Source organism: Bos mutus, chromosome 2 (assembly GCF_027580195.1).
Source record: "Bos mutus isolate GX-2022 chromosome 2, NWIPB_WYAK_1.1, whole genome shotgun sequence".
Classification (NCBI taxonomy): Eukaryota; Metazoa; Chordata; class Mammalia; order Artiodactyla; family Bovidae; genus Bos; species Bos mutus.
Genome location: NC_091618.1, coordinates 39,917,577 through 40,061,755, shown reverse-complemented (window position 1 = coordinate 40,061,755; position 144,179 = coordinate 39,917,577). Strand labels below are relative to the sequence as shown.

Here is a 144,179-nt window from a genome sequence, read left to right as displayed (position 1 = left end):
GGAAATGGCAACCTACTCCAGTATTCTTGCCTGGAAAATCCCATGGATGGAAGAGCCTGGTAAGCTACAGTCCATGGGGTCAAAAAGAGTTGGACACAACTGAGCAACTATATATACACATATATATACATATGCACACACACAGACATATATATACACTGCATTGTGTATTTGAAAACTGTTAAGAGAGTAGGCCTTAAAAATTCTCATCACACACAAAAAATTGTAACTGTGTGGTGATAGTTAACTAGACTTACTGTGGTAATCATTTCTCAGTATGCATGTATATCAAATCATTATGCTGCACATCTTAAGCTTATAGAAAGCTATGTATCAATTATATCTCAGTAACACTCTCGCCTGGAAAATCCCAGGGATGGAGGAGCCTGGTGGGCTGCAGTCCATGGGGTCACTAAGAGTCGGACACCACTGAGCGACTTCACTTTCACTTTTCACTTTCATGCATTGGAAAAGGAAATGGTAACCCACTCCAGTATTCTTGCCTGGAGAATCCCAGGGACGGGGGAGCCTGGTGGGCTGCCGTCTATGGGGTCGCACAGAGTTGGACACGACTGAAGCGACTTAGCAGCAGCAACACTGGAGAAACAGATGAGGTCCAGGTAGGATCCTTGTCCAGGACTGGACAGGATCAGTAAGTAAACAACCAGATTGTCCGTAAAAGAGAAAGTAAAAGAGGTCCTAGCAGAAAATCAGTGAGAAATAGCTCTAAAGCTGACCAAAGATCAAGAATTATTCCAACTCAGAGATATGGGCTGACAAGTTTGTCCCCCTCCATCTCTTGGCCCCAGATTCCCAGACCACCCACCCACAGAACCACAAACCCCAGACTGTCCTGCCCCTGCCAAGCTTGACTGACTCAGAAATATAAAAATCCCCTCTCCCAAAACCTGGCTGGGAAGGGAGGTAGAGGGTAGATCAAGTGAGAATGCCCAGGAGAGGATCTGTTCCTGGCTCTCAAAGTCAGAACAAACTTGACCAGGAAACTCTCTCAACCCTGCTGATCCCTTTCTATGGTCCGGCAGTCAGTGAAGTTAATAGGTTTCTGTGGGTTGGGCAAATCAACCTAGTCTAGGCAACTGCCTTGCCTGTATCTATGGGAAAATCCATGGCAAACACCAAAGAATCAATTACAAAAGAATCTTTGAAACCCCGCTGCTCCTGTGTGACCCCAACCTTACACAGTCAACTTGACTGAAGGAGTTGCAGGGGAGGTCATTGCCCACAGGCTTTTTGCAGAGAGATTTCATTTTTTATTGTCATGGCTTTGTTTCCTTGCCATATTCTCTTTCCCAGCTAAATCAACACTTAAAACTTTTTAAATTCAGATTTTTTTAATAGATAAATAAAACATTACAGATATCTTTAAAGCCTGCCCAAACTCCTCCCTGATTTCGTTGCATGTCATTCTTCAGGGGCAACCACTGTCTTGAATTTGGTGTTTCTCATTGCATGCATAATGGTATATTTTCACTGGGTATGTACGTGTCCATCAGCAACATGTACTTTTGTTTGGCATGCTTTCAATCTTTACATATATGTTACTCTGGACCGGCATTTCTTTCACTTGGTTTTTGCTCAATATTGCTTTTGAGATTTACTCATATTAACGTGGCTCTAAGGAATTCATTTCTAATTTCAGCTTTCAGCATTCTATTATGTGAATATATCATATTACTATTATCATTCTATTACCATTAGTGTTCATTATAGTATTTCATTTTAGTATTCTGTTATGTAAAGACACCATCATTTGTTTCTTAATTCTCTTGAAGAGTAGAATAGCTGGATAGTAGAGTATGAGCATTTTTAACATTAAAGAGAAGTTTGGTAATGCCTAATAAAGCAGTCAAGCCAATACTTACCCATGCTACCCAGGTTGAGAGCTTCTTCTATTTCACATCCTCAGAAACACTTGACATTGGCAGACTCTTTAATTTTTGTCCACATGATGGAGGTGATATATGACCTCATTTCTGGCATTATCTTTATTCACAGATTGAAAAATATTTTTTTCAGAATGATCTTATAGGTCAGTGGTTTTCAGAGTTTGGTCTGGGGACCCCTGGAAGAAGCTATTTTATAACAGCATCAAATGCTGTTTGCCTTTTTGAGGCTCATTCTTTCACAGGAGTATAGTGGAGTTATCCAGAGGTATCTGGATGTGGTGCTGCCCCAAACCGTATGATCATCCAGCTGTCTTCTATTAAGCCCAACCAACATTAAAGAGATTTACACAAATGTAAAGCAATGCCGCTCTTCTAGTTGTTTTTGTCTTGGAAAAACTTACCATCTTCCATTTTTTACAATATGTTAACAGATAATGGGTTTATTCTAGCTCTCATATAATTAATAAATGCTTTTAAATATTTCAGTTTTAATTTTGAATGTGGTTAAGTATTACTAGATAAAAGGTAAACAATAGCTCTTCGAAGTCTTCAATAATATTTATAAGCTTAGGGGGCCCTCCAGATACCAAAAAGTTTGAAAGTCGTTGTTTTAGGCCATAAGTGATGACAGTTGACTTTTAGAGGGTACTTCCTGTGATGGACCATCATGCTGAGTGCCTGGGGGTCACTTTCCCCTTAACCTTCAAGATAGTCTTGTAAAGCAGATTGGCCCCACTTGAGGGGGAGGAAGCTGAGACTTGGGTCAGGTGGGGGGTAACCCTGAGGTCAGGAATGGGACTGAAATCCAGGCTTGCTGCTTCCCCAGGCCTCCTTGCCCTTAACCTTCACAACTCTGTCTTCCCTTCTTACTCCCTCCCATTTTCTTCTTAGTCATTCTCTGAGTCAGCCATCTTGAAACTATCGACTCATCTTTGAATCATCCTCTCCGTTTCCTTTGAAATGATCCAAATCCCCTTTCCAAGGCAGCAGAGGGGTGAGAGACTCTGAGGCCAGCTTCCTGAAGATGGAGAAGCAGTAAAACATGGCCAAGCCCGAGGCTTCCAGGCAGTAGAGCCAGGAGTCAAGGCAGATACGAAGGATGGAGACCTGGAAACAGAACTTCCAAAAGGGCTGCACTAAGCAGGAAAATATTTGCTATATAGATACTAGAAGGAGAGATTGCAGAGGCCCTAAAATAGAAGGGTAGATCTTTTTTCCTCTGTTTCTTTGCCTCAGGCCCACAGGTGGAGAGAAATTATTAAAGTCAGACATCTGCCTATTAACTGTATCCATCTCTTATGCTCTGTTCCCACTCACTGGTTTTCTTCATTCAACAAACATACAATAGTGTGATAAGTGGATTTATTGGGTTGATAATAACAGCTGACATTTATTGGTGTGAAATTATCCAGGTGCCTAGAAATGGAACTGTGGAGAGAAAGAAGAGCCAGATTGTGAAGAGTTGGATTTAACATGAAAGGTTTAATAAAGGAAGCGACATGCTTAGATTTGCTTTTACAAAGATCCTCTGGCTGCAGAGTGGAGAAGGGATTGCTGGGGAGCAAGGCAGGAGGCAGAAAACGGTAGGGCCTGGAACTTAGCATCAGACTAGTAGGGATGGATGAAATCAGTGATGAAGAGGCAGGAGGCAAAGATGGGAACTATTTCTCACATGCCTAGAATCACTACTGTAGCCACCTAACAGGATTTCTCATCACCAGGCTTTTTTCCCCCCTTCCAATCAACCCTGAGATTAACCTTCCTTAGATAACACTTCGGAGAAGGCAATGGCACCCCACTCCAGTACTCTTGCCTGGAAAATCCCATGGACAGAGGAGCCTGGTAGGCTGCAGTCCATGGGGTTGCTAGGAGTCGGACACGACTGAGCGACTTCACTTTCACTTTTCACTTTCATGCATCGGAGAAGGAAATGGCAACCCACTCCAGTGTTCTTGCCAGGAGAATCCCAGGGACGGGGAAGCCTGGTTGGCTGCCGTCTATGGGGTCACACAGAGTCGGACATGACTGAAGCGACTTAGCAGCAGCAGCAGCAGCAGATAACACTTGGGCTTCCCCAGTGGCTCAGTGGTAAATAATCCTCCTGCAATGCAGGAGATGCAGGAGACAAGTTTGATCGGGGAAGATTCCCTGGAGGAGGGAATAGCTACCCACTCCAGTATTCTTGCCTGGAGAATACCATGGACAGAGGAGCTTGGTGGGCTGCAGTCTATAGGGTCGCAAAGAGCTGGACATGACTGAAGTGACTTAGCACGTGTGCAGATACCACTTATCCCATTGAGGAGTACTAGAGTCTACTGCTTTGGAGAAGGCAAAGGCACCCCACTCCAGTACTCTTGCCTAGAAAATCCCATGGATGGAGGAGCCTGGTGGGCTGCAGTCCATGGGGTCAATAAGAGTCGGACATGACTGAGAGACTTCACTTTCACTTTTCACTTTCATGCATTGGAGAAGGCAATGGCAACCCACTCCAGTGTTCTTGCCTGGAGAATCCCAGGGATGGGGGAGCCTGGTGGGCTGAAGTCCATGGGATCGCTAAGAGTCGGACATGACTGAGAGACTTCACTTTCACTTTCACTTTTCACTTTCATGCATTGGAAAAGGAAATGGCAACCCATTCCAGTGTTCTTACCTGGAGAATCCCAGGGACAGGGGAGCTTGGTGGGCTGCCGTCTATGGGGTCCCACAGAGTCCGACATGACTGAAGTGACTTAGCAGCAGCAGCAGCAGTAGGAGAGTCTACTGCTTAAGTGCATTAGCAGCCAAACAGCCAAACAGCTTGGGTTCAAATTCTACCTCAACCACTTCACTATGCCCAGTTTCCTCATCTGAAAAATGAGATCCTAGAAATGGTGCTTATTTCCCAGGGTTGAGGTGAGTCAATGTATATGAAAGAACTTGTATCATTACTTGTATATGGTCTGATCTGTTGTCAATAAGTCATGTTGGACTCTTGTGTTCTCAAGGACTATAACCTGCCAGGCTCCTCTGTCCATGGGATTTCCCAGGCAAGAACACTGGAGTGGGTTGCCATTTCCTTCTCCAGGGGATCTTCCTGGCCCAGGAATCGAAACTGGGTCTCCTACATTGCAGACAGAGTCTTTACCAACTGATCCACAAGGGAAGCCCACCTGTATATGGTAATCCTTCAATAAAAAATTAATTACTATTATGACATTTCTCTATTCAGAAACCTTTCTTAGTAGAGGAGACAAGATAGGGATATGGGATTAGGAGATATAAAGTACTACGTATAAAGTAGACAAGCAACAAAAATATATTGAACAGCACAGGGAATGATGGCCTTTATTTTGTAATAACTTTTAATGAAGTATAATCTATAAAAATATTGAATCACTATTCAATGCACCTGAAACTAAAATAACATTGTAAATCAACTATATTTTAACTTAAAAAAAGAAACCTTCCATAGAAAGTATTCTATTTTCATTTGCTGGAATACCGAAGCCTGCCTTTCCAGATCCTTCATAATCCAGGCCCACCACACCACTAAGCCTCGTCTAATGCTATTCCCCCAATATATTCACTGAATACACCAGATACAGCACCTCTGTGCCTTGGTCATGCTGTTTCCCTCATTTCAAATGCCTTTCTTTTTCCCATCTATCCTCCCAATCCTCTGTCCCTTAAATGCTCATCACCACTTCCAGAAAAATTACTCCAAATGCAATGACCAGCAACCATATCCTGTATAATCATTTTCCCCCAAGCAGGACAGCATGTCACTCCAACCAGAAGGCTATCATTCCAAATAACTCACACAGCCACTCAAGCTCCTGCCTGTCACTGCTATCTAAATGCTAAGCACTCACAGAAGGCCCAGAGCATAAACTTGTCCTTCTCATGCTTCGTGGAGCACTATGGATGCCCCCAGAAGCCCATAAATAAAAAATAACTTTGGTGCAAGTTAAGTTTTCATCAGGACTATCAGCTATGAAATATTTAAAGGCTCTCATGGGCTGTTAAACCAAACCAATGTTGTATGTTAAAAAGAGATAAGACCAAAAATATATGAACAAATTGACCAAAATATATTTTAGGGGAAGCAAAGTCTTATCCTAAGCAGGAGTTCATAAAGCACGCATGTCCTTCCATGCTTCGTGTCTTCTGTCTGACATGTGATTCGAAAGAAAAGACTGCACAACATTGATAAATCTCATGTCTTTTTAATCACGAAGCTTTATAGGAGTCAGCTTTTGTGTTAGGTTACTTAAAATTTTCTTTTATTTTCAAACATGACAGTGTAATGATAAAATCAAGTTTTGCCTACAGGGCTTTCCACACTTGTAAGTTACTAGAAATTTTCCTTATTTGGGAAAAATGTGTTCTACAAACTAGAAGAATTTCTTTTTCAATGAAAATGATAACTTTGCATTTTTTAAACCAGGATACTGTGGGCACTTGCTTTGAGCTAGAAAAAAAAAGATTTTTTCTAAATTAAGTCTCTCATTATCTACAATCTTGCTACAGATTGCATTCAGTTCAGTAGAAACAGTGAGTGAAGAGACAAAGAAGAACTTCTCTCCATGTTCTCAGAGAGATTCAGAGAGGTTAAGAGCGAAAGACTGCATCAAAGTGGTACCACGCACCAGACCCCAGAAAACATTTATTTTTATTGATTCCCGTATTCAACCAACATTTACTAAGCCCCTAATTTTTACTGGACTACATAGCTTTGCCCCATCAGCAGTTTCCAAACTATTTTGAAATGTAAGACACAAATGTTCAGCCCCTGCACTGACCCAACAGGCAGCTGCACTTATGGAAGGAAACCAGCTGCTGGGGAGTGAGAAGGAGGTGGTAGTGGTTGGGGGACCCCACGTACTACATCTTTGCTTTTCCCACTCCAGCATGATGGCTCATGGTTAGATGGTTAGATGGTTTCTAACTCAATTTCCTATCCCTTCTGGAGCTAAAATATTTCCATGAATTCTAGCCTGCTTAGATGAGCCACAGTCGTCAATACCAAGAAGTGGCTCTTACTTCCTGAGCCAGAGCTGCTGGCCAATGCCCAGTTGTGAATGGATTTGTCATCTTGCCTGACCATGAAGAGTCACCTTGAACATTTGTCAAAACTATAGATTCCTAGTCCCTGACCCCAATCTGTTTGAATCAGAAACTCTGGGGGAAGGGAGGTTTTCTAGATGAGGAAACTGAGGCTCAGAGAGGTGAAATTATAGGCTCAAATCTACACATGCAAGGGTGGAGCCACAAGTAAACCCAGATCTATTCAGTCTCACCTCTTTTTGTGTTACAGTTAGACATGTGAGAGAGTATTGCTTCAGCCCCATCCCCTTTCTTCAATCACAGCCTCCTTACTCCATTTCCTGGAGTCATACCCTTTCTCAGTTTCTTCAAAAAATGTAATCTCATGTCACAGAAGTCAATACTCACAATAGACAGAAGGGTACAGTGAATGACTGAAGCAGCCATGACTGCAGCATGCATGGAAGGAGGGTACCCTAGAGAAAACTTGAGTTCTTTCATGTCCAAGCTATTAACACTGGTACTACTCAGCTCCTACCAGTCAGAATGTGGGCCCTGATTCACTGAAAGATCTAGATTTTTTAAAGGTGAAATCTCAAACTGTCAACCACATAATCATACTATACTATGTAACACTCCATGGTGGGAAGATCCCCTCAAAAAGGGAATGGCAACCCACTCTAGTATTCTTGCTTGGAAAATTCCAAAGAGAGAGGAGCCTGATGGGCTACAGCCCGTGGGCTCACAAAGAGTTGGACATGACTGAGCAACTAACACTTTCACTTGGAGATTTCAGAGAGCAAATCTATGGCTGCCCTTGAAGAAGCAAGGTGCTATGATATGAAGTGCCTATGAAGAGCGCCACATGTCAGAGAGCTGACGACAGCCTCAGGGTGCAGAGGGCTTCAGTCCTACAACCACAAGGAACTGAATTCTGCCAAAAAACATGGGAGCTTAGAAGAAGATACCAAGTTCTGGAAAGGAATGCAGCCCCACCAGCATTTTTATTGCAGAGTTGTAACCTTGACTAGAGGACCCAGCTAAGCCAAGCCCAGGTTCCTGACCTACAGAAACCATGAGATAATAAATGTGTGCTGTTTTAAGCTACTACAATTGTGGTCATTTCTTATACAGCAACAGAAAACCAACATACCCTTCTAAGCCTGCCCTTCTCAGAGAGCCCTTCAAACTCCCTCTGCCATCAACATCTAACAGCTCTGATCTCAGCTGACTATCAAGAGAGAAAGTAACCTGGCAAACTGATTTACCATTTATTACTTCCTTACCCCTTAGCATTTTTTAAGAGAGGGCTTAGAAAGGTACTGGCTAAATCCAGTATATGATTGATTCAAAATGAAAGAATTACAGAAAATGATGCAGAAAAGTAGGAGCCATTTGGTGCCTGGAGATTGTCCCAGTGGGCCTCAAGGCATAGCATAGTGCTTACCTCAGAATGCAATCAGCCCAGCCAAAAACACTCTGAACAATGGGACCAGGAGCCAAAAGCTGCATTGTCACTTATTAGAAAGATTTATTGGAGAAAGCTTTAGTTTTCTTTTCTGTCAAATAGTGGTGAGACCTACCCTGCCTCCCTCAAGAGACTATTGTTGGCATATGTGTGTGAGATCATAGGAAATATGTATGTCTCTACCCCCCAGTTACCGGGACAGAGCTCCTGAAACCCTCGTAATTTCCTGGGTGATAGGAGTATCTTTTGTTCTAATGAGCTGACTCTGGCTGGTCTTCCGGATGAGCGCTGGCCACTGGAATGAGCAAGCCATGATTAGAAGCTTGGAATTTTCAGCCCCACCCCTCATTCTCTTGAGAAGAATGAAGGGGAGGAAATGCAGTTAATAATTTATCATGCCTGTGTAATGAAGCCTCCACCAAAACCAAAACTGTATGGTATTCAGAGAGCTTCCAAGTTGGTGACATACCCCAACTCCATGGGCCAGAAGTCCCTGTGCTTGGGACCCACTAGAATCTCATTCTACATGTCTCTTCATCTGGCTGTCCCTCTGTAGCCTTTATCATATCTTTTAATAACCTACTAATTATACGTGATTCCCTGAGTTCTGTGGGCAGCTCTAGCAAATCAGAGGAACCCAAAGAAGGGGTTGTGGGAAACTCTGGTTACAGCCAAATGTCCCGGACAGAAGCTGTGGGTGACCTAGGGACCTACTACTTGTGATTGGCATCTAAGGGTGGGGCAATCTCATGGGACTGAGCTCTTAACCTGTGGGATCTGACACTATCTCCAGGTAGTCACTATCAGAACGAGTTAAATTGTAGAACACAGAGGTAGTATCTGAGCACTGCTTGGTGCAGGGGAAAAATCCGCACATTTGGTGACCAGAAGTGTCAGAAGTGTTGTGAATGTGATAGTCTCATGATGCTGCTGCTAAGTCGCTTCAGTCGTGTCTGACTCTGTGTGACCCCATAGATGGCAGCCCACCAGGCTCCCCCGTCCCTGGGATTCTCCAGGCAAGAACACCGGAGTGGGTTGCCATTTCCTTCTCCAATGCATGAAAGTGAAAAGCGAAAGTGAAGTCGCTAAGTCGTGTCCAACTCTTCGAGACCCCATGGACTGCAGCCTACCAGACTCCTCCGTCCGTGGGATTTTCCAGGCAAGAGTACTGGAGTGGGGTGCCCTTGCCTTCTCCGGATAGTCTCGTGAGAGTAAAGGAAAAACATAAGGAGAAAAAGACTTGGCTTTTCTACTTAAAGTGAAAGCACTCTGGAAGTAAAAAATATATTCACAAAAATAGATTGAAGTGATGAAGTAATCACAGATAATTTAAGCCAAAAAGATTCTGGCGCACGCATTCTGATTTCAGGCCTGCAGCTTCAGCAGTGATCTTGCCCAAGTCTGCTGTCAGGCTTCCCTTTCCTTACCACCTTTCAGTTTCAGCCAGAGGCTGACATTCTCTTGTCCCAGCTCCTATGCGGCCGACGAGGGCCAGGGAGGGACTGAGATGACAGTCCTCTGACATCCCAACATGTGATTAACGAGGAAGAAGCCTCCAGGAAGGTCACACAGATGTCTGGGGAGTCTCCCCACACCAGAGCTAAAACAGCCCCATCGAATTCCCGAGGCTCCAAAAATGAAACCACTCTTAGTGAGACTGAGATTGCTCAGTCCTTCAAACCCAACCAGTCAAGCCTCTGAGAGTTTTAGCACTCTGTCTCATCCAGCAGGGCTCCATTGCATCTGGATCCATATTTCAAATGGCAGGAGCAAGCAACCACCTTCTTTTGATGTCTACATGGCTTAGAGTGAAACCTACACCAGGCAGAGTTTTATTAGATTTAAATGGACTAGAAAAAAAGTGAGGAGAAAAGGAAGAAGATGATTTATCCTCCTTCTAGTCTAACAAACATTAAAAAAAAAAAAAATTCTCATAACAACTCATTTTAAAGCCAAAGGTTGAAGTCAAGGACCACATGACTGATTGGAGGAGTGAAAAAGTTTCCTTCTAGAACTAAACTAAACCATTAAATTATAGAAATTAATTATAATAATAAAACAGCCATAACAATACAAACGTTTACTGCCTATACCCTGTACCTGGCACTGTGCTAAGTGTTTTTCAAGTTCACCAAACATGCCTGAAGGAGGGATTTACAATGACCCTTCCCTCTTAGAGAAGAGATAATAAGCCCACAGAAGAGCTATTAATCTTAAGATAAGCATCAACATCATTGGTATTTTTTCTTCTCTAGAAATAAAATATTAATTGTATTAATATTTTAAATTTATAAGCAATAAAGAATATTTTATGTAATGTTTTACTGTAAGCTAATTATGTTTACAGTTCAGTTCAGTTCAGTCGCTCAGTCGTGTCCGACTCTTTTCGACCCCATGAATCGCAGCACACCAGGCCTCCCTGTCCATCACCAACTCCCGGAGTTCACTCAGACTCACGTCCATCAGTAGCCTTGAATAAAAAAGCATGGGTTAAAAACGATCAAATGTTTGCAACCTGAAATTAATATTCAGTGCACTGGGAGAATGTAAAGTTTAAGCAGAAATGAGAGTGAAAGCAATAATTTGAGCAATTCTAGCCTCTGTGTGGCAGAAGAGGTGATCGTTTAGAAGGACACACAGGAGCCAAGAAAGGTCAGTGCTGGCTTCTGTGTCCTATTCTCAAAGCCGCTCTTCCATTAAACAGATCTAATCCTTCATGCTATAGAGAGCTGCATGGAAGGCAGTTTGGAGGTATACTTAATTATAAAGAAGGAAGGGAAGAAGGCAAATCAGAAGAGTAGAATAAGAGGAGGTGAAGAAAGGAGAAAAAAGATTAAAACATAAATGCGGACTCTGAGTTAAATCCAATGTAGGCAAATAAAATCAGCATAACCACAGAAAGATTTTCAAGTTTGCAGATGTAAAGCCTCATGAAATCTGCATATTAAAAAATGCAAAGCAGGGAATTCCCTGGTGGCCTGGTGGTGGTTAGGATTCCAGGATGCCATGGCCCAGGTTCAATCCCTGGTTGGGGAACTGAAATGCCACAAGCCACGTGGCAAAAAAAAAAAATGTTATTTTTATATTGAAATTCTTGGTATCAGAACTTGGCCTGTAGTTCAGAAAATAGCAGTGTTTAGGGCCACAGGAGGGAGTAGAATAACATGGTAACAATATTATTTTTGATATTTGTACTATATATGTAAACCATGTAGAAGTTTTCCAATTTTGGGTTTTCATAATAAGAGCTATTATTTACTGAGTGCCTTGTGTACCCAACTCTGTGCTAAACACTATTTGTAATACTCTGTTTGATTTGATATCCCAACAGGTCTACCAGATAACTATAATTACCCTCATTTGTACATGAGAAAACTGAAAATGAAAGAAGATAAGTTGCTCAAAAAGGAGCAGAAAAAGGCACTGCATTTGAGACAAAAGAGTCTGAAATGCAGTACTTGGGTGTAGTCTCAAAAAATGACAGAATGATCTTGGTTTGTTTCCAAAGTAAACCATTCAATATCACAGTAATCCAAGTCTATGCCCCAACCACTAATACCAAAGAAGCTGAAGTTGAATGGTTCTGTGAAGACCTACAAGACCTTCTAGAGCTAATGCCAAAAAAAGATGTCCTTTTGTCTTTTTCATCATAGGGGACTAGAATGCAAAAGTAGGAAGTCAAGAGATACCTGGAGTAACAGGCAAATTTGGCCTTGGAGCACAAAATGAAGCAAGGCAAAAAACGCACTGGTCATAGCAAACACCTTCTTCCAACAACACAAAACTCTACACATGGACATCACCAGATGGTCAATACTGAAATCAGATTGATTATGTTCTTTGCAGCTGAAGATGGAGAAACTCTATATAGTCAGCAAAAACAAGACTGAGAGCTGACTGTGTCTCAGATCATGAACTCCTTATTGCCAGATTCATACTTAAATTGAAGAAAGTAGGGGGAAACCTCTAGGTCATTCAGGTATGACCTAAATCAAATCACAGTTATTCAGTGGAAGTGACAAATAGATTCAAGGCATTAGATCTGATAGACAGTGTGCCTGAGGAACTATGGACAGAGGTTCATAATATTGTATAGGAGGCAGTGATCAAAATTATCCCCAAGAAAAAGAAATACGAAAAGGCAAAATGGTTGTCTGAAGAGGCCTTACAAATAGCTGAGAAAAGAAGAGAAGTGAAAGGAAAAGGAGAAAAGGAAAGATATATTCATCTGAATGCAGAGTTCCAAAGAATAGCAAGGAGAGATAAGAAAGCCTGTTTAAGTGAACAATGCAAATAAATAGAGGAAAAGAAAAGAATGGGAAAGACTAGAGATCTCTTCAAGAAAATTAGAGATACCAAGGGAACATTTCATGCAAAGATGGGCACAACAAAGGACAGAAATGGTATGGACCTAACAGAAGCAGAAGAAATTAAGAAGAAGTGGCAAGAATACACAGAAGAACCACATAAAAAACATCTTCACGACTCAGATAACCACGATGGTGTGATCACTCACCTAGAGCCAGACGTCTTGGAGTGCGAAGTGAAGTGGGCTTTTTGAAAGCATCCCTATGAACAAAGCTAGTGGAGGTGATGGAATGCCAGCTAAGTGATTTCAAATCCTAAAAGATGATGGTGTGAAAGTGCTGCACTCAATATGCCAGCAAATTTGGAAAACTCAGCAGTGGCCACAGGACTAGAAAAGGTCGGTTTTCATTCCAAACCCAAAGAAAGGCAATGCCAAAGAATGTTCAGACTACCACACAATTGCACTCATCTCACAAACTAGTGAAGTAATACTCAAAATTCTCCAAGCCAGGCTTCAACAGTATGTGAACCAAGAACTTCCAGATGTTCAAGCTGGATTTAGAAAACACAGAGGAACCAGAGATCAAATTGTCAACATCCATTGGATCATAGAAAAAGCAAGAGAATTTCAGAAAAACATCTATTTCTGCTTTATTGATTATGCCAAAGCCTTTGACTCTGTAGATCACAATAAACTGTGGAAAATTCTTCAAGTGATGGGAATACCAGACCACCTTACCTGCCTCCTAAGAAATCTGTATGCAGGTCAAGAAGCAACAGCTAGAACTGGACATGGAACAACAGACTGGTTCAAAATTGAAAAAGGAGTACGTCAAGGCTGTGTATTGTCACCCTGCTTATTTAACTTATATGCAGAGTGGTGATGGTTTAGTCGCTAAGTTGTGTCTGACTCTTGCAACCCCATGAACTGTAGCCCACCAGGCTCCTCTGTCCATGGGATTTCCCAGGCAGGAATACTGGAATGGTTTGCCATTTCTTTCTCCAGGGGTATATGCAGAGTAAATCATGCAAAATGCTGGGCTGGATGAAGCACAAGCTGGAATCAAGATTGCCAGGAGAAATATCAATAGTCTCAGATATGCAGATAACACCAGCTTCCCTGGTGGCTCAGAGGTTAAAGCGTCTGCCTGGAATGTGGGAGACTCGGGTTTGATCCCTGGGTTGGGAAGATCTTCTGGAGAAAGAAATGGCAACCCACTCCAGTACTCTTGCCTGGAGAATCCCATGGAGGGAGGAGCCTGGTAGGCTACAGTCCATGGGGTCGCAAAGAGTCAGACATGACTGAGCGACTTCACTTCACTATGGCAGAAAGCAAAGAGGAAATAAAGAGCTTCTTGAAGAGTGCAAAAGAGGAGTGAAAAAGCTGACTTAAAACTCAAGATTCAAAAAACTAAGATCATGGTATCCAGTCTTATCACTTCATGGCAAATAGATGGGGAAACAATGGAAACAGTGACAGACTTTATTTTCTTGGGCTCCAAAATCACTGCAGATGATGACAGCAGCCATGAAATTAAAAGACACTTGCTCCTTGGAAGAAAAGCTATGACAAACCTAGACAGTGTATTAAAAAGCAGAGACATTTCTTTGCTGACAAAGGTCCATCTAGTCAAAACTATGGGTTTTTTCCAGTAGTCATGTATGGATGTGAGAGCTGGAGCATAAAGAAGGCTGAGCACCAAATAATTGATGCTTTTGAACTGTGGTGTTGGAGAAGACTCTTGAGACCCCTTGGGCCACAAAGAGATCAAACCAGTCAGTCCCAAAGGAAATCAATCCTGAATATTCATTGAAAGGACTGATGCTGAAGCTGACACTCCAATACTTTGGCCACCTGATGTGAAGAGCTGATTCATTGGAAAAGACCCTGATGCTGGGAAAGATTGAAGGTAGGAGAAAAGGACGACAGAGGATGAAATGGTTGGACAGCATCACTGCCTCAGTGGATATGAGTTTGAGAAAGTTCGGGAGATGGTGAAGGACAGGGAAGCCTAGGGTGCTGCAGTCCATGGTGTCACAAAGAGTTAGACACAACTAAGTAGCTAAAGAACAAGCTGCTCAAAGATACACAGGAAGAGGCAGAGCTGCTCATCAGTGCCAGTTCCATGTAACTAGCACTACTCTCAAAACTGCTCCATCATAAGCAGTAGCATCACTGCCAACAGCCACACTTTGGAGCAATTTACATAGAGTATCAGTTTTGATCCCCACTTCCATTACTGTTACTCCCAATTTACAGGAGGAGAAACTGGGGCTCAAAGAGGTTAAATAATACCCAAGGCTACCTAGCTAGTGGGCTTCCCTTGTAGCTTAGCTGGTAAAGAATCTACCTGCAATGCAGGAGACCCTGGTTCAATTTCTGGGTCAGGAAGATCCCCTGGAGAAGGGACAGTCTACCCACTCCAGTATTCTTAGGCTTCCCTGATGGCTCAGATGGTAAAGAATCAACCTACAATGCAGTAGACCTAGGTTCAATCCCTGGATTGGGAAAGTCCCCTGGAGGAGAGCATGGCAATCCACTCCAGTATTCTTGCCTAGAGAATCTGCATGGGCATAGGAGCCTGACAGGCTACAGTCCATGGGGTCACAAAGAGTCAGTCATGACTGAGCGACTAAGCACAGCACACACCTAGCTAGTAAGGTGGTGAAATTGAAATAGAAATGCAAACAAGTTAACTGCATATATTAAACTAGAGCATGCTTCAGTGTTCTATGCATTTCAGAAATATGACTAACAAATGAAAACACTTCTCTACAAATAATACAGAACTACTTTTACAATAAATGTTAGTAAATGGCTTGCTCTGCACTCTGAATGTGAGAATTAGCATGAAAATCAGGTCAAATTCAGTTATAGGTCATTTAATGCAGAGACCTGTTGATTGTGTATTATTTTTGTTTTCTCATTTTGATGGAAATATGCTGTAATGAGTTAACTGTAATAAATCACATTAATAGTTTATTGGAGTTAGAAACAAAAGAATTGATGCTTAGTCTTACTATCTTTCTAAAGCAACAGTGAATTAAATTAAGAAAAATATTCTAAACAGTAAAGGATGTGACTGGAAACTGTTTTCTTCTACAGGATTTCAGGTATATGCATATTTGTAGATGCATACCAGGGCTATTGGGCTTCCCTGGTGGCTCAGAGGAAGCGTCTGCCTGCAATGCAGGAGACCTAAGTTCGATCCCTGGGTCGGGAAGATCCCTGGAGAAGAAAATGGCAACCCACTCCAGTATTCTTGCCTGGAGAATCCCATGGACGGAGGAGCCTGGTGGGCTACAGTCCACAGGGTCACAATGAGTTGGACACGACTGAGCGACTTCGCTTCACTTCACTTCACTAGGGCTATGTCTGGCAACAAGCAGACAAAGATGAACTTTGAAGAGTTCAGCTAATCTCTCCTCTTCCACTCTCTTCCTACACTTTAACTTTTATAGTAAACTGATTAAGTTATAGGTATTTATCTAACAACCGAGAAGTACACTAGAAAAACACATTTTATAAAACATGCATTAGTCAGGACAACATAGACTATGCTAGATTAAAGTATGAGCCAGTGACTCTGGAAAGTTTAATCTCTTGCTCACACAGGGTGCTATGCCAATTAGGCAACTCCCCAGGGCATCTATCCTTTATCTGGGGACTCAGTAATCTAAGCTGCTTCCACTGAATGGCTTTGCTATCTCAGGACATGGCCTTCAAGATCACAGCAGGAGAGAGGGAGAGGGAAGCTGAAGGATCATATACAGGTCTTAAATGCTTTGTTTGAGAACTACTACGTGTCATTCTACTTACAATTCAGTGGCCATTCTGCTTACATTCTACTTACAATTCAGTGGCCATTCTGCTTACAGGCTCATGACTAAGAGGGCTTGGAAAAGTAGCAAGTAAGTGCAAACGTGATAGATAATATATCAGTGTCTCTGATATAGGGCACTGTATTCATGTTTTCTTAATACTACTACTGCCACTATTATTAATACTAACACTACAACTAATAATAAAACCATATATTTATCACAACTAAAGTTTATTTTTGTTATTTATCATTATCAAGGAACAAACTTTTCATTTTTATTAGTCAGTTCCACTGAGGTTATTTTGCTTCATTTAACCTGACATAAATCTTTCTACTCTTTGGGATTTCTTTTTGTTCTTTTTGTATTTTCTTGAGCTGGGTATTTTATACTCAATCTGATTTATTTTCTAATAAACACTTGTTATAAATTTCCCTCCAAATGACACTTGTCTACTTTTTATAATTCTGATAGTACTACTTTCATTGTGGTTTCATTCTGAATATTATACAATTTTATTCTGACTATCTCTTCATCCAGAAAACTAACTATTTAGGAAAATGTCTTGCTAATTTCCAAATGTATAGATTTTCTCTCCTTATTGCTTATAGGATCTTAGTTCCCTGACTAGGGACTGAACCTGGGCCACTGCAGTGAAAGTGTCATGTCCTAACCACTAGACTGCCAAGGAATTCCCAGGTAGCTCTCTTTTATTGTTGTTATTGTTAACTTATAATTGTATTACATTGTAATCAACCAGCATGGTTCCACCTATTTGGTAGCAAATGCTTAACTTGTTGAAATTTTTTTGGCTTGTTTTGTTTTTGTGTTACTATGTTTATCTCATTCTCTAAAATAAGGTAAAGAATTACCTAGAGGGTTTTTACAAGATAACATATAGCCAAATGTTTCTCCAGACTGTTGTTGTTCAGTTGCTAACTCATGTCCAGCTCTTTGCAATCAAATGTACTGCAGCATGCCAGGCTTCCTTGGGGAGAAGGCAATGGCACCCCACTCCAGTACTCTTGCCTGGAGAATCCCATGGACGGAGGAGCTGGTGGGCTGCAGTCCATGGGGTCGCTAAGAGTTGGACACAACTGAGCGAGTTCACTTTCACTTTTCACTTTCATGTGTTGGAGAAGGAAATGGCAAACCACTCCAGTATTCTTGCCTGGAGAATCCCAGGGACGGGGGAGCCTGGTGGGATGCCATCTATGGGGTCTCACAGAGTCGGACACGACTGAAGCGACTTAGCAGCAGTAGCAGCAGCTGGCTTCCTTGTCATTCACTATCTCCCAGAGTCAAGTTTACACAAACACATGTCCATTGAGTCGGTGATGCTATCAAACCATATCATCCTCTGCCACCTTCTTTCTCCTTTTGCCTTCAATCTTTCCCAGCATCAGGGTCTTTTCCAATGAATCAGCTCTTCACATCAGGTGGTCAAAGTATTGAAGCTTCAGTTTCAGCATCAGTCCTTCCAATGAATATTCAGGACTGATTTCATTAAGGATTGACTGGGTTGATCTCTCTGCAGTCCAAGGGACTCTCAAGAGTCTTCTCCAGCACCACAATTCTAAGGCATCAATTCTTAGGCGCTCAGCCTTCTCTATGGTCCAAATCTCACATCCATACATGACTTCTGGAAAAAACATAGCTTTGACTACTTGGACCTTTGTTGGCAAAGTGATGTCTTTGCTCTTAATACGCTATCTAGGTTTACCATAGCTTTCCTTCCAAGGAGCAGGCAACTTTTAATTTAATGTAATGGCTACAGTCACCATCTGCAGTGATTTTGGAGCCCAAGAAAATAAAATCTGTCACTGCTTCCATTTTTTCTTCTTCTATTTGCCATGAAATGATGGGACCAGATGCCATGATCTTAGTTTTTTGAATGCTAGGTTTTAAGCCAGTTTGTTCACTCTCCTCCTTCACCCTCTTCAAGAGGCTCTTTAATTCCTCTTCACTTTCTCCAGACTATACGTCATGATTTCCAGGGGCAGTTATAGGCATTGTATTTTTACTGCCCATTCATACCCACCACAGCAATGATTCTCACATATACCACTGGTGAAAACCTCTATTCCAACTATTCTGTAGTTTTGGAATTTGATGAATTGAGATTGGGGTTGAGAAGATCCCCTGGAGAAGGCCGTGGCAACCCACTCCAGTATTTTCGCCTGGAGAATCTCATGAACGGAGGAGCCTCGCAGGCTATGGTCCACAGGATCGCACAGAGTCGGACATGACTGAAGTGACCTAGCACGAACACATGCTACTATGAGCATCACATGATAGCTAAAGATCTGTATAACAGAAATAAAACCCTAGTTCATCTTCTAAAATGTCGATGGCTTGTGAGAAGGTGTGACATTCGCATTACTTTTGCATCTTGTCTCTATGCACAATCTTGAGCATTCAGTAAAAGCTTCATAAAATGTCTTAAATGTAATTTATGAGCATGTGCCTTAGTTTCATGTTGCTACTGGAGCAAATCACCACAGACTCAGTGACCTAAAACAACACAAATTTCATATCTTAGAGTCCTAGTAGTCAGAAGTTCAAAATGGATCTCACTGTGCTAACCAAGGTGTTGGCAAGGCTGCATCCATTTCCGGAGGCTTTAGGAGAGACCGTATTCTCTTGCCTTTTCCCGCTTCTAGAGGCTGCCACATTCCTTAGCTTGTGGCTCCCTTCCATTTGCAAAGCCATCAAGGGCAGGTCTTTCTCACAAAGCCAGTTCTCTTTTTTCTAACGTTTTTGCCTCTGCCTTGCCCACTTAAGGATTCCTGTGATTACATTTGGCCCACCAGCTAATCCAGGATAATCTCCTTATTTTAAAGTCAGCTGGTTAGCAACTTTAATTCTATCTACAAACTTAATTCCCCTTTCCATGTAACATGATATATTCATAGGTTCTGTGGATTAAGACATGAGCATCTTTCAGAGGGCATTATTCTGTCTACCACAGTACATAAGACCAAAAAGGAAAAAGAAAAAGAAAAAAAAAAAGAATAGAGGAGGAAATGACACTGAATTTTTTAAATGGAGTAGTAACATTTACAACAGTAATAAAATTACAAATATATAAGAATTAGTGCATTAGACTATAAGCATCTGGAACAAAAAAAAAAAAAAAAAAAAAGCTTCATTCAATACTATTAGTTTATTCCAAAAGCACACACACACACACATACACAGAGTAATAGCTTGGTTAGCTGATGCTACAGCTGGGATATTACTGTTTATTAATTAGACAAATGAAATAAAAAATGAACAACATGTCTGCTAGTTATTACACTTTTGTAGAAAAAGTTCCTAAATGCCTTTCTTCCTGGAAAAGGATTTTTTTCTTACTGCTTCCATTCCAGCTCACCTCTAACATTTCCGGAAAAGTTCTAGGAGGATGGATAAAAGCCTTAACATTTGCCTCCCAGCTTAATTCATCACAGTGCCAGGATGGATGGTGACTGTGCAAGCGTACTCTGGAGACAGAGCACCGCTGGCCTGAATCAGAAGCAAAGGCTGGTCAACATCGCCCCCTTGTGCAGAGAGGCAGAGACATCACTCCCTCTGGCTACCCAATCGGTATACTGCAGGAAATTTCTTGGCTGAAACTCCACGGAAAATGGCTGTTTGGAGAATGAAATTCCCCAGAGCTTTTAGAATCAACTCTTTTCATCGTTTTAAGCCTATTTATTGGGAAATCTCTCTAAAATATATTACACATAAGAAATAATCATACTGAGTCAATACTGCGTGAAAGAATGTAACGGCATAAAATAAATTATTCATTGCCTTGCCTTGTAAAGAGCACTCTGAATGCAATTTTAACTATCCTTTTTGGCTGTGAACCTCAGTCCATTTACTGTTCCATAGAGTAGATAAAACACCAATATTCTTTTGCATGTTTATGACTTTTTTTAAGGTTTTTTTCATCATTGCTGTTTGGGTTTTTTGCCTCCTCTGTTGCTTATCAGTGGTCACTTTATTTTGAGTTTGTCAGTGTGGCTTCCTTAGCAGCTTTCTTTCCTTTTTTATTTGCTGTGGAAATAGTAATTAGGATACCAAGCTGGTTAGAATTATAAGTAAAAGGAGGTTAAATAGGCTCTCAATAAAACCCTCTCTTACAAGTAAAATGTGTGAAATTTAAGACAAAACTAGAGAGACAGTGCACACAGCCCTGCCTGTTGCATTGCATTTCAGGGCTGTTTGACATCTATTTGACTTCTTAGCAGCTATTTTTCCCTCTTCCCTATTTTTTTTTTTTCTGAATAGGTTAGTGTGCTTTGGCAAGATGGAATATTGTTATATTTTTCAATGTGTCAAAACTATTAAATGGAATTTCCTGGGAATGAAAAAAAGAAAAGCCATATCCCTTTGAATGCTTATGGCAAATTGATACAAAACCAGGGATGCAACTTAAACATGAATTAATAGGAGAAAACGCAAAAGGTGGCTCATCTGTATAGCAAAATACTATGAGATACGAGTTGTGTATACCACATGTACGCACATCGACTGGAAAATATGTTCACTGTCCTGTGGTTTAGTTGCTACACTGATAGAAAAATGTGCCTCTCTTTGGTTCCCCAGGGGACAGTGCTGAGATCTATTTCAGAAGGCCCCTTGGGAGGTGGCAGCGGGCTCTAGCACTAGTCACCCGCAGGCTTGTCCCACTCAGTGATGCATCCTGATATTAGTTGCCCCTCATTCCCGGGTTCACTCCTCCAGTCCTTACTCTGCTTCCTTCGATCATCACCGCAAGTCATTGCACACAGCCTTTGTCTTGGGCTTTGGTTTTGAGAGAAGCCAGGTTAAAAAAAAAAAAAGACATTGTCAAAGGAGAATATGATGAGCCGCTGCACCCACTTACAACCGTGAGGGAAAGACTAAGAGAATGCAAGAAACTGACCCAGAACCATGGCACCAATCTGCTACAGAACCATCTACCTCTAGACATCTTGTTGCATGAAAAGAAGAATCCCCTATTAAGTTGTTGACAATTGGGTTTTGTGTTGTTTGCAGCCAAAGTACTTCTTGGGAGTATCTCACTTAGAGCTGAAGGCAGAAGGATCAGCTCTCATGTGCGAAGCCTGGAGGAGTTCCGGTTTGTGGAGAATGCTGGCAGAGACAAAGACAGAGGGAATGAGTCCTGTGGTTTACATTCTTCTACCAGTAAATTCTTCTTTTTGCCTAAGATAGTTGATGTAGTTTCTATCACTTGCAAACAAAAGTCCTGCGTCATTTAAGTCTGAGTTTATTCTTGTTCTACAAAAAAAAAAGTGGGTATGTGTGTGTGAGCGTATGTTCACTGAAGCATGGGAAAACACAAATGGATGTACTGAATGGCTACCAGCAGTTGTTTCTGAGAACTGGAATAGAGGGGAGTAAGAAGACATGGGCTTCCCAGGTGGCGCTAGTGGTAAAGAACCCGCCTGCCAATGCAGGAGACAAAGGAGATGAATTTCGATCCCTGGGTTGGAAAAATCCCCTGAAGGAGGGCATGGCAATCCACTCTAGTACTCTTTCCTGGAGAATCCAATGGACAATGGAGCCTGGAGGGCTACAGTCCACAGGGTTACAAAGAGTCAGACAAGACTAAAGCAACTCAGTGTGCAAGAAAGTCATATGTATAATTTTCACTTTATGAACTTTTAATGTTTAAACTTGTTATAACCAACTTTATCATTTTTGTACTTTTAAAAGACTAATAACTGCAGAAATTCTGGGATAATGTATGTGTTGTTTGAGGCTGTTTAGTTTGAGATGTGTGGCAACTGAAAACTAATACACGAGTCATCATAAACCTGAGAATCACAGCTTACAAACCACCCAACAAACCTCAGGCAGACAACCACAAATCCCAAGGCCCAAATAAAAGCAGAAATAAGTGCTGAGTAAGGAACTGATGCCGGGAACTTGTATCCAATTGGCCTGTGACTATGGCCCCCTACTCTACCAAACATATAATTTCCATTACTTCTCCTAAAACCCGACCCAATAAGCCCACGATCTAAGTTAAAAACAAACATAAAAGTGTGCCTGCCATGCAAATGCAGCTTCAAAGCAAGCTCACCCATTTACCCCTTCGCTGCCTAGACACGACAACCTAGAGCAGCCACGGCTTCCAGAGTCAATGTCAACAGCCTGAATGAAGCACTAAAGAAAATGGGAGGTGTGCTGGGCTAACCTGAGCACAGGGGCTGACAGGATGCAGCCAGGACCAGAGGGGATGGGGTCGTGGGAAAGGAATACACTGGCTCAGCCACACAAGCCAGCTGGTAGATGGACCAACGCAGAAACTAACAGGGACACGACACTCTCAGGGTCGAGATGGTGCCGGCAACTGGAGCACTGACAGGGGAAAGAAAATCAGGACCAGCAGGACTGAAGCCAGCAGGACCCGGAGCAGTGGCAGGAGGACACCAGGAACAGAACTCAGGGGAGGACCAGAGAGATCCAGTGTGAGGCTGCAGGGCTGGGAGGCAGCAGCTGATGAGGGCTGAGACCCCGAACTCCAGGTGGGGATACTGAGGCAGAAATCCAGGGATATGAGGAGTAAGAGCTATATATGCATACTTACCACATACTAAGTGCTTTAAACTCACAGTGCACTTAATTCTTCCAAATATCTTGTGAAGGGGAACTTTTACCATCTCCATTTTTGAAAAGAAGAAATTAAGGTTGATAGAAGATACTGATTTGCTCAGCCACATGCTAGTATATTGGTCAGCTTGGGCTATTATAATAGAATACCACAGATCGGGTGATGTAAAGAACAGAAATTTGTTTTCTCCGCCTTCTGGAGTTTCAAAGTCCAAGATCAAGGTGCTGGCAAGGTTGGTTTCTAGTGAAGTCTCTTTTCCTGGTTTGCAGATGGTTGCCTTCCTGCTGTGTCCTCACATGGCCTTTAATTCAGTACACATGTAGAGAGAGAGATCTCTGATTTATCCTCCTCTTATGAAGACACCAGTCCTGATGGGTTAGGGCCCCACCCTATGACTTCATTAAACCTTAATTACCTTCTTAGAGGCTCTTATCTCTAAATATAGTCACATTGGGCGTTCGGGCTACAACATAAGAATCTGGAGGAGACGGGATGGGTAGGGGAGTGGGGATGGAGTGGGAAAAAGACACAAATCAGGGGAAAAAACACAAATCAGTGCAAAAGAGCTAGTTAGTAGTAAATACAGACAGTATGACTTCAGAATAGTTCAATAAATTAAGATTATAGTTCAATGAGTTTTGAATAAACGCATATACATTCAAATAACCCACAGTCCTAGCAAGAACTAAACAGTACATCTTAACCTTGAGACTCCCTCTACCAGACTATCTGATGACAGGAGGTGATGCTACTGGTAGATTTCACAGCAGCCCGGAGTCATCTCTGGCACTGAAGACACAAGGTCCATGAGCAGCAAGACTGGATTATGAACTCCCTTCTACACACACCCACATCTGTACGGGGCTCCCTGCCTGGCCAGTCCTCACCCTCTGCTGCTCTGGATTCTAGCAGACTGATCCTCCCGAGCTATTACTACCCCTCCCTCTCTGTGTAAGGCAGTGCCTCTGGCATCTTCTCTGTGGCTCCAGCTCCTACAAAATAGTCCCGCAGTGGTTTCCACCAGATGACCCTCGTGCCTCCTCTACTTTGGTAAGAAGCACTTCCTCCCTGTTGAGTTCCAGTTCAGAAGAATCAGGGGCTTCCTGCTGTTGCTAGTCTCTGAGTTATCCTGCCATCCATTGCTTGGCTTCTCTGCTCTTCCATCTCCTATACCAACAGTTACCTGCATTATATTCCACAGATTCAGACACTCAGCATGGTTTCTCTTCTCCTGGTTATGCTTTTATAACCAGGGCTGCTACAGCCCCTCAGAAACTGGGGCAGTTCTAGGCATTGGATGGCGCCCATGCACAGACGCCGGAAGATGGAGGACTCATCAGCAGAGATTTCTCCAAGAGAATACCAGAGATTGTTTTTGTTCTTGACATGTTGACACCTTGCTGGTCTATCTTGTTAGCAAATTAGCACTTCCCTCCAATCCATTTGTTGCCCGTGGCTCACCGGTTTTTCAGGTGGACCTGTGCAAGCTGTCAAAACTAGCGATGCTTTTATCACATGGTTCTTTAGCTACTGTCATGACATTATGCTACTAATTGGATTTGTCGAACTGCCACATATTTTCCCAAAAAAAAGTGCATGTCTCTACGAAGTGGTTGGGGAGAAAATAGTGACTTTGGAGTGCAAAATCGGATACTCCAACACTGAGAAGCCTTCAACGGCCTGTGGGTATCCCCTTGGATGCTGCCAACCAGCTGGGGTGGGGTCGGGAGAAGCCTTTGCAGAGGCTTAAAAGAGGCACAATGCCTGGTCAGCTCTAGTTCCAGTTTATGTCAAGCTCTAGCTAACTGTAAAATCCATATTGAGTAGATTCCCAGGACTACCGCAGAAGGAACCCCATCTCTAGTTTGGCTGCAAAACTAAGCCTTGGCTTCCAAGAGAGGGAACACCAGGAGGCAGACTGCACCCACTGGCTCACTGCCCTGTATCTGGGGACTTCTCCAGAGCTGCAATACTTCTGAGTCAAGTCTCCTTTCCTCAGCGCCCACCTCCTAAGTGACAGGCTGTTGGCCGGTCCTGATTGCCGGAGTAGAAGTCCTGCTGTCTGGGACGGGGAAGGAAACCAGACAGCTCCCACTTCTCCTTCACTCGCTACGTGATAGATCACTTCAGCTGGAAGAAGTATCGCAAAAGGACCTGGAAGCTAGTGGGAGAAATGTGACCCCAAAAAAGAAAGAAAGAATCCTTTAGTCACAGAGCTTTTTATTCTAACCACAGAACACGCTCTTGCTTTCTGTGGGAATAATAAAATCCTAGGCCCGCACTATACTAGCTCCTCAAACAAAAAGCAGCTCCCTAGACTGTAACTCCTCAGGGCTTCTGGGTTGGATTTAGTTTTCACTGGGTAAAGGAATACATTAAAAGGAAAGACTGAGTACCCTTAAGAAAATCAAAGGAGTAAATAAGCTTGGTGTTCAAACAAGGAAAACACAGGCTGCAGGCAGCTCTGCCCTGTGGTGGATTCTGCACCTGGTGAACAGACAGCACTGTGTCTGCCCCAGCGCGACTTTCCCCACAGTGGACCGGCGGCTTCAGAGGTCCAGCAGACTGCCAGGGACGGCTCTCCCACCTGGGAAAATAGAGTGAAAAGGAAGGGCTGAAAGAGAGAACTTCATTCCAAAGGAAAAGCACAACAGCTAAAAGTTATTATAAGAGAAGGATCTCAAAGCAGGTGGCAGGAGCTATTTTAAGGGTAAAGAAATATTCTTGGTGGAGAAGTGTTTGGGAAAAAAACACAAATAGTGCATGAATATCATATTAGAGGAAGAAAATGTTCTCTCCAAACTAAAGAGCGGGTATGGAGTCAGTTGTTTTCACATCACATAAGCCCAGTGCATGCCACCTCAGCCTTTCCTCATCTCACCTGGCTCCTGTCTTTGGCAACCCTTTCCTCCAAAGGCAGCCAGATTCAGAATTCTCTGAGAAGAGTGTTCCTCTAAATTATTCATAGGACAGTTCTACCAACTTCCTATCCTCCCCTTCCCAGAAGTATCTGCTCTGTAATAATCCAGTGAAAATGACCAATGCTTGGAACAAATAATGAATCACTCCTTGTAAAATTTCAGGAACTTGTAGATATTTCATACAGGGAGGAATGTCTCTTCAATTCAGTTCAGTTCAGTCGCTCAGTCATGTTCGACTCTTTGTGACCACATGAATCGCAGCACGCCAGGACTCCCTGTCCATCACCAACTCCCGGAGTTCACTCAGACTCACATCCATCGAGTCGGTGATGCCATCCAGCCATCTCTTCCTCTGTTGTCCCCTTCTCCTCCTGCCCTCAATCCCTCCCAGCATCAGAATCTTTTCCAATGAGTCAACTCTTCGCATGAGGTGGCCAAAGTATTGGAGTTTCAGCCTCAGCATCAGTCCTTCCAATGAACACCCAGGACTTTAGGATGGACTGGTTGGATCTCCTTGCAGTCCAAGGGACTCAAAAGAGTCTTCTCCAGCACCTACCCACATCCTAAATGGTACCACATATAAATATGCTATAAACTTGACCTTTTTTAGGGTATGAGGTCTTGTTTTATGGGAGTGAGAACGTTATTTTTTAAATACTGATTTTCAAAAGTTGAGATCACTACTTTCAATTAAAATCTAAAGCAGACCAGAAAAATATTTATGATGTTATTTCCAACTTGTCTTCTCTTCCTCGTACGTGAACTTTGTTTTTAGTAAAGATACGGGAAAGTGTCTTAAATAAGCAAAAAAAAAAAAAAAATTTTCTAAAATCCTATTTAATCTTGTATTTTTTTTTTTTTTCAAAACTGGCTTTAAATACTCATCAGAGTGCTATGAGAAGCAACTGGGGTGAGAGCATGTTACACATATGAGCGGGGGCTGGAGTGCCCTGAGAAAAGAGGGACCCATCCATCAGAGCAGCTGGGGTGCCCCACACCCACCCTGGGATAAGGGAACAGATAGACGCCCTCTCTGGAGGGTCCCATGGGCCAACTGGGAGCCAGCCCTCCCTTCGAGGTAGATCATCTGGGAGGGGACCGAGAAGGAGCTCTCACAGTGGCAGTGATAGGCGGTCACTTCCTCAGTGGTACTGCTGATAGCTGGGGTAGCTTGGGCCCGGGGTACCCTCCTTAGGGGGCAGCTGGCCAGGGTCCTCCAAGAATGGGGGTGCATTGTGGCACTGCTGGGCAGTATAGCAAGTGAGAAGGATGCCAACACCCTCGATGAGGGCCAGCAGGATGGTCCCCCATCATTGCCAAGCCCACCATGGCCAATGGGCCACTGTGGGCAGCCAGCACAGCCCTGGTCTGTGCTCCACTGGTGATGGAGTTCCAGGGATCTTCCTTGCCCCGAAGCCGCATCAGACCACACTTGATGGTGGAAAACCGCGCTCCTCCCCCGCCCGCCATAGTGAAGGCTCCACCGCAATCATCCACAATTCGCCATGGGCAAGGTTCCTGAGCATACTCCTCCATGGCGCCGCACAGTATGGCTAAACCCCAGCCGGTCCACACCCCTCGTTGTATTTCTTTTCTACCAGTGCACTTTTGGAAGTGTTTTATCCATATGACACTCTAGTCCTGGTAGGGATAAAACACGACTGACAAGTCTACATCCATATTTACAACTGGTAGGGATTCCTACCATAATATTGACATTCTCAGTTCTCACTACAGTAGACTATTGCCAGGGACAGACACAATAATCCCCTCAATTGCATGCTTTTTCAATGTGACTCTGCTACTCCTTCCATCAGTGAAAGTGAAAGTGTTAGTCACTCAGTCATGTCCGCCTCTTTGGGACCCCCATGGACTGTAGCCCACCAGGCTCCTCTGTCCATGGAATTCTCCAGGCAAGAATACTTCCATCAGTGAGTGGAGTCCATTTCCTCTCCCCTTGAACCTGGGTTGGCTTTGTGACTTTCTTGACTCACAGAATTTGGCAGGTGTGAGTTCCAGGCACCCTTGTGGAGCCCCAAGCCTCCATGTAAAGAAGCCCAGGCTGTCCTGTTAGATAAGTGTCTCAGAGGAAGGAGCCCCAAGGTGCCCAGCTGATAGCCATACCCAGACATGTGAATGGGACCTTGCTGCATCCTCCAGCCGGAGCCATGACCAGCCCACACACGTAGAGCAAATGCGTATCTTTTCCACTGAGTCCACTCAGATGGCAGGTCTACAGAATCATAAGCAAATTACTGCTTTATGCCACTGTGTTTTGGGGTACTTTGTTACCTAGCAGTAGAGAACCAAACTACTGACTTTACACAAAATGACTAAATTGTGTACAGCTACCCAGATTTGGTACATCCAAAATGAAATACTTAACCTCAGAAAGCATCATCTGTCTAAATACAAAAATGTAAATGATTGAAGTTCAAATTATGCTCCAAATCAGAGACCACTTCCCCCAGACCCCTGCTCGCCTTCTTCTATGGCAGTGGCCCTCAAAGTGTGATGCCGGAACAGCAATATCAACAACACATGAGAACTTGTTAGAAATGCAGATTTTGGGCCTTCTACTGAGAGAGAAACTCTGAGGATGGGGCCCAGAAATCTGTATTTCAACAAGCCTTGTAGGTGAGTCTGATGCATGCTGAAGTGTGACAACCACTGTTCTATAGCAATAACACTTCTGATGCTTAACTGGTATACCTGGCCACCTGGATAAAAACTAGGTTAGGTGGCTAGGTAAAGCCACGGCTAAGTTCCGACAAACAAAAAGTAAGCAGAAATGGGAAAAAGGGTGTTCTCTTCTCTGTCTCTTTCACCTTCATGCTGGCTGGAATTCAGATATGATGGGTGGAGCCCTGGAAGCTGTCTTTGATCATGAGATGATCCTGGGAAAGGAATCCATGCACAGCAAAGCAACAAGACAGAAGGAGCCCAGGCCCCTGATATTATGGAGATGCCACGTTCCCTGACTTCCTGAACATGAGGAATTCCTATCTTCAGTTCTGTTTCTAAAGTTTTCTACCCCTCACAATTAAATCCTAACTAAGATATCATTCTAAGTAGTACCCCTTCCCCTTACCAGCTGAAATATTCTTTAATATAAGAATATTTTATTTTCTTCACTTGTCACAAGATATTCTTTAGGTTGTTTCTATTTTCATTTGCCTATTAACCATCTCCCTATTTGACTGGAAGCTCATGGAAGCAGTTTTATTCATCATTGAATCCCCAGCATCCAACACATTTTACCCTCCAAACGAGGACTTGGAGAATATTTACTGAATCAGATGGACAGATGAAAGGATGGATGTAGTAAAGCCACAGTTTTTCCTGTAATCTTTAAGCACTGATAAAATGATCAAGCCTTAAATAAATCTTTTTACATCCAGTAAAACTATCTCCCTACAACATCTTATCTGTTCCACAATGTAATCTAAACATGAAGCAATAATAGTAACTAACACTTTTATACATCTTGTGTGACAGTCACTCAGTCGTATCTGGCTCTTTCCAACCCCATGGACTGTAGCCTCCGAGGCTCCTCTGTCCATGGAATTCTCCAGGTCAGAATACTGGAGTGGGTAGCCGTTCTCTTCTCCAGGGGATCTTCCCAACCCAGGGATTAAACCCAGGTCTACCACATTGCAGGCAGATTCTTTCCCATCTGAGCCACCAGGGAAGCCCAAGAATACTGGAGTGGGTAGCCTATGCCTTCTCCAGCAGATCTTCTCCAGCAGATCTTCCTGACTCAGGAATCAAACCAGGGTCTCCTGCATTACACCAAAACAAGCTCCAAAAGAGGCACATACTATAATATACCTTACCAGTATTCCTCAAACCTGTCAAAAATCATCAAAAACAGAAAGTTTGAGAAAGTGTCACAGGGAACTTAAGAAGACATGACTAGAAAATGTAACCTAGTATTCTGGATGGAATTATGGGAACAGAAAAGGGCATTAGGTAGAGATGAAGGAAATCTGAATAAATTAAACACTTTAGCTGATAATAATATGTCACTATTGGTTTAGTAATTGTAACAAATGTACCACACTAATACAAGATGTTAATAGCAGGTAAACTGGGCCTGGGGTGGGGTAAGGGGGGGTTGTGGGTATATACTCTCTGTACTGTCTGCTCACTTCCTTAAATCTAAAACTGTTCTAAAAAAATGAAGTCTATTTTTTAAAAAAGACATATATTAATTCTCATGAAAACTGAGATGGGAACCATGATGAGCCCTATTTTACAGATAAGAGTACCTTAAGTTCGGTTTCCCCAAGTCTTTGAGACTTAGAATATACGTCTCTTCTGCACCAAAATGTATTTGATTCATTTAAATAATGTGTATTGATTACTGTCTGCCAGTCAGAGACTGAGCTTAGGTGATTCTATGAAGAGAGGCACAATTAGGAAGGCAGAAAGAACTTTGTATCTACCTACTGAAATTAAAGGGCACAAGCAAACATTTTATTAATAAAGTGTGCACAGTCCTAAAGTGTATTTTACATGGTGACAGCACATATACTCCTTCAATAGCTAGAAACAACTGAGCTTGACATCTAATTATCAAGATAATTATTTAAATATGAAGCCACCAGCTGGCATAAATTTTTAAGAACACATAAGCCATATATCAGAAGTTACAAGGCTGTTTAAGAATGAATTTGTATCTTATCCCAGATACTAAAATAACTAAGGCTCTATCTTTGAGGACAATCCCTGGTCTATTGAAAGAACACCTCAAAGGAGAAAACTTTCTATGTCATTTGCATTCCTTTCTGAAGATATTCAGTGTAAACTTCCTTAACTGTTATTTTGGCTGGTAGAACCTTAACATTTTCATTACTGATTACTCCACTGATCAAAACAAAGATTTGGTACATTGGCTGATCAAGCTGAAATTCCTGGCCCATGCCAGTCTGACCATGAAATGTCATACATGCTCACATAATGTGGTACACGAAGACAAAAATAAGCTTTTTTTTTTGCAAAGTGTATTATCTCTGGGGCTTCTTGATTTTCATACCTGGAACTGTAAGCAACAGGTAGACTCCAATCTAAATATCCACCTGAAACAATACCCAAGGGAGCACTTGTACCCGTAACTTCACTGCTTCTTGTGATTCCTTTAGCTGCCTCACTGTATTTAGCCTTAAAAGTCCAGCTGAGGCATTAGGTCCTTCACAAAGTTTTAGCCCGCTCAGTGTGGGCCATGGCACCTTGTACAGACCTCAGTCATAGTACTTACCACAATTCAGTACATTTTAACAAGTAATAAATGCAGATGAGGTACCATTCTGGGCATCTGGGAAACATCAGTGAACAAATCAAAGATGCCTACCCTTGTGAGGAAAAATACACAATAAATAAACTATAATAAGTAAATTTTATAGTATGCTATAATGATAAGTGCTATGGAAAAGTAAAGGGCTTCCCTGGTGGCTCAGTGGTAAAAGAATCGGCCTGCCCATGCGGGAGATGTGGGTTCAATCCCAGGTCTAGGAAGATCCCCTGGAGAAGAAAATGGCATCCCATGGACAGAGGAGCCTGGCGGGCTGTAGTCCATGGGGTTGCAAAAGAGTTGGACACAACTTAGCAACTGACCAACAAAAACATATGGAAAAAGAAAACACGGAGCGGGTTAAGAGGGCTGGGATGGACTAGGGCACAGAAGAAGGTTCAAGTTATAGCACTTGAACCATATATAAGAGTACTCATGTTCTCTTCTGTGAGAACAGGATTTAAGCAAAGACTTGATGGAGGTGAGGGAATTAACTCACTTCCTTCAAGTCTTTGCAGATCCCAGAAAAAGAGGCTTCCAGATAGTGGAAAGAACAAGAGCAAAGACCCTCACACAGGAAAATGCTTGGTGAGTTTGAGAAGAAGCTTGGAGGCCAGTGAATCTGGAGCAAAATGCCTCAGAAGGGAATAGGAGGGGAAGAGAGAGGCAAAGCAGGGAGCATCAATGATGGCAGCTTGTGGGCCATTACAAACACTGTGGCTTTTACTCTGTGTGAAGTGGGGAACTGTTGATGGGCTTTAAGTAGTGGAGAGACATGATCTTATTTTTGCAAGATTCACTCAGGTCATTATGTGGGGAATAAAATTGTAGCGGGTCCAAGACAGGAGCAGAAAAACCTGTTAGGAGGTAATTATAAGAGAGGAGGATGCCTCAGGCAAGAGAAGTAGCATAAAGTGGGGCAGATGAGAGCCAGATTTTGGATTTAGCATCATGGGGGAAGGAGTCGGGTGTAATCCTTGTGTTAGTCGCTCAGTCATGTCTGACTCTTTGCTACTCCACAAACTGTAGCCTTCCAGGCTCCTCTGTCCACGGAATTCTCCAGTCAAGAATACTGGATTGGGTTGCCATTTCCTTCTCCAGGGGATCTTCCCGACCCAGGGATTGAACCTGGTCTCCTGCACTGCAGGCAGATTCTTTACCATTTGACCGCCAGGGAAGCCCCGATAACAAACAAAGGAGAGCCAAAGACGTCTTCAGGGATTTTGTCCTGAGCAACTACTACAATGGAGGTATCAGGAACCAATGTGGGAAGACCATAGAAGAGGCAGATTAGTATGTGAAGAGCAGGAATTCATGAAAGAACATGAATTTGGTTGTTGTCTGAAAATGTTCTGTTGACAGTTTCTGGTAAGATGGAATAAATACAAGGAGAGTGGGTGTCAGCACTCTGAAAGAAAATCTGGGATTCAGCAGAGCAGCACATTTTAGAAGTGCTCCATTTCAAATTCCCAACACTTGATATCAGAGACAACATTGTGAGGAAAAACACAGAAATCAATGTCTTTGAATCTAAAAGTGATGGTGAAGAATTAGACTCTGAACATGAAAAAAATCTAAAAACACCTCAAATGATTTATCTACATTTACCTCTTTATACATGACCTGAGAATAAAATATGATTTTAAAAATCCACTAGATAGGACTAAATTTTCAAAAAATAGAAAGTAACTTCAGTGGTAAGAAATCACCATGTAATAGTTTAATGGGCAATGCTTTTCTTAGTGACACAAAAAAATATCTTTAAATTGGATACAAGGAAATAATGATGATTAAAAATAACTAATACTTACTAGCCACAATGAGCCAGGGACAGTGCTAAGTGCTATACATGGAATTTTTTTTTTTTTTACTCTCACAACAATCCTATGAAGTAGTAACCAATTTCCCTCCTTTTAAGAGAATGCCCAAAATAGTGCAGAAAACTTATGTGTCTTTTGTGTGTCCCATACAATCTTTGTGCTTTGCTACTTTTTCCCCTTTGGAAAAAATCATCAGCTTCCTATTTAATAATTCCTCACCTTTAAGAATTTTAAGAAGGAAATCTTTAGCATGGGTCTTAGATGCCTGCTGCATTTATTATCCCAAGTCCAGCTGCTCTCTCTGCTACACATAGACTTCTAATTCCAGTCTTTTGTGTGGGTTTGGGGTTTTGTTTGGTTCCCTTTTTCAAGTCAAAAAATAGGCATGGGAGACTTCGCAGTGTCTGGGACTCTGTGATCCCAATGCAGGGAGTTCCAGTTTGATCCTGGGTTGGGAAAGTGAAAGTGAAAGTCACTCAGTCATGTCCAACCCTTGTTGACCCCATGGACATACAGTCCATGGAATTCTGTAGGCCAGAATACTTGAGTGGGTAGCCTTTCCCTCCTCCAGGGGATCTTCGCAACCCAGGATCAAATCCAGGTCTCCCACATTGTGGGTAGATTCTTTACCAGGTGAGCCACAGGGAAGCCCAAGAAAACTGGAATGGGTAGCCTATCCCTTCTTCAGAGGATCTTCCCAACCCAGGAATTGAAACGGGGTCTCCTGCATTACAGGCGGATTCTTTAGGAACTGAGCTCTCAGGGAATTGGATCTCAAGTGCTACAACTAAAGATCCCATGTGCCACAACTGGGACCTAACACAGCCAAATAAATAAATAAATTTTTTTTCAACAAAAAACAAAAAAACAAGCACAGAAGGAGGTGCAGGGCTAAAGGGATGAGTAACTGTCCCTGCCTTGAGGCACTTACAGTCTAATTGGTGAAACAACACACAAATGGGTAATCTACTCCCTCTCACATGCCAGGTTTTCTGTGTGTGCAGCAAGCTCTGACAATGCAGTGACAACTCAGGGCAGGCCCTGATGGAAAGAAAAAGTGGGTGTTTTCTCAACTCCTTCAGCTTCATGCTGGATTATGGGTCATTCTGGTAAACATTCTTGGGCTGCAGTGAGCCACTCAGAGGGTGTTTTGATAACTCTTTGATACCTTGTATCACATAGGCCACAAGAGCATACACTGTTTGTTTAATCTTGGACTAAAGATGACAGACTAGGTTCTATGTAAGTCCTGAAGATGATTCAGTTCCGGCTTCCCAGGAAAAAAAAAAAACAAAAACAAATTCTGACACACAGTTACCAAAGCATGGTACTGGCTGGGCTCAAAAACCACAGTTACAAAAACTATTTAGCAACATACTGTAGAATAAATGTTCATTGACATTTACAGAGTATTAGTCAATAATATATTAAACAATAACATTTACAGATTTATTACATGAATCTACACAGGGTACTTGTACTGGGGTTAGGGAGTGGGGGAAAAAAAGGACGTAGTTCATTTTGGAAAAGGATCAGTCTAGTTAGGGAGCCTCTGTGAACCTAGAATAAAAACCAGAGTTATAAACACACCAAATTCTAGTAAATTCAATCCCATTTTACTGACGTTTATAACCCTCATAGGCTGCAGTCCATGGGGTCGCAACGAGTCGGATACGACTGAGTGACTTCATTTTCACTTTTCACTTTCATGGGTTGGAGAAGGAAATGGCAACCCACTCCAGTGTTCTTGCCTGGAGAATCCCAGGGACGGGGGAGGCTGATGGGCTGCCGTCTATGGGGTCACACAGAGTCGGACTCGACTGAAGTGACTTAGCAGCAGCAGCATAACCCTCATTCATAGTTTGAGACTATGTGCACTAAGGGACCTCTTATATTAACAGCATCTCAGAACTGTGACAATATCTGCTCAAACCAATGGATTAGGATGATATGAAGTTTTTTTTTCCTGATCTGCAACTACAAGACCCTAATGGTATAAAATCTGCTTGTGCAGGGGAGGGATGAGCAAGAATGTGCTCTAAGTTCAGCTGGCAATAAGATATTTCCTAGAAGAAGCAACACTGTTGTTAATGCAATTTACAGAAACCTATACCAAATCACTGTCATTTTTGACAGGTCCCTTAGGAAAAAAAAAAAAAAAGTGTGTCAAATACTAAAACATTAGATTTTAGCTGACTGGATTAGACTCCTTGCTAAAAGCTGTCTACACAGAAGCAACATTGACAATCATGACACTGAAATTTTTAAGGGTTCTTATTCTCATCTGCAGCCTTAGGATGTGTACAGATGAAAAGATTTATTCTCTCCTCCATCATCCTTACAAACTCAAACAAGTAACTTCATCTAAATTCCTTGTAGAGGGAAGGGGTAAAAGCCTAGGTGGGAGGAACTTTTGAAAATAGTGTCTCTTCCCCACTCCATCTTTTGATGTTACTGATGGAAATGGTCTATGTGTGAAAAAGAAAACCTGAGAACCACTCATCTGAAATATCTGAACACACAACCAGATGATACAGATAGTTTCAGGAGATACGGGAACTGCTACCATTAAGCTCACCTCCAGTACAATTCCACTATATAGAGAGGGGATGCCTCCTAGGGTGTGGCTTGAACCGCTGTATCCTGTACCTGAGTTTAAGTGAAAGTGAAAAGTGAGAGTGAAGTCGCTCAATCATGTCCGACTGTTTGGGACCCCATAGACTGTAGCCTTCCAGGCTCCTCTGTCCATGGGATTTTCCAGGCAAGAGTACTGGAGTGGATTGCCATTTCCTTCTCCAGGGGATCTTCCCAACCCAGGGCTTGAATCCAGGTCTCTCACATTGTAGACAGACGCTTTACCATCTGAGCCCCCAGGGAAGTACCTGAGTTTAGGTAATAACAACTCCTGTGAGGGCGTGAGTCAGCTGCGTTGCTTTCCAGTGTCACCAAGACTACATACATGACTAAACCACAATTATCACAGAGATCAGAAAAGTTTTATCAAGATGCACGTGAACATCAGCATGAAGACTGATGCAGTTAACGACCACTTCACCCTTTTTATTCATATATTGAAAGAAATGTTAACTCTTCTAGAGAAGAAATGTGCTCTGATACTTCTGAAGTACATCCTATGATAAATTATATTTCACTTCAGCACAGTAAAGCATCAGTTTTTAAGCCCCAAAAGACATCTTGTGTGGATGCTTTGCTTTCTTTGAATAAGCATTAGGGAGCAAAGGCATAAAACCTAAAGGGGAAGGAGTTAAGAATCCAGTAAGACAGTTATAAAGTTAAGAGAAACCTATCTTTTTGGACTGATGTTAAAGCTGAAACTCCAATACTTTGGCCACCTGATGTGAAGACCTGACTCATTTGAAGAGACCCTGATGCTGGGAAAGATTGAAGGCGGGAGGAGAAGGGGATGACAGAGGATGAGATGGTTGGATGGCATCACCGACTCAACGGACATAAGTTTGAGTGTACTCCTGGAGTTGGTGATGGACAGGGAGGCCTGGAGTGCTTCGGTCCATGGGGTTGCAAAGAGTCAGACACGACTGAGTGACGGAACTGAACTGAAGTGAATGCTGTAGATATGTGACTGCTATAACTAGTAAGAGAGTAGTGTAGCCAAAAATGCAGTATTTGGACAGGACTGCAAAAAAGAAAGCTGTTATCCTTAGAAAGTCAAATGTTTCCACCTTCTCAGGGTTACTAATGCTGTTTTCCCACAGCTTCTTGGAAAAATATCGCTGTTTTCTCTGGGCTCTTTCCAGGTGCTTTATTGAGAGAGCAAAATGGAGGAAGAGGAAAATACCATAAACAACTTCACTGTGGAAGGATGGGAAATGCTGACCTCAATCTGCTTCTGTTCTTTCTGTATAAAATTCTCATATGCGTAATTGCAGAGGAAGAAGGATAATCAGAAAATATGGCATTGGTCATTTGCTGATTGTTCTAGCACAATAATTCTCAAATATATTCATCCTTTATAGTCTAAATCAGAGCTTCTAAAACACTCTATGGTAAAGGACCAAATTTTAAAATTTCCAGTCTACTGCAAGCTTTTATAAATTACAGTAGAAATGAGTTACTAGAAAAGTAAATTTTTAAAAATATACAAAATATAAGCCCCCAAATTTTGTATTAGTGATTTCAACAGGCATAAAATACTCTGTCAAATTGCTATTAAAGTTTATAAAAGCTTATTCTCAGCTTCTGTACTTACCTTGTGGCAGATGGATAACAAACTATTCTGAACTACAGTCTGAAAAGAATTGTCTTAACCACACACCTATTCACAAACATGGGACACATATACATCACAGAAGCACACACAAGCACATCAAAGTAAAGATAAATTTCTATCCATTTAAAAAATAATTTAAATATATATATAAAATAATTGTTCTATATATTTCTTTAAAATTCACTTTATACCAAAAAAGTTGATGAGAAAGCAGCCATCTCCTACCCCACCTCTCCCCTTCAGTACCTACCCAAAGTGGCAGCTGTCTAACAATCACACCTATCAGGGGAGCTGTCATTGCCAACCTCCCGTCCCCCCAGCCTGACTTTCCTCCTGGGGCTCTCTTCTTCTCACAGCTGCTGACCTGGGTATTCCCTCTGCCTCTCTTCTATGCAGGGATACCCTTTGAGAAACACTATAATGCTGTTCAAAATATTTGCTGCTCCTGCCTTGGGGTTGATTATACTCACCCCATTGATGTCAGGCTTGGTTATGAGTTGTGACGTCCCATCCGATGGGAGGATTTTCCATCTCTGCCTTGTTAAACTCAGAAGTGACCGTGTGACTTGCTTTGGCCAATGACATGTGACATTCCAAGGTGGAAACTTAAGAGAGAGTTCTATCATCTCTTTTCGTTCTGCCACAAGTCTGGCAATTTCACAGATAAAGAATGCTCCGCCAGCCTGAGTCCAATTATGATGATGAAAAGGAGCAGAACTACACAACGGGCACAATGGGTGAAAAGAAATAAACCTACGCTGTAAACCATTGAGAGTTTGGCACTGTTTGTGACTGCATCAGAGCCTGAGTTGATGAATATATCTGTATTTCCTAGATCTCCTTTGTTTTATGCTCTAATTTTGACAATTTATCTTCCAGTAGCTTCCTGAGAAAGTGTCTATAACAGGCAAAGATCTAATATGTCTGAAAATAATAGAATACTGCATTTGAAATAATTTTCTCTCTGAATCAGAAAGCACGGAGACATTGCCTTCTAGTTCCCAATGATGCTGTTGGGAAGACCACTGTTATTTTTATTTATAGTCCTTTGTGTGTATCTTCACCCACTCCCAGAGGCTTTTAATGGCTGCTCTAAAATTTCGTGGTTATGTGCTTTGTTACGGGCCTTTTTCAAGAGACCTGAGTATCTTTCAATCTTAATGCTCATGTTTTTGAAATCTAGGACGGAATCTTCAATATTTATCTTAAAATCATCTTTTTCTTTTTTAAATAAAAATTTTAGTTTCATCAAAGTTAAATATGCTCTAAGTCTGCAGAGTCAACAACCTTCTCACTGAATATTTACTGTTCCCCAGGGACAGCTACTCTGATTTTTTTTTTTAGCTAGTTCTTTGGTATTGACCTCCATATCTCTACACATATATTTAATTGTGGTAACATGATATTTCTGTTTTAGGCATTATTTATTTTCATTATGGAAATGAGGATTTATTCTCCTCCTTCTCTGCACATCCACAACATACATGCTCCTTTCACTATATATCATAACTTTAATTAGATTAATCATGAGTATTTACATTATTGGGACCTTGTATACCAGTTAGATTTGAGTCATGTAATAACTATGATTACTTTTCCTCTCCTACCAAACCTTTTGTTTTCCCTGGAGTTAATAATTGTATTGTTCTTTTCATTTAGTTTCCTAAGCATATATTGGCAATTCAAAACTCTCTATGACTCATTTAAATTTCATCTCAGTACATTTTTACATGTCAGACTTTCTAGTTTGTTGGTTAGTTGGTTGGATAGTTTGTTGGTTTCTCTCTTTCATGCTGGACAATTCCCTCAAGTTCACTGGAGCACTCCCAAATGGAGGTCCTTTCTCCTCATTTCTCAAGAAAGAAGGATTGAATATACTTTAGTTAGCAGTTTGTTAGCTGGGTTTATAACTTTTAAATATTTGGACAAATGTTCCATAGGCCTCTTTTTATGCTCTTTTCCCAGGCTCTACAAATGGCATAAAGCAGACACGGCCACTAACCCCTGAACTCTGGCTTCCTGTCGGGCAAATTTGCTTCCTTTTCATCAATACCCCTTCTGCAGGCTTAGGTATCAGCTTCCCAACTCTGCTAAGTCAGTTGCCCTTCCTCCATTCATCCTATCTTCTAAGCATGCATTGAATTCTCTCAACTGCTGTTATCAGCTTTTCTGTTCCTTTGTCCTTGAGGGGTCGTAGAAGTATCCTATTGCTGCTGTGACCAATTATCACAAACGAAATGTCTTCAAACAACACAAGTTTATTATCTTAAAATGCTGGAGGTCTGAAGTCCGTAATCAGTCTCAGTCCGCTAAAATCAAGGTGTTGGCAGGTGGCATCCCGTTAGGAAACTAAGGGAGAATCTGTTTGTTTGCCTTTTCAAGTTCCTACAGGATGTCTGCATTTGTTGGCTAGTGACCTCATCCTCTATCCTCAAAGCCAGCTGCTAAGCATCTTCCATTCTTTCTCTCTCTCTCTAACTCTCCTGCCTCCTTCTTTCCCTTATAAAAAGCTTTGTGAAATCACATCCAACTCTTTGCAACCCCATGAACTATAGCCTGCCAGGCTCCTCTGTCCATGGAATTCTTCAGGCAAAAATACTAGAGCGGGCAGCCATTTCCTTCTCTAGGGGATCTTCCTGACCCAGGGGTTGAACTCAGGTCTCCTGCATTGCAGGAGGATTCTTTACCATCTGATCCACCCTGGAAGCCCTCGGGGATTACACTGGGCCCACTCAAACAATCTAAGATAATCACCATATCTCAAAATTCTTAACTTAATCACATCTGCAAAGTCCTTTTTTTTTCAAATAAGACAATCCCAGGTCCCAGAAATTAAGATAGGAGTACTTATGAAGGGACTGTTATTCTGTCTATCGTAAGGGTTTACACTTTTCTTACTCCTTTAGTGTGGAGTGTCAGAAATGAGCAAAGCAAAAAATATGTGTTCAATCACCTTGTTTGATCAGGAGCCCAAATAGTATGTGTACTGTTTCCAGTCCCTGGGATTCTTCTCAAATCTTTTTTCAAGTAGATAAAAATAACAGATAGGAATAATAATAGAAATAACCAAATATCACTGAAGCCTTTAATCTATACATGAGATTAGAACAACCTTCAGAAATTTTTCATGAATCATGAGTGTCACTGTTTGGAAGAGAATCTGGCAGAGTAGAAATGGGAAGAAAATGAATAAAAGTGGAAAACAGAACAAATGAGTGGGAAAAAAAATTTTTGAAGGAGGTGCTTATAAGATTATGAAATATACCTGACACTCAGTAATATGGGTGCTAACCACAGACTGACAGACAAGAATCAAAGATGAGAACAGAAAGGTCACATCACATATGAAAAAAAAGCTAAATTTAGAATTGGAATTTCTAAATTCAAACCCCAATTCTCAAACTTACAGTCTGATCTTGTGCAAGTCAATCAGGTGTCTTGGTTGTACAGCTGAAGCCGAAACCATCAAAAAAAGTTATCTCAATTTAAATTAGCAAACATATATGAAAGACTTCAGGGAGCCATCAATCACATTGCAGTTGGATGTTAGTTGAATCTAAAGCAGAAATCGGCACTAATTGAAAACTAGCATTATGGCAAAGTAATGATAACATAAGAACCCAATAGCTGGAAGGCAGACTAAAAGAAAATTTTCTTTCCTATTTCTAAAACAATGGACTTAAAAAATAAACAAACAAAGAAAAAGATGGACTAACCATAAGAAAATTCACCTTAATGCATGGTCACGATTGCAGATATTCTATAGAAATACCACTTTTACTCATTATTATTATTATTTTTTACTGAACTCCTTCAGTGTGCCAAACACCCCATGCTAGGTATTAAGGTTATAGCAGTGAATAAGGCAGATGCAATCGCTGCCCTCACAGAGGTTAGTCTAGTAGGGAACCAGACAATTAAGCAAAAAATGGCAAGTAAGTGTGATAGGTGATTTCAGTTCAGTTCAGTTCAGTCGCTCAGTCGTGTCCGACTCTTTGCAACCCCATGAATCGCAGCACGCCAGGACTGCCTGTCCATCACCAACTCCTGGAGTTCACTCAGACTCACGTCCATCGAGTCAGTGATGCCATCCAGCCATCTCATCCTCTATCTTTCCCTTCTCCTCTTGCCCCCAATCCCTCCCAGCATCATGGGAACCAAAACATGGACTTCAGGCAGTGAAATCAGACTAGGGTGCAAGTCTGAGGTAGGGGGTTAAGTACCGTGCTCAGAGTTCATGACATACCCTTCAGAGCTCAGCCACACAGCAGGAACTAGCAAAGCAAAAATGAAAGGGGATGGTTAGACAGAGGGTGCCAAGGAGCCTACTCCTTCACCTAGGAAGACTGACAAGGTATTTTGGAAACTTTTTAGCCTAATTCTTGTGTCATGTATGAAATGGTGACAGGACCAACATGAGAGTAAAGTGCTTGTATTACTATGATGCTATCAGACTCACACTAATGAAATAATAATTACTTTGCTTTCTTCTCAGAGTAAATTCCCTCCCCTACTTCTCACTCTACAACCAGGCAGTGGAGCACAGTGGTTAAGAGTGCCACTGTGGGATCCGTTTGCCAGATCTGGAAATCAGGCTCCGGAATCAGGTTGCCAGCTTTGGGTTCACATTCTCACTCTTGCCGCTTGCTAGCTCTAAGACCTTGGAGAGGTTATTTTCTTCATCCCTTTAGGCTTCAGCTTACTTATGTACAAAATGTTCCTAATGTTACTATTTTCCTCATTAAGTTATTATGAGGATTAAGTTAGTTAACAAGTCAAAAGTGTTTAAAACAGTGCCCAGGCCAAAGTAAGAACTCAATAAATCTTCACTTATTGCTGCTACCAGTTTTATTTGCCAACCACTGGCCTTTTGTAATTTCCAGGAGGATAAGAGGTCAGTTGATTTTGTTTACATGGCATTGCTTTCAGTCACAAGGAAGACAAGAATGCAGCAAGACTACTAGCTTACCAACTGGTCCTCAAAATAGAAATAAGACGCAACCAGAATCTTGCTGATCAGTTCTTCGGTTCTGACTCTGAACGTGGGAAGATCAGAAAGCTTCAAAGAGGTCTTCGTCTCTTTCAGGTTATATAGAACTAAGACAGAGATGGCAGAGAGTGTGACCATGCTGAAATCAGGTCCCATAAGAAGGCAGTACTTTGGTGGACTCTTATGATTCAGGCTGTAAAACAGAAACAATATTTATAGATGCATTTAGAGGCTATCAAGCTAAGGGAGACCTGTTTATGCAAACCAATGCCAGGAGATTAAGTCCAAAATTTCAACTGCATTCACTCATGAAACATTTGAATGGCAGCTATGTATAAAATACTGTTCTAAATGTTAAGAATATAGCAGTCAAAAAAGAGACGAAAGTCCCTGCAAACATATTAAATGAGCTAAGTATATATCATACCAGAAAGTCACAGGTGCCATGGAGAATAATAAAGTACCAGAAGGAGACAGAGAGAGCAAAAGAGCAAAGGTGGGGTATGGGGTGAACAATTTTCATCAGGGTAATAAGGGAAGGCCTCATGGAAATGGGGACGTTTAAGCAAAGACCTGAGGAGGTGAGAAGGACACGGAAACGTCTCAAAGGAGCATCCTGACCAGAAAGAACAGCAAATTTGAGTCCCTGAGGAGAATGTGTCCAAAGTGTTGAGGAACAGCAAGGTGGTCAATGGGCCTGAGCAGTGAAAGGTCGGGTGAGAAGAGCAGGAAGTGGATCAGAAAGGAAATGGGGTCTTGTAAGCCTAACTGTAAGAATCACAGCCTTTTCTGAGTGAGGTGGGAGCTACTAGATAGCTTTGAACAGAATCATAGTTTAAAAGGATCACCCTGGCTGCGGGGCTGAGAAGAGAATGAAGGCTAATGGAGGCTGATATGAAATCCTGATTGAAGGTAACGGCAGCTTGGACCAAGGCGGTATCAGTGAGGATGGGAGAATTAGTCACATATTTTGAAGAAACAGCAGCAGGATTTGATGACAGATTGGATGTGGGGTGTAAAAGAGTTGCTGAGTAAGCCTCAGCAGTGGAAATGATGGAGTTACCATTAACCGGGACAGAGAAGGTTTTAAGTATAGAAGGTTTTTGAGCAGAGGAGAGATCAGATCAGGAGTTTAGTTTTAGTATAATAAAATGGAAAGGTCTATTAAACATCCAAGGCTTCCTTGGTAGTTCAACTGGTAAAGAATCCACCTGCAATGCAGGAGACCCCGGTTCGATTCCTGGGTCAGGAAGATCCACTGGAGAAGGGATAGGCTACACATTCCAGTATTCTGACATGGAGAATTCCATGGACTGTATAGACAGTCCATGGGGTTGCAGAGTCAGACACGACTGAGCGACTCTCACTTTTCAGAGGTCTATTAAATATCCTTGGATACACAAGTCCTACTCTGAGACTGGGGAGTTGTGAGCATATTTATATCTGATGCCATAACACTTAATGAGGTACTGAGGGAGAGAGCATGAACCAGAAGAGGTGCAAGGTCAGAGACCTGAGACACTCCAATAGTAAGAGGTCAGTGAGCAAAAGAGATTGAGAACAATGACTAGTAATGCATCGTGAATATCAGAGGAGAGTAAAGTGCCCTGTAATACTGAAGAAACAAGTGTAACAAGTGAAGTTACATGGGCGGTTGTGATTAACTGTGTCAAATGCTGTTGATAAGTCAACTGAAAAGACTGAGAACAGGCCATTGGATTAAGTAACATGGAGAGCAGTTTTGGTGGAATTCTGAAGGCAAGAGCTAGTTGGAATGAATTTAACAGAAAATGTGAGAAAGGAACTGGGATGGTAAATACAGAACTCTTTCAGGGATACTCACTGTAAAGAGAAAAAAAAAAAAAAAGGGACAGTAGCTAGAGGAGAAAGTAGAAATAGAGAGTTTTGTTGTTGTTATTGTTGAAGATTAATTTTAAGACGCAAAATATTAATTTACATTGTTTTTCAGTTGCTAAGCCATGTCTGACTTTTTGTGACCCCATGAACTGCAGCATGCCAGGCTTCTCTGTCCATCATTATTTCCCTGAGTTTCTTCAAACTCATGCCCATTGAGTCAGTGATGCCATCCAACCACTTCATCCTCTGTCACCCCCTTCTCCACTTGCCCTCAATTTTTCCCAGCATCAGGGTCTTTATCAATGAATGAGTCAGCTCTTCGAATTAGGTGGCCAAAGTATTGGAGCTTCAGCTTCAGCATCAGTCCTTCCAATCTACCTTATCTAACTTATGTAGGGAACTATAACTGGTAAACAGAACACAAACAGATGTAACTGATTAGTGATTTCTCCTCTCTGTTGGAAAACTATTGGGAAAGTCCAATTAAAGTCACAAGACTAATTCATGGGCATGGACAATAGTTCTACCTTACTACTGTTTCCAATTATTAAGACTCTCCAGCATCCATCTACACTGCAGGGAAAGTACTGCTAAGTACATCAGATGCTTTAATCAGCTGGGCAGGGTACCTCTCCTGTGACCAGTGCTGGAGAAACTCTAACCATTTTAATCATTCCTTCATTCAAGAAACATTACTGAGCGCCTGTTATACTCCAATTACTAGGGATACAAGTCCAACAAAACGTAACATTGCCTTTAGGAAGTTCATGGTTCAATAAAGGATGCAGACAAGCAAGGAAATCAAACCAGTCAATCCTGAAGGAAATCAACTCTGAATATTCATTGGAAGGATTGATGCTGAAGCTCCAATACTTTGGCACCTGATTCGAAGAGTCAACTCACTGGAAAACACCTTGATGCCTGGAAAGACTGAAGGCCAAAGGAGAAGGGAATGGGAGAGGATGAGATGGTTAGATATGTAATGTTAGATGTTTAGATATGTTAGAACCATTTAGTGACTGAACCACAACTAAATAAATAGTTCTCATTTAATGGTAAAAGAGGTATGTGTACATGTAAGAGACAAACTTTGAATTAAATAGTTAACTGCTTAGTATGGGGACATCTAGGTCATTTCTTTATAGATAAGCTTCCCTGCTAAGTCACTTCAGTCGTGTTCACTCTGTGCAACCCCATAGACAGAAGCCCACCAGGCTCCCGTGTCCCTGGGATTCTCCAGGCAAGAACACTGGAGTGGGTTGCTATTTCCTTCTCCAGTGCATGAAAGTGAAAAGTGAAAGTGAAGTCGCTCAGTCATGTCCGACTCTTAGCGACCCCATGGACTACAGCCTACCAGGCTCCTCCATTCATGGGATTTTCCAGGCAAGAGTACTGGAGTGGGGTGCCATTTGCCTTCCCTGGGGGCTCACAAATCCACCTACCAATGCAGGAGACATGGGTTCAATCTCTGGGTCAGGAAGATCTTCTGGAGAAGGCAATGGCAACTCACTCCAGTATTCTTGCCTGGGAAATTCCATGGACAGAGGAGCCTGTCCTCTGTTCATGTGATGACAAAAGAGTCAGACTAAACAACAACAATGGTTCAAGTGTTTGACATCCATCAGTGAACAAAACAAAGACACTCCTATTTAGAATGTGTATATCAGCAGGGGAACCAATACACAATGAACATAAAAAGTAGTAAAACAGACAGTGTATCTGAAGATAATGACTGCTATAGGGAAAAATAGGGGTGGCTGAGGTAGGTGTCAAATTGTAATTTTAAACAGTATGAGCAAGGCCTCAGTGAGAAAGTGGCCATTGGGGCAAAGACCTGAAGGAGGTGAGGGAGTCAGCTATCTTCAAATTTAGAAAAAACATTTTAAGCACTGAAACAGACCCAAGGTGCTAAGGTAGAAGCATAGCTGGTGTGTGGCAGGGGGAGAAGTAGGGAAACTTCTTAAGAAGTAATTGCAGTAATCCAGGCAAGAGATGAAGGTACTGCAGATCCAGGTCACCTGTACCTGCAGTGGAGGTAGTAGTCAGTTTTTGGATATATTTTGAAGGTACAGCCAATAGAATTATCTACAAGAATAGATGTGGAATAAGAGAGAAAAGAAGGTATTAAGAATCATTCCAAGATTTCTAACCTCAGCAACTAAGATGGAAAATGCTGCAGGTGCAGATGTGAGGGGGAAATCAGCTCAGTGTTGGACATATTGAGCTTTAGATGTCTATTAGACACCTCTGTAGCACCTAAGATCCTCTTGGCCTTCTTGCCTGTGGGACGATTTGCAACTTATTTTGTCCCTATTGCCATGGCCACCCAATCTCAGGCAGTAACCACCCAATAGTGCTTTGCCTCATGCTCAGGCCCCACGTCTCACACAAAGGTCTGCTTGGTGCCCACACAAAACATAACTGTGTATATGTTCCAGAGGAGGATAGTGTTAGCATTTTTTGATTGAATCTTAACCTTCTCTCCTGACTCACTTCTTTTCCCTACCCTCATTTCCCCAGGACGGTACTCCCTAATAAGATAGGAGCACAGAAGCCTCTGCCTCAGATTCTGTTTTCTGGGAGAACCAAGGCTAAGACAACATCCTAAGACAACAGCGAAGGCATGAGTGGATAGCTGTTGGGAGTATGGAGTCTGGAGTTTGGGAGAGTGATTTGGGGAAAAGATATAATTTTGAGAGTTAATCAGCATAGGTGTTGTATTTGCAATCACAAGACAGGATGAGGGCATAAACGAGTGAACAAAAAAGATAAATAGCAGATACTGGAGAAGTTGACGATTTTATTCTAGTATCTTTGAAAGCAGTACTTTTGAGAGCAGAAACAACCTTTTATTCATTGCTATAGCTCCAGTTTTATAGTACAGGGCACAAAGTAGGTGCTCAACAGTTATTTTTAGAATAAACAAAATAGGTCATCATGGCCCTCGAGTTAGATAGAAAAACAAACTAAGTCACGAGAGGTGATGAACTAAAACAAGCAGGATTCATGGAACTTGAGTTCACAGTGAGGGTAAAAATTAGGTTCAACAGCGGAAGCAAGAGAGAAAAATAACAGGAAAAGGAAGTGGTGGTTAGAAAAAAAGTGCTCAGATACCACTTTCTCCTTGAAGCCTTTTACAATCATCTCATCTGCCTTATTCTAAGTCCACTTGCACCCATGTGCTCTTCTCTTTCATTAACCCTGTTTTCCAATTGAAAAATTAAGTCATGAATGGGAGTAGCTTTCAAGTCCCAGAGATAAAAATGGATGCTAAAGTTGGATGATTCTAGTTCATTTCTATGGTTTATGGATATGCAAATACATGAAATTAGAAGACTACATTTCAAATCTGAAGTATATCCAAAGTGTTTAGTAAAATAACATGCACTTGAATGACTGGATGACTGAATGAATAAGTGAATTAACGAGGTCAGGTAAGAACAGAGGTCAGGGGAGCTGACATCAAGGACAAAATACAACTGAATGACTGTTGGAGGCTCACCGATCTGACCATAGGGCAGAGGTGAATCAGGGAAGTGGGGCTGCAGTTAAAAAGCACCTAGGAAGTTAGCAAAGCAACTAAGACATGAAGAGGTAGGGCCTAAGTGAGTTCACAGTGCGAACAGAAAAGGAGAATGCAGGGAAATTTTAAAATTAAAAATTACCATATTTGTTGAGTCATAAGTATAGGCTATGAGTAACTTTATGACCCCATGGACTGTAGCCTGCCAGGCTCCTCTGTCCATGGGATTCTCCAGGCAAGAATACTGGAGTGGGTTGCCATTCCTTTCTCCAAGGGATCTTCTGGACCCAGGGATCCAAACCCAGGTTCTCCCACATTGCAGGCAGATACTTTACCATCTGAGCCACCTGGGAAGCCCCAAATAATCCCAATATTTTGGTATCATGTATAGTGCCAGGGTAAGAAGAACAAGAAGGTAAGCTACATTTTGAAAGTGTATTTGACACAAAGATGAGATATATAAATAAATCTAATAATGGGCAACATTTTAATTGACACTTGTTACATGTCATTGTGCCAAGTACACTTTCCATGAATGATCTCATTTAATTACCATAAGTCAGTCATGTCTGACTCTTAGGGACCCCATGGACTGCAGCCTACCAGGCTCCTCTGTCCATGGGATTTTCCAGGCAATAGTACCGGAGTGGATTGCCATTTCCTTCTCTTCGGGATCTTCCCGACCCAGGGATCGAACCCGGGTCTCCTGCATTGTAAACACACAGTTAACCGCCTGAGCCACCATTTCACTGATGGGAAAACTGAGGTGCAGGAGGGAAGACCATGCCCAAAGTCACACAGCTGAACCAGGATTTGAATCCTAAAATATTAAGAAATTTTGCCATGACCACAGAGATATTATTTGTTCAATAAATACTTGATGAACACCACTGCATTGTGCTGAGGATGGGAGGAGAGAAACTCTGGTGGCAAACGAGGCACACTTGGTCACTACCTGCACAGAATTACATGGACAGTAAACAAATAATTCCAAGAATGATGAATCAGGAAAGTGCTAAGTTACAATTAGGTAGGAGGAGTGGGTGACAGAAAAGAATTTTCAAGGAAAGGGAATAGCATGTATAAATACCTTGAGGTGAGAGCCTACAGTAGAGAACAAGAGAAAAAGAGTTTGGAAAAATAAAAGACATGGCTGGAGTGCAGATAGCTAGAGAAATCATTGGCGAGGCTGAGAACACAAGCCTGGATAACGGAGGGCCTGGCCTTCACGATAAGGACTCAGATTGTGTTCAGTAAACAAAGGGAAGGACTGAAGGAATTCAATCAGGGTAGTGACTTGATCAGATTTGTATTTGTTAAAAATTACTCTGGCTGCAGTATGGCAAATGGATTGGAATGAGCCAAGACCAGTTTTGTAGGACCTAGATGCTAGTTGCTCAGAACTTCCAGCAAGAGGTGAAGTTAGCTTAGAGTGGGATGGAAATGTGGTCATAAGAACAGAGAGAAGCCACAAATCCTATTCTTTCAAGGTAGGTCTAGGTGATTCTGATGTGTGTTAGAGGTTTCTGAACTAAGTAGATGGATAGGATTTCCTTTACTGAACCAAGGGCTATTAGGAAGAGGGGTTTGGCACACCCAAGTCATCCAGATGAAAGTGTAGCAAAAGCACTTGGAAATATGAATCTAGAGTTCAAGAGCAAGATCTAGGCTTGAGCTCTGAGCTGGAGTCTTTTGCATATGGTATCTGAAGGGAACAGAAGAGGAGGAGACCACCTAGGAAAGCATATACGGTGGGACTCCAGAAGCAGGTGAAGCTCAACAGGATTCCAGTATTTAACAGTTGGCTAGAGGAGAAGCGGGTTGTTAAAGAACCAGAGAGTTAAGAGGAAAACAAGAGTTTAAGACAAGAGCATATGTGGATGAGGGTGTGGGCAATAGTAAGATGCCAGAACAAGGTCTTGTAAGCAGAGGCCTGAAGCTTGTCTGTGACAATTCAGAGCTGCTCCAGGTGTGTGGTAAGAACAGAAACTAGACTAGAGAGGGCTGAGGAGTGAGTCATGAGAGAATGTCCATGTGGTAAGACATGGAGAGGGACTTAAAGACAGAAATCTAGGCGTGAGAGATTTGGTGGTGGTTTAGTTGCTAAGTCGCGTCGGACTCTTGTGACCCCATGGACTGTAGCCTGCCAGGTTTCTCTGTCTGTGGGATTATCAAGGCAAGAATACTGAAGCGGGCTGCCATTTCCTTCTCCAGGGGAGAGAGACTTAAGGCTGTTCAAATACTAGACAGAAACGCCAGTAGAGGAAGAAAGGTTGAAAATAACGGAAGGAAAGGAGGTTATTCTTCAGCCCAAGGAGAAAGTAGGAGGAGATCTACAGTACTAGGCTACAGTACCGGGCTAGGGAACTCTTTCAACAGCAAGTCAGTATGGGGCGGAGCTCTGACTTGGACCCTCTCCGCTTCCTAAGACACATTTGCTTTAAGCGTGCCTGCTAAGTTGCTTCACTCGTGTCTGACTCTTTGCAACCCCATGGGCTCTTGCCCTCCAGGCTCCTCTGTCATGGGATTCTCCAGGCAAGAATATTGGAGTGGGTTGCCATTTCCTTCTCCAGAGCTTTAAGCGACTGAAAGTGAATTACAACAGACCTGAAAGACCGGGAGAGAGCATTGCCGAGTTAAATAAAAAGGATAATGATAAAGTCAGCATCGAGTCTCGGGTGACCTCTCAAGGGGCAAGATCAGCAGCTTCCAAGCAACGGAAGTAGTACTGAGGGTTCGGATGGGGGAGTGGGTGGTGAAGAAAAGGGGGCAGCGGCTGCAGTAGGAAACTGTGAAAAAGAAAGTAATACAGGATGGTTCCCCCTCCACCGCACCCCCCAAAAAAAAGGCGGGCAAGTAAGGGGGGTTAGGGGAAGACACTTCGAAAGTGCAAAAGAGCAACCTCGGTCAGGGCAGGTCATGGCTCGGAGGCCGAAGGTGTGCCCCACGGGCCTGGCCTTCCTCGCTGCCCGGCTAAACTCCGCCAGCTGCCCGGAGTCCCAGGGCCTCCGTGCCCCCAAATTGAACGGTCCCGCCGGCGCCCGCCAGGTTTCTCTGCGGATTCTCAGAGCGGAGCCTCCCGGCCTGCCCAGAAAGGCGGAAAACCCTTCCCACAGGGGCCCACGACGCCCCCGGGCCGCGCCGAGGCCTAGCATCCCAGCGTCCGGCCCAGGCCTCGGGGAACCGCAGAGCTGCAGCAGGCCTTCCTCCCCGGCTCCGCACGGCTTCCGCGCTCAGCCGCGGCCCCGACCCGGTGGCGCGTCTTTCTGGTCCCTGCAGCTTTTGAAAGTTCCCGGGGCCGGCGGCGCTCTGGGGCCCAGGCCCGTGACGCTGCAGCCGCCCTAGAGCCCGCCGCTTACAGCCGCAAGGGCAGCCCGCGCGGGGGTTTCCATCGAACCGTCCACACCCTTCGGGAATTCCCCACCACGCCACACACAAACCCCAATTCTTCCTGCAAATTTCCGCCGCCGGTTTGAAACCGTCGATACGCGGCGAGGGCAGCAGGGGTGCGTAGACAGACCCCCTCTTCCCCACCCCTGGGCCCCAGCCCACCGCCTCTTTCCCTCTCCCGGAGGAACCCCTCCGCCGCGCCCGAAGGAACTCGAAGGTCTTCGGCAACTTCCGCCTCCAGCGCGGAGGGCGGGGCCGCTCGAGCTCCTCCGGGCCGAGCTCGGCTTTTTCCGTGCGCGGCCGCTGCGCACTCGGCACTGGGCGGCGCTGGCTGGCTCCCTGGCTGCGAGTCCTCAGTCGGCGGCGGCTGCTGCTGCCTGTGGCCCGGGCGGCTGGGAGAAGCGGAGTGTTGGTGAGTGACGCGGCGGAGGTGTAGTTTGACGCGGTGTGTTACGTGGGGGAGAGAATAAAACTCCAGCGAGATCCGGGCCGCGAACGAAAGCAGTGACGGAGGAGCTTGTACCACCGGTAAGAGGAGCAGGAGGAGGAGGCAGGAGCCGGAGAGAGCCGGGGGGACGGAGGGGGGACGGGGAGGCGCCGGACACCCGCGCTCGGGGCCTTCCCCTCGCAGGAGGGGCCGCGGTAAAGATGGAGCCTCCGCCCGAGCCCCACACCATCGCCGCCGCTCGCAGCGAACAAAGAATAATGGCGGCGGACTGGAGCCAGCGGCGGCCGGGGCGGCAGCGACTCTGCCTGCAGCCAGCGGCGGCGCTCATGGCGGGGGGCGGCCGGCGGCGGGCGGGGTGGGAGCCGGCGGCCGGGGGTGTGTGCGGGCGGGCGGCCGGCCGCGGCGAGCTGGCGCCCGCGTTCCCGCCGCCGCCGGGCCGGGCGCGGAGCCGGGAGCCCGGAGCCGCCCCGGGGGAGGCCGCCCGCCGGCCCGGCCGGCGCTGCCCCCTGTGCCGCCTGCCCGGCCCCCGCCGACAGTCTCGCCCCCCGACCCGGCCCGCAGTCCGCCGGGGCAGCGCCGCCGGGGTGCCCGCGGGGGGTGGAGGAGGAAGAAGGCGACAGTTAAGGGCAGAGGAGGTGAAGGTGCCTGCCTTCCCGGTAGCCTCCGTGTCTGCCATGCCCGCCTAGCGAGGGGAAGCGGTGCTCAGTCTGACCTACTCTCCTCTTCTCTCTTTGTGCAATAAAGTTCGAAACCCAAGGTTTTCCTCTCGTCCTGTATTTTATTCACGCCCTTTCCCCCCGCTCCCGCCCCATTGGGAAAATGCTGTTTTCTGTGCTTTTCTGCTTACATGAGGTAATGAGAACTCGCGCTTTTTAAAATAATTTTTGACTCTTTCCCTCACCCTCTTTTTTTTTTTTTTTAAATCAGTAGTCATGGAAATGCATTCTTTGGAGGAGGAAGGGGGTGCTAAGAAAAATATATTTGTAATTAAAAACCTATTGGGATCTTGTAAAAGGGAAGCTGATGTTTGAAAACAGTTTCGGTTTTAACCCTTTTCAATAAGGTAATCACTTGAGAGCTATCATTCTGAAACACTTCGTTGAAACGAGTATTAGCGATGTACTTTTGTTTCACATCACCTTGGCGGGGGGCAGCCGTGGTGTTGGGTCCTTTGGATCTCCCGTCGCACCCCGACCATATTTCTCACATCTTTCTTAAATACGAGATTGGTTAACCCTAATTCTAAAAATAGCCATTTAAAAGTATCCATTATTTGCCTCGCCCGTAGTAGGTAACCCTAGCCCCAGACCCACAATAATTTAAGCCACAAAGTTTATTTTTTTCTTGCCCTATTGGGGAAAACGGACAGCAGAAAAATCATTGACACATCAAAAATTAAAAGACAGTTTTTAAAGGACCATGGGATGTGACCTATTTAAGTTTCTCTTACCTTCTTCAGAAGTTAAAATTTCATGCTAGCGTTAGCTTTCATCAGTTCTGCCTTCTAAAGGTTTAATATAAAATACTTTTGGTTGCCAGTTGTTGAAATCTTTTACATTCATTTCCTGATTTAAATATAAAGCCAAAACGGTTATTTTAGGTGATGCAAAAGGTTCTTTTTAAAATACTTCCCTGTCTCATGGTATGATAGAATGGTGATTGATACAAGGTTTCTTGTTAGGAATAAATACTGTTAGTAGGAGCATTGTCTTCTGATATTCTTTATCCAAGTCACTTTTCCAAAACCTCCTTGCTGTATTACTAGTATTAAAAAAAAAACCACATTGGCCATTTTTCATTGCCAAGAAATTTAATTAAGATGAAATAAACAGTATTTTTCCGTTAAGGGTTGGGAAGATGATTTTATTTCCAAACACTGAGGAAATTATGGTCTTGATGATGCCATAGATTACTGGTTTTCCTTAAGGATTTTCTGCAAACCAGCATAAGTTGAACAGAAGTTCTTTGCCCTTACAGATACTATCTGACAATGACGCTTCCTTTGTTGAATTTTTTTTTAAAGTTATGATAGTTTTTTTCTTTTGTTTCATCCAAAAGATCTTTTAAATTTTTTAATTATAAATTCATAATCTAATTCTTACCAGTCTCAGGTGAAACTTCGTAAACTTTTGTAATCATTAATATTTGGATATTTTTTTGTAACATGTTACTAAGTTATACTCTACCCCCTCCCAGGGATCAGCAGAAATTACAGTTAAATCTGCTTGAACCTTTTTTTAATGGACGTGTATTCAGAAAGCCAGTGAGTCTTTGATAGAAATTAACTGAAAACTATTAAAAGGGCATTTCTTATGGAATATAAAACTCCAGTGTAACTCCTTTTGAATCATTTTTTTTTCTCCCCCAAAGAAGAGCCTAAGGAAACTTATTCATAAAATGGCACCTTTTTCTGCTTTCTGAAATTCATTTTCATGATTAGATCTGATTAATAGACATTTTTGTTTCTTCATAGAGACGTACTTTTATTTTTCATTCTAAGACACTGAGTTTTATTTGGGGGGATATAATATGGCTACAGTAAAAGCAGGTATATAGCCCTCACTTCACCTCATTTTAAAAATTCTTTTCCTTTATTTACACAGAAAAAAATTCTTGTACTCTTATTCATACAGTGTATCAGTGAAATTTGTAATTTCATTTATTCTGTAAATGTCTTATCAGACATGGTTATGTGGACTTGTTTATAGCCAGCCTGTGATACAATCTTACAAGCGTATCTTTCTTGATACATAGTGTCACTTCAAGTGATGGCTTCTTTATTGACTAGTTAGAGCTCAAATCTGAGTTTAAGGATAGTAGTCAGAGAATGAGAAAAAGAAAATGAAAGGATTTTTTTTCTTCTTACTCAAGTATGAACACATTTCTACATTATCACTTGAAACACAGTTTATGGCGCTGAGTCAGACGAGACTGAAGTGACTTAGCAGCAGTGGCAGCAAACAGTAGTATTTACTGTGACAGAGAAGGTAGTTAGTGGAAAAAGCACTGGGTTTGGGAATCACAGGCCAGTTTGAATCCTGCTGTTGCCACTATTATCCTGTGCCTACCCTCAAGGAATTTTGTGACCAACATGAAGTTTCTTGATCTTTCTCAGTCTTTGTTTCTTTATCTGTTAGAATAATGCCAGCTACTTTTAGTGTTGTCAGGTAATTATAAAGTACTTCCTTGGGGATTAAATTTATTTTTAAGTTTTATTTTAACTTCCTAGCTGTGGAACCTTGGGCAGATTTCTTCTCTGTACTTCTCATTTTCCTTGATCTTAAGTAAACAGTTATCTAACTCAGACACATGTGGGAATTAAATGAGTTAATACATATTAAACTCTAGGCATGTCACAAGTGGTCAACAAATGTTTCCTTTATGTTTTAAATTATCCTTCATCATTATTGTTACTGTGTTTTAATTCACTAGGCCAGAAGCTGCAGCAAATCCAAAGATGGATTACACTGTCATATCTCTCTACCCTCAAGGAACTGTTGGGGACATGATGACTAATAAGGCAGAATATATGCCATAAGAAAGCAGTCAAAAGGAAAGAGAGATCACACTTGATGAAGATGGAAGAAAAGAGGATTATACTTTTGTATTTCCAGTTTTTATTTTTTAATAAGTAATTCTTTTAGATAGTCCATAATTCAGAACACATAAAATGTCATACAGCAGAAGGTCATGTTTTTTGCCCCCACCCTCCAATCACCCAGGTGTTAGCAGTTTCTCTTTTGTCCTTTCAGAGGTACTCTATCCATGTACAAACCAGTATGTATGTACTCTCCTGCCACATCCCCTTTTTTATTTGAATGGTAGTATGCTGTGTACACTCCTGTATCTCGGCAGTTTTCACTTAACACGGCTTAGCATTGGGGTTGTGTCAGTACATAAAGACCTTCATTCTTTTCATTATCAGGCACTTTATCATCTGGATATACCTTTGTTTATTGACCAGTTAGTGTGTTGATTTTATTTTTAACTCTCATGGCTTTTTAAAGGAAATCTGTTATTACGCCTTTATTTCTTTAAATGAAAGATTTCATTTGAATGAGAGATAGCAAGTTATTTAAACTCCCTCGATTATCTTCAGTTTCAGGGGTTTTTTTTAAGTTTTATTAAAATATTTGAGATGTACATGAATAGGGAAGCAAGCTGTATAAGAATTAACTCTCAAAGTAAATTTAATCTGTATTTAACGTCTTTGTTGTGGTCCTTAGAGCCCTAAACAGACTCTTCCTTTTATTATTTCCGCCAATAAAAGTCTATAGTTTTCTCTTTAAATGAGAAAGAACATCTTACGTAGTCTAGATCTTTTTTTAAGTAGACCATTCTCATGGGATGCGATTACCCAGTAATCTTGATTACTGTACTAGCTTTCTCCGAGTTAATTTTTTACACACTCATTAACATTTTTTTTGATGATTTTCTAATATTTCTTGGTGTAGTTATCAGTGAGTTTTATATTTGATACCTAAATAAACAGTTTCACCTATACGATTTTCTACTGAGATTTTTCTTCTTAGATGAATTTTTTTTTCTTTTACTGTGGAAATCCTTGGCCAAGTTATTACTTGGCCCAAGTAATAACTCCTTTCAACAAAAGCACAAAAGAAAAGTTTCAATGCTCTCTTTTTCTTTTTTTCGACCTTCTAAGCAGCATTTAACTATTTGTACATTTTAAATATACATCTGTTAGTATATTTATCTTTAAAATACACATGCTATAAGGTCTTTAAGTTGATTAAACTTAGAAAATGATAACTAATAATCTAGCAGCAGGGACGCAGAAAGCTCTCTTATCTTTTGAAAAAACAAATCATTAAATGAAGCTGTTTTGGTGATCTCATTCTTTGTATGCTTAACTTGACATATTAAAGCTTTTAATGTAAGAATATTGTCTTATTTTGAGGATTCACTAGTATTATACAAAATACTAATACATGCCAATTTTACCCACTCAATGACTAAAATGTTTACAAAGCACTTATAGATTGGTAGGGGTCGGGAGTGGATAATTGAAATTTGTAAAGACAGGAAAGTTTTCCTCTGGAACATATCTGGGGGCTACCAGGGAATTAAATGATTTCTCACAGTCTCGTTGTATCGGTGAATTGCCTTTTGGATTGGAGGTAAAGATCGTGAACTAAAACAACAAACTGATGCTGTGAAAATGGCTACTTGTTTTCCTCTGCCAATTTAATAAATATGCTAACTCAGTCATTATAAGTGCTTAGTCTTGGTCAACTTTTTGAAGTTACAAGAAGTATGGTTCTAAATTTATACTATCAAATCTGTAAATGTAGATTTTTGAGACATTTGAAACACATTTGTTTCTCTTCTGACTCAGTATGCTCCCTTAGTATATACAAACTCTTTGTCTTGTGTTTTGCTTTGCATTTTTCTCTTTGCTTAGCTCTGCCAGTCCTGATCCTGTACAGATGTGTTTCATTATTTTACCTAGTTTTGCTTACCTGTCTCCTCTGTTACCAGTAAGAAGATGGGGCAAAGATTTCTGGTGTTAATTACAGCAGATAAGTAGATGACAGTATTTTACATAACCAGTGATGAAAAATTACCTTTATGTATTTAATCAATTACATGAATCACAGTTTAAGAATAGTACCCCTCGTTAAACTTTTAAATACCTGAGTTGCTTTTCCTCAGGGTTGAGGTAAGATTAGTAAAGTTTAGTTTACCATAAGTGAAATGGGCTGTCTGAACAAATTCTTCCTGGTTGGATTTATCTAGAATCTCTGAATATTCTATCACTCATCAAGGTTTAGAGAGTAAGAAGTCTGAGGCATTGATGCTAACTTTTTTACTCCTTTTGAGAAAAGTAAATACATTTGTTTGGAGAAGAGAGAATTAAGTGAGAAGTTAAAATAACTAAGTAATGACCTTGGTGTCTGAGTGGAGGATGGGCCTGAGAGTTTATACCAGTGGTATTAGAAAATGTCTACCAAAGATGACTAAATCTTGGAAACTAAGATTTCTTTCTTTAATTTTAAGTCTTTCTCTAATGAAGTGGTTATCTGTGTTTGAATTTCTGGTTGTTATTATATGACAGTATCTGTGTTAAGTTGCTTCAGTCGTGTCCAACTCTTTGTGACCCTATAGACTGTAGCCCCCAGGCTCCTCTGTCCATGGGATTCTTCAGGCAAGAATATGACAGTATAGATGTAACTAAAAATGTTTGTAATCTAAACGAAGCTGAGTAACAATTTTGAGGGGGGTTATCCCTTTTTGTGTAAGCAATTCGCAATAGGAGATTCATAAATACCTTGTCATCGTTGAATTGAAATTTATTGCTTTTTCTGAACTCTTTACTCTTAAAAGGGCATCATATTCTTAAAATATTTATTGTCTGCTGTTACTGCCATTTATCCATCTAGTCATTCTGTGAACATTTATTGAACATCATCTTTTTCATAGTTGGTGAAATAGTCATAAGAAAATTTAATCAAGTATTTTTAGAGATATTAAATAAACCATTGTTCTAGTTGCTATAGAAGCCTGAGTATGTGGCTTTACTGCCCTTAAGGTACTTACAGTATAATGGAGATGACAGAAACAAGTATAATAAAAAACGGTTTATATGTGGCAGAATGTCAGTTCTCACTGTCTTGAAGGACTACTGAGTTTAGAAGAAAAGGTGTTCAGTGAGGAAACTTATGAGAAGATAGTACTCAAATTGCATACGGAAGAACTTGGAAGGTGAGAACGGCGAGTGTTTTGTGGGCAGTGGCATGGACAACAAAAGTGAAGACATGGAAGCAGAATGAACTTGATACATTCACCTTTCTTGAGGTGAAGAAAGTGTCGTATTAAATGTAAATCCACAGTATCTAGGAGCCCTAAGTGTGAAGCAGGAAGCTTTAAATTTCATTTAAGAGGAGGAACAACATAAATAGAGGAATGGTGTGATATGACAAGCTAAAGTGTAGGTAACCGGGCTGCATACCCCCAGTCCTAGGCAACTACTAAAGTTCCCTAGGCACTTTTTGTCTCCAGTGCTGAATTCTTTTAGTGCTTAGTCGTGTCTGACTCCTTGTGGCCCCATGGACTAGCCTGCCAGGGTGCTCTGTCCATGGGATTTGGATTTCCCAGGCAAACATACCAGAGTGGGTTGCCATTTCCTTTTCCAGGGGAATCTTCCCAACCCAGGGATCGAACTCAACCTTTCCTGTGTCTCTTGCATTGCAGGTGGATTCTTTACCTGCTAAGCCACTGGGGAAGCCTATTCTGAACATTGCATATAAATGGATTGCATTGTGATGAGCTTCTTTTACTTAACACAGTAAAACTGTTAGGGTTTATCCATGTTTATCAGGACTTCATTCCTTTCTGTTGCTAAATAATATTGTTTTATAGACATGCAATATTTTATTCATGAATTCATGGACATTTGAACCTTTGGGCCATTGTGAATAATGCTGCCACGAACATTCATTTATTACACATGTTGTCATTTCTCTTGGGTTTATACCTAGGAATGGAATTGCTGGCTTATATGGTAACTATGTTAACCATTTTGAGGAACTGCCAGGCTTAGAGTGGTACCCTTTTACATTCCCACTGGTAGTGTATAAGAGTTATTTCTCTGTATCCTCAACACTTGTTTTTATTTTTCATTGTAGCCGTTGTAGTGGGTGAGACGTAGTCTCATTGTGGTTTAGATTTGCATTTCCCTAATGACTAATGCTGTCAAGCATCTTTTTGTGTACTTATTGGCCATTTGTATATCTTGGAAGAAGTGTCTGTTCAGATCCTTTGCCCATTTTTAAATTGGGTTATTTGTCTTATTATTGAGTTGTAATAGTTGTTATTCTAGATACAAGTTTATTACCAGATATGTATGATTTATGAAACTTTCTTCTGTGGATTGTCTTCACTTCCTTGGCACACAAGTTTTTAATTTTGACAATTTCCAACTCATCTTTTTTTTTTCTCTCCCTTTCATTGCTTGTACTTTTTGTTGTCATATCTTGGACATTATAAATTCTTAATTATTATAGACATTTTCTAAATATCTCTGAAAGCCACGACTATTTAATGAAAAATATAGTACATATTTGGAATTACACCCCACTTGCTCTGATCTTCTCTTTTATCCTATGTCCAGATTCCTTAGTTTTGAGTACTGACCAAAAGAAGCAAAGGTAAATATCAAGAAATAGCAACTTTGAAACGAAGTTTAATTCAAATTTTTGTGAATTATTTGTTACTAGAGAATTTATTATGTTTGTGTGAATGTAGTGTATTACTCATGAATGTAAAAATTCTCCTGTATTAGGGGAATTCACACTTAGCAGACTTTTACCATGGAGGCATCCCTGGTATCTTGGGCATAAGCAGTCTGCCTACAGTGTAGGAGACATGGGTTCCATTCCTAGGTCTGGAAGATCTCCTGGAGAAGAGAATGACTACCCACTCCAGTACTGTTGCCTGGATTATCCCATGGACAGAGGAGCCTGGCAGTCTACAATCCATGGGGTCGCAGAGAATTGGACACGACTGAGTGACTAACACACACACACCATGGAGGCGGTACTAACTCCTTCATTTTTTGTAGTTGACTAAACTGACCTCTGGAGAATTTAAATTTACAAACTAGTAGAACATTTTCCCTGGGCAAGAAATAACAGTAAAGCATAGTCTTCGTCACTCTGAATATTAATAGCATAATCTCTTTGTGAAGAAAGTTTTGAAGGTTTAGCTTTATTGACGATTATTAAAATTTGTTGTTCCTCATCAATAGTTTTGGTTTATAAAAGTTCATTTACTTGAAGGAAGTATTGTAGCCAAAGTCTTGTAAAAATATTGATTTCGTTATCTTATTAATCAAGTCTGCATCAACAGAAAGGTTACCATAAATAGCCAGCTCTTGCTTTCCTTTTTTCCATAATTCATTGTTTTTCTGTCATTTCAAAAAAGTTTATGGTTTGAAATAATTATTAACTAAATACTTGTTTGGAGGGAATTTATATGTAAACTGATGGTAGGGATTAGTTTATACTTGCCTAGCTCTTTGGTAAGTTTGTGAGCCCTTTGAGAGAAAGGGTTCTTGGCTGCTTTACTCTATAGTCCCCATAGTTTTTGGCAGAACACTTATTATGTAATATGCATGAAAACTTACAATGAATGAATTCCTCTTGGAGGGTCACAGATTTGAAAAGCAGGATTAAAACCAATCCCCCTTAAGGTTTTGCACGAAAGGGATTAAAACCAATCCCCCTGAGGTTAGAGGAAGCTGACATATATGCATATGCTTAGACAATTAGGGGCTTCCCTGGGGCTCAGACGGTAAAGAATCTGCCTGCAATGCCAGAGAACCTGGGTTCCATCCCTGGGTAGAGAAGATTCCCTGGAGAAGGAAGGGAATGGCAACCCACTCCAGTATTCTTGCCTGGAGAATTCCACGGACGAGAAGCTTGGCGGGCCACGGTCCATGGGATCGCAAATAGTCGGACACTTGTAATTGCTTAGACAGATTACAGATTTATTTTTTAAAAGCCAAGGAAATTAGATTTGTTTTTTCATAGCTTAAAAATAAACTTTTTTCACTGGAGTCTAAATTAATTCCGATGGTTTACTAACGCTTTTCACCTCTGAAACAGGAAAAATAGCATGAGACTATTAATCAAAGTGATTACCAGAAGTCACTATCAGGTTGATAATAAAGTACATTTACATGAAATGCTGGACTTGATTTTTCAGGATTAGAGATAAAAGATATCTAAATATGAAGTGAGTCCTTATCAAAACTTTACATAAAGTCGACTGTGGTCTACATGTCATTTTTCATCTTTGTAGATTAACCATGGCTATTTTTTAAGATATAGTTCAATATATCCTTGGTGCTTTGTGTGCTTGAGATTTTTCTAGTAAGCCAAATATAATTAAAATGATTAGCATGTTGCTTAATAGTTTATGCAGTTCTGCTGCCATATATTTCTTCACTTTTTATAATATCAGAAACTAGATGTGCATAGCCCTAAACAGTCTTATAAAGTTCTTAGAAATCTCTTAACATCTTTAGTTCTCCATCTGTGAAGTCAGAGCTAAAGCCAGAATTCCTGTCTTATGACTCCTGCCATGTAACGTGTACTGTGTTACTTCGGGAAAACTGATTTTCACTCTTTGTTGTCTAGTATGTAAATAATTCACCAAGACTAGCATTTAAAATTTAGTTCAAAACAAACTGTTATAATAATAAACGTTAACTTTATACACTTTTTTTTTAAAACACTTGGACATTCATTTTTCATTTCAATATAGTGATTTTCACATAGTCACTCAGGTTGAGTAAATGGAATAATGGGCTATAAATATTTAACCTCCAGGCATAACTTCTGTAAGTCCTTAACAGTTTTAGCCTTGAGCTAGTTTATGAAGCAGAACTTGAAATTTGAAGACAGCTTCACTCTTTACTCAACATGGAAATTGCTCTTCTAAAAGTAATTACATGTAGGAGGTGCATAATGCTTTTTTCCCTTTAAAAAAAAAAGCAGCTTCAAAAATCTAGTAGAATTTCATATATAGAACCTTATATAAGGTCACTTCTTTGTAAGGCTAAAGGTGGAAAAAGTTGTGAAAATGGTATCAGATGGGTGTTTGGATAGAAAGAATGGGAAGAGTTCAGTAAAATGTTATTATGTAAAATAATGCATAGTCATAGCTGCTGCTTTGCTAAGCAACATTGTTTGTCTCTTGGTGACCAGATATGTGAAGGCTTGTTTTAGAGCCACAAGTAGTCTTACCTGAAGGAAAACAAGACAGATACATTTTGCCAGTACTTAAAAAAATAACAGTAACTGATGTGAGAAAGTACTAAAGCTTTCTTATTAAAAGATAGTATAGAATTAGTCACACTAGAATATGAGGATGGTTTATGTAGATCAAATAATAACTTTCCTAATTCATTTCAGTTAAGTACTGCCTTTGAGGACAGTTTCTTACAGAGCATACTACATATTTTAAAATAACTTATTAAAAATAGCATTCAAATACTGTAGTAATCCAAAAACTGCAATAAATCATAACATGTAAATCTTGAACTTAAGGTGGTTTTCTCTAAGTTCAGCCCAATAAACAAATAAATTAGAGAATTAGTTTTAATAAATAACATTGAAAAGATTCCCTTTTGTTGTATGTGTTTTTGTTTTTGTTTTAGGTAATGGTAGTTGAGTACTGGCAATTACTATTAATAATTTATTAAAACATATAAACACATTTTCAAGCTTTTACTTTTGTCTCATGAGTGATTAAATTTCATCAGATTCAGATCATATAGGATTAATTTCAGATACAGCTTTTCTTCCCTTCCTCTAATACTAGACTATAGGCTAAATAAAGTATGGATTTGTATTCCAGTTAAGGGAGAAGGATCTTGGTAGGATCATAGAGAAAACTTTCTGAAAATTATGTCAGAATTTACGTAGCTTGGTAAAGTTACCAAGTTATTTTAGTTTTTCACATTGCCTATTCTGGTTCTTTCCCTAAAAACATATATATATATATAACCTTAATTTGATGGCATCACCGACTCGATGGACGTGAGTTTGAGTGAACTCCGGGAGTTGGTGATGGACAGGGAGGCCTGGCGTGCTGCGATTCATGGGGTCGCAAAGAGTCGGACACGACTGAGCGACTGAACTGAACTAAATCAGTCTCTAATCTAATAAGGTTCTTACAGCTGGAGTTGGTACGTGTGTTGAGCGTGGAGTATACTTGTGTACATGTGTACATACCTACACACATGTATACATATACGTTACAACATTCAAATATGCTATTTTCCTATCTGGTTTCAGTGAAAGTATGCTGTATTTAATACCAAATGACTGTTATTAGCATCAGAAACCTGAAGCATTAAATTTCCAGTATTGATTGCATACATCTCAGTTCTGCTTAATAGGGCATAGAGTGAAGATAAATGAAGTATCTCAAGGTTAACAACCAAAAAGCATACAGGAGGTAAAAAGAAGAAGCAGTGCACCATAATCGTTGACTCCTGGAAAGCTAGAGTCCTTTATATAGCAGCTGAACATTTAGTTTTAATTTGCTTTATTAATCATGTGGTGGTGGTTTAGTTGCTAAGTCGTGTCCAGCTCTTGGGACCGCATGGACTGTAGCCCACCAGGCTCCTTTGTCCATGGGATTCTCAAGGCAAGAATACTGGAGTGGGTTTCCATTTCCTTCTCCGGGGGATCTTCCCAACCCAGGAATCGAGCCTGGGTCTCCTGAATTGTAGGCAGATTCTTTACCAACTGAGCTACAAGGGAAGCTCAAATTAATCATAACACTCAGAATATTACTCTTAATCAAGACATATTAAATATGTACAAGTATGCTAGCAAGGCTTTCAAACAGCTGTAGTATACTAAAAAATTAACAAGTACAAAATAACTATGTAAAAAGTATTGTACATGAGCCTTAGATGTTTTTAGGTTTTCTGCAAAATATTTTTAGTAATACATTTGACTGTGACAACAAACTGGTCATTTAGTTTTAAAATCATGTGCCCAAATGTGACTTTTTTCTGTGATTACTCTGGAGACTTTAAAGTCTGCTTTTGTGATTTCCTTAAATCTCTGGACTTGGTGAAAGAGTTCAGGAGTCACCCACTTGCTAGATACAGGAGCAGATTTTTTTTTTCCCCCCTCGTTTATAATAAAGGTCATTTGCATTTTAAAAACCATGGCCTATATTCATATGTTCTCTTAGTTATGAATGTATTATTTATTCAGAGTCAAAATTCGTAGTTATTTCTATGAATACTGAACCTTTCATTCTAAACTGGATTACATTTGTCATAGATTTAAGGGATTAAAAAGTAAACTTGTGAGGGAGATGGATTTATTTTTCATAAACTTGAGCTAGAATGTTTAGGATCTTAAGGACCTGGGCACTTCTTAGAGTTCAAAGTATTTTAGGATAAAGAACAAGGTGAAGATTTACAGCATTCTTTGCTTTCACTTAATGGTTGTTAGTGAAAGTGATGATACAGGCTTGCTTTCTTGTTCAGTGACCTTTATTACAGAATTTGGTACTGCCAGATATTTCTCCCTGATTTGGTATAGTTCTGTATAGGTGCTGGGTAGGTGAATTTGAATGCTACCTTATCCATGAGGTATCCACTTTTATAGTATTGAAAATCCCTCAGCGTCCTTCCCACCCTTATATTTTACCCAACACTTAACTGTGTTCTGATTTGTTACATGTTTTACTTGTTATACTTTCTCTCTTCTATCTCCACACACTAGAATATAAATTCCACAAAGTTTTAAAAAAAATTTATTTCTTCATCTCCAGTAACTTGAGCAAGTGCCCAACATGTAAGTACTTGGATATAATGCTATAATACAAGTATACTGTATATAATGTAAGTTGTTAAAATTGAAGATCCTGTTAGTTTAAAACAGTGAATTATTGACTTCTGGTGAGTTACCTCGGGATATATTGCTTTACAGAGTAAAATACATTGCAACATAAAAATTCTAAACCCATTAACTTAACTTTGAGACATCATTCTCATATTCTCATTTTGCCCTAGTAGCTGCAGATTGATTTAGAAATGACCATCCTTTATCTTTTATCCTTTATACACCAGCCACTGACTCACTCATTTCTCTAAAGGCCTACTGTTATTAAAGTCTTTGCTTACACCGTTTTTCTTACCAGAAAATAAATGCCCAAATTTATTAATACTGTATTTATCCTCAGTGTTTGGCATTCCACCACTCTTGACTATTGCAGCATACTGTCTTCTCAAATAGACACTTTACTGGAATGTTTATCCTAACTATATTGAAATTTTTGAATATCGTCTTGACTATGTAAAGGTACAAAAGTAATACAATCCTAGTCAGATAAATTTCTTGATACTTTCTAAGATGGAAAGAAAAAAGCTGCTCTATCCTCTTTGAAAATTAAGAAAAGGACTGTTAAACTGATAAATTTTATGTATCATATCTGAATGGTAATATTTTTATATTTGCCCAAGATTAAGAGGCTAGGCAACGTATTTTTAGTCCATCTTTGCTATGAACCGTATAGTAAAAGGAGGTAATAAATATTAAGTGGCCTGCATAATTGTGTGTGTGTGCATGCATCTTGTGTTGTCACTTCCTAAGACCAAAGCATTTAAAATTGAGATAGATCTTTTTATCCATCTCTTGTTTTCAGATGAGGAAACTAGAACACAAAAAACTTAATTTTGTCCTGTGACCACTTGATGACAGCTCCAGCTTTCCATCAAATGCTAGGCTCTTTTTCAGAACAGCATTCTTTGTTTCGCTCAAGGTGAGGTGCATAATACTGCAGAATCATTCCCTTTTTGTTTTTCATGTTAAGAGATAGAACTCTGAAGACCCTTAGAGCAAAATGGCATGTCTTTGTGAATGAATTTTTAAAAAAAATTTTTTAGGCATAACACTATTTTGAAATTCATTTTTAAGTTCATAGTTTTCAAAGAATTACATTCTATTTTTAGGGTTAAATCATGAAAATACCTAAATCTTAAATATCATTCCCAAATAAATTTTGGAATTCAGAATTATTGGAAGAACTCAAGAATTCTTGATAAATTGTCAAGCTAATACTAGATTTTCCATGATTTCTAAAGATTTATTGTTTCTAATGTTCCAGATCCAGTATTGTTACAACATTCTATCAGACTTCATATGTACCTTATCTATGCTTATTCAGTCTTTTGCTTGTTTTTGCACTCCCAAAATGCATTTCATTTGTATAATCAATTAGGAATCTACTTTCTTCAAGTAATTTTGGAAACCCACATATTGGCTCTGTTAAATGATCCTGTGTCTGAATACTGCTCTGCTGACTAAAATTGCTCCTGGGTTAATAGAAAAATTGAAGACTGTATACATCATACCTTATTATCTCTTCTCTCTCCACCTGAAGATACAAACATAAAGGAGTAAAAGCTTTCAAAGTCATAATTAATGTGCTCACATTAAATGCTAATTTAGTTTAGTTGGAGACTGCTGTTTCAGTACCTTCAAGGTGAAAACCAGAAGAATAGTTTCTGTTTTAGTTGACTCTTCTGAATTTCTTACCTGAAACAAATTGTTTTTCCTTAAATGATTCTCACTTGTGCTTTGAGAAAGGCCTGAATTAACTGATAAAAGACAATTGTACTGTTGCTCAAATGGTTGATATCTGCTGAAGCTAATTAATATGGCTGTCCCCCACTTTGAAAAAGGTTTGGTTGTCTTCCAGAATGAAATGGTAATGAAACACTGGCAGTTTATTTACATGGGGGATCCTAACCATTGGAAATACCACACTTTGTCTTTAGAAGAAAAGTAATATAACATCATCTAGTTGGGGAGGGAAGAAGATGCAAATCAATCACATTCTTTCTTTGAATGTGACCTTGTAACTATAATTACTTATGTTAACTAATGGTTTTATTCTTTTATTATAGAATCATAAATATCTTATTTTCTGAAGCAAGTTGCAATGATACCCTTCCCAGGTGGCACTAGTGGTAAAGAACCAGCCTGCCAATGTAGGAGATACAGGAGACGTGGATTCAGTCCCTGGGTCAGGAAGATCCCCTGGGGAAGGGCATAGCAACCCATTCCAGCATCCTTGCCTGGAGAATCCCATGGACAGAGGAGCCTGGTGGGTTACAGTCCACAGGGTTGCAAAAAGTTGGACATGACTGAAGTAATTTAGCAAGCACACACCTTAAATGTTAAAAGAAAATTAAGTGGCTCTAACATATTGAAAAGTAAACAGAAGAAGTATGATCTGTGCTTTGAGTTACTTTTTATCAGATGGTAGGGTGAAACTGTTTGGATGACAGCATAGGTTAAAAAAAAATGCGGCGGACGTCCCTGGTGGCCCAATGGTTAGGACTCCGTGTTTCCAGTGCTGGGGAGGGTGTGTGATCCTTGGTGGGAGATTCCACATGTGGCGTGGTGCAGCCAGAAGATTTAAAAACAAAATGTGGCTTGGACTGAAGTCTTTTCAAAATGGTTGTGTATTCTCTATGAAAAGGTATTATGATGGTAAATTTGTGTTTATCTTTGTTCTCATTAAGTTGATTATGTGGGGCAGAAGATAGAGAAAAGTTTGTGGGTTTCTGCTGTTATTTAGCTTGACTCAGTGCTGTCCTCAGATGGATCCTTTACTTACTTTATTGTTATTATTAAGATTAGATTGTTTTGCTTTCATGTTTTCTTCCAGAGCAACAGTATGAACCGTATTTAGTATTCACAAACTATTTTTTGATGTTGCTTTCTGTTAACTTTTAAGTCTGTGTGAAATTTTTTAGTTTAAAAGAACATCGATTTTAAGTGTACAACTCAAATGAATTATCACAGGGGGTAGTAAAGTTATTTTACAATTCTTTTAAAAAATTAGTTATTTTTACTCTTTGGAAATTGGGGTAAACAGTTTAGGTAAATTTTGAACAAATACTAATTTCATATTATAGGTATCAGATTAAAAACTTTTATCCGTGGATATCTCAAAATCATGACTAAAGTAAAGCTTTTGATTCGTATTTTGAAAATGTTACCCATCGTTTCTGTTATTAAAATGTCATTACTTGAACACATAATCCTGAATCCATGCTCACAGAAAAGTACTGAAATATATAAAAGGTGCAAATCATCATTTACAGTTCTACCAAATCTTTCTCTCTTCAGAGCCAGCACTTAACTATGGTTCAGTTAAAATTTCTACACCTTTTCCATGCATATACCTTTATAACAATTTGTTATACATTTTTTTTTTAATGTAAATGGGGTTCTACATTATAAAAAGTTCTATAACTTGCCATTTCACTGTCTTGGAAAGCTTTATTTGTCATTCCATTATAGTTAGACTTCATTGTTTTTCATTGCTTTAATATTTTAATGGTCCTTCTAATGATGGATACTTGTTTCTAGTTTTTTACTATTCCAAAAAAAATTCTATCTTTGTAAACTAGTCAATAAATAATAAGAGTTTCTTACTGAGTAGTAGTTTCTCTGTATTCTAGATGTTATTGTGTTGATTGTATGTATGAGATATTTTCTCGTTGTGTACTTGTCTTGGTGGCTTTTGTCTTGTTAATATTTTAAATAATTATGTAGTCAAATCTGTTGATCTTTTCCTTTGTCATTTGTTTTGTGGCTTCTTTATTTCTAAATTATTCATTTCCACAGAGATATTTTCATTTTTAACTGTCACTTGTAAAAACATTCTATAGACTCCTGTGAATGGTGGCAGAATGTTAGTATGTGATACATTTTGATGGCATGTAATAATCACATAAGGATTAATGACTATTTTGATTATCAGTTTCAGAGTTATAAAATAAATGTAATAAATTCTGGAAAAGCATTGGAGTTTTTGTGTTGTTTATCAAATCGCCATAGGTAGTCCTTACTATTAAATTTATTTTTGACAGGTAATATGTTAGGAACTGAGTGATAACAGTAGTACACAAGTAAGAAATAATCCCTTTTATTGTGACTCCTTGAGACACGGTTCCTCCCCCAGTTTATCTGCTATATATATATAATCAGTTTTTCTAATCTCAAAGTAGTGTCCGCTGCTGGGAATTGCCCTCCACTTTTGCAGTCACCCAGTGCCAGATCTAACAAACACTCTAAACTCTTAGCAAAGCAGGATCTAAAAGGATCAGCCTTGATTAATGTATCCAGAATCTAGTTAAAAATTTTAAGTGTTTTATTGTGTGTGTGTTGTTTGTGGGTATACATGCACGTGTGGAGTGTTGCACATTATATAGGGTAATGAGTCGGAATGCAAAAGAACCTTTTACGTGTTTGAGGTCTCTAATTTGACTCTGTGTCAAGAGCCATAAGTTGAGCTCTTGAAACTTGGGCTATTTTGTCTTAACCACCAGCAATTTCCTGAAGAAGTAGGTTATAATTTTTCTGTTTCTTCCCTATCATAGAGGGAATACCTTTATAGGAGGTACCTTGAAGCCTGTATCTCATAGACCCTGTCATCAACTCACTTCTGCTCTCTGCCCTCCCTCCTTACCTGATTGATACATTTTGAAAACATTAAAACTTTGCTGCTGCCCTTCCTCTCCTTTTTAGGACAGATTCATGGAAGAGGGGAATCCCGTCTTCCATAACAGATGGAGTAATATTGGAAAGTAAAAGGAAAAAGCTTTTTTCTTTTTTGAAAAAACTAGAACTTTTACAGCTCAGCATATTTGGACAAGTCTTGACAGTAATCCAACTACATTGTAGCTTAACTAGATTTCTGAGTGCATCTGCTAACCTAACCACCACATATACCTTTTTATAACTTGAAAATTGCCTTTAAAACCACAAAAGCACAAAGCACTGTAGTGCTTGTAACACTCTTCCATATTATTGTAGGTAACTAAATGACCATGGAATCTGGAGCAGAGAACCAGCAGAGTGGAGATGCAGCTGTAACAGAAGCTGAAAGCCAGCAAATGACAGTTCAAGCCCAGCCACAGATTGCCACATTAGCCCAGGTATAAAAACATGGAGAGATTCCAAGTTGTCTCTTCTAAGAGGAATATGTTTCAAATACAAGAGAACTTAGTTTTTATTAGAGAGATACATAGAATGAGTGGTGACATTCTTAGAATATCAAAATTCCTATTTATTTAGTATCAGCCTAATTTTAGAAATGACAGTATTCAGTAACAGAAAAATGTATTGCTAAATACTAACACACTATTTGTAGTAGTGACATGATTCAGGATAATTACATTTAAACTGATGGGTAGATGGTCTCTTAAAGGAATAAAACTATGATAACTGGGTTTTTTTTTTTTTTTTCATAGATTTATTTGGGGGCATGGGGACACATAATCTGAAAGGCTAATTTTACATGTGCTTAAACGAAAAAGAATAAACAAATAAATTGACACACAAGTAAATATCAAGGATGATAGTTTTTGTCCCTGTATTTCTTAAAGTATGATTCATAGTTCTTTCATTTTGTCTTTGTCTTAAACATTCTAAGGTTATATTCTCATCTTTATTTTTTGTTCTTATGTATTTTTCCTCAAATGTTTTATTAACATTTATTGGCATTATGTTATATATGAGTGAGAAAAGTGGTTAATATAAAAACCAAATAGCAAACAAATAACCTGCTAGGTAAGAAGAGTGGGATGTGGAGCTTCCGCTTCCCAGAGAGTTTAAAAGCTCTCCTACAGGAGAGTCTGGAGCAAGAATGGATCTTGGGAAATGGAGGACTAATCACATATGGTCACCACACTGAGCTAAAATACAGGTCAAATACTAGGTCTCTAGCAGGAATACTAGGGCCGAATACTAGGTCTTCTGGTAGTCAGAAGCAGTGGGATGTTCTGTGTTTTCTCCTAAGATCACTGGGGCCCACCTCCAGCCCTGAGGAGTAAGGCAAAGCAGATTATATTTAGGGATGAAGTAAACGTACACTCACGATGAAGCAGGTGCAGGAACAAAGGTGAGAGCATCAGGGCCTCTTAAGTACATGTCAAGGCAAACGTGTACAGATCCTAATCGGGGCTCATCCAGGCACTCAGCCCTCTAGTAAAAAGAAGATACAGTACCAGCAGGGATTTTGGTGATGACAATCCTCAACATACCTATCTCACAGGACACCATTCTTCTGGTCTGGATGTCCTCCACGTCTGCTGTGTAACGTCATTCTGGAGGTTGCCTTCCTACTGTCTTGTGGAGTTTTGTTTTCAGTGGTTCCTTGAGCAAGTTTGACTGGGTAAAGAATTCCTGGTAAAGAAAATGTTTTTCAAATTTTTAAGGCACAGTCATTTTCTAGTATTGATGTTTTAAAAGACTAAACCCATTTCTTACTTTGTATCTCTTGTTATCTTGTAAAAATCTCTGTTCACAGTGCTTCACCATTTCATTATCAAGGCCTTGAATTGTTACCATCCATTGTGCAGTAGTCTTCAGTGCCCCCCCCTTTTTTTTTTAAGTGGAAACTTGGGTCTTCAATTCTGGGCAATTTCCTTAAGTTATTTCGTTGATGATTTTTTTCTCTCCCTCTTCTTTCTCTTTTATCTCTTGGATTCTTGTGATCCAGATGTTAATACCTCTAGGACTGTTTCTCTAGTTTTCTCTCCTGTTTCAGTCTGTCTTTGCTCTGCCCTCAGAGATTTCTTCAACTTCACACTTCACCCCATCTGTTGGATTTGTTTTATTTCTGCTATCATGTTTCCAAGAGTTCCTTTTGTTTCTGAACAGTCCTTTTGTATTTTAATAGTATCCTGTTTGTTTCAGGCTTCCCTGGGGGCTCAGACAGTAAAGAATCTGCCTGCCATGCAGGAGACCAGGTTCAATCCTTGGGTCAGGAAGATACCCAGGAGAAGGAAATGGCTACCCACTCCAGTATTCTTGCCTGGAGAATTCCATGGACAGAGGAGCCTGGTGGGCTACAGTCCGTGGGATCGCAGAGTCAGACATGACAGAGCAACTAACACTTACACTTTTTTTTTTTTTTTAATGTTTCATGCAGGCAGTATTTTCCCTTTGTAATATTAAGTTTTAAGTTTTCTTCTCTCTACATAGATTTTCTTCTGTATAGTTTTCCTCTTCTATCTTTTTGGTCACCATCTTTCATATTAGAAGCTTTCCTCATATTTGATAACTTGTGGTTGTTGGCCTACATTTAAAAGTAAGGTGACCAAAAACCTATGTTGGATGTTGTGTGTATACGTTCGGGGCCGGACATCTGTGAGTTGTGAGGTTCGTGGTAGGGTGGCATCCCAGTGTCATTATGTTAAGTCTTCTTAACTTGGTGTTTGTTGGTCAGGTTCCCCAGAGAAAAGCTTTACTATCTCCTCATGTAAATAAAGACCTGTGAGCCAACCAACGGAAGGAGATTGGAGTTCAGTACCTCACCTCAGCAATGCCTGGTGTCAAGCAGTCAAGAAACCCTCCATCAGAAAATAAACCAACGTTTTCTGTCCTCATAGGGGAGATTAGTGTCCGTTCACAGAGGCTGAGGAGGGGATCTGCTTGCTTTTCAAAGAGCCTTCAGTCAGCCTTCCTTATCTTCAGCCCCTCCTTTCACTCTGCCTTCTAGGGGTCCCTAGATTCTGAGCCTCTTAAGGACCTTGTAGCACAAATCAAGCTGTCCCTGCCTCCACCTCATGAGTTGGTCATCTGAGGTCTTCCAAGTTCGTTACCATTCACCCACCTGTTTCTAGCCTCCAAAACTCATTATTGTTACTTCCTTTCCCATTCTTCTCTGCTGGTGTGATTATGCCTGTAAAAATAAAATCAGTTTCATGAAGCTTAATTGGAAATTCGGGAAAGAACAAAATTATATGCACATGTTCAATTAGCATATAATCACGGATAAGTGGAATGACATGATACTAGAGTTTTAGGAGAAGTAGTGTCTGTTCACTTTTGTAAGTTTTGTTGTTCTTTTTAATACCTGATTACAGAGGGTTTTTTTTCATTTGCTCATCCAAGTCCTCAACATATACATTTTGACATAATTTCTCAGAATTCTGATACCTATTTTTGTTGTCTCGTAGTAAACTGTAAATTTGTAATAAAATTGTCAAGACCATTGTGATTTGACCATTGGATGTAAAAAAACAAATTCAGCCTAACTAGTGAAGGAGGAAAATCAGTCTAAAATAATAATGAAATGTCTTCTGTTACTTTTGAAATTTACAAGTATTTCTTTTAAAGTGGAAAAAACATTGGTTTTGACTATAAGAATGTTAATTTTTATGGAGGGCTTTAAGTAAAGAGTTGGGTGAAAGGATGATTGCTGCAATACTGTTGTCGCCTTTCTTATAACAGGCACATTTGAAAACCTAAATGGACAGTAATAGGAATTTATTAAATTATTATTACACAGTTATTAATTATTAAATTAAATTACACAGTCATTAAAACCGTTAAAGAATACTATTAATGGTATGAAGAGATATTTGAAATGGATTTGAAAGATTCTGTGATAGTGCCAAAAAAATTGAGTGTGCATATATATATATGTGTATATATATGCATCTTTAAAAACACATGTATCTACAGCAAAAATATTAAATGATGAGCTCTGAGTGGTAGGAATATAAGTGATTTTTTTCTATATTGGTGTATCTGAATTTTCTAAATTCACAATGAGAGAAACCATTATGTGGAATGATTAGCATAGAAAGAGGATTATTTGTTAAGTTAGCTTGTTACATTTACCTTATAGAATACTCAGAGGACATACTAATTGCTTCAAATATTAGAAGAGCTTTCCATTGATATGAGATATTCTGAATAATTTACAGTTTTGGTTCTCCAACCTTGATGTCGGGGAACATGTCCTTGGGTCCATCAGAGGTTGTGACTAATTTATAAACAGGCACCCTATGTAACTCTAGTGGAGGTAATCCGTGGATCACATTTTGAGAACCAAGTAAAACTTAAGTAAGATTTGTAGTGGCCAGAAAAAAAGTGATTGATAAGGAAGGACTTCCTCACTGTCCAAAGGGGAAGCTCAGGACTTCCCTCTGCTACTAAGCCTCTGCCTTTAGTAGGTGTCTTTCCCCCCAAGCTTTATAGTCAGATATTTAACTGCCTTGTAAACATCTCTGCAAATTCAGATGTCGTATCAATTCCATTGTTTTCCACCATTACCCCAGCCACCCATAAGCTGCTTCTTGTGTTCTCTGTTTGGCATAGTTTACCCGTTTTCACCCACATGTGAACTATGTGGGTCGTCTTTGATTTCTCTCTCACTTCCTTCCATCAGTCATTCATAAATCCCTTTCTGGTCTGCCTCCTGAATTTTCATTAAATCACTTATATTATTTCCATCCCTAATACACCTAGTGCCTAATTGCTGGCCTTCACTTTTACTACTATATATAGACTTTCTCAGTTGGTCTCACCTCTACTTTCTTCTTCCTCTGAAATAAGTATCTTTTACCCTACCACTAAAGTAAAGTGATCTATCGAAAATGGAAACCTCACTATGGTATTCAGGAGTTCAAAAGCCCTTCAGTGTATAAAATGCAGATTTTCTTCCTCTGAAATAAGTATCTTTTACCCTACCACTAAAGTAAAGTGATCTATCTAAAATGGAAACCACACTATGGTATTCAGGAGTTCAAAAGCCCTTCAGTGCATAAAATGCAGATTCTTTAATGTAACTTATATAAGATTTCATGACTAGCCCATCTGGCCCCTGCCTATTATTCCATCTCTCCATACTTCCTACTGCCTATAGTAACACACTTATATGTTCCAGTAGTAGTAACTGCTGGTCATCCCTCTCTGCCATGTACAGACATTGCTGTTCTCATTGCTTTTGCCAGTGTCACCGTCTTCGTGAAGTTCTGTGCCTCCCCTCTGCAACTCATAAGAACATGCCTTACTCGTTCGTTCTTTTTTTTTTTTTTTAGCTAGTATGCTTTGTTTCAAATTAACATACTTTCCTGGTAGCCTCTCCTCCTCTTGCTTTGGGTGGGATCACTCTCCTCACTGTGTCCATTTTTCTCTTTGCAGACTACATTACTTCATTGAATTATATTTATTTGTGGCCTTTTCCCCATTCCTTCATACACATGCCTCAATAATTTCTTTAAGGGCAAAAACCTATGTCTTTCTCATTTCTGTAGTTTCAATTCTAGCATTGTTCTGGCACACATATCCCCAGTAGGTGAGTTCAGTCACTCAGTTGAATGACTCCTGGACTGAGTCGACCTCATGGACTTGAGTCGACCTCATGGACTGTAGCACACCAGGCCTCCCTGTCCATCACCAACTCCCGGAGCTTGCTCAAGACATGTCCATCAAGTCAGTGATGCCATCCGACCATCTCATCCTCTGTTGTCCCCTTCTCCTCCTACCTTCAATCTTTCCCAGCATCAGGGTCTTTTCCAATGAATCAGTTCTTCACATCAGGTGGCCAAAGTACTAGGGCTTCAGCTTCAGCATCAGTCCTTCCAATGAATATTCAGGACTGATTTCCTTTAGGACTGACTAGTTGGATCTCCTTGCAGTCTAAGGAAAGAGTATGATCACACGACCTTCATTAAATTCCCAAATTTATTACCAAATGGACAAATAAAATTGCTACCCTCAAACACATTCAAGCGCAGGAACCATAAATACTGTACAATCTGATAGATACATATGACTTAAGAGCCCTTTTAACCTGGGTATTGACTTATTAAGATTGCCTTCTTTGTGCCTCAGGAGAAAACTGGTTTCTCAAATTCTCTCAATTCTGCCCCTTTATCTCTTCAAGAGGAAGATAAATCCTTAAAATATCAACTATTACCAGTTCAGTGCTGGGAGGAGATAGAAATTTTCAGTTTGTACTTCCTCATGAATGAAAGGCATACTTGTAATAAGTTTATAAGAGAAAAATATGCTTTATACTGTAAGATATGTATTTGTTTTAGACTTAGTAGCTAAGCTTCACCCAAGTTTGGGAACAATTATACTTTAGAACATGGCTTAATTTAACACATGATATTCTGAAGAATTTTACATTCCTTCAAAGCTAGCTTATCTCTTGACCTTGGGTAAGTTGCTTAATCTCTTGGAGCACTTAATGTTTCTGTCTCTCAGTGGGGAGAGAATATGGGGATAACTCTTATTCTAACCCAGTCTGATTTCTTCAAAGAGCAAATGAGAAATTGAATATGAAAGCAGGTGGGAAACTTTAAAGCACCGTACAAATAAAGTGGTATTTAGTGTTCAAAAAAGTCTGTGTTACATATTTTGATATTATATTAGAACAGTTTTTTGATTTTTGTCATTTGGGAGGAGTTTAAAAGTGGGGGGCATGGGAAGTATTTGTAGTGTTTGTTTCTTTTTGTTTTTTTTTTCCAAAAAGAATATTAAGCTTAATGTTAGTTCCTTTCACACCATTGGAATACTTAAACCTAGCAGAAGGGTCATCCTTTTGCTGCTAAAAAGTTGCTTCATATTAAACATGAGTACTCCCAAGGAGGTATCTGTGATGATAATTTTTTTCCATGTTCAACACCATAGGTATCTATGCCAGCAGCTCATGCAACATCATCTGCTCCCACCGTAACTTTAGTACAGCTGCCCAATGGGCAGACAGTTCAAGTCCATGGAGTTATTCAGGCGGCCCAGCCATCAGTTATTCAGTCTCCACAAGTCCAGACAGTTCAGGTATGTGTATAAAAAGTTCTGCATCTACTTTCATAACTGTCGTTGATAGCCATATTTCTCTTCCTCTCATTATGAAAATAGGAACATGTCTAGTTTAGAGTTTTATTTTATAGTAATTATGGAATATGCTGCATCTGTATAGTCACCTTAAGTATAGGAACATATATACACAAGAACAGACATAATAAAAAACTGTTTGTTAAACTGGAGGAAAAAAAGAATTGATTGGGAAAAATCATAAAGTATACGGGATAAAGTGGAAATGTTGGGAGAGACTATAAGGGTACCTCAGGGAAATAAGATGCAAAATAATAACTTTGTAATTATTTTCTAAGCATGCAATTGGAAAAAACAGCCCTTGTCAAAAATTAATAACCTTACCTAAGGTATTATTTGAATTTTAGAGAAAAACAACTATGTTTACAAGTCTTAAGTTAGAGTATATACAACTTCGAAATGATACCTTCAGAAATTGTACCTTAAGAATCAGGTATTTTTCCATGCATGTTATCTTATTCTTTGGAGAGATTGTTCCTTTAATTTGGATCCAAGGGGAATAAAGGCATGTAAACCTCTATTTAACTGTAGGGAACCTAGGGCAGTATACATCTTTGCAATGAGCTTATTGGGGAAGGAAAAAAAAAAGACTTGAACGTTCATTCAAGTAGGCCATAACCCCAGCCTCCCATTTCATATTTTTTGCTTCACAGTCTTCCTGTAAGGACTTAAAAAGACTTTTCTCCGGAACTCAGGTGAGTCCTAGGTCCTATTTTTAGAAAGGAAGGTGAGAAATTATTCTTTATATCTTTGTCCCTTCTCTCTAAACATGGAACTCAAGGTTTAAATAAAAATCTTAGGTATCTTCTAGGTGTAGGCCAAACTCGTTACCTATCCAGCCCTTAATCTGTTACTTAGTTTCCCTATTTACATCCTTCTCCCCTCCTCCAAACGGTAGTCTGGCATTACTTCAACTCTTTCAGAGAAAGGAGGCAATCTCCAGAGGTAACCAGTTTATAATCGGGTGATTGCTAAAATATTCTTCCCTGAGGTGAACCAGAATACCTTTCTAAAAGTATTACCTAGTGGTCCCAATTCTATCCTCAGAAACAAGCAAATTTAACTCCTTTTTCTATTGGACTGCTTCCTTTTCCCTATCTCCCACATCCTTCCCATTAAAAGTATGTCCAGACCAAGTAAATGCCTGTTTTTCTTCAGCCATTTATAATCGACATTGCTTTGTTTCCTCTTTACCATCCATGTCGTCATCTTGTGGGTGAGAGCTGTTTTCTTTCTTTTCCCCTTGAGTACAGTAGCCAGATTGATTGATACTTGTAGAGGGGAGAAGTCCCTTCTTTGTCTTCTATTAATGTCATCAAAGGATATAATAGATGTTAACTCACCTCTACTTCATTTGATCTCTGTGCTTTGGTTTGCTTGGACATTTAGGGCAGGGGTAAAAGGAGAAAGAAGAATGAATGTTTTTATATAAGTAAAATCATCAAGTTGTAATATTGAAAAGGAATTTGTTGTTACTAAATAGATGGTATAGTCCAGGTAAAGACTGAAGAATTTGTTATTTCTATAGAACCACACTGACTGAACAATAGTCTCCTATCTTTTGTCTCAGTTTTTATTTCATTGAATGCTGCCTAACTGTTGTTCATATGATGTATGCCATTACTAATTCCCTGCTTGTATCTTCCTCTTGATAATAGTGGAAAGAACCTGACCTTCTAGTCAGGAGACCTAGATTCCAGATCTCACATTAACCTTTACTTTTTCTTTTTCACTTACGATAGGAGGTCTTTCTATAAAGAACACACAAAAATTAACACAAAATTTGCTAACATTATAAATATTGGTTTTAATAATGTTTAATTGTTGATTATATTCTTAATTTTAATCTTTACTCTGTGGTAAGAATAATAATAATGACCATTAACTTGTAGAAATGTGTGAGCTGTGCTTATAATTAGAAACCTGAATTCCAGAAACAGAAACACAAACAGTATTTTTAATTTAAAGGCCCTAAACCATGGAGAAGCTATTAAACTTCAGTGGTATTTCAGCTGGTTCACAGTGATTAGAATTAATCATTAGAGAATGGTTTATAACAGAAGAGGTGATCAAACAAGGAGAGAACTGATTCCTCAAACTTCTTGATGGAAGAATATTAGTATTCTAGAACAGCATTTCTGAAATATATAAGGTACATTTCTCTTGATGTGAGAATAAGATATTAAGATTTCTGTTTATCTTTTTTCATCTCAGAGGATTAGAAACTAAGCTTTACTAATATTTCATATTCATCAGTGCCCTAACTTATCCCTTAGGTATACGTGTAAGTCAGATCTCACAGATTATGTAAAAATTCCCACAAAAATAATGGGAGTTACACAAATGTATAGAAGTTAACAGTATCATCCTCACTTTTCATTTGTTAATTTTGGATGCATTTTTAATACAATGCAGTTAAAGCATTGCATAGGATTTATGGATTATGTTACCTTAAATTATTACATTCATTCCTTCAACGAATTTTTATTGATCACATGCTATGTGCCAGTCACTGTTCTAGGTGCTGTGAAAGCAGCAGTGAGCAAATAATACTTCTCTATTCTCATGAAGATCACATTTGAGCGAAGAGAGACAATGAAAAAATAAATTATGTCAGGTGAGGATAAGTGCTGGGAAGATAATTAAAGCAGGGGAAAGGGATAGAGAATAATGTGGAGGGAAGGGTATTTTATTTTATGTAGAGTGGTCAGGGAACACAAAGAGCAGAAAACTAGAAAGCAGTGAAGGAGGCTAAGCCATACAAATAATAAAAGCAAGTCCAGAGGCCCAAAAGTGAAAGTATAGCAAGATGACATGGCCTGAATAGAGTGAGCAAGAGGGATTGTGGTTGGCACTGAAGTTTTTGATACAGCCTTTGCAATACTTCATAATGTGATGGAGACACACATTATGTCTTTTGTGATGGAGGCACACACAAGTCTTTTGTGCAAGGTATCCAGTGGTTATCATATAGCAAATATTTGAGTTGCTGAACAAACACAAGGATGTTACTTGTTTATTTTTACATGACAAGTGTTCCAAAGTTGCTGATCTTTATAATGGCAAGCAAGAGATAACCTATAAAGGATATGTTAACTAACATATTTTTGAAAAAAAGAAATTCTTTTCAACTATCCTTTCTGAGAGAAGGTGACATTTTAACAATGTATGAGAGAATACCTCCATTTTGAAAAGAAATCATGCTTTGGACAGAATATTTTGAATATAGAAGTTTGGAAATGTTCCCATACTTTTTTTTAACTGAAAACAGTATAGATTTGTCACCTAGAAACTCAAATGTATATACTTTGAAAACTCTGGAAATAGAGTTTTCCAAACTATTCAGAAGTGTTCTTGAGTTTCAGGAGGTGTTGAACTTATTTGTTAAAATGTAAAAGCTTTTATTAGCATGTAATAACTTACCAAGAGTCAGGGAGATGAAAGTATACTAGTAAATTTCATCAAAAGTTTGTGCAATTGATAGATGAAAGTGGAAAAAAAAATGATTGTTTTATTTAGTAGGCCCAATCACAAAGCACTTATTCCTATATCCACATGTCATGAACTCCTTTTTTCAGCAGTTGCAGATGTCAGATCACATTTCAGAAAGTCCAGGCTTAGAATCATATTTTTGCGTCACTGTTACAAAATATTAAATGGTTTCTTAATGAACCATATTAAAGCACATCACTCTTGTTGCTATGAAATATTAAGAAATTTACAAGTGTATTTTAATACTTACATTGACTCTTCAAAAATTAATTTGCTTTATGATACAGATAATACTTAAAACTTGAAAATAAATGTATGTGCTTATATCAGATTTTCTTATTTATAAGGGAGATCTGCAGATCAAAACAGTCTGGAGATTACTGCTCTAGACTTCTATTAAACTCCTTGATCCAGTGAATAAACTTTGGCCCTAAACCTGAGCCTGAACTGTACTCCAGGAAAGCGCTTAAGTTTTCAGGGGACCATGTATAGTTTGAGAAAACATTTAATACAACCATTTTTAAAATTTCGTGCTAGTCACTGTATATTTTATTTTGACATTTCAAATAACATCGAAATAGGGATTTTTTTTTTCCTTCTTATATAAATAGGAGGTATGGTTTTTTAACAAACTTTGTCTTAACAAATAAAGAAAATATTGAGAAATACAGATCTAAAAGGTTCAGTGATGGGTTTGGCTTTTTTAAAATTTCTTGACCTATAAGTGGCCATGATTAAAGTCCTATTTAAGGAACTCAGGAAGGGATTAATAATAGAGGCAGGAGGAGGTGAAGACCAGAGGAAGGGGCTCTGTCATTGGAATGTGATGATAGTCTTTGATACTTACAAGTGGGATATAGTTTTTCATGTTATTTTTTTAATAACCTATTAAACGTGTTGAACTGTTATTATTTAAAAGGATTTTAATGGTGCTTAATGGTCTTAGCAATGAGGATTTAGTGGTTTAGGGGGCGGGTTTGGTTTTTTTGTTTGGTTTTGGTTTGAGGTGGGGTATGGTGTTGGGGGTGGGGGGAGTTTTGTTTGTTTTTGGTAGATAGTCCATAGGAATTGGCTTCATATTCATAATTCTAAGTTCTCTCTGGATAGTATTCCACCAAAGAGGAAATACTACATTCATTAAGTAGTATTGAATAGTTCTGAATTCCCTTTACATTTAAAAAATTGCAGTACGTATCACTTATATGTGGAATTTTAAAAATACGACAAACTAGTGAATATATTAAAAAAGAAACAGACTCACAGATACAGAGAACAAACTAGTGGTTACCTGTGGGGATAGGGATGAGGAAAGTGGCAATATAGGAGTAGGGGCTAAGAGGTACAAACTATTATGTATAAAATAAGCTATAAGAACTTATTGTGCAACACAGGGAATATAGCCAATATTTTATAACTGTAAATGGGACATCGCCTTTAAAAATTGTGACTCACTATACTGTATACTTATAAATTACATTGTACAGCAGTCATACTTCAATTTTTTTTTTTTGAATTGCAATCGTAGAGTATAAGTTAGTTCCTTTTGTGTGAATTGACAAGTTATTTCAGGTAAGAGGAATAGGAGACTTTGTTCTACTGGGAGCAATAGATGCATTGAGTTTGGGGGAAAAAATTAAAGGCCATATATTTAAAAAGCAGTGTTAATTTGTTTCATTTCAAAATTGTCCTATGTGTGGTTTATGTAGCATATTTTAAAGTTGTTATTTTAATGACTTTCAACTTGGAAGAGTGTGCTTCAGTTCAGTTCAGTCGCTCAATCGTGTCCAACTCTTTGCGACCCCATGAATCGCAGCATGCCAGGCCTCCCTGTCCATCACCAACTCCTGGAGCTCACTCAAACTCACGCCTATCGAATCAGTGATGCCATCCAGCCATCTCATCCTCTGTCGTCCCCTTCTCCTGCCCCCAATCCCTCCCAGCATCAGAATCTTTTCCAATGAGTCAACTCTTCACATGAGTGTGCTTACATCGTTATATATCCTTGAAAGAAGGTTGTAAGAATGAGAGTTAAGCAAAAAAAGACAGAATGTAGAGAAACTAAGGTTCTAAAAAACATTAATGAGGATAAACATTTGTCAGGTTATTCACTTTGAGTTCGATCTTGTTATCCGTTGAAATTCTGATTCTCTGCTAAGGCCTTTTTACAACTCCTCATCAGCTCTACATCTTTGAGAAAGTCTGTGTAGAGACTCTGCTGAGTGAGCTAGTTAACAGCAGCTACAGATTAGTGGGAAAGTGTTCTGTGTGTTCGTTTGGCAGTAACTATAGTGTTGTTCGGAGAAGGCAATGGCACCCCACTCCAGTACTCTTGCCTGGAAAATCCCATGGACGGAGGTGCCTGGTAGGCTGCAGTCCGTGGGGTCCCAAAGAGTCGGAAACAACTGAGCGACTTCACTTTCACTTTTCACTTTCATGCATTGGAGAAGGACATGGCAACCCACTCCAGTGTTCTTGCCTGGAGAATCCCAGGGATGGAGGAGCCTGGTGGGCTGCCATCTATGGGGTCGCACAGAGTCGGACACGACTGAAGCGACTTAGCAGCAGCAGCATAGTGTTGTTACTCTACCATGAATCACAGGTCTATAGGACTATACTTGGTTTACTTTAAAAATGTTTTAAGGGGCACATACATTACTTTAACATAGATCTATTTTGTGAAAAATTACTAGATTTAACAAACTTCATTTTAAAGTGAGTGTGTATCACAAAGCCCTCCGAATACAACTGCCTGCTGTCCAGAACCCTTAGGCTCGGACCACATACTTGATTTCTCAAGTTTCTCTTAACTGTGTTTGTTCTTACTGCCTTTGCCATAAATTTTGATAAGGCGCTATCCCACATAGACCCTTTTGCCTTGGTTAAATTTAATTCTCACTCCGACAGCAGCATGCTCACCTAGGTTAGGAGAGAGCAAGAGGCTCCTGCTGTTTAGCTTAGGGAAACTTGGCAGTGTAAATTTGACAGACTAGCTTACCTAAATGACTGAAGTTCTAGTCTAAAAATGGTCTGAAAATGCTCTGGGTTGCTGCTTCTGACAAAATTGGTTTGAGATTGGAACCAGCAGGATACTGATGCTAGTATCAAATTTAGTTGACATCTAAATTTGAGATGTCAGGTGTTGACGGTGGCTTCACTACTTCATAGCTTTGTGACTTGGGTGATTTACTTAAACGCTTTGTGCCTCAGTTATTCCATCTATAAACTGGACATACTAATGGTACTTATCTAGTACCTAAAGTGAGTAATGTAATATATGTATATGCTTTAACATATCATCTGCCACATAGTAAGTTCTCAGTAAATGCTAGTTGCTGCTATTATTATTATCCCACATAAAATCTGTATTCATTTACCTTTATTCCTTCTCAATCCAAGCGTACTTTCCAGAATACACAGTTCTTTACCTTGAAGTTTTGCTTAATAAAAATTGTGGATTGCCAACTTTGACACATGTCTAAATGTAGCAGAGGACTTCTTCCAGAATTGCTAGAAAAAGCCATCTGGAACATGGTTGAAGGATCACCGATCTTACTTGTACAATTGTAAATATACTCAAAAGTATTTACACATCAGTTAAAGGAAAATATTTGTACAATCAGTAGACTAACAGCTAGATATTTAGTCAATTATTCTTTCCTTTGTGTCAGAACTTTATTTTACTTGGTAGTTTTGTTCTAACTATAAGAAAACAACTGACAGGTGATACTGATACATTCAGTGTTGATTATAAGAAGACCTGAAAGAGATTAGGCTGAATTTGGATATCACAAAAGTTTGGTTTTGACAAAAAAATTTTAGGTTCTCTGACTTCTGTAGGATGGGGAAAAAAGGGGAGAGGAAAGGGATGGTATGATTATTTCCCATAAAAACTAATTTTCTACTGAAGCATGTATAAGGTTGATATATGCCCTTTTGTATTTTACCTTTTCTTAAAATTCATAAAAATTTTATGGGAACTAAATTTGATTATCATGATAAAGTTCTTCTTTATTTTCAGATTTCAACTATTGCAGAAAGTGAAGATTCACAGGAGTCAGTGGATAGTGTAACCGATTCCCAAAAACGAAGAGAGATTCTTTCAAGGAGGCCTTCCTACAGGTATGTAGGTAGTTGAATAGTTAAAAGAATTTAGGATCAGAAGTATAAAGGTGTACCCGTATGTAGTTACAGATGAAGAGATGTCAGAACGCCAGTTAGATGCTCTATTCAGGACCATACAGAACATGTCTTTTCATCTTGAGTTGCTTCTCTCAAATAAGTTGAAGCTTGTCATATAGAATAAGAGCACTTCTTAATCTGAACATGTTGTGTCTGACTCTTTGTGACTCCATCAACTACAGCCCACCAGTCTCCTCCCTCCATGGGATTTTCCAGGCAAGAATACTCGAGTGAATAGCCATTTCCTTCTCCAGAGGATCCTCCTGACTCAGGGATCGAACCAGGCATTGCAGGCAGATTCTTTACCATCTGAGCCACCAGAGAAGCCTTACCCTGAACAGTCCTGGATAAAAGACTGATTTTTTTTTTTCTTCTGTTTTTGTAGACTGTGCTGGCTGCTGCTTTTCTGTTTAAAAGATTGGAATACATTTGATAAGGTTATAGCATTTTCTAGTTATAAGTCAGTTCTGAGACTGTACCATGTACTTCATAACACATTTCTTATTCCATGGTACTTAGCATGATAACTGCTTGTTAATTTAATAGTTGCTTAGGGTGATGTTTGATGATATTCCCTAATTTTAGGGGCACCTTACTGCAGTTTTATGTTCAGCTACAAAAGTTGCCTAATCCATACCTTGCTTCCAAGATGGACCAAAACTGTTTTTAGTACTACATAGAAATTGGAGCCATATTAAGTATTTCCAGGAAGAGCAATTCCACAAATCTTTTAAATTCAATTCATAGTTTAATAAACTTCAAGCTTATTCTTCCCTTCTTTAGCCTACATTATTTCTATTTATATATATTTCTATTTTTCAAAGGAATGTTATATCTTTTCCATTTTCTTGGCTGTTAAGCCAGCCCTTTTCTTTATCCTCACAATTTAATTAGGGATCCTAAAGAAATACAAGTAAATTGAGGTCTTGAGGATTCTGTGTTACCAAGTATGTGTTGTATTTATTTATACTCATAATTCTCAAAATATAGCTAGTTTTGTCTTTTAACTTTGAAATATATCTAGTGTTACTATGTAAGACATTTGATCCTGAAGCAAATTCAACTTGATACTAAGAAACAAGCTACATGGCTTCTCTATATAAGTTCTAGGTAAACCCTAGCTGTAACCTTATGATACATGGTGTGTTTTATGTTGGAAAAAAATTTTTTTTTTTTTTTTTTGCCTTAATTGGCACCACACATGTGTAGAGAAGGGTATCTTCCCTTATAATCAAACCTCCATAATGGAGTATGCCATTATTTTGCTTTTAGTTTATGAACTCTCAAAACCTAGCCTCTATGTCTTAATTTGATTATAACAAGATCTGTATCAATATTCTTAGGTTATTTTTGTGAAGTTGGAGAAATGGGAATTAAATAATACATGCTGGGTTTTTATTGGAACAGCCCAGCTTTATAGTGATCAGTTTTTACCCAGAGGAAGTCCTTGAAGGGTTCTCACTGGATTTCATCTGGCTTGGTGTTTTTATCAGTAATTGAGCTGAAAACATAAAAGCCATGTTTATCAGATCAACAAATAACAGAAACTTAAGGGCAAAGTACCCTAAGAGATGGTAGAATAAAAACCTTGAAAGATCATAGCAGCCAAGGGAAATAGAGTGAAACGAATAGTCACACTTTATTTTTGGGGGCTACAAATCACTGCAGATGGTGACTGCAGCCATGAAATTAAAAGACGCTTTACTCCTTGGAAGGAAAGTTAGGACCAACCTAGATAGCATATTCAAAAGTAGAGACATTACTTTGCCAACAAAGGTCTGTCTGGTCAAGGCCATGGTTTTTCCAGTGGTCATGTATGGACGTGAGAGTTGGACTGTGAAGAAAGCTGAGCGCCAAAGAATTGATGCTTTTGAACTGTGGTGTTGGAGAAGACTCTTGAGAGTCCCATGGACTGCAAGGAGATCCAACCAGTCCATTCTGAAGGAGATCAGCCCTGGGTGTTCTTTGGAAGGAATGATGCTAAAGCTGAAACTCCAATACTTTGGCCACCTCATGCGAAGAGTTGACTCATTGGAAAAGACTCTGATGCTGGGAGGGATTGGGGGCAGGAGGAGAAGGGGACGACAGAGGATGAGATGGCTGGATGGCATCACTGACTCTATGAACATGAGTTTGAGTGAACTCCGGAAGTTGATGATGGACAGGGAGTCCTGGCGTGCTGCAGTTCATGGGGTCGCAAAGAGTCAGACACGACTGAGTGACTGAACTGAACTGAACTAAACTATAGGATAAAATGTTGAGGATAATGGTAAAATTTCTGAACTTGAGTTTAAAATAAAATCAGTTATTCCCATACAGGATTCTGGATTAAGAATTCATCTAAAAAAGATAATGTTCTTTAATTATCATTGATTAAATGTGGTTGCCAAAAAAGCCAATACACTATAAGATTGTATTGGTTTAAAAGAAAAAAATAACCTAGTGTCTAGATTAAAGGGAAAGTTGCCCAGTTGTATCCAAGTGTTTTACCCCATGGACTATAAAGTCCATGAAATTTTCCAGGCCAGACTACTGGAGTGGGTAGCTGTTCCCTTCTCCAGGGGATCTTCCCAAACCAGTGATTGAGCCCAGGTCTCCCATATTGTAGGTGGATTCTTTTCCAGCTGAGCCAGCAGGGAAGCATTCTTTGCCATGCAAAAGGGTTGTTTTTCCTGTAGTCAGTTTTTCTATTCATCTCTTCTTTAATTGCACCTGGATTTTGAATCATCGTCTTTTTTATGTTCACTGAAAGGAGAAATTCATCTGTGTTTTTTCTAGTCCTCATATGGTTTTGACATGTAGATGCCCTGATTGATTTTTAGTTTAATGTTGCATATTTTATTGTTTATTATTGTAAGTTTTTACATTTTAAACTATAACATTTTTAAATTCTATCCTAAACACTCAACTTTCTGTCAGTTTTCTGATCTTTTCCTCTTCTTTGTATTTGGCCAGTAAATGTTACTTTTATTTTAACTGATACAATTCTCTATTTTTCTAGGAAAATTTTGAATGACTTATCTTCTGATGCACCAGGAGTGCCAAGGATTGAAGAAGAGAAATCTGAAGAGGAGACTTCAGCACCTGCCATCACCACTGTCACGGTGCCAACTCCGATTTATCAGACTAGCAGTGGACAGTATAGTGAGTAATTGATATTTCTGTTTTGGAAAATGAGTTGAAAAACTAATGGCTGCATTCTCAAAGTAATCTTATAAAAGCAGTCGGCACTTTGCTAGATCTTGATTGTCACTGTTATATTTCCTTTCAGTTCAGTTCAGTTCAGTCACTCAGTCGTGTCCGACTCTCCATCGAGTCAGTGATGCCATCCAGCCATCTCATCCTCTGTCGTCCCCTTCTCCTCCTGCCCCCAATCCCTCCCAGCATCAGAGTCTTTTCCAATGAGTCAACTCTTCGCATGAAGTGGCCAAAGTGCTGGAGTTTCAGCTTTAGCATCATTCCTTCCAAAGAAATCCCAGGGCTGATCTCCTTCAGAATGGACTGGTTGGATCTCCTTGCAGTCCATGGGACTCTCAAGAGTCTTCTCCAACACCACAGTTCAAAAGCATCAATTCTTTGGCGCTCAGCCTTCTTCACAGTCCAACTCTCACATCCATGCATGACCACAGGAAAAACCATAGCCTTGACTAGATGAACCTTTGTTGGCAAAGTAATGTCTCTGCTTTTGAATATGCTGTCTAGGTTGGTCATAACTTTCCTTCTAAGGAGTAAGCGTCTTTTAATTTCATGGCTGCAGTCACCATCTGCAGTGATTTTGGAGCCCCCAAAAAATAAAGTCTGACACTGTTTCCACTCTTTCCCCATCTATTTCCCATAAAGTGATGGGACCAGATGCCATGATCTTCGTTTTCTGAATGTTGAGCTTTAAGCCAACTTTTTCACTCTCCACTTTCACTTTCATATATTTCCTTTACTTATATGCAAAGTTTTGTAACAGAAGCATTTGCTTTTCTTCAGGGTTTAGTTAGGATTACCCACGTATGTAAGACCTCTAAGTGGCCCTTTGTTTTGTTCAGGTGCATGGAGAGTCTAAGAAGTTTTTTAAACCACTACTTAAAAATGTATTTCAGTCCTCATATAACACGTTAATAGAAAACATGAGTTTTCAGATAATTATTCTTTGATTATGTTTAAGGCCAATTTTTGTCTCACAGAAAACAAAGATTTTTTTGAAAAATTATCAAAGTTCCCATTTCTCTGATGTCTCTGATACTTGGGTCTCTCTTCTTATCTTTCATCTCAATCTATTACAAAAGTACTTTTTGAGTTCTCCCTTTGTTTGATCAAAGGCATTTGTGTGAATGGTACCTTTTTCCTCTGTTTTTTCCCAATATCTTTTTGCCTTCCACAGTGCCTCACACACTGATGTCTTCATTTTTATTTGTTTATTAAATACAATGCTGCCCGCTCTATAGTTGCCCTCCCTCTCTTCCTTAATAACACATCAAATGTACACATCGAAACTCTTACTACATTGGTTTTCTAATGTCCTGGGGTAGTCTGTGTCAGAAATATGTATAAAAGTTTGACTGCCAGTTCATAATTTTCCAGTTACACCTTGGCCTTGGTTTGCATAACTAATTTGCATTCCACCCATATTAAAAACAAGTAGCAGACTTTTTAGTTCTACCAAAGCTGAAACTTTTAATAGTAAGTAGAAGGCAGGCATTTTTGACTAAGCTTCTTGTCCATTCTGTAAGTTTATTAGAGTTCACTCATCCTCTTCCTTCTTCATTGGCAGAAAGAGGTGTATTGTGTATTTTTTATCAAAATAATTTGAGCTATTCAAGGTATGTGTGCTAACATATTGATACATGAACTTTTTCTCCAACTTTAGTACACTTGAGGAATATAGCATAGTGCTATTAGTAACAGAGATTCATTTACCACAGCAGTTCTCATTTGAATTAGAAATAGAAGGCATGCTCTCCAGACAGAGGCATATCAGAATCTGAAATAGGGAAGTGAAGTTGAGGGAGGTAAAGCTCAGAAAAACAGGTTTCATTTGGCACACCCCTTCCATTCAGCAGCTAACAGTTGCTTGTTTTAAGGTTAATACTTTGAGATTTTAAAGGCTTTATGCATTAATGTTTATGCCTTATTCTCTCTGTATATGCATATATGACTTTGATGGAACTGATTTAACATTATGTTCTTGATTATTATTAACAATCAATATAATGACCACTTACATATGTAACAATATTATATATTTATTATAAAACAAGTATATGGTTGGGAAAATTCAAATGGTAGAGGTTTCTAGTATTAATAAAAATTAAAGACCCTTCCCATCCCTCCCCAGTAGTAAGAGTTTGGTATATATTCTTCATTCTTTTTCATTCTGTTTATACATACACATGTAAAATGTACATGTGAGACCTACATTATTTATATACTACAGACAAATATATGCATATATAGTTATGTAAGTGGTTTATTTTAATAGCTACATTGTGTTTCACTGTATAAATATAACATTTGTTTAAAAATCACATACACTGTTGAATATTTAGGACTTTTCTACTGTTTCAAATAATGCTACATAAACATTCTTTTAGTATATAGTGCCCTATCCTGTCAGTGGGGTAGCGTCTAATGAGTGGAATTGTTGAATCCTAGTCAGCCTGCCCAGTTACCCTTCCCAGTGACTACATCAATTTATAGCCAATAAATTGGTGGTTGTGTTTTTTCATTAACACTAGTATTAGTTTGTCCATTACTTGGTTCACAATCCCTGATAATAAGTGTTGAAAAGATGTTATTCTTAGGTAGAAAAACATGTTTCACTAAATCGTTTTTCTCTTCATTTTGGCTACTCAAACTCTCAGCTAAGTTTGTTTAATTATACACTTTCCTTATTTTGTGATAGAATCATTATATACATCTAAATACACGTTAGTTACTTGACTTCTTTTCCTTGTTTTAATTTAGTTTTTTTGAGAGCAATCTTAAATCCTTTTAAAATATAACGTGTATAAATAAATATTAAGAGAAAAACAATGTTTGATAGGATCAGACTTCAGTTTTCAGAGTACTTTCCTATATACATGGTCTCATTTGAGTTTTATAATAATTATACTTATGGGCTAGAACCATATATTTTTATTTTTACAGAAGAGATAACAGATGCAAATAATAGTTTAGTGATGGAACTTGAACTAGAACCCAGATCTCCTGATTTTTTAGTTTGCTTCTTTCCTTCCACTTTGATTTCATTGGTATATAGTCAAGAAGAAAGCTCTGTGTGTTGAATACAGTGGAATTTGCTCATTAACTCTAATTGAGAAATTGTGGTTTGATTCTGTTAACCTTCTGATTCTTTCAAGTTATCCAGCAGTGTTAATCTCAGAATACTTTTTACATATTTCTTTTTTCCCCTTTGTCTAACATAAGTAAAATTTATGGAGTTAGCTAAAGTGGATGGATTGTATATTCCAGTATCTGAATTTTCACAGGTATTATTTACTAAACTAAATTGTAGCCATTAACTGTTATTATTTCTTTATTAAACAGTAAATAATATAATTTTTAATACATAAATGACTTAGGATATTAGTCATGCAGAGCTAGCTGACAGTTGATCCCAAACCATCAATAATTTCCTTCTAAGAGACACAAAGTAACATGCTCAAGTCAGACATGTTGACTTTGTTAAAATCCATTATGTAGTTTTATATGTAATACTGTGATTTTTTAGTCCTTCTCTTTCTGGAATACTTGAACTCTTAACAGGAGAAAGTGTCTAACTTTTTCCATGTACCAAAGGTTAATTCAGTTTCTTTTATAAAGTGAAATGTCTTGTATGAGCCAAAATTTATTTCCTTTGGAGCAGATGAATGACACATGTGAATAATCAATGGATTCTACGTGAGAAGGCTTGAATATGTAGCTTAGAAATAGCAATAAGATACTTTTTCCTAAATGATCATCTTGGGCTCCAGTTTTAAACTCTATGAGAGGTCTGTGGTAATTAAGTTCCATAGGACATTTCAGTTGTCTCATTGAGTGGATTTCTGTTACACTTTATGTATTCCTAACTGAGTAAGAGAACAGAATGCACTACTGAACTGCTTTATTAATTATGCATTAAAATAATCATTTATTGGGTGCCTATTACATACCCATGTCTGTGGTAATAAATACATGAATGTAGAGAAGAAATATAGTACATAGTTAATGCAAGAATAAAGGAAGTGTGGGTCACAGAGTGGTATCTGTTCTCAACCAAATAACTTCAAATGGAATTTAACATTTTCTCATTTTATTTTTTTAATTGTTTTAACTAACATTATTATAAATTGTAATGTGGTTCATAGAGTATACTTGTATTCTAGAAATTGGATATACGTTTTCCTGAGCAGAAAGTTCGGAGAAGGCAGTGGCACCCCACTCCAATACTCTTGCCTGGAAAATCCCATGGACAGAGGAGCCTGGTAGGCTGCAGTCCGTGGGGTCTCTAGGAGTCGGACACGACTGAGCGACTTCACTTTCACTTTTCACTTTCATGCATTGGAGAAGGAAATGGCAACCCACTCCAGTGTTCTTGCCTGGAGAATCCCAGGAATTGGGGAGCCTGGTGGGCTGCCGTCTTTGGGGTCGCACAGAGTCAGATAGGACTGAAGTGACTTAGCAGCAGCAGCAGAGCAGAAAGTTACTTGACTATACAGAATCTTTCTTGGTGATGTTATCTGCTGTAATAATTTCTCCTAAATATGTCTTGCAAATTATTCTTTGAATTTAGTGTGTGTGTGTGTTATATGGTATTAATTAAACTTGTAACAATAAAATCTGTTGGATTTTAGTTGCCATTACCCAAGGAGGAGCAATACAACTGGCTAACAATGGTACTGATGGGGTACAGGGCCTGCAGACATTAACCATGACCAATGCAGCTGCCACTCAGCCAGGTACTACCATCCTGCAGTATGCACAGACCACTGATGGACAGCAAATCCTAGTGCCCAGCAACCAAGTTGTTGTTCAAGGTAAGAGAAGTTAGAACTCACAGGTGTAAATTCTTTAAAAGGTTAAAATTTTACAGACTCAGAAAAAAGTAAGTATGGTAATGCAAAGCACTGTTAAAATACAGCTTATTTTCTGCAACATAGATAATATTGTCCATGAACTCTTCTTCCGTTATTCCAAGTAGACCAAAATGTCATGGCATAAAAACAACTATTTTCAGTTTTAAAAATATAACTTCTATATTTAACACCTTTAACATTTGGATGTTGGAGAAATGGGGTAGGCTAGAGGGAAAGACAATAAAATTGGGAGTTTAAAAAGCTAGTTTCTAAATCTAAGTATATAGATTTGCTTTGTGACCTTCAGTAAGAGCCAGCCTCCCTTGACCTCATTTTTTTTTCAGTGTGTCACATGAAAAGTTGTGCTAAATCACTGATAAGAATCTTCGGAGGTTCAAATTCTGTTTCTCTGCTTTTAGTCAAAAGTAATTTATATCTTCATTTCTATGGTCATCATTTTTTATTTCAAAGGAAATCATTATATTCTGAAGAATCTTTTGCCAGTGTGCAAGTCCACTGCTCTATAAGCAAGAATAGTTAAATCCATGATGAATTACAAAAATTCAAAAACTACAAATATTTTTTCTTTTTTTGTTTTCTTGTTGTTTTCTTCCTGTTTGTTTCAGAAATCTCTATCAATAGTGGATCATTTTTCTTTGAATTCATTGCATATTTTAAGAAAGATTTATGCCAGATTTAAAATTTGCATATTAAGGAGATAGTACATCTGTTTCTAAAGATATTTTCATTAATAGTATGTTTTGTCTCTATTAGGTAATGACAGATATGCCCCTTCACCATGGATGATTAATTTTCAATAATTCTAAAACCAGCTAAAGAATCATAATATATTTAAAGGGCCCTAATGTACTTACAGGATATTTTGTTACTAAACAAATAATATTTGAAGAAGATAATATTTTGCTTATTAATGGGAGTAAAACACCTTTTCACTTTACACGCAGGTACTCAAAAATTGTAAAGCAGGATGTCAGTGAATTTGAATTCTGAACGTCAGTTTGAAGATGGTAACACATTTAGTATATACATCTTTTTGACTCAAACTACACATTTTAATTGATATTAATAACAAATATGGATGATTTTTAAAGAGTTTCAAATTCTCTCAGATAATGTTAGGTTTCTTATTCCTAGGAGGGCATATTTATTATTAAGCTGTTTTTAGAAAGAGACTTTTTTATTTCACAAATGATAGATCATTTAATTATAAAAATAAAACTTCAATTTATTTAGCCATTATCATTTACATTAAAGCAGTGCTTACAGGTGATATAATTGATCAAGTGATACATTTTTTCGTCCTTTCAGTTTTGTTACAATCAGGAATTTATAATAGTTGACCATAATGCTTTATTTTCTCTTCGATTTTGCTATTTTTTGAAAAGTCATGGTCGTTTTTATGTCGTGGCAAGAGTTTACTTGAAATTTTTTAATGTGAATTTACCAGTATCAAAGGAAGACATTGAGGACTGTACTTTGTCTAGGAAGATCATCCAAGCTGTGCCCTACTTACCTTTTAGGTTTAAGGCTGGTAAACATGTTAACAACAGAACAGAACTATGTTCCAATGAAAGATAAATGTAAGATCCAGCAGATATAAGTCATGAAGATCCTTTTTCATCCAAGTGCCTATACTAATAAATACACTAAATTGGGAATTATTTCTGAGTAATGAATGAGCCAAAGAGTGCTGCTGATCTCAATATTTTAGTCAGAATCATCTGTTGCTTTTTTTCCTTTTAATTCAACATGTATGTTCAGATTGATGATTGACCCGTAGTTTTACCAAGTCACAGTGCTTCAGTGTCTCACACCATGCTCACTGTTTCTCTTTTCAGCTGCCTCTGGAGATGTACAGACATACCAGATTCGCACAGCGCCCACTAGCACCATTGCCCCTGGAGTTGTTATGGCGTCTTCCCCAGCACTTCCTACACAGCCTGCTGAAGAAGCGGCGCGAAAGAGAGAGGTTCGCCTCATGAAGAACAGGTACATACATTGCATTTCCTTCGATTGTTGTAGGTCAAGTATAACTTCAGATTATGTCAGTAGCATCTTTGCATTGGGATTTTTTTTCTAGTAAAATTGATGGATCCTGCTAAAACTTCTTTATTTAATAAGCTGCACTTAATGATGGCTGATGGTCAGTCTTTGATGAGTAGTAGTTCTCTTTCACGCAGTTTCTCCATGAGAGAGATAATGCACAACTTTGCTGTATTTTAACTATTGCTTCAGCCAGCTGACTCAGTTATTTAAAAATTGTTTTTTGTCACAAGTAGTATCATTAAGAAAATTAGGAGTTGTGTGTGTATATAAATGGTAAGTTTTATTTACATTAAATGTATTTGTAATAAGATAAATGTATGATGGCCAGTCCAAGTTTTAATGCATATTAAACACCTAAATAAAGATTTTCAAAAAATAGAGTAATTCTGAGAATATCTTATTATTGACAAAAATTTTAAAATAGAGCTAGTCTTCAACAATGAATATGCTAGATGTCAAAAATTTCTTAAACATGGGAAAGTTATTTCCATAAAGTAAATTCATAGCTGTAAATAGCTTTGTTATTAAAAAACAAAAGCAGAATAAAAAATGTTATTTACTTGTATTTACCTTGGTATTTGTATGTATTTAGCTTAGGATTTAAATATTTACCTTAAGATATGGAAGTTATCTAAGACAAACCAAAGAAAAGGAAAATAAAGATATTAAAAGCTTGAAACATTGAAAATATTCCTCTGCCTTTCACCCCAAAATTCTTCACATGCTGTGATGAAGTGAAGGAAACATGAAAGTTGAATTTAGAGGATCTAGATTCAAATCCTGGGTCTACCCCTTTTGCTGTGACTTCAGAACATAACCTCCTAAACCTCAGTTTTCTGGCATTTTTACAAAGAATCTGTTGTAAAAATAGAATCCCACTACCCACCCAGAGGGTGGTTCTGTGGGTCAAATAAGATAATTCCTTTGAAAGCACTTTGTAACTGCAGTGCTCTATTGAAACATTTGTTTTTCTGCAATTTCATTTTTCAGCTCAGATCAGCCTCTTTGATTCCTAAAATATTCCTAGCTATTACAGAATGTTAGTAAATTAGATCTAGACTATGAGAAATGGCAGTTTTTTTCCAGGTTATTAGGAAAAGAGTTGGAAACAAGCTGAGTAACTTATTTGTGCTCTATCAATCTGTGATTTTCTGTAAGTATTTAAGTTAGAATAATAAGCAGAAACATAAAAGCTGTGTTCATATTTAAATGTATTTAAAAATATAAACTCCGTTTAAACTTTTTCAGTTTTAAATGTTTGTAAGGAAATGTTTTAACCCTTTTTAAAATTAGAAGCAAGTCTGATTAGAAGTCTCAAGTAAAGGCTAGGCTAAAAAATGTAAGATAACAATATTTACTGAAGAAACCATTTCTCAACAGACACAGCAGTCAGGTAAAAAATAAATCTCTTGATTGTGAAAACATCAGAAAGACTTCAGATTATGTCTATGTAGTCTGGCTCTGTAGAACAGAAACACTTAAGCACAAGCTGAGCAGGCAGCACTATAGCTTCTTGTCTACTCTGGTGTACAGAGAGAGAGCTGCCCATTTATAAAAGCAAATTAATTTGACTGGCATACCAAATTTTCCTTTTTCTCTATTCATTTGATTCATGATTTCCCACACACACACCCACCCACCCACAAACACACACACCTCCAGGTTGGGGACAGGGCACACAGAGCTACAGCTCCTAACAACCTCTGCTTGCCTGAGATATTCAGGGAAGCTACCTAACTTACTGTGAACTCTTTAATAAAATACTTTGGCTTGGATTTAATTTCACTCTAAGGAAACTTCCCATTGACTGCTATAGCTCCCTTTTCCCGTTATTCCCAGATTCCTGCTGCTTCTACTTTTTCAACTTTCATTCACTAGAATTTGCCTTCTGAGCCCACCATACCACTCCTGTGTCTGCAAAAACATACAGATACCCTCCAATTTGGCACATCTAGTATTCTGTTCTCATTTCATTTTACCTTTATGGGAGTATTTGACACTTCTAACTGCTCGTTTCTCTAAGCTCTTCTTTGGCTTATTCACCTGGTTTTCTGCCTACTTTTCAAGTTTTCCCTTGAAACTTTCATGCCTACCTGTATTTCAGGCACCACCTTTATGTTGATACAACTTAATTATATACTGGTTTTGACCTTTCCCTTGAGATATCACTTATTTAGGTACCAGTATATATTAGACACAGTACTTTGTTTCTTTATATATTTCATTAGTTCTGCCCACAGTAAGAAAGAAGCTTATCTCCACTTTACAGTAAGCAAGTAAATATTTTGGCAGAGGTCACACCTTTTAAGAAATGGGTAGAACTGGGATATGAGCCTGGATCTGACACCAGAGCATGTGCACATGCTACCTCTCGTGTGAGCATGCAATTGTCATCGCCTGCTCTGCCGCGCAAACTGGAACACATGGTGGCAGTGTGCTGGAGGTATGTAGGGCCACGAAGCAAACATGGGAGCTTCCCTTGAATATTTATTTTGCTCAAAAATTTGGCAGAAACAAACATTTTAAAGGTAAAACTAAAGATTCGAAACTAAAGGTAAAACTAAATTCATACCAAAGGTAGTTGGCTTTGGATTGTGCCCCCATCCTTAGTTTTCTCTGGTATTATGGTTACTTAGGTGGAAAAGTTAGAGAATCAGTCTTCTGAACATACTCACTAGGATAGATACCCCTTATGTACCCCACACAAAGGCTGTCCTCTAAACTTGGATAAGGAAAAGTTGTGATTCTTCAAATTCTGTAACATTCAAATTGCCATATACTCAGAAATGAAGCGGTAAATGTTCTAAAAGTATAAATGGTTACATTAATTGTGTTGCTACAGTAACAAAAAATCAGTGTCTTAGAAACAAAAATCTCTTCCTCACTTACTTACATTTTGGCAGCTGCAAGTCATATGCTATGGCTCTCCTCCACGTGCTCCCAGCCAAAGGAGGAGCATCTCTTTGAGGCCTGTCCTTGTAGCAAAGGGAAAGGGGCAATGCTTTTTGAAGCATCTGCTTGATTGTGATGAACATCACGTCCACTCGAGTACCACTGGCGAAAGCACAGGTGAGGACAAGCCCAACGTCAGTGAAATGGGGATGTATACTCTTCCCACAGGGAGGGAGGAGTAAAAAATTATGGAAGCAATGCAACCCCTGTCTTGTAATTTTAGAATGCAGGAAGAATATAACAGTTTTCATAAAAGTAGACGTCATAAAGGAAAAGGTTAAGTAGGTACGACAACACCTATGATTAGCCAAGGAAAAGATAAAATAGCAAAGCAAACAAACTAGAAACCTTTTAACATATAAAATCAGGAGACTAATAAGGGTATGTAATAGGTAGATTTAAAGACAATGAATTAGAAATAGGGTTTAAAAAAATAAAAAATTCAAAGCAAGTAAAGTGTATGCTATGTCAGTGAAGGTACATCCATTCAGCTTCCCAGGTTGCTCAGCTGGTAAAGAACTGCCTGCAAAGCAGGAGGCCCTGGTTCGATTTCTGGGTCAGGAAAATCCCTTGGAGAAGGGATAGACTACCCACTCCAGTATTCTTGGGCTTTCCTAGGGCTTTCCCCTGGGAAAATTCTTTATGGCTCAGACCGTAAAGAATCCATCCTCAATGCAGAAGTCCTGGGTTCAGTCCCTGGGTTTGGAAGATCCCCTGGAGAAGGGAACAGCTACTCATTCTAGTATTCTTGCCTGGAATATTCCATGGACAGAGGAGCCTGGCAGGCTGTAGACCATGGGGTTGCAAAGAGTCTGACACGACTGAGCAACTTTCACTTTTTCATTCAACTATATAAAACCAACCATTAATAATGAAGGTTTGTTTTTATTGAGATGGGAAGATGCTCATAGTGGAAAAGAGCAGGTTACAATATATATATTATAATCCCATTTTTGTTTATTTTTATTACAGAAGATAAACATACTCATTATAAGCATATTAGGAAACATAACCTAAAATATATACTCACCACTAATGTACCACCCAAAATGTTAACATTCTGGAGTATAATTTTTTTCCCCTAGTATATATGTGCAATGATAAATAACATACTTTTAGTATAGTTTTTAATTTTTTATTTTGGAAAAATTTTAGCTTATGGGAACAGTTAAAAGCATTTTAGTACAGAGTTCTAGATACTCTTATCAACCTTCTCAACTTTCTTACAATTTTAGCATATTATATAACCAGTCTGTGTTTCTTAAAACTAAAGAAATTAACATTCTGTCATATACTGTGGATAGTAATTAACATAGTATTTTTGGACTTCCCTGGTGGCTAAGACTGTAAAGTGTCTGCCTACAATGCGGGAGACCAGGATTCAGTCCTTGGGTCGGGAAGATCTCCTAGAGAAGGAAATGGCAACCCACTCCAGTGTTCTTGCCTGGAAAATCCCATGGACAGAGGAACCTGGTAGGGTACAGTCCGTGGGGTCGCAAAGAGTCGGACACGACTGAGCGACTTCACTTTCTTTCTTTTTTATCATGGTATAATACCATTAACTGAACTATCCATTTTATTTGAATTTCCTCAGTTATTCCACTTTTCTCTACCAAAATCCAATCCGGGTTACTACATTGCATTTATTCATTGTGGCTCCTCATCTCCTCCAGTCTGTGACAGTTGTTTTCTTTTGAAGAGTAATAAACTTTCTTTCAGAATATCCCTCACTTTGGACCTGTGTGCTGTTTTCTTATGATTAGATAAAGGTAATGAATTTGGGGGAAGAATCCCACAGAGGTGTAATCTGCCCCTTCTTGTCACTTATCAGGAAGCACATACTAGCATGATTCATTCCTGACAATGTTCACTTTGATCACTTGGTTAAAGTGCTCTCCAACTGCTCCACTACATTTATTTTTCTCTTTTTACACCCTCTTCCCTACAAGCAAGTTACTACATTCAGCCCACACTGAAATGGAGGATTATTAAATACCACCTCCTGGAACAGAGAGTATCAAAGAATTTGTGGTTATAGGTGAAAACTAACACAGTAATTGGTGTAATTTCACAAAGATACTTGGAGACTATGCAAATATCTTATTTCTTTTTCAGGTATTCCCCACTAATTTTAGTATTCACAGGAAGATCTTTCCTGATTATTACTATGATATTATAATGAGAATTTTGTTTCCCCATCCCTTCTGCAATTATTAACTGGAATTCTTTAAGGAAAATCTTTCCCTTCCCCGTGTATTTTTTATATCAGTATGAATTTATAGATATTTACCTTATTCTTTGGGCTGTAATTCAATATTACTTAATTATGATATTGTTAAGATTATTCCAGCTTTGGCCATTAGGAGTTCTTGTAAGTTGGTTCCTGTGTCCTTTAGATGGCATCTTAATTTTCTTGAAGCTCATCTTTATTTTCTGACACTACATTATCCAGGTTCAACTTCTCATCTTACGGTTTTCTCTGCCTTAGCTTTGAAATCAGCCATTTCTTCAGTGAGCCCTAGTTTCTTTCATTGGAAAATGGTTTACTTTGACCAGTTGGTTAAAGTGCTGTCCAACTGCCCCCCATTACAGTTATTTTTCTCTTTTTATAAATTTTTCAAAGTGCTCTTTGCTACTGCGGTTTCACAGGCCCTCTTAAAGGACAGAGCTAGGAAATACATATGTGCGTGTGTATATACACTAGCTCATGTATACACACATCTATAGTTCTGTGTATTACTATATACTGTAGTAATTACTGTAAGTATGTTTTACTAACCCCACTGACTAATCTCTAACCACAGGGTTTATTTTAGCCTTACCTTCCCCCTTTGCTTATTTGTAACTTCGTTCTCTGAGAGAAACTTGGCTTCCCAATAAAGATGGTTTATTTATGTATTTATTAAACACTAGTATCATATAAAATAGTTTTATAATTGCTAACTTATACCCCTGTGAGAAACAAATTTACAATACAACATTTATGTACAGTTTTTTTTTTTTTTTCGCTTATAACCTTAAAGTACTAGTAAAGGCACTGTTTTCAGACTTACTTAGCTGTGCTTCTTTTTTCCCTACTCCTTTCAGTGAGGTGGGTGGTGGTGGTGGTTTAATTGCTAAATTCTGTCCAACTCTGTGACCCCATGGACTGTAGCCTGCCAGGATCCTCTGTCCATGGAATTTCCCAGGCAAGAATACTGGAGCAGGTTGTCATTTCCTCTTCCAGGGAATCTTCCCGACGCAGGGATCAAACTTGTATCTCTGCTTCACAGGCTCGTTACCCCTGAGCCACCTGGGACGCCCTCGGTGAATTTATGGCATACATTTACAGTAAAGTTAGATTTGTCAACGTGTTCATTCAGTTCTGGGATTACCTGATATCTTGTTCTCTGTTTTTAAGTTGTCATTACTTTACTCTTTGTGCTGCGTGGTTCTCTGGCGTCTGACAGACATATCTCCCACCACAGTGCCGTACAGTGCATTTATACCATTCTAAAAAGCATTCCCAGTGATGATTCTTGGTGGTTGGCCTCTACCCCTTTCCTCAGCTCCTAGAAACCACTGAACTGTTTTCCATCTTCTTCTGTCTTTTCCAGAATCTCCTATAACTGTAACCTTTTGGATATGACTTCTCTCACTTAGCACAATGCATTCAGGATTCATTGTTAGTGGTGTATGAGTCAGGTAGTTGGTTTTATCCCTGGTATTCTATGGATGTGGTTTATCCATTCACCTTAAAGTTTATCTTCATTTCTAGTTTTGAAGTATTATGAATAAAGTTACAATGAACAGTTAGATACAGGTTTTTGTATGAACTTTCAGTTCACTTGAGTAAATATCTAGGAGTGGCCTGGATGGATGCAATGATAGGTATATATTTAATAAGAAACTGCCAAACTGTTCTTCAGAGTGGCTATACCATTTGCCTTTCTACCAGCAATGTGTGAAAGTTCCAAGTGCTCTGTATCAAGTGTTATAACTATATTTTATATTTAGGTCTTTGATCCCTTTTGAATTAATTTTTGTAAGGTGTGAAGTGTGTTCAGGTTTATCTTTCTGTATCAACTGTTTATTCTAGCACCATTTGGTAAAAAAGATTATTCTTTCTTTGTGGAATTGCCCTTGTACTTCTGTCAAAATGTAATTGACCATATTTGTATAGGCTTGTTTCTGGGGTGTCTGGCTTGCTTCATTGTTTTTTTTTTTTTTTTTGCTTCATTGTTTTGTGTATCTGCCCTTTTGCCCATTCAGTCCATTGGGAGAATCTTTTCATTCTCTTCTTTTCTTAAAAGTACTCAGATAGAAATTTTTGAGACACTTTAAGAGGCACTCTCTAAGCTAAAGAGTTCTTTAAATTTTTTATTTAAAGCTCATTTGAATTTTTGTATTCTATTCCAAAATATAGTAATTTTTATTTTCATGTGAGAATGCTTGCTACCCTTCTGCCCCATCAATTAAAATTGGTGCTTCAGAACAGTTTTTTTTTTAATCAGTTTTCTATGGTATGTTGAAAATTTTACATTAGGCAATTTCCAAGTCATTCTCTTTATTTTTTCAAATGCCTAATCTATAATATATTAAAATGTTTGTTGCTTTGAGCCAGATCTCTTTTTTTAATGTATTCTATCTAACCCAAAATAAAGGCTGCAGAAATGTTGCCTAATCTTTCCTGTCTTTTGCTTATAGGGAAGCAGCACGAGAGTGTCGTAGAAAGAAGAAAGAATATGTGAAATGTCTAGAAAACAGAGTGGCAGTGCTTGAAAATCAAAACAAGACACTGATTGAGGAGCTAAAAGCACTTAAGGACCTTTACTGCCACAAATCAGATTAATTTGGGATTTCAATTTTCACCTATGATGGTGGGAAAAGGACTGGCTTGGCCACAACCAGAAAGACAAAATAAACATTTTATTTTCTAAACATTTCTTTTTTTCTATGCGCAAAACTGCCTGAAAGCAACTACAGAATTTCATTCATTTGTGCTTTTGCATTAAACTGTGAATGCTCCAACACCTGCCTCCACTTCTCCCCTCAAGAAATTTTCAGCACCAGGAATCATGAAGAGACTTCTGCTTTGTATCCCCTGCCCTCTTCAAGAAGTAATAATTTGTTTACTTGTAAATTGATGGGGGAAATGAGGAAAAGAAAATCTTTTTTTAAATGATGTCAAGGTTTGTGCTGAGCTCCTTGATTGCCTTAGGGACAGAATTACCCCAGCTCCTTGAGTTGACGTAATGTTTGGGCCGCATGCTTAAAGTAAGTAAGGTGCAATGAAGAAGTGTTGATTGCCAAATTGACATGTTTTCACATTTCCATTGTGAATTATGTAAAATCGTTGAAGAGACATACCCTGTGAGAAAAGAATTTTAGGATGGTGTTGAAGAAATTAAGAATGAATTCAGAGTGCTTTCTATGTATATTCTCTTCAATACTGAACACTTGTCCTTGGTTCTTAAAAATATTCTGTATTAACTATAGCTCTTCAATAGGGCAGTTGTTGCTTCTTAATTCAGTTCTGTATGTGTTCAACATTTTTGAATACATTAAAAGAAGTAACCAACTGAATGAAAAAGCATGGTATTTGATTTTAAATTAAATCAAAGTAAGTAAAATTACAAAGCTTCATTTAGTTTAGTACTAAATTTTTAGTACAAAGATGCTCATTAGTAAACCAGTTCCTTGAGTTATATAACAAGGTTTTTAAATAAATGTTTTTGTCATCACCTTCAAAAATATTTATATTGTCACACATTTACTTTAAAAGGTTTTTCTAATTAAACTGCTCCTCTTTGCACTTATACCACCAACAGGAAAGCCTTCAAGATGTTGAAGCAAAGTGATATATTTGTTTATAAAATGTTATGTGTTGTAGAAAAATGCTGATTTTAAATTGTTTCCATATTAACATACTTTAACAGTTTAGTGAATTTTTTAATGAAAAAAGTTATAAGGATATAGTTTAAAAGTACAGTATTAGATATACACAAGGAAAATATTTTCTTCAGACTTATTTGAACGACTGCTGTACCACAATATTTGAATTGTCATTCTTGCAAGACCTTTTTTTGTTGTTTTCTTCCAAAAGGGATAGGGATGCTTAGCTTTCCAGTATGCTGTATATCCTTTGTTATTCTGTGAAGGAGCTACCTGTTTTACCTGACTAGAACCGTCTGTATGTATCACACATTGTTTCCAATATGACTTTTAATTACTAATACTCATTTTATTCACTAAGTTGATAAATTTAAAAGTTACCCTTTAAAAAAATAAGACTGAGATAGATCTGAAAAATTTGAAATTGACATAATGTTAAATTATAATTTCTCATGTGAAAAGGTGTTCTTTTTTTTAAGAGTCTAGGATTTAATGTTTTATATTTAGTTATGTCATGGGTTGTTTTTAAGTTTGTTAATGTGTTAACAAAATATGCAGATGTGGGTGTTAATTATTGAGTCCATTTTGAAAAGTAAGACTTTTAATTAATATTTGTAAATGGTATTATTTTTTGTTTGTAACAAACCGTTGTCTTTTTTTAAGGATGAACAGAGTTTATGAAGCCAGCATCATTCTAAGAATTGAGTGATGTAGTCTTATCTTTGGACAGTTCACCAGATTCTCAAGAAGGCTTTCAAACGACTGTAAATTTTGTTGTTTATCCTGCTGAGCTAACGGTGAAAGTTGTAGCATAAAAATTATTTGTATGCCAGCATAGATATACCATTTTCCAAAACTGGTTTGATAGAAACCAAGCAAAATCACAAATCTGTTTGCAAACCAGAATTTTTAAATGAGTCAGAATGTCAAAACTGAACATTTTAAAAGTCATAAGCTTTAGAAATGAAAATTGCTTAATATTTAGCAAATTAAATGTTTTCAGAAATCAAGGCTGTTTAATTAGCAAGTTGGTGGTCTCTTAGTCCCTGATAAATCAAGGCAATCACATCCATATTAGCTGGTTGGATTTATAAGTTACTTTGAGGATGACTGCTCTGGTTTGAAGTCAGTTAATGGTGAGGTAAGAAGTATATTCTGTTGCTAAATCTGTTTAGACCTTGGAGAGACTTGAAGATTTTCGTTTATACAGATAGAAATTAAGCATCTTTTGTGAAGACTTTTTTTTTTTAAGAGAATTGGGAAAAATGTGTTTGTTTTTAAGCATGCAACTTTGAGAATCTTTGTTAACAACATAATTTTTAAAAATCTTACAGCCAAGAATATATGTGGCCACATTATAAATGTTTTTTGTCTTCATATTGGCCAAAAGGGAATAAAACTGTCATCATAGGAATCTGTACATATGCTACTGATTTGCCTAGAAAATAGCAAGTTTGGTATTGCTCACTTTGCAAATATAGGGCCATGTGGCACTTTTATCTATAGGACAGATTAATTCTAATAAAAATGAAGTGGGAGGGGTTTATTTTTGATATATTGCTCTTATGAGTTTTTAGGCTTTGATAGTGTTTAACTGAAAAGTGGTTTAGAAAGGGCTAGATCCAATGTGTTCACATTATTAAACAGAATTGATACCAGGTGTAATTTTTAAGTTCATTCTTTTTCAAACTCAAGTACCATATTGGCAACCATAATATTGTCATAGGTGCTCTATTCATTTAGATATTCTTGGGGGGATGGCATTTGTATAATACATGTGTACATATATATATACATACAGTATATATCTGAGGCTCTGAGAGCTCTTAAGTCAGGAATGCTAAGTATTATAGTATATTGAGGTCAGATGAAATTTTACATTTTTGCGTGATCTATTGCATCCCTTTTGGTAGTTTCTTGGACTGCATTACTCCAGCACTCATGATGGATTTTTTTATCTGCTAATTTCCTTTTTTTTTTAATTGTTAATTTTATTTGACTTGATACTTTTAAACATGTTACTAGTCACTTGAACCACCACCACAACCACCACCACCCCCAAAAGTATTTGGTTTTTATGCTTTGTCTCTGGCAGCTATAACAGTGGTGAGAACATTTTGAAGATAGCTTCTAAAAGGTACCACTGATTTTTTCAAAAATCATCCTGGGGGAAAATTTTTGGTGTTTTCATTTGAGCAGGGATTTTTGTCAGAAAATACACTTAGATGGTAAGTCAGCAGCAGTGCTAGTATCTGAAAGCACAATACCAGTCAGGCAGGCTGTCCGATCAGAAGTCATCTGGCTGAGGTTTATCTCTGTCTCTCAGGCCTAATCCCTGATCCTTTTGACCATTTAGGGTGACATGTGGAATCATACAAAGGCTTATTAGGAAGATACAAGTTTGTTTAAACCAGGATGCTTTTACTTACTTTAAGTGACTTCAATCTAGATTTCTTATTTTCATTTCTAATATTTTTAATTCTGTGATCAGCTTTAGTCAGCTGTCAGCATAAATTGGCCTCTTTATTTTGAAGATCAGAAGGTTGGCTGCTTCATTTTTCAGGATTAAATAAGGCTGACATCTTAAAGTTAAAATTTTGAATTAAAGTAGGTTCCAAAGACACTTGTTACACACCATTTCATTTTTTTCAAGAGGCTCTATTTGTTGCCTTTGTAACCCTGAAAACTGTGGGTATATTGTTTCCCATTGACTTAATACAAAAGTTGTATATTTATTTGGATTATATTTACATTATATTCTTTGTAAATGTTTGGTGTAACTTGCACTTTTAAAACGACCCTGTTTGGGGTATTAGCAAACTTGAGAAATTCCCTCATCAATTGTCATCTGACTTTTTATGTCTTTCTCCTCTCTTCAAATCATGTGTCTTTTTTATGGAAGCTTTTCATTGATTAAAATATTTTATTTAACACCTAAATGCTAACCTTATAAATAGCTGTAAAAAGAGGAAAATAAGGAAATTAGACTAGCTCAATTAATTTAAAAATGGGTTCAAACCCTATCTAATTCTCTTTCATCATGAATAAAGATAGTAGGAAATACAACTCAAGTGAATAAATACTTATTTCCAATTTTAAATGAGATTCTGTCCTCACCCCAACAATACTATCTATAGGATCCTAAGATATCCTTGAATTTGTGCAGAACAGTGAAAGACTTCAAGGTAATTAATTATTGTTGTCATGGAGAACACGTAATAATTTGATTAACTTTTTCACTTTAAATTGTCTTTGTTAACATAAAAAATAACTGTCTAAATTTGACTGGTTTCAGATGAGAGGAAAAGTGAGGTGTGCTTATAGTAAGCCTATAGGTGAAGAATTGTGGGATAAATTTGTTCACTCAGTTGTACAAAGCACAACTAGAACTTTTTGTTGGATGGCTTACATACATCTTGAATACTTTTAATGTTGATGTGTTGACTTTTTTTAAGTTGACTGCACAGTCACTGTTTGTACTAGGAACTGGTTTCCTTGACTGTCTAGAATCAACGGCTGAGAGAGGCACTAATCCCTGAGGGGTTGAACATATCATGGAGCTGAGTCAGTATGGAAGAATTTCAAATCAATCAAACAGGGTGCTGCAGTTCCATCTGTCTCATCTGCTGATGATAAGTTCTTATTGATGAGTGAATGTAGCTTAAGCCTTTGTATGTGTCCTCAGGGGGCAGACAAACTTTAAGAGGGACCAGATAACGTTTGAATGGAGGAATTATATTTCAGGTGTTTTAGCTTGAAATTTATTTTTTAAAAAAATAAAAATAGAAAAAAAAAAAAAAAGAACAAAGCCTGTGAAGCAATTTGATACTATAAACAGGCTGAGTTGTTTAGCACAGAGAGAAAATATTGACCTGTCTGCATTCTGGTACTGTACATACAGGTCCTAGTTGGGTAAAACACGATACATTTTGAGTTATTCTCACCAGCAAGTAAAAGTAAAGTGAATATTCTTCAGTAAGTGTCTTTTGAAAGGGTCAAACTATAGGAAATGCAAATTTTACCTGCTTTATACAGGCATTATTTAATACTTGCCTATAGAAGTATGGCATTTCTAAGCTGGTGTCTGAGGAGCATCTCAGATGTGAGAGTAAATCTAACATAGTTCAAAAATTGGTAAGGGAGGAAGAAAATCCCTGCAGATGATGACCTTAGTCAGCTGGCCAAGTGAAACGATCTGTCATTGTGTTTGGGAGGTTTTATTTTCTTACGTTTTTAAAATTGAATTGGTATATGCTTTATAGACATTGTATTTTTATCCAGGTGCCACTCCAATCTGTGTATGTAATAAAATTATTTATATTAAAATTGGGAAATAATCCGTGAGTATAGATGAGGATGGCAGAGAAGAGTGCTCGTTCGCAGTTTTCCATGTAAAGTCCCTGACTAGTTTGTCATGTCAGTTGTCATCCCCACCCAAAAAAGGAATTATTTCTAACCTAGCTGTATCACTTGAAACTTTAGAAACAAAGTAATCAGGGAAGTTTCTAGAGAGAAAGGTGTCAGGTTTTTGGTTTTGTTGTTTTGTTTTTCCTTGAGGATTGGGGTCAAGAATACCTCCCCCCAAAACTGTCAGCACAAAACAGGGTATTGACTTTTAACTCTGATGTTGCTATTGGAGTTGAATACTAAATAAGTAACTATAGTGAGGAAAATACATTTCTAATAAAATTCCCTACATTCTAGAAGCATCCCTGTTTTAATTTTTTTTTTTTTACCTAAATCTTTTTGTGCTTTGTGTAAAAAGAAAAAATGTACTGAGTTATAATGCATTTTATTAACACTATGTACATATTAGCTGCTTTGTGTTCAGAATGGTAGCAATTGCTTTGTATATTAAAGTAATCCTTGTGAATTTGTGAAATATTGTCATAAAGTGCTTTTTCTTACTGTAATCTTTGTGGTATCAACTGTCATAATGCCCTTTTTACACAAACATTTATGTGCTGTCACATAAACATGCTTTTAAAAACTCTTTAAGTCTCTCTTTTTGGGATGGGATCATCTACATTGTGGTTTTTCTAGGTGTGTTAAGCAATATTTTGTGGACTTGGTTTATTTTGTTAAATGGCAAAAGTTATGCTAGAATATATCACAAGCTTATGTTGCACAGCAGCAGAAAACTAACTCAAACAACATATCTTTACTTAATTTTACTGTATTCCTGGTTTTTAGCACAATATTTCTTTTTTCAGCAAGATTAATGAACAGTGCCTTTTTGAGGATTTAGAGATGTTACTGCCCTGTTGAGACAACCGATGGGAGACATATGGCCAGCTGTGTTTAATGTCTCAAAATGCATGTTTGCATTGGAAGGATAAGAACAGATGGATCTATTGGGTCTCCTTGTAATTCTAAAGTTCTGTGATTGCATAAAATGGAAGGAAAGGGGAGGAGATGTGGTTAATCTGCTCTTTACTTAAAGCTCAAGAATAAAAGATTCTCTCCTGTACTATTCATTCAATTTCTGAAAATTAGCAGTTGCAGTCTAAAGGGCCTTTAAAAATTGCCATGTTGTTTAAGCCTGTTATATCTGCCATTGTATTGAAAGAAATACATGAGTTTTATTCCTTTCTTCTTCTACAGAGTGACCACATAATGTACAGACAGACATTTTTGCAAGGGAAAGGGTGAGGTGTAAGCCAGGACTGTGATGAGCAAACTGGGATTTATGGTGACCTTCCTTGTCAGCTGAGCTTAGGTGCTTGGATCTCCAGTAAAAACGAAGAGTGCCTATCCTCTCCATCCACAACTTGCTGTCACTTGCTTATTTCACAAACACGTACTTGTTGAGAACACAGTTCAGGGCACTGAAAAGTTCCTGTCTTCAAGAAACTAAGACACACAGCCAAGGAAACAATTCTAACACATTAATACAATTTGAGTCCTGAACTCGAGACTCATATTTGTCATCTGTACTCCGACTGCAAAATAGAGGTCCAAACTGAACTTTCAATTTCTCCTCTAAATCTATTGTCCCTTAAGCTGGTTCTTCTCCATCTTGAAGGTGACACCATTATCCACTAAGCTGCCTTGAATCAGGGTTGTCCTTCCCTCTTCATTTTAATTTCTCCACAACTTAAGCACATTGACCATACTAGGGCTTAAAATGCTAGTGAGGGCCTAACAAGAGAGAAGGTAATCTGAGTTTGAATGTGACTGTTGTTCTTGAGGTGCAAATTCATAAAACATCATTTTGAAGTGTGCATTCATAATGTATTACCACCACCTATATCTAGTTCCAAAACTTTTATCACTCCAAAGAAATGCTGTACTCAAATAAGAATCATTCAGTTTTCCCCTCCCTTCAGCCCTTGACAACCACCAATCTCTGTAGATTTACCTGTTCTGGATATTTCACATTATCATACAATATGTGACATTTTATGTCTGGCTGCTTTCAGTTAGCCTACTGTTTTTGAAGTTCCTCCACATTGTAGCATTTATCAGTACTTCATTTCTTTTTATGGCCAAGTAATATTCCAATGTATATATATGCCACAGTTTGTTCATCTGTTGTGCCTTTTTTGTTCCCACTTTGGAGCCATTGTAAATGATGCTTCTGTGAACATTCGTGTGCAAGTTTGGTGTTTGAGTGCTTGTTGTCAACTTTTGAAGGGTATGTACATCTAGAAGTGGAATTGCTGGGTCACATAATTCTGTGAGTTAAATTTTGAGGAACTGCCTCAGTGGCTGCACCATTTTCCATTCCCACCAGCGATGCAGAAGTGTTTCAGTTTCTCTACATCCTGGCCAACACTTGTTTACTTTTTGGAAAAAAAAAAAAAAATAGTAAAGCCGTTCTTATGGATGGGGAAGTGGTATCTTACTGGGGTTTTGACTTGTAATTCCTTAATGATTAATGACACTGAACGTCTATTCATGTGTTTCTTGGCCATTTGTATATCTTTGGAGAAGTGTCCAATTTCACTGCTTGGCTTTTTCTTGAGTTTCGAGTTCTTTATATATTCTGGATACTACATCCTTATCAAATAATAGGATTTTGCAAATATTTTCTCCTGTAACTTTTCTTCTCATTTTCTTGATAATGTCCTCATTCTAATTTTTTAACTTAGTTTTTTAAAGTAATAGTATATTTGGAAAAAAACAGTACAAATGGGTGAGTTTATCCTTTTAGTGACAGTCTGTCACTAAATGTACACACACATGTAAATCTTTTCTCTCCTTGTCTCTTTTTTATAGATGGTGCTTTATTCCTCTGAATGTGTCTTGGCAATAGTTGTATTTCACCACATGTCTATCTACCTCAGTCTAACAGGTGTGAAGTATCCCATTGTATAGATATAACACAGCTTATTGAACTGGTACTCTCTTTCTGGACATTTAGTTTGTTTGAAACTGCTGACTGTTAAGATATACACAAGTTAGTATAGATGTATATACAAGTTAGTGTATCTCCAGGATAGATACCAAAAAGTGGAAACTTATTAAGTATAGTTTTCTTCATATTTCGAGGTGGTTTGCCAAGCAGTATTAAGAAACTGCTAAGTTAATTTTAAAATGTCGTATTCATTAGTATTTTTTATGTCAAACTTCACAGTCTCTCTTCTCATAAATATTCAGAGAAAAATTAAAAGTAGCAGACTAGCTTAAGGTTAGTAGTCCTCATTTCTGTTTTACTGTTTTCCCTTCTAATCTTCCTGAGCAACAGTTGTCCTCAGCTAGGGAGCATGTGGTGATGCCATCTTTTTAGTGTTAGATTTTAACCCTTCTCTGGTTGGAAGAAGAGCATAACGTGATTTTAAAGCAGAAACTTCTGAGCTAAGAAGTCCTCGATTTTTGAAGTGAGAGAGCCCTGAGGACTGCCCTGCTTTTTTCCTGGCAGCTCACGTCAGTGGTGAGAGAAACCAAATCTCCAGTTTCGAACAACACGGAAATATACTCACTATAGCGTCTCACCTTATTCTTGTAAAGCACTTGAAAATGCTGCTCCTGTCTCGGCAGAGGTTGTGGGAGCCATAACATGACTTTTTCTAACACTAAATCATGTGTGTATTTCACCAACTATACCCAGGACCTCTTATCAGCTCAGTTCAGTCCCTCAGTCGTGTCTGACTCTTTGCGACCCCATTGACTGCAGCACGCCAGGCCTTCCTGTCCATCACCAACTCCCAGAGTTTACTCAAACTCCTGTCCATTGAGTCAGTGATACCATCCAACCATCTCATCCTCTGTCCTCCCCTTCTCCTGCCCTCAATCTTTCCCAGCATCAGGGTCTTTTCAGTGAGTCAGCTCTTTGCATCAGGTGGCCAAGGTACTGGAGTTTCAGCTTCAACATCAGTCCTTCCAATGAATATTCAGGACTGATTTCCTTTAGGATGGACTGGTTGGATCTCCTTGCAGTCCAAGGGACTCTTACCAATAGTACACTAAAAGTGATTTTTAAAAGAATCTTATTAATAAATTGTTTCAATTCCCTGGCAAGTCCAGTGGTTAAGATTCTGCCCATTCATTGTCAAAGGTGTGGGTTCAGTCCCTTGTCAGGGAACTAAGATCCCACAAGCTACATAGTGCAGTCAAATAAGAAATGTAAAAAAGTGCTTGAATTTTAAGAACAGTATCTTAAATTGTTACTTTTGTTTCTTGATTTTAAAAATGACTGAAAATCATTTGCTTCCATCAACCACCATAAACTAGAGGCATAGATTAACCAGAAATGATGTTGGAACTGAATCTTTTATATAAGTGCATAACAATCTTGTTACTGAGAATACACTTTACATTTTGATATCGCTGAGAATAGGCAATTTAATAAGGTAACTGGTACGTAAAGGAATATTTATTTTTCATGAGTATATATTTATTGAACAACTTTTATGAAGAGGACACTGTTAATACTTGAAATATAAAATATGAGGTACAGTCCTTGCCTTGCTGGAGCATAAACTGTACTTGGAGAGATGATGAAACATTTCAGACAACGTTACTCTGCCCTCGGTTTTCAATCTAGTGTTCAGTTCACTTAGATAAAGTTTTTTGATCAATTATAATTGTGATCCTTGAGTACAAAGAATAAATGTACTATTAGAAGCTGTTAGAAACCATGGCTTCAGATGGTTCTGTCATGAACTAAAGCAAGATATCCTTAAGAGGGATCTTAGAAAACAAGTGGACTTTAGAGTTTTAGTTCTAAAAACCTGATGTATATTTTAACTGAGCATCTTGGCATTTGATTCTTTTTCTTTTTTTAATATAAATTTATTTTAATTGGAGGCTAATTACTTTGTAATAGTGCATTGGTTTTGCCATACATCGACATGAATCCGCCACGGGTGTACACGTGTTCCCCATCCTGAACCCTCCCTCCCACCTCCCTCCCCATACCATCCCTCTGGGTCATCCCAGTGCACCAGCCCTGAGCACCCTGTCTCATGCATCGAACCTGGACTGGCGATTCGTTTCACATATGATAATATACATGTTTCAATGCCATTCTCCCATATCATCCCACCCTCGCCCTCTCCCACAGAGTCCAAAAGACTGTTTTATACATGTGTGTCTCTGGCTGTCTCACATACAGGGTTATCGTTACCATCATTCTAAATTCCATATATATGCATTAGTATACTGTATTGGTGGCTTACTTCACTCTGTATAATAGGCTCCAGTTTCATCCACCTGACTAGAATTGGCATTTGATTTTAACTGGGAAAAAAAAAGTTACTGATACCCACTTGGCTGTTAACCACATAACAGTTTAAGAAACCGAGCAATGTGAGAATCAAGGCTTAGGCCAGTAGGTCTAGAGGAGACTAGATTTCTATCCTTGAGGACAAAATAAGCACACTTTAAAATGCATATTTATAGAATAAATTAATCCTTTTCTCAGAAATAAAAAGTCACAACTCTGTTGACATTTATAGTGGACCAGATATATTCTTACACCCCCTCCCTCTGTACACACCCCTGAAGCACTCATTTCCTAGCTTCTGGTAACATCGGTGGCTGATGGCGCTCAGCTGAGTCTCTCAGGAACTGTCTCCACCCCAAAGTTAAGCCCCTTGGATCCAATGACTGACTACACAAGGATGTAAGTCCCACCCCCTTACCTCAACACCCATTTTCTGGCCACCCCAGCTCTGAATTCTGCTGAGGGCTTTCCCACCTGCATCCCAACCCAATTTCTCCCTCTTTCCCAATCCTGCTACTTTTACTCCCTCAGAGGTGTTGTTCTTGAAAGCATTCTCATTTAAACTTTCCAAACCTTAACCTTCAACCCTGAGTCTATTTCCCTAGGGAACTGGACCTGTGCCATTTTGAACCAAAAGCCAAAAAAAAAAAAATGACTTGATTTTCACTTAGACAGCCGAGCTATTGCTGGTGAATTTTTCTCACCTTTTCTTCTATTTGTAGGACAAGGGGAAAAAATTACCTTCCACTTTTTCTGATTCTTAATGTTTTACAGAAACGTAAAAGAACCCAATCACAGCCTCACTTGGTGGTGCACCCAAGCACTCTACTGCCCTCCCCCCCGCCACCCATACCCAGACATTCTCAGAGCTCTCTCCAGAGTCAGGGATGTTCAAGCAAAGGAGCTGAACTCCAATCAATACATTCATTTCTAGTAACAAACCTAGATGGGGTTGGCCTTTCATTATAGTGTTGTTAATATTGCAGGGCTTTTATTTTACTTGTTTTTAAAGATGTTCCAGGCCCATGGTACAGTACTGGCATTTTATGGATTCGGTTATCTGTGGACATTTCCATTTCATGTGCATTTATCAGAACTGTGTTGAACTGGCACATCACAATCCTCAGAACTTTAAATTCACCTTTATTAAAGTAAAACCTCTATCTAAACCTCTATTTAAAATATGACACATCCAAAATAGTCATTAAAAGTTAAGAGGGAGGAGGTCTTGTTTGTAATGTTTTACAAAGAAATCTATCTCTAGTACGAAACATCATACTGAAATTATAATATTCTTGTGGTCTAAATGTTTAAGCTGTTGTTTAAGCTTTTACATTGTGGGGGTAAAAAACAAAAGGCCAGGGTATGTGTGTGACTTCATAACGTCTATCAAAGGTAATCATAAAACAATGTAGCAATCAATCAATCCAAAGATCAATACCCTCTAACTGTAATTCATTCAACAAATATTTGGATATAATATACTAGATACTGGGGAGACCATAATGAAAGAGGCAGAGGCATTCCTGGCCCCCCAAGAACCATACAATCTTCTGGGGCTCACAAACATTGAATAAACAATTATAAGTGCAATGTGGAAGGAGCTGAGACGGGGAGTTAACCTCCCATGGAGGGATGAGGTCTAAAACTTTTTCTTTTACTGTCATCCTGTGCATCATGAGGAGGCAGGGAAAGCCTACAAAACAACATTTGAGAAATACAAAAACATTCGAGAAAGGGTAAAGCTGAAGGGAGATACTACAGCTTTTGATTTGAAGAAGATAATCTATTCCCAGCACATAGAGGTCTAAGATTTTAGGAGCTTACCAAAAAGTAACTAAAATTTTATTTTTATTTACTCTTTTGTTTATATACCTAAATGTGAAATTATACCAAAAATGCATATGAGACCTCAGAAAACTCACATCCTAATCTTTAGTAACCAAAAGTACTTAAGGCGTAAATACATCAGACAAAAGATTTCAACAGTATTAACAGATCAAGGAATGTACATTAAACTTCTTGTCTTATAAAATTAGACAACTGGGATAAACATATGTCTTACAATGTGTTTTAAATGATTTGCATCACCTAGCCTCACCAAAACAAGTTCTTTATACCAACCCTTCATCAGAGCATCGATGAAAATTGTTTATTGAGAGGCAGTATATGGGATACAGAAAAAACACAAACCAAAATCTCACACTTTCCTTTCATGTTAACTGAATTTCAGAGTTAGTAATATATAACTAAAGAAGTCACAGCTATGGGACGAAGTGCTGCTTTGTTTTACAACTGCACATTTGCTTTGTCTTTTGAGAACCTTTGGTTAAACTTGTACAGCGGGCTACTTTATTACATATGATTATATTCCCCATATAAGACCTTAATTGATACACTCAGTGACAACATTCTTATAAATTAGAACCAATTATAAGTCCTCTCTCAGGCATCTCCTCTGTGCTTTGTAAATATGTACGTCTTTTTCAGAATCATAGTGAACCTTACTCACAGTAAATTGCCTCTCCAGCATTGCTAAAAAGTTGTAATCCCGTTCATAGCGAATTCGGCAAGCTAAAAGAACCACAGAGTGGTTGCTACAGAGATGCTCCAATGTTTGAAGAAGATCTGTGAATGTTTCTTCTAAATATATGATATCAGCTCCAAGTATCAGGTCAAATTCTCCAGGTGAAAAACTCCCCAAATTTTGTCCCCAAGTCAGCTCCTTAACAACAGCTTTGGGCTGGATATGGGGTGGTAAATTGGCTTGAACGTTTGATTTAAGAAACTCTAATGCTACTTTTCGATCCGTGATAGTCACATGAGCACCTAGAATGTGGGACAGAAAGTAATGCGCACATCAGTACAATTAACAAGGAGAGGGGTCAAGTTAAAAAGCAGGGTGAGCAACGCTACACATTTCACCTAATACATCAGAACAGTGGCCAGAAGCTCCTCCTCTAGTGCCTGCGGGTAAACATGAACCTTCTGTTCGCCTCTATGACTTCTCACTGTTTGCAGAAGTTACGCCTATTAAATACAAAGTCCCCAAGTGATAAGCTAGCTGATGCTTCTGAATTCTGCAGGCAGAAGTGGCCCACCCTCCATAGGTGTCTACCATTACACTTCATTCCTTAGGGTACCATCTTCAAGTCAGTAGGCTTCAGGGCAGAATGGAAGCCAAAGATGAAAAATCTGGGTGCAATTGATTATGAAGACAGCAAGATACTTTTAAACACAGAAAGGCTCCTTTCTGGGGCTAAAGCTTTAAAAAGAAGCATGGAAAAGATTAACTGGCTGCTAAGAAATTTCAATCTACCTCTACTTACGCTGTCAGGAAGCAGCCAATCTATATGCAATCATTCAATTTACATATAATTATGGAAAAATGATAACATTAAAAATCACAAGATTGTATCACAGCCCTGTAGGTGAAATAATGTTCTCTGTGTGCTAAGTTTCTACAAGCAATGTGTAAAATAAAGGAGGCAGTATTGTATTAATCTGTTTCTTGTGGGTTGTTTACAATGAACTAAGAGATTCAACTTTTTGAACCAGTATGGCGGAGAGAAGTCTGAACTGGTAGTTAGCCTTCAGGTGAAGCAACTACATAAGGTCAGCCCTGAAACACCTCATCTACACTGCATTAACACTATCATACACATAATCCTGCTTGGTTTTAACCCTGTAACTTCTAAAACATAAACATTACACTTCATTCTTTCATAAATTACTTTTCATCTGTACCCTCCAGTCTGCAGTCTTCATGGGCAATCCCCCAGAGGATCCCAGCACAGCTGCTGGCAGCACCATTTCCGTACAGTTTATACGGAAGGTTTCTTATCTTGACATACAGCGTATTAGAGCATATAATTCCGCTGGACATGTGACTCAGTCCTGAGTGTGATACTGTGAAAATGTGCCAGTTGACAGATGCATGCACCTATCACTGTTGCTAGACAGAATGCTGCCTGGTGAGTAGAATTCAGTGATGCTTTCCCTCTCTCCTGGTAACAAGCCTTTCCTGCTTTGACCTAGAGCTTTACCTCTGGACTTCCTAACAGTCTACAGAGCACTCTGCTGTCAGCACTGGAGTGATGTGGTTTTCCATATGCCACCGCAGTGTTCACGTTAATAGCTCTTAGATGTAGACCTCCTCGAACGCCTGCCTCAGAGGTTTCTGAGGCTACCTCTGACCTGCCAAGTGTGCCACAAGTTTCAGTAGAATCTTACTGTCAGTTGACCATTCCCCAAAACATCCACCAGCTCCATAAATATCCAAGTGGCTGCCATCAGCCATGGGACAAAGACCCCTACCTTCACAGAATCTACATTCAAGTGAGGAGAGAGGCAGCAAGGGGTGTTTTTAAAAGTAGGGTATCCAGTATGTTAGTCGGAGGTACACACTAAGGAAAAAAATAAAGCAGGAAAGAGAGATAAAACATCAGGAAGTAAGAGAGTTGGTTTGAAAGGAAGGGCCTCACGGAGAAGGTAACTTAGGTAGGGGAATAACCAAATGCATAGACACATGTATGCAATCACGATTATAACTATGATTAAAATATGAGTGGAGATTCCTTTAAAAAACTAGTAGTAAAACTACCATATGACCCAGCAATCCCACCACTGGGCATACACCCTGAGGGAACCACAACTGAAAAAGACACGTGTACCCAGTGTTCATAGTAGCACTGTCTACAATAGCTTAGGACACAGAAGCAACCTAGACATCCATCCACAGACGAATGGGTAAAGAAGTGGTGGTACATAAATACAATGGAATATTATTCAGCCACAAAAAGGAGCAAATCTGAGTTAGTTCTAGTAAGGTGGATGAATCTAGAGCCTGTTATAAGAGTGAAGTAAGTCAGAAAGAGAAAACTATATCATATATTAACAAATAAATGGAATCTAGAAAAATGGGACTGATGAACCTATTTGCAGGGTAGGAATAGAGACTCAGACATGCAGAACAGACTTGTGGTCATAGCTGGGGAAGGACGGGATGGGATTAAATAGAGAGAGTAGTCCTGAAACATACACATTACCATATGTACTGCCAGTGGGAAGCTGCGGAAAACAGAGGGAGCTCAACCCACTGCTGTGTCTCAACCTAGAGGGGTGGGATGGGGTGAGTGGTGGGAGAGAGGTTCAAGAAGGAAGGGACATGTGTATATTTATGGCTGATTCACATTGTTGTATGCCAGAAACCAACACATTATAAAATTACTCTTCAATTAAAAATAAATTTTTAAAAATATGGATGGAGAAAAGGAAAAGAAGGAAACACACCAAGATTCTAATGGTAATTATGTTGTAAAGTCATGAACAACCAGAATCTTTGGTGGGTTTTTCCTTTTTTTCAGACTGCTTCTAGGGCTATTTTTGTAATAGAGTTATATCATTTTTATAACAAACAGTAATTTTCCTGATTTTCTAGCTCATCTTTCATTCCAAAGCTCTTTGGGCATCCACTGTGTGCCAGCTGCTGTATTCGCACCAAGGACACGCAGAATGAGACACCATCCCCCTCCTCGGGAGCCTCAGCCGGCCAGGAGAGACGGACACCTGAAACAACCGCCTGGAGTCAGACGTGGCAGAGCCAGGGGCAGAGCGGGCACCGAGCCCTGGGGCGGCAGAGAAACGAGGCCACAGCTACTGCCGGGGCAGCCACGGGCACGCCGTCTGCCCTTCTGCATTCTGGCCCCTACCAGAGGCCCCATCTTTTGTGGCAACAACTAACTAGTCCCTCGCTCTGGGATGGTCTTTGAAGAACCTTACCTGGCTTTCCCAAGCCCACAAATGCAGATTTCCAGATCGGAAACAAAACACAGAGGGGCTATGAACACTTGCTGAGCATTTACTTTGTGCCAGTCAATGACCTACAGATGTCTACAGGTAATCTCATTTGATCCTCGCTGGGCAGTGAATACGGTCATTATCCCCATTTTATTGGGAAACTGAGGTTTAGAGATTCAGCAACTTGCCCAAGGTAACACAGCTGCTGCTGCTGCTGCTGCTGCTAAGTCGCTTCAGTCGTGTTTGACTCTGTGCGACCCCATAGATGGCAGCCCACCAGGCTCCCCCGTCCCTGGGATTCTCCAGGCAAGAACACTGGAGTGGGTTGCCATTTCCTTCTCCACTGCATGAAAGTGAAAAGTGAAAGTCAAGTCGCTCAGTCGTGTTCAACTCTTTGCGACCCCACGGACTGCAGCCTACCAGGCTCCTCTGTCCATGGGATTTTCCAGGCAAGAGTACTGGAGTGGGTTGCCATTGCCTTCTCCAGTAACACAGCTAGTAAGAGGTAAAAGAAGTCAGAGGTGGTGGAGTGCTTACTTGCGGCTGGGGGGTGGTGAGGGAGTGGGCAGGAGGGCATATTGGGAGTTTGGGATCAGCAGGTGCAAACTATTGTATGTGGGATGAATGGCAGCAAAGTCCTACTGTGTAGCACAGGGAACTGTATTCAGTATGCTGTGACGGAGCAAAATGGGAAATGTATGTATGTATATATATGTCTGGGTCGGGTTGCTGTGCAGCAGAAGTTGGCATGACATTGGGAATCAACTATGCTTCAGTAAAATTAAATTGAAAAAAAAAAAAGAGGTCAGCGCCTAGTGGGCCTCTAACCCTGTGCACATCACCACAGTCTGTCTTGACAGCAGTGAGGACGCCCTTGTTCTCAGGAAGAGACAGAAGAAACCTCATCTTTCCATCCAGTTAACTCCTCTCACGCCACCAAGACGAGGGTTAGTGTTGCAGAAAGAAAAAAACTCAGGCTGCTGTATCTGACAAGCCCGGTTTGAGTCTCAGCTCAACACTAATCAGGACTTCAAAAAGTGGGTTAGTTTCCCAGAACTTCCAGCTTCACTGGCAAAATGAAAATTTTAAAACATACCTAACATACACAGGGATGATACAAGGTTAATGTGAGGAGAACAAAAGGTGGTATCACTGAGGGCCTCCCTGGTGACTGAGAGTGCTGTGACACCAGATACGCGTGTGGGCTAAGTCGATTCAGTCATGTCCGACTCTTTGCCACCCCGTGGAACTGAAGCCTACCAGGCCTCTCTGTCCACGGGGTTCTCCGGGCAAGAGTACTGGAATGGGTTGCCATTCCCTTCTCCAAGGGATCTTCCCAACCAAGGGATGAAACCCACATCTCTTGCGTCTCCTGCATTGGCCGGTGGGTTCTTTACCACTAGTGCCACCTGTGATGTCAGACAGATGGACCTAAATCAGCTTCTAGGTACGTAATTCCACCCACCGCCCCGCCTATGCTCCCCATGGGAAGGCAAAATCTAAACAGAGAAAGTAATACTGAAAAAGATATGTTGCCAGAAAAAGAACAGGACAAAAGTGGGGCTTTAGTGGGTCCTCAAGTACTTGTACACACAAGATGGAATTCTAGATCCTGACCACCCCAGTGTGGTCTGAGGATCAGCAGTTTGGGCATCACTGTCATCACTTGGGAGCTCATAAGAAATGCAGGCTCTTGGGCCCCACTCTAGACCCAGGGAAGAACAAACAAGAGCCCCAGCTGACAATACCGAAGTGAGGAATAGTATATATTATATCTTAGAGGCAGGTCTACCCAATCATCAAATAGCTTGAACTGCACAAGCCAGAAATTGTAGAAAAGAATAAAAAAATTGTCAACAGTCAACTCTTTGTCAAAAAAGAGTCAATGAATTATGAAATAGAAATGAAGGTTAAAAATGCTCTAGGCCTAAATTAATGTCTGTATGCAAAAAACACACACACACAAACCTTGACATCAAGTCAGAACTACGTACTATTTAATAGAGGATGTCAGTTCAAACTGCAGGGGGCCTAGCCCTTCCTAAAAGGAACAAACCACCAAAGATTCCTCAGCAACAAAGGTAAAAGATTTTCTGCTCTCCTTACTTCCTTGGGGTAAATCCAAACATAGACACAGGGATAGTGGTTTAGTTGCTAAGTCATGTCCAGCTCTTGAGACCCCATGACTGTAGCCCGCCAGGCTCCATGGGATTTCCCAGGCAAGAATACTGGAGTGGGTTGCCATTTCCTTCTCCAGGGGAACTTCCCAACCCAGAGATCAAACCTGCTTCCCCTGCACTGCAGGAGGTCGGTACCTAAAACTGTAAAATAAAAATAAAAAAATACACGAATTGGATAATTCTCTTTGAATTCAGTCTCCTTAAGATCATCACAGAATTGAAGGGGGCAAAGCATCTCCAGTGAGAATATAAATAACAGGATGAGACAGAAAGAGAAGGAATGAGCCTTCCTGAAGTTGTGAACATAGCAGTTGTGGCCCGTGACTCATAATAAGTACAAGGAGAAGGACAGTAACCCAGTAAGAGGGAAACTAACAATGGGTTTGCGTCATGAAAAGGCCACCCTTCCACTCACACGGGAGGGAGCCCTGCGTCACACTCACCCAGCAGGGCAGCCACTATGCCCACCAGCCCTGTGCCAGCACCCAGCTCCACAGCAGAGCAGCCCCTGAGCTCCACAGTGCCCATCTCCAGATACGTGGCAAGAACGACAGCCTGAGTCAAAACACAGTATGACAGTTAAGGTCAACAAGCGCTTCAGGATTTCCAGCAGGCTCCATGCTCCAGGAAGTTACCACACACCCCCTCCCACTGCGAGGCTCAACTCCCAGGTTAACAGCACCCGTGGGAACTCAGCTGCTGCTGGTAGGGTCACCTAGAGCAAACATGGATACCAAGTCCCACAGCCCAGCTGCCCCCAGCCCCACCGGAGGCCCTTGGGGGGACAGCAGCAGTCAGTGATTCTGTCCACCCAAGACCGGGTCCTGCTGAATCTGGGAAGGTGGTTAACTTCTGTGTCACAGCACTCTGACACTCAAGGTTTACAAACCCATTCTGGCAGAGCTGACATGAACAGTCTCTGTGATTTGGCTTAAGGAAAGTCCAGTTCCTAAACCGAGTTCAAATCAGCAAAGCCAAAACCAAAGGGGACAAGCAGAGCCCCACTAAGCCTCTCGGAGCTGCACCCCTCTCTCCTGCTCTCCTGAGCCCCTAACACTCATCACCCCTCAGCGACCCGACATCAAGGGGTAAGTTTCAGATGAAGGGTTGGACTTGATATGTGAGTTAGCATTTGCAAACAACTCTAAAAATCAATGTATGCTCTTAACATAATTTTAATTTTTCATGGCCACATAGTATACTGAGCAATTCCTCTTCTCGGGGAGAATGAAGGAGACTCACCCATTCCTCACTATTCTGTATCTTTACTACTCTCTGAGAAAACTTTTCTTGTAGTTACCTTGGACTAGATTCCTAGAAGTAGTACCACTGGGTTACAGATATATCAATATTTTGTATCCCTGAATGTTTCTGACACCCCTAATACAATGTTAAGATGGTAAAACTGTATCTATGCCAATCATTTATCCAGCATTCACTGAATCCTGAGTTTCCCACTGAATCCCAGGTGCGGCTGGAGGCTGAGGGCAAGTCTGCCACAAGCAGTTGAAAGAACAGGGCTGGGGAGAGGGAAAAGTAGCAATTACAGTGTCCTTTTTTGATCATGACAACTATGGAAAACTTAAAGAAAACACATGATCCTCCTGTGGGGCTTTGTCAGTTACATTTTCTTTGTGCAATGTTAAACTTAGTCTCCAAAGCAGCTAGGGGCTCCAGTGGCAAGTCATTTAATTTCTCTCAGCTTTCTTTACTCACCCTTAAAATGCAATCTATTTAGTGGGGTGGGGGGCAGGCAGGAAAATGATTCTAGTGGGTAGAGGTTTTCTGGGGATGGGGTGTGGTGATGCAATGTTTTAAAACTCAGCATAGAGGTACTTGCACCACTTTGTGAATTTACTTAAAAACAAAAAAAAAAAACTTGAAGTGAAAGGTACAGTATATGAATTACAAGCCAACAAAGCTGTTAACTTTTCAAAAATAAGAGCAGTCTTATCATCAATTGCTGATATTTTCAGAGGCGTCCGGGGCTCACTTACCGCGTCCCAAACCACCGCTGCGACTCCCAGTTGCTTCCAGTCCTGCCGGATCTGTATCGTGTGGTTTGCAAAGGAGAAGGTGGCCAGAGGCTTGTGGAATCTCTGCAGCCCCATCTCCGCGGTCTCCGTATAGGGCACCAGGGCCATCTCGCCCCCGCCAACTCTCTGTTCCCTCCAAGCTGTAGGGCAAAAGAATCCTGAGTGAGGCTCTAGCCAGAAAATGCATGACCTCTTTAGTAGCTCCAAGTGCTCAAAGCCAGTTGTTACAAGTTCAAAAGAAGAAAGAGTTGAGGCGAAGTCTCTAATCCCTTTTGCACGGCCCTCCTGGGAAGTGAGATTTCGCTCTGAATTCACGCCAAAGGTGCTGGATGCCCTATACATTCAGCTGTAACCACTCAGTGAATTCGGTAAGAGTGAGCGAAGTGGAGATGTCAGCTCAGGGCGCGGACAAAGTAGCGCTTTCTAAACCGCCTGGGCCCGCGTGGACTGCGGCTTGCAACCCGCCGCGGTCGGCGGGGCATCTATTGTTTTGTGTTGGTCTCCCCTCGCTCCCTCTCCCTCGGTGAGTTCAATGGGGACCACCACGGACTCGAACCTGAACTTCAACCCGGGGTTAACGTTGTGATTATCCTGCTTTATGGTACCAGTTGGATATACACGGTCTACGCAGATCCATTTCCTGGAGACTGAAAGTGAAAGACCCTCGGGGATTCTGAATCACTCGCGGGGAGCGGGACCATGGGTCCGGCATGGAGTGGCCCCCCACCGCGGCTGGGAGCCCTCCCCGGAGTCGCCCGCCCCGCCAACCCCAAAGAGGGGCAGCGGACAGGGACGCACGTCTTTCCGCCGGGCCCTGAGGCTACGGGAAGCAGCGGGGTAGGGGCTGGAGCCTGGAGAGGGGCCGCCACTCGGCGCGGCCTCACCCCGCCCCGGGAGCGCCGGAACCTCCCCGCCGATGGCACGGCCAGCACCCCGGGAGCCCGGCGGGCCACACACTGGGGCCCGCGGCACGGCCTTGCCTCTACTTACGGCTCCGGAGACGGCCTCGCGTGGCGCGCGCGTCGCTTTCCCCGCCCCCAAGGTCGCCGACGGAAATGACCGGCTTTAAAGGGCCAGAGAGCGGGTAGACCGCCGGGCCGGGCGGGGGCGGGCGGGGGCGGGCGGGGGCGGGCGGCCGGCGCTGGGCCACCCGTTTCCGGTCCCCCGCCTTCCCAGAACAAGCGATCCCCGAGCGCCAGCGACGCGGAGCGGCGGGTGCAGTGTGGGGACCCAGAGCGGGGATGGCGGGGCGGAGGCGGGGGCGGGGCGGGGTTCCCGCTGTGTGTGTCCGCAAGTCAGTTTCTCTGGCCACCGAGGGTGGAGCTCGTGGAGGATCCACGCTCTCTAAATCGGGGCGTTTTATAACGACCACCGCAGACTCGATCCTGAACTTAAACTGGGCGGACTCGATCCTGAACTTAAACTGGGCGGACTCGATCCTGAACTTAAACGGCATTAACAGTATGATTATCCCGCTTTAGGATACCCTCTGTTATTACTGCCCCACCGTCATCTCCAGTATTAGATACAAGTGACATTCGCAAAGAACCAATGAATATCTACAACCTTAATGCCATAATCCGGGACCAAATCAAACATCTGCAGAAAGCCTTGGACCGGTCCTTGGAGCTGTCTCGTCAAGGAGCTGCAGCACGGGAGCTGGCCCCCGTGGTCGATAAAGACAAGGAAGCCCTAATGAAAAAGATCCTCAAGTCGCTACTGAGCACCAAACGGGAGCAGATCCGCCACACTGAGGGCGGTGCTGAAAGCCAACAAACAGGTGATCTCATTCTACTGGTGAGCTATGCTAGCCAACACTTTAGTTTATGCCTAAATGTTTTCAGTGTCCACTACCATCAGAATGGGAGAAGGAAATGCCAACCCACTCCAGTATTCTTGCCTAGAGAATTCCATGGACAGAGGAGCCTGGCGGGCTATAGTCCATGGGGTCACAAAGAGTCGGACATGACTGACCAACTAACACTACTACACTACTGGATATACACCGCTGGTGATGCGGGGGCGCGGAGGGCCTGGGTGCCACCGCGGCCGGGGACCGCGAAGCCACCCGCCTGGCGCTGGACAGGCGGTGGGTCCACCTGCCAGTCTCTGTGCTAGTTCTCGTGCTCGCGCTTTTGTGTGTGTGTGGTTTTAAAATTTGTGCGCTTGCGGGTCAGTAGCGGGTGTAGGAGAAAATTCGCCCCTAAGAATACGTGGTCACCCATCCACCACCCATCACCCATTCACCATTTCACCAAAGTGAAGTCCGAATTAGTGAATTCGCGCGCTCCGTGGCTGCGGAGTGGAAAACGCGGGGTTGTTGCTAGCGCGGTCAGCCGGGATCCTGTCTCCTTCCTCCCCCGGCCAAAAGGTCAGCGCACCTGCCCTGGGGGCACCCGTTCTCGAGAAGAAACTGCTCAGAGTGTGGTGTCTGGCCGCAGGCCCATGGGAGGGACGCGGTTGGAGAGAGCATCCAGGAATGTGACTGCGCTGGGGGTTGGAGGGAGGGGGGCAAAAATGACGAGATGAGGGCTACCCTCCTTCTCCCTGGAAGGTTTCTTTTTCCTCTTGGATCTTGACCCACAGACCCTGCAACCCACCCGCCGCCGCTCTCTCGCAGCGAGTCTCAGCTCCGCCTGCACTTTGGAATAAACTGGAGCGCTTTTCAACCCTGCAGAGCTGGATGCTGCCACTGCAAAGTCTCAGCTGGTTAGCGGTGGGGCCAGAGCAATCCTATTTTTCAGAGCTTCCCGGGTGATTCCTGCCGGCAGACTGGACCATGCCCCTCCCGACGACCCCCGCGTCCCCGCTTCCTATTCCTCTCGCATCCCGCAGGGGGCGTGCTCTGCTCTCTGTCCAGATTTCCTTAGAAAGCTGGGACCCTCGGCTGCAAAAGTGACTTGAAGAACTTTGAAAGCCACCAGTGAAAATCTTTTCCATTTTTCCTTCCTTTCTTTGCTTTGCTCAGTTATTCATCGTTAACTTTTTTATGTTAGTGGCATAAAACTGGCAAGAAAGTGCAACGATTCCCCAAACACTCCCTGCCGGGTGCCTAGCCTCCCCGTTTATCATCTCCCACCAGAATGGTGCATTTATTACAACTGATGAACCTACGGTAACACATCATTATCACCCCAAGACCAGAGTTTACACATTAGACTTCACTGTTGGTATCAGTTCAGTTCAGTTTTGTTGCTCAGTCGTGTCTGACTCTTTGCGACCCCATGGACTGCAACATGCCAGGCCTTCCTGTCCATCACCAACTCCTGGAGTTTACTCAAACTCATGTCCATTGAGTCGGTGATGCCATCCAACCATCTCATCCTCTGTCGTCCCCTTCTCCTCCTGCCCTCAATCTTTCCCAGCATCAGGGTCTTTTCAAATGAGTCAGCTCTTCACATCAGGTGGCCAAAGTATTGGAGTTTCAGCTTCAACATCAGTCCGTCCAATGAATATTCAGGATTGATTTCCTTTAGGATGGACTGGTTGGATCTCCTTGCAGTCCAAGGGACTCTCAAGAGTCTTCTCCAATACTGCAATTCAAAAGCACCAATTGTTTGGCGCTCAGCTTTCTTTTTAGTAAAACTCTCACATCCATACTTGACTACTAGAAAAACAATAGCCTTAACTAGATGGACCTTTGTTGGCAGAGTAATGTCTCTACTTTTTAATGTGGTGTCTAGGTCATAACTTTTCTTCCAAAGAGTAAGCATCTTTTAATTGCATGGCTGCAATCACCATCTGCAGTGATTTCGGAGCCCAAAAAAATAAAGTCTGACACTGTTTCCCCATCTATTTGCAATGAAGTGATGGGACTGGATGCCATGATCTTTGTTTTCTGAATGTTGAGTTTTAAGCCAACTTTTTCACTCTCCTCTTTCACTTTCATCAAGAGACTCTTTAGTTCTTCTTCACTTTCTGCCATAAGGGTGGTGTCATCTGCATATCTGAGGTTATTGATATTTCTCCCAGCAATCTTGATTCCAGCTTGTGCTTCATCAGCCCAGCGTTTCTCATGATGTACTCTGCATAGAAGTTAAATAAGCAGGGTGACAATATACATCCTTGATGTATTCCTGTCCTCATTTGGAACCAGTCTGTTGTTCCATGTCCAGTTCTAACTGTTGCTTCCTGACCTGCCTACAGATTTCTCAAGAGGCAGGTCAGGTGATCTGGTACTCCCATCTCTTCTAGAATTTTCCACAGTTCATTGTGATCCACACAGTCAAGGCTTTGGCATAGTCAATAAAGCAGAAATAGATGTTTTTTTCTGGAACTCTCTTGCTTTTTCAATGATCCAGCGGTTGTTGGCAATTTGATCTCTGGTTCCTCTGCCTTTTCTAAAACCAGCTTGAGCATCTGGAAGTTCATGGTTCACGCATTGTTGAAGCCTGGCTTGGAGAATTTTGAGCATTACTTTACTAGCATGTGAGATGGGTGCAATTGTGCGGTAGTTTGAGCATTCTTTGGCATTGCCTTTCATTGGGATTAGAATGAAAACCGACCTTTTCCAGTCCTGTGGCTGGGTTTTCCAAATGTGCTGGCATATTGAGTACAGCATCTTTTAGGATTTGAAATAGCTCAGCTGGAATTCCATCACCTCCACTAGCTTTGTAATGATGCTTCCTAAGGCCCACTTGACTTCACATTCCAGGATGTCTGGCTCTAGGTGAGTTATCACACCATCATGATTATCTGGGTCATGAAGATCTTTTTTGTACAGTTCTTCTGTGTATTCTTGCCATCTCTTCTTAATATCTTCTGCTTCTATTAAGTCCATACCAATTCTGTCCTTTATTAAGCCCATCTTTGTATGAAATGTTCCCTTGGTATCTCTAATTTTCTTGAAGAGATCTCTAGTCTTTCCCATTCTATTGTTTTCCTCTGTTTCTTTGCACTGATCACTGAGGAAGGCTTTCTTATCTCTCCTTGCTATCTTTTAGAACTCTGCATTCAAATGGGTATGTCTTTCCTTTTCTCCTTTGCTTTCTGCTTCTCTTCATTTCACAGCTATTTGTAAGGCCTCCTCAGACAGCCATTTTGCTTGTTTGCATTTCTTTTTCTTGGGGATGGTCTTGATCCCTGTCTCCTGTACAATGTCATGAACCTCCATCCATAGTTCATCAGGCACTCTGTCTATCAGATCTAGTCCCTTAAATCTATTTCTCACTTCCACTCAAATCGTAAGGGATTTGATTTAAGTCATACCTGAATGGTCTAGTGGTTTGCCCTACTTTCTTCAATTTCAGTCTGAATTTGGCAATAAGGAGTTCATGATCTGAGCCATGGTCAGCTCCCAGTCTTATTTTTGCTGACTGTATAGAGCTTCTCCATCTTTGACTGCAAAGAATATGATCAATCTGATTTCGGTGTTGACTATCTGGTGATGTCCATGTGTAGAGTCTTCTCTTGTGTTGTTGGAAGAGGGTGTTTGCTATGACCAGTGTGTTCTCTTGGCAAAACTCTATTAGCCTTTGCCCTGCTTCATTCTGTACTCCAAGGCCAAATTTGCCTGTTACTCTAGGTGTTCTTGACTTCCTACTTTTGTATTCCAGTCCCCTATAATGAAAAGGACATCTTTTTTTGAGTGTTAGTTCTAAAAGATCTTATAGGTCTTCATAGAACCATTCAACTTCAGCTTCTTCAGCATTACTGATCAGGGCCTAGACTTGGATTGCCATAATATTGAACGGTTTGCCTTGGAAACGAACAGAAATCATTCTGTCGTTTTTGAGATTGCATCCAAGTACTGCATTTCAGACTCTTTTGTTGACTATGATGGCTACTCCATTTCTTCTAAGGGATTGTTGCCCACAGTAGTAGATATAATGTTCATCTGAGTTAAATTCACCCATTCCTGTCCATTTTAGTTCACTGATTCCTAAAATGTCAACGTTCACTCTTACCATCTCCAGTTTGACCACTTCCAGTTTGCCTTGATTCATGGACCTAGCATTCCAGAATCCTATGCAATATTGCTCTTTATAGCATCATACTTTGCTTCCTTCACCAGTCACATCCACAACTAGGTGTTGTTTTTGCTTTGGCTCTGTCTCTCCATTCTTTCTGGAGTTATTTCTCCACTGATCTCCATAGCATGTTGGTGTTGTACATTTTATGAACTTGGACAAATGAAGATATGTACCCACCATTATAGTATCACATAGAGTAGTTGCACTTCCTAAAAATCCTCTGTCTTCTACATATCCATCCATAACCTTTGGCAACCACTGATTTTTTTTTTTAACTCCAAAAAGTTTTGCATTTTCCAGGACGTCATATAGTTAGAATCATACAGTATGTAGCCCTTTGCTTAGTGTGCATTTAAGGTTCCTTCATGTCTTTTCATTGTTTGGTAGTTTATTTCTTTGAAGTGCTGAATGACACACATTCCATTGTATGGATATAGTACAGTTTGTCCATTTACCCACTAAAAGACAGCCCGATTGCTTCCAGGTTTTGGCAGTTATGAATAAAGCTGCTATAAACATTCCTGTGCAGGCTTCTCTATGGTCATAAGTTTCCACCTCCTTTGGGTAGAGACCAAGGAGCTTCACTTCTGAGTCACATGGAAGAGTATGTTTTGTTTTATAAGAAACTGCCAAACTGCTTTCCAAAGTGACTGTATGATTTTGCAATCCCATCAGAAATGAATGAGAGTTCCTGTTGCTTCACATCCTTACCAGCATTTGATGTTGTCAGTGTCTGGATGTCGGCCATTCTAATGGGCTTGTAGTGGCCTCTCATTGCTGTTTTAATTTGCAATTCCCTAATTACATGTGACATGGAGCATCTTTTTTTCCCCCAGTTTTATTGAGATATGATTGACATATAACTTTGTATTAGTTTACAGTATACAACATAATAACATGATACATGTAAATATTGCAAAATGATCATCACAGTAAGTTTAGTGTGATGATATATAGCCTCACATAGTTACAGTTTTTTTCCTTGTGATGAGAACTTTTAAGATCTGCTATCTTAAGTTGCTTCAGTCATGTCTGATTTTTTGTGACTCCATGGACTGTAGCCCTCCAGGCTCCTCTGTCCATGGAATTTCTCAGGCAAAAATACTGGAGTGGATTGCCATGCCCTCCTCCAGGGGATCTTCCCGACCCAGGGATCAAACCCACGTCTCTTGTGTCTCCTGCATTGGCAGGCAGGTTCTTTACCACTAGCGCCACCTGGGAAGCCCCCTAGGTAGATTTTATGGTAATTCTGTTCTATTTTTAAGTTTTTGAGGAACCTCCATACTGTTTTCCATAGTGAGTGTAGCAATTTACATTCCCACCCACAGTGCACAAGGGTTTTCTTCTCTCCACATTCTCACCAACACTTGTAATCTCTTACCTTTTTGATAATAGGCATTCAACAAATATCTCACTGTGGCTTTGATTCGCATTTCTGTGGTGATTAATGATGCTGAGCACCTTTTCACACACCTGTTGTTTGGACCTTTTTAAAATCTGATTTCTTATAGTTAGATTTTAAGAGTTCTTTGTATATTTTGGATAATACTCCTTTATTAGATGTGTCTTTTGGAAATATTCTTCCAGTCTGTGGTTTTTCTTTTTATTCTCTTGAGTTTCGTTTGCAGAACAGAAATGTTTAATTTTAATGCAAGTTAGGCTTATCAGTTATTTCTTTCATGGATCATGCCTTTGGTATTATACCTAAAACATCATCACTATGCTCAAGGTCGTCTAGGCTTTCTCCTATTTTATCTTCTAGGGGTTTTATAGTTTTGCATTTTAATTTAAGTCTGTGATCCATATCAAGTTAATTCTTGTGAAAGCTGTAAGACTGTATCTAGAATTATTTTTTCCATGTGGATGTCTAGTTGTTCCAGCACCATTTGTTGAAAAGACAGTTTTTTTCCTCCCTGGTATTGCCTTTGCTCCACCTGGGGATGGGGTTAGGGACCGCCCCTATCTGGAGCCCTGTCACTGCTCCTTTTCCCTTTGCTAAAGACCTGCAGACCCCAGATGGGGGCGCTTCCTAACCCCATCCCCCGGTGGAGCAGAGCCCCAGCCAACCTGTGTAATTTGTGAACCATGAGTGAGAAATAAACCTTTATTGAGCTCACCATTGAGACTGAGAATTGTTATTACAGCATAATGCAGCAGAAGCTGCCAGAACACAAGTGTGAAAAAGGGAAATTTCAAAACAGGGAGAAGCTTATAGTGTGGGTGGCTCAATTTCAGTAAAGGTGATCCTCTTTGGGAGCTCTACATGGGGCTTCCCAGGTGGCACAATAGTAAAGAACTCGCCTGCCCATGCAGGAGACCTGGGTTCTATCTCCTGGAGGAGGAAATCGCAACCCACGCTAGTGTTCTTGCCTGGAAAATTCCATGGACAGAGGAACCCGGTGGGCTACAGTCCATGGGGTCACAAAGAGTCAGACACGACTGAGCACTCACATACCTCCCACTCTCCCTTGTTAGCATCAGCATCAACTGAGACAACTGACTGCCTTTATCCAACTGTGATTCTAAGGCTTGAAGACCATTTTCCTACTTGGGACAGTCTTGTGGGAGATGTGCAAAAAGGTAGATTCACTTTCTAGATTATTTATAATTCCAAAGTGCAGCTTGTTCATAATATAACAGTCTCTAAATCTATGTGCTTTTTGCTCATAGCAAGGTGGCTGGGCTTCATTCCCTGGTCATCTCCTGGACCCAAACAAAGGGACCATGCTTGGTCGTCTCCTCCAGGTCCGTGGTTCCCCATGTACCTTTAGTCTATTGGACCCTCATACCCACTCACCCCTTGTGGAGAGCAGAATTTAGGGTAAGGTAGAATATAAATAAGTATACCCAGGGCCTTTTAATTTATAGCTTTTTGTTTTTATTCCTGTGACTAAAACTGCCTTTCCCCAATCTTATGACTCCTCACTAGAGAATAATGGTAGAAGGGAGTTTGTTCTTTTATCCCTCCTGTTTTCTGGAACTGGCCCATATACAAGGTCACAGCAGATGCAGCCACCCTGGTACAATGTGATCCTGCCCCGGACCAAGGTGGATACCCAGCCTGGGCTGGGCAGATAATTCCCTCTGCAGATCGAGAATTCAGGGTGGCTACTGAACATCTCTTGTTATTATCTTTATTAATTCAATATTTATTTCTTGTTTGGTTGGTAGCAGTCCCCTTTTGCTAATGGTCAAGAGCCCTGGGGCCCGAGAATCTGGGTCCTATCCCAGCTCTGCAACTTAGTTTCAATTAGTTGTGAGACCTTAGCTAGGATGTGTTCACCTGTGCCTCACTCTGTTCCCCAGCTATAAACTGTTCACTCTGTTCCCCAGCTCTAAAGAGGGGATAATGTGCTGATTAAACTAGTAAACAAGGGCTTCCCAGGTGGTGCTAGCAGTAAAGAACCTGCCTGCCAATGCAGGAGACATAAAAGATGCAGGTTCAATCCCTGGGTCAGCAAGATCCCCTTGAGGAGGGCACAGCAACCCACTCAGTATTCTTGCCTGGAAAATCCCCATGGACAGAGGAGCCTCGCAAGCTACAGTGCACAGGGTCACAAGAGTCAGACATGACTGAAACTACTTTAGCACGCAAGGTGAGGTTCAAATGAGTTGTCTAAAGTACTTAAAACCATGCCCAGCAAACAGTGAACTTCATGTAGCATTTGCTCTTACTCGTCTATGTTTGGGATGGGACTGACCTCAGCCTTGACTCCAGGACCAGACACATGGCCCCAGCCTGGCCAAAGAGTATTTCCTTCTATCTGGTGGGTCAGAAGTAAGCATGTGACCAAAGCTGGGCTTTCCTGTGGCCAATTGTGAGACTTGCTGGGACTCTCAGAGAACCAGAGGGTTGAGGAGGACGAGAAATCCGAGTCCTGTTAGTCATCTGGTCCCAAGAGGACTGAACCAGGAGCGACTGGAGCCCCTGCAGGTGCCTGTGGAAGGAGAAGTGTCTCCCGAGGTGCCAAGTGACCACCTGGATCCAGTGGGCCAGAGTGCTGGGTTATTTGAGCTGTTAAATTCCCTAATTAGCTTAAACGAGTTTGAGCTGCTTTTTCCCTTTTGTGTCCCCTGCAGAAGAAAAACAATCCTGATATTTTCAGTCTGGGCTGGTTCCTTGAACAAAGGAGAAAAAGCCATGCCCATCAGGGCCACCCGGTGTGCTGTGTGTGGAGAAGCCAGGCCTCCAGATGGTCCTCCAGGTCCTGCTGCAGCTGGGCTCCCAGGGTCTACAGGACGCCAGTGTAACCTGATAATAAAGCTCCCTTTTTTGCTTTAGCTATTGTATTTTCTGATGTGTTTTTTTAGGAAGTAACATAAACAGAAAATGAACATTCTATAAGGTCCTCATGTATATAATAGGGCTTCACTTTTGGCTCAGCTGGTAAAGAATCCGCCTGCAATGTGGGAGACCTGGGTTCGATCCCTGAGTTGGGAAGATCCCCTGGAGAAGGGAACAGCTACCCACTCCAGTATTCTGGCCTAGAGAATTCCATAGACTGTATAGTCCGTGGGGTCACAATGAGTCGGACACTACTGAGCAACTTTCACCTGTATAATAACTTGCTATTGTATTTTCCAAACAACAAATATGATCCTAATAGATGGACTTGTGTTTGAAAGACAAAAAAATCTCCTCTCTACACTCACTGTCAGCAGATGACTGGAGTCCACATGTGCGTGCTAAGTCGCTTCAGTCATGTCCAACCTTTTGTGACCCCATGGACTATAGTCTGCCAGGCTCCTCTGTCCATAGGATTCTCCAGGCAAGAATACTGGAGTAGGTTGCCATGCCCTTCTCCAGGAGTTTTCCCAACTCAGGGATTGAACCCATGTCTCTTACATCTCCTGCATTGGCATGCAGGTTCTTTACCACTAGCACCACCTGGGAAGCCTCCCCTCCCACCTTGATAAATATGTTGACAAAACAGAAGTGTGATCTCTGGTTGCATCTTTCTTGTCCATTCTAGGATGAAAAGGCACCCCCACCCCCACCTCACACAGCCCTAAGTCTTCTGTCTTCTCTCCAGAACTGGAGAGGATTGCTCCCCAACTTTTTCCACCAATGGCTTCTCCTTTTTGCCTTCAAACAAGTCTGCTGCTGCTAAGTCGCTGCAGTCGTGTCCGACCCTGTGCAACCCCATAGACAGCAGCCCACCAGGCTCCCCCGTCCCTGGGATTCTCCAGGCAAGAACACTGGAGTGGGTTGCCATTGCCTTCTCCAATGCATGAAAGTGGAAAGTGAAAGTGAAGCCGCTCAGTCATGTCCGACTCTTAGCGACCCCATGGATTGCAGCCTACCAGGCTCCTCCATCCATGGGATTTTCCAGGCAAGAGTACTGGAGTGGGGTGCCATTGCCTTCTCCATCAAACAAGTCTAAGAGTCCCCTATTATCTAAAAATTCAGGATTTTAAGAGTGCTACAGGCTTGCCTCTGCCTGTAACCTGCCTACTCTTCTTGGCGCCCAACTGGCACGTTCTGTTCTCTCAGAGCGCCTCTGGCCAGCGCCAGGTCTTGGCTCTGTCCTGGCACCAGCCTTCTCTGGACATTGGTTCTCTGAACCTTAAAAGGTTCTTTCCTCTAGGACATCAGGGCACCTGTCTCTGGTGTAGCCCTTCTGCCACCAGGGTCCTGCAGGCCTCTGCAGCTTCTCAGAATGCTGGCCTTTCTTCCTATGCTCTTGCCTACTTAGCCTCTTTACTGCAATTTCAGGGTTCAGTGTATTCAAAATCAGCACTTCTGCACAAACAGTGGTCTGCTCAGCAGCTCGGCCAAGCAGTGGAGGAGTTGGGGGCTGGGACTGCAGGGTGCGGACTTGGACCCCACTTCCACTGGTCCCGAATCTCACGACCTTGGGCAAGTTACTACCACACCTTGAGCTTCAGTTTCCTCATCTGTAGATGGGGTTGATACTAATACTCACCTCACAGGATTGCTACAGGCACCAAGAGGGATGCTGTATGGAAGAGCTCATCGAACACTTTAATGCATGGTATTGTTCTTGCCTGGAGAATCCCAGGGACGGCAGAGCCTGGTGGGCTGCCATCTATGGGGTCGCACAGAGTCAGACACGACTGAAGCAACTTAGCAGCAGCAGCAGCAGCATTGAGTATCTTTAGAGTGAAAAATTAAGAAAACAGGCTTAGAGTCAAAGCCTGGACTTTACTGCTGGTCATATCCTTTCCTAACTGTAGGACCTTGACTCATGAATTAGCATTTTGTGAATTTTCCTCATCCGCAAAAGGGACGTCTTATCATGACCCTGACAGCTTGATAGGAAGAGGAAGGTGGTGACCACACGCTCAGTTCTTCGACCAGTACCTTGCACACAGGAAGTATTTATTAAACATCTGCTGTAACTTATTTCATCACCCTCATCTGCTACCCCGACTTTTCCCTAGTTCACAGGATCTGTAACCTTCCCACCTTCCAGTGCCCACGCCTTCAGTCTGTTTCATCAGTACTCATGTGATCCCAGGTGGCTTCGGTGACCGACGTGTGTTCAAGGCACTGGCCCTGGTGGTGCACATCCAGGGAAGAAGCCTGTGGTTTCTGTCTCCCCCATCTCATCCTGACATCCTCCTCCGCCCAGGCTGCTTGCTTGGGGTCTGCCTCTGACCTGAGGGCACCGTGAAGTCTTTACATGATTTGCCATCCTTCAGTTTGTCTAATGTGTAACAGGCTCTTATTGTTTCTTCCTAAACACTTTCCTTCTCTGAGACAAACCCCCTTGTCTGTAGACTGGCCTCCTGGTCTCCTGTCTGCCACCAACATCAGAACACACTGGGCAGCCCTGCTGGTGGTTGAAACATTCCAATACTGGCTGCAAGTATGTATGTGTCAACCCCAGTCTCCCAGTTTATCCCAGCCCTGTTTTGCCCTTGTTTCCTTTGTATCCATATATCTATTCTCTACCTCTGTGTCTCTAGTTCTGCTTTGTAAAATAAGATTGTCTGTACCACATTCCAGTTGGTGTACTTTGTTATGGCAGCTCTAGGAAATGGTTACACTGACTTCATGGGCTGGAGCCTTGGCTGAACCTAAGCTGCTGAGAGTGAGCTGCCTGAGAGTGGTCTCCTGGCTGGCTGACCTGCTGCCATGCCTGTGGGTCAGTGTCCTGCCAGGTTGTCACTCTACCATCCTCCCATTCTCAAAGTGAAGTGTTAGTTGCTCAGTCATGTTTAACTATTTGTGACCCCGTGGACTGTAGCCTGCCAGGCTCCTCTGTCCATGGGATTCTCCAGGCAAGAATACTGAAGTGGATTGTTATTCCCTTCTCAAGGGGATCTTCCCAACCTAGGGATCGAACCCAGATCTCCTGCATTGCAGCCACCAGGGGAGCCCCAGTATTCTTGCCTGGGAATTTCCATGGACAGAGGAGTCTGGTGGACTACAGTCTATGGAGTCGCAAAGAGCTGGACACAACTGAGCAACTAATACTTTCACTTTTCTGGTCCCCTTCTCAAAGCCCACTTCTAAAGAGACCACTCTGCCTGCACACAATCTTTCTAGCCATGCATTTCAGTAGCTCCCTATTGCCTATCAATTCATTGCATCAAATTAAAAAACCTAAGTTTTTTTTTTTATCCTCCTCTGTTCCAAAAGATATTTAGGATAGTATCTTATTTACTTTTTTGAGATTCTTAGTGATCTCACTGCAAAACTAGACCTTCCAACAGTCTCAGAATCCAGACCAAATTATTAGCTTAATTTGTTCAGATCATCTGTTCATTTGCTGACATTGTCTCCTGGGGCCATCTACTCTGTGTCTGGCACAGCTGTGCATCAGTAGTCAAGGCCTCGCTCTCAGGAGCGTGAGTTCAGCTGGGGCTCCAGCCCATGGCGTCAGTGTATCCATTTCCTGGAGCGGCCATAACAAAGTACAAAAACTGGGTAGCTTATAAAAACAGAAATGTATTGATACTTCCTCACAGAGCTGGAGGCTGGGAGTCGGAAATCAAGGTGTAGGCAGGCAGGGCTATACTCCCTCCAAAGGTCCCAGGGAAGACTCCTTCCCTGCCTCTTGCAGTTTCTGGGGGCCCTCAGTGTTCCCTGGTCTGTGACAACGCAACCCTAATTTCTGCCTCCATCTTCACACGGCAGTCTTCTCCCTGTATGTCCAGATTTCCCGCTCTTTATAAGGTCACCAGTCATTGGACTTAGGGCCCATTCTAATCTAGCATGTCTTCTTAATGGCATCTTAGCAAAGTCCCTCTTTCCAAATAAGGTCACATTCTCAGGTGCCAGGTGTTCGAGCTTAACATCTCTTTTATGGGGACACAACTCAATCCACAACAAAGCATCGAGGACAACAAATGAGAACAAAATTTTAATGAAAAATAGCTTTTTAAAATACTCCAAATTTGCTTAAAATTCATAATTTTATAGTACAAACCAGTAATGGACAGTGGTTGAGAGCTTGGCCCACTGAATCATAGCATCTGAGTTTAAATTCTAAAAAGATAAACTTCTTCCCTTTTTCAGAAATAGGTTAATAGTAGTGAGATGGTTGGATGGCATCACAAACTCAATGGACATGAACTTGAGCGAACTCCAGGAGATAGTGAGAGACAGGGAGGCCCGGGGTGCTGCAGTCCATGGGATCGCAAAGAGTTGGGCATGACTTAGTGACTGAATAACAACAAAATAGTAATGCCTATGTCATTGAACTGTTGGGAGGTGGTGAGCATGTCAATTTAACATGATAAACATGTCAATTACCACATATAACACTGATCTATTTAACCACTTATTCTGATTTACTCCTTTTTAATTTATCATTTAGAATCTTAATTTTTCAAAAAGGTAGAACATCTTAAAGCCATTGTTATTGCACCTTAAATCAAGCATTATTTGCACTTGTGCAATCCTTAGCTGTCGTTTGTAAATGGGCTACTCTATGCTCATACAGTTCACCTTCTATTAAGTAACAGGGATTATAAATATCAAGTTATTCAGACACTGTATTCCATTACGGTGAACATTCTGCTCGCATGGCCTACCTTCTATGGGAAGGTAAATCAGATTATAAAATTGAGCCATTGTGACATCATATAGCCACTGCAGTGAACTGGAAGACAGTGCCTACTTGATTTTATTTAAACTGAAATTTCCCATAATGACAGCAGCCTGGGACAACATAACCACCCATTAGCCAAGTTCAAGAGCTGTTTACACAGTACATAGGTAAAATGGGTTTTGCTACTATAAATTTTACCTGTAGTGACTTTTCATTAATATGGGCCAAGGTAAACTGATTAGGCTATCAATCTCTGGAAAGTCGAAGCCTCACTGATTGAATATTATAGTAAGAGCAAATTGGCCACATTTCCCCACTATTCTTGAAAGGAATGGCCACCAGGGAAGCATGTAATATAGTTGTACCATAACCTCTTTTTAAAGGTATAGAAATTGAGATGTGTGGGCATTTCCCCCCCCTTTTGGCCATGCCTTGCAGCATGCAGGCTCTTAGTTCCCCAACCAGGGATTGAACCCAAGACTCCTGCAGTGGAAGCACAGAGTCTTAACCACTGGACCACCAGGGAACCCCCAAGATGTGGGCATTTTTAAAAGGTATTTTTTAAACTTTGCACTCTTAATTGAGTGCAAAGTTTAAATTGAGACTCTTAATCGCTGTACGCTAGCGTTTGAACTGTGACTAGAAAACACATTGCCCTGAACTTCTAACCCAGCAGCAGTTCTCAAACTTTTTGGTCTCAAGATCCTTTACACTTTCTGAAATCATTGAAGACCCCCCCAGAGAACTTTTGTGTGGGTTGAAAGTGAAAATGTTAGTTGTTCAGTCATGTCCAATTCTATGCAACCCCATGGATTGTAGCTCACCAGGCTCCTCTATCCATGGAATTCTCCAGGCAAAAATACTGGAGTGGGTAGCCATTCCCTTCTCCAGGGGATCTTCCTGACCCAGAGATCAAACCCAGGAAATCCTGGGTTTCCTGCCTTGCAGGCCTGGCATATTCTTTACTGTCTGAGCCACTTTGAAGCCCTTTGTGTGGGTAAGATCTATTAATGTTATATTAGAAAGGATATGTTTTAAGAAAGTAAAACAAACTATTTGTTAATTCATTTTAAAATTATAGCCACATCGCCATTATATGTCACTGTTACAGCAATGACATCATCATATGTAGGGAGCCTCTGGAAAGCCCCATAATCTATTCATGAGAGAATGAGAGTGAAAAAGGTGAATAACATCTCAGCATTATTGTGAAAATAGTTATAGGTTATCAATTTTCTTGTTATCTTTAACAGGGAAGCAACACAGGCAATACAGAGTTTGGGTTCTGAGTGGACTCAGGAGGTTGATGCCCTGGGTAGAATTCTGGCTCCACCACTTAGCTGCATGGCCTTGGGTCAGGGGTGAGGAGTCACATAGCCTCTCTCAGCCTCAGTGTCCTACCTGGAAAATGAGCACTCTATTCCCCATTACCTCAGAGGCCTGCTGTGGGGTTTAACTGAAATAATGCCTATAAAGGAAGACTGCTTTCCCAGCCACCTTTCAGGTAAGGTAGGCTTGGCCATGAGGGTGAGGGCCATAGCGTCCCTGCTTGAAAGCCTTTTCTCGCCCATCCTCCCGCCCTTGGAGGCGTGAGGAGGAGCTGGAGCCCTGAGCTGCTGGATTGTGACAGGAACAAGAAGTAAATCTTCATCTTATTAAGCCACGGAGATTTGGAGCTTATTCACAAATGCAGAATAGCCTGGCCCATCTTCACTAATACGTAAGGGAACTCACTGGAAGGAGAGGACTCTAAGGGGGTGATATTTAAATGGAAATTTTTAAAGATTAAAGAGAAACCACTACTTAAAAAGGCTGGGAGGCTTTCCAAGCAAGGGAGTAGAAAATACAAAAGCCCCTAGAGGGAAGGAAGACCAGCTGTGAGCCAGAGAGGGGCAGCAGGAGATGAGCCTGAGGGAGGCGCCAGAAGATGAGCCTGAGGGGGTCGGTAGGAGGGGGGCAATAGGAGATGAGCCTGAGGGGGGCCAGCAGGAGCTGAACTTGAGGGGGGCGGTAGGAGGGGGGGGCGCCAGGAGATGAGCCTGAGGGGGCGGTAGGAGGTGGGCAGTAGATAAGCCTGAAGAGCAGTCAGACCTGGCACTGAACCACTGAAGGACCCGACTCCCTGGGCTTTCACCCCACAGGAGAGGTGGTTCTGGGGCACCACCACCCAGCTCCTCTGGGTGAGTCACAGAGCCCTGGGTGGCTCCGGGGTGAGGCTGACTGCCCTGGATGACGTGAACACAGCCAGAGAGGCAGTCTCGAGGATATTCGAGAAGCCTAAGGAACAAGGCTCACGTTGGTGCTACAGAAAGTTAATCACATTCAGAGCCCTGGCATGACCATGTTCATTACCATCTTCCTGAAGTTATTCTGCAGCTTCTGAATGTCAAAGTTTCTGTAAGACCTCACCGAGAGAGAAAAGGAGGACTGCCAGGAGCTCTACCCCAAGGGGATGGGCAGCATCAGTAGCCGCATTCGGACATTTCATGTTGCCGGTGAGGTTGCCCTGGTTCACAGCTGCATAGCAGCTGCAGCTGAGCCTGACATTCTTGTTTAACAGCACAAGAGGCAGCTTCAGGAGAAGTTTCCAGGCTTGTGTTCTGGTGGGTTTTGCCATCACAGCTGTGGTTTTTAGAGAACTGCTGAGTAAACACAGCTTCCCAGGTGGTGCAGTGGTAATGAATCCACCTGCAGAGGCAGGAGATGCAAGAGACTCAGGTTCAGTCCCTGGGTCAGGAAGATCACCTGGAGAAGGAAATGGCAACCCACTCAAGTATTCTTGCTTGGGAAATCCCATGGACGGAGGAGCCCAGTGGGCTACAGGCCATGGGTTCACAAAGAGTCGGACGCAACTGAGCACGCACACACATGCATACACCAAGTAAATATTTGTTGAATCAATGTTACAATTCAGAACCATCACACAAAATTATGGCCCACCTCACTGCAAGAGTTTTTTAAGTTCAAATTCCACTTATTAGGCACCTTGGAGTCAATGATGCTGAAGAGTTAGCAGTGTTTTATCAACCTGATTCCAAGAAAAGGGATGGAGCCATTTGCTTTTCATACTGGGCATGTTAATTGATATGTAACTAGTATAAAAGTGTATACATTTTAAGTAAGTCAGATCAAAAGGAGAATCAAATGTTATCAAATGAAAATGATTAGCTTGTAGTTCCAAAAGAACTCATTCACTTACAGCAATGCCCCTCTTCAGGTGTCACATGGTATTTGGAATTCAAGTCTTGCTGATGGACTGTAAGGAAGTTTTCCAGATGGGATGATGGAAGTGGAATTACATGCAAATGTGAGCAGGGAGGATGCGGTGCTGAGGGTCCAGGACAGGATGCGGGCAGCTGTCCCTGACTGACAGCCTTTGGACAGCCTTGACTTACAGATAAGTTTTGTTCATTCCACACCAACTTGGCTCTCATGGTTTTAATTTTAATTTTGTTGTCAACATTTTGAAGTGGGGAGATAGAGACTTCCCTGGCAGTCCAGTGGTTAAGTCTCTGAGCTTCCAATGCAGAAGACATGGGTTTGATCCCTGGTCAGGGAACTAAAATCCCACATGTGGCCCCAAAAAATGTTTTTGATTTAAAAATTAAACTATAAGAAAAAAAAGAGGAAATGTCAGGTAAAAATCAAGGTCTCTGGCTTTCTTTGAAATTTTTGTAAGTATCTGGCTAAAATGAGCCTAAAAGCCCAGAAGATAGCAACGAGTTAGAGCTGAGCTGGCACTCTCCTCCCAGGACGGTACACTTTCTCTCCAGTTTGCCACAGTCCCCTCCATTCCTTAGTGTCTTCTCCTTAGCCAGTTTCATGCATTGCCAACACCATGGGAGTCTTCGAGGGGCCCTCAATAAACGGCATCTCTCTTTTTCTTCTTTGGGTTCTAAAGAAGCTGGAGAAAGAAAACAGCGAATAAAGCTGAAAACAAAAATATCCTTTTTACTTATTGAGAGAGAAGAGGCTGGAGGCGTGGATTATATCTGCAGGCAAAAGCAAGCTGACACTGGGTGAGGGCAGGACATGCAGTGACTCTCACAGTACAGGGAGTGTGGGCTCTGTGCATGGACCTGCTTCCAGGAGGAAAAGGGACAGAACCGAGCCACATCTCAGAAGTTTACCCTTCCCCAAAGGTGTCAAAAGGCAGAGAGGCCTGGAGTGATGGTCTTGAAGATCCCAGAAAGGGGAAGGAGCCCAGGTTGCTGGCCTGGCCCCCGGGAGCACTGGGCTGAGGACGGCTGGAGAAAGGATTCCAGAATGTGCCAGGCTGATAAAAACCATCTCCTCCCATGGTGGTGGTGAGTTCTTCAAGTGGCTTTTAGCTCAAGGCAAATAAATATGGTAACATTCAGCAACAGTGAAAACGAAGAGTCTAGAAAGAAAGAAGCCAAACCCACTGATAAACTGGAATGAATCAACAGGATCAAGCTGGCATCCATTCGAGTGGAATGAAAAGCACTGAAAATGAAGGCCAAGGAATAAAGACGAAGAGCTGAAAGGGAATCCAAGATGTGCTGAGGACATGGGGGCTAAATTCAGGAAAATAAGGGAGAGAGAGACAGAGAGGGAAGGAGAACAGACTGGCAACCAGCAGAGATGGAGGGGCAGCAGCTGAGGGAGTATCATCATATTTATTGAGGGCAGCAGGTGCCGAGCACATTCACGACCCTACAAAGCCCAGGCGTGCCTCGCCTTACTGCTCTCCACTTTACTGCACTTCACAGATAATTGTGTTTTTTACAGATTGATGGTTTGTGGCAGTCCTGCTTCGAGCAAGTCTATAGGCACCATTTTTCTGACATCATTTGCTCACTTTGTGTTTCTGTGTCAGTTTTTGGTAATTCTTTCAATATTTCATATTTTTCCATTATTATTGTATTTGTTAGGGTGATCTGTGATCAGTGATCTTTGATGTTACTATCATAACTGTTTTGGGGCACCATGAACCTTGATCATACAAGACAGTGAACTTAATTCATGAGTATTGTGTCGCTGCTCCTCGGACCAGTTGTTCCCCCATCTCTCTGCCTTTCCTGGGGCCTCCTTATTCCCTGAGACACAACCATATTGAAATTAAGCCAGTTAAAAATCCTACAATGGCTCTAAGAGTCCATGTGAAAGAAGAGTCACCATCTGTCACCTTAAACCAAAAGCTAGAAATCATCAAGCTTGGTGAGAAAAGCACATCGAAAGCCGAGAGAGGACAAAAAGCTAGGCACCTTGCACCAGTTAGCCAAGTTGTGCGTGAGAAGGGAAAGTTCTTGAAGGAAATGAAAAGTGCTACTTCAGTGAGCACGTTGGTGGTAAGAAAGGAAAACAGCCTTATTGCTGATGTAGAGAGAGTTTGAGTGATCTGGATAGAGGATCAAACCAGCCACAACATTGCCTTAAACCAAAGCCTGATCCAGAACGAGACCCTAACTGGCCTTCAATTCTATGAAGGCTGAGAGAAGTGAGGAAGCTGCAGAAGAGAAGTGTGAAGCTAGCAGAGTTTGGTTCATGAGGTTTAAGAAAGAAGCCATCGCCAGAACATGAAAGTGGAAGGTGAAGCAGCAAGTGCTGGTGTCGAAGTTATCCAGAAAGACCTAGCTTAGACAATTAATAAAGGTGGCTATGCTACACAACATCTTCAGTGTACATGAAACAGTCTTATATTGGAAGAAGACGCCATCTGGATGTTTCATTTCTAGAGAGAAGTCAGTATCTGGCTTCAGAGCTTCGAACAACAGGCTAACACTAATTTATTTTCTTGGGCTCCAAAATCACTGTAGATGGTGACAATAGCCACAAAATTAAAGGTTGCTTGCTCCTTGGAAGAAAAGCTATGATAAACCTAGACAGCGTATTAAAAAGCAGAGACAATGCTTTGCCGACAAATGTCGGTAGAGTCAAAGCTAGGGTTTTTCCAGTAGTCATGTATGGATATGAGAGTTGGACCATAAAGAAGGCTGAGCACTGAAGAACTGATGCTTTTGAACTGTGGTGCTGGATAAGACTCTTGAGAGTCCCTTGGACAGCAAGGATATCAACAAGTCAATCCTA

The 144,179-nt window shown here is 40.4% G+C and overlaps 3 protein-coding genes and 1 pseudogene across 9 annotated transcripts; 2 read left to right on the top strand and 2 right to left on the bottom strand.

Moving 5' to 3' along the window:
- Window positions 1-27,098: 27,098 nt before the first annotated feature.
- Window positions 27,099-28,404, bottom strand: LOC138990061 (mitochondrial import inner membrane translocase subunit Tim17-B pseudogene; annotated as a pseudogene).
- Window positions 28,405-51,459: 23,055 nt separating this feature from the next.
- On the top strand, window positions 51,460-108,441 carry CREB1 (cAMP responsive element binding protein 1). 5 transcript variants are annotated; one of them, XR_011467624.1, is made up of 10 exons: window positions 51,556-51,711; window positions 70,015-70,136; window positions 76,633-76,779; window positions 77,490-77,531; window positions 84,347-84,447; window positions 87,509-87,651; window positions 92,334-92,516; window positions 94,415-94,565; window positions 102,261-102,830; window positions 104,112-108,441. XR_011467624.1 is itself a non-coding variant. In XM_070387584.1 (9 exons), exons 2-9 carry the CDS (start codon window positions 70,023-70,025, stop codon window positions 102,403-102,405), a joined length of 1,026 nt encoding a protein of 341 aa, XP_070243685.1. In that variant the 5' UTR covers window positions 51,460-51,595; window positions 70,015-70,022; the 3' UTR covers window positions 102,406-108,441. The 5 variants fall into 5 exon arrangements, 4 of the variants coding, with proteins under 4 accessions (XP_070243685.1, XP_070243694.1, XP_005907095.1 ...); XM_070387584.1 differs by having other exon boundaries at window positions 51,460-51,595; window positions 102,261-108,441; XM_005907033.2 differs by having other exon boundaries at window positions 102,261-108,441.
- Window positions 108,442-114,243: 5,802 nt separating this feature from the next.
- METTL21A (methyltransferase 21A, HSPA lysine) lies at window positions 114,244-124,246 on the bottom strand. 3 transcript variants are annotated; one of them, XM_070387601.1, is made up of 4 exons: window positions 124,124-124,246; window positions 123,095-123,273; window positions 121,541-121,652; window positions 114,244-115,947 (listed from the first exon to the last, which is right to left on the bottom strand). In XM_070387601.1, the coding sequence occupies exons 2-4, from the start codon at window positions 123,239-123,241 to the stop codon at window positions 115,550-115,552; spliced, it is 657 nt and encodes a 218-aa protein (XP_070243702.1). In that variant the 5' UTR covers window positions 123,242-123,273; window positions 124,124-124,246; the 3' UTR covers window positions 114,244-115,549. The 3 variants fall into 3 exon arrangements, with proteins under 3 accessions (XP_070243702.1, XP_070243708.1, XP_070243717.1); XM_070387607.1 differs by lacking the exon at window positions 124,124-124,246 and adding an exon at window positions 123,690-124,075; XM_070387616.1 differs by lacking the exon at window positions 124,124-124,246 and adding an exon at window positions 123,932-124,070.
- Window positions 124,247-124,278: 32 nt separating this feature from the next.
- Window positions 124,279-133,368, top strand: LOC106701397 (protein bicaudal D homolog 1-like). Its single transcript, XM_070387624.1, has 3 exons — window positions 124,279-124,348; window positions 124,615-124,930; window positions 133,186-133,368. Exons 2-3 carry the CDS (start codon window positions 124,685-124,687, stop codon window positions 133,354-133,356), a joined length of 417 nt encoding a protein of 138 aa, XP_070243725.1. The 5' UTR covers window positions 124,279-124,348; window positions 124,615-124,684; the 3' UTR covers window positions 133,357-133,368.
- Window positions 133,369-144,179: the final 10,811 nt, after the last annotated feature.

What these genes read in the sequence shown, in the direction of transcription:
- CREB1 (XM_070387584.1), top strand. Translation starts at nt 70,023, where the DNA reads ATGACCATGGAATCTGGAGCAGAGAACCAGCAGAGTGGAGATGCAGCT. An exon ending in GACTTTTCTCCGGAACTCAG is followed by an intron (nt 77,532 to 84,346) that starts GTGAGTCCTAGG and finishes CTTTATTTTCAG; the next exon opens with ATTTCAACTATTGCAGAAAG. An exon ending in TCAAGGAGGCCTTCCTACAG is followed by an intron (nt 84,448 to 87,508) that starts GTATGTAGGTAG and finishes CTATTTTTCTAG; the next exon opens with GAAAATTTTGAATGACTTAT.
- METTL21A (XM_070387601.1), bottom strand. Translation starts at nt 123,241, where the DNA reads ATGGCCCTGGTGCCCTATACGGAGACCGCGGAGATGGGGCTGCAGAGA. An exon ending in CAGCGGTGGTTTGGGACGCG is followed by an intron (nt 121,653 to 123,094) that starts GTAAGTGAGCCC and finishes GTTTTGACTCAG; the next exon opens with GCTGTCGTTCTTGCCACGTA. An exon ending in CATAGTGGCTGCCCTGCTGG is followed by an intron (nt 115,948 to 121,540) that starts GTGAGTGTGACG and finishes CCCACATTCTAG; the next exon opens with GTGCTCATGTGACTATCACG.
- LOC106701397 (XM_070387624.1), top strand. Translation starts at nt 124,685, where the DNA reads ATGAATATCTACAACCTTAATGCCATAATCCGGGACCAAATCAAACAT. An exon ending in CAGGTGATCTCATTCTACTG is followed by an intron (nt 124,931 to 133,185) that starts GTGAGCTATGCT and finishes TGTCCCCTGCAG; the next exon opens with AAGAAAAACAATCCTGATAT.